General features: G+C 47.7%; 1 protein-coding gene across 16 annotated transcripts; it reads left to right on the top strand.

The window, feature by feature from the left end:
• Positions 1-36,644: 36,644 nt before the first annotated feature.
• On the top strand, positions 36,645-132,665 carry SYT6 (synaptotagmin 6). 16 transcript variants are annotated; one of them, XR_010842133.1, is made up of 8 exons: positions 36,805-37,091; positions 47,899-48,164; positions 49,621-50,176; positions 84,082-84,202; positions 88,708-88,879; positions 90,153-90,282; positions 93,631-93,698; positions 95,575-97,158. XR_010842133.1 is itself a non-coding variant. In XM_059061405.2 (7 exons), exons 1-7 carry the CDS (start codon positions 36,929-36,931, stop codon positions 95,644-95,646), a joined length of 1,584 nt encoding a protein of 527 aa, XP_058917388.1. In that variant the 5' UTR covers positions 36,645-36,928; the 3' UTR covers positions 95,647-97,158. The 16 variants fall into 16 exon arrangements, 8 of the variants coding, with proteins under 8 accessions (XP_058917388.1, XP_066898374.1, XP_058917415.1 ...); XR_010842129.1 differs by having other exon boundaries at positions 36,812-37,091; positions 90,153-90,303; XR_010842123.1 differs by having other exon boundaries at positions 36,839-37,091; positions 47,816-48,164; positions 90,153-90,303; positions 95,575-95,894.
• The last annotated feature ends 11,514 nt before the right edge of the window (positions 132,666-144,179 follow it).

The raw sequence follows: 144,179 nt of genomic DNA, 5'->3' as shown, positions 1-144,179 counted from the left end.
GAGGAGGGCAGAAACCCAGGGCTGCCCAAGTCTCACCCAGGACTCTGGGTTGCCCCGACCTAAATGTCACAGTTTCGTCCCAAATTGGCTTGAGAGTAAACAAATGTTCTATTAAAGTATAGATTGAGGTAGGCACTGCATTATATTTTTCACTGGATCTTGCAGTATAAGACAGGATGCTTTAGAGCAAAGGTTCTTATCCCCGGCTGTTCATTAGGATTTCCCAGGGAGAAGCTTTAGAAATGGTCTAATAGTGACTGTGTGTCCTACGAGGACAGGGCCCATGCCCTGCAGATGCTCTTGGCGGCCACTGCCTTGTTGTTGGGGAGACAGTATACCTCAGTGGTGAGTGTGGGCCATGGAGTCAGACAGCCCTGGGTTCCGATCTCAGCTCTTCCTTTTACTGTGTGACTGCTAGTAAGTTGCCTCCTCTGTAAAATGTGGATAATGATCATATCTACCTCGTGGGATCTTCATAAAGATTAAATAAAATTATGTTTATAAATTTCCTAGAATGTAATACCCCCCAAATGGAAAATACTATTATTTATTATTGTGTTAGAGATGATTTCATCTTTACATACATTTAAATGGCATTCATTCATTCATTCTAGCAACATTTACTGAGAATCTCCTAAGTCCCAGGCACTGGGAATATAGTAATGAACAAAACAGACAAAAATCCCTGCCCTCACGGATCTTACCTTCTAGACAGGGATGTGGACAATAGACAAACACAAACATACATACAATATCAGAAAGTGTTAAGTGGTCTGAGGAAAATAAAATAGAATAAGGGGGAGAAGAGGAGGTATAGGGGGATGTTTTAAATGGGGGTGGTCAGGAAAAGCCCCCAGCTCTGATAAGAGACCCAAATGATGGGAGGAGGACCATGTGGGAAGCATTTGAGGCAGGAGGAACAGCTAATGCAAAGGGCAGGAATGGGTTGTGTGTATTCAAGCAAGAGCAAGACAGCTCCTGTGGCTAGAGCAGCATCAGTCAGGTGGGTGGTGGGGTAAGTGTGGGCAGGTAGGCAGAGGTCAGAACCTGAAATGCGGATGTTGTGCTAAGATGTGATGGAGGGTTTGCAGAGATTAGTAACAGCTCTTGCCTACACTTTATAAGGACCACTCCGGCTGCTACAGGGAAAAGTGACTGGGAGGTGCAGTCCGGGTGAGTATTAAAGGATGTGCATGCCTTTGTTCCACTCTTGGGATGGTAGGCAACCTCTAAGATGCCTTCAGTGATCCCTGCATCCTGGTATTCACATCCCTCTGTAATCCCCTCCTCTTGAGGGTGAGCTGGACATAATGACTCTCTTCCATAATATGGCAAAAGTGATGAGATGTCACTTCTAAGATTAAGGTATAAAAAGACTGTGACTTCCATCGTGCTCACACTCTTGCTGGCTTGCTTTGTTGTGAGCTCCAAGTGGCAAGGATCTGATACCTCCAGATAGGTTCCTTAGAACCCTAATTTCCCCATCCCATGGCATCTGTTTCAGGATAGGCTGCTGCCAGCCTATAAAGTATGTAAATTCTAAAAGGATACCCGTTCTGTGTGGACACACTCCACCAGCATATGGCTTAGTGGAAAGCTGCAGCTTTTGTGAAAAAATAAAATAAAATAAATAAGGCATCCCTTCCTGCAGGACTGGAATTCAGCCCTATTTGCCTCCTTGGCTCGCACCTTGGCACAGTGTATAAACTCACATCCATACCCAGTAGCTCAGTCTTCAAGTTCTTTCCTGCCCTCATCTGTAAACGTGAAATGCTTAAAGAGTAAAACCCTAAACCATCTGAAGTCAAAGGGGGATATTGAATGAGATTGTTCAAGAAGTGACCTAGAATCTATATTTCTTTCCAACAGGGGAAGCTCAGATTCAGTCCGGAAGCAATTCTTGATACCAAGAATTCCAGTTCCCAACCCAGTGCACCACAGAGGCGAACAGATGCTGATGATGGAGCAGAAGGGCACATTGCAAGTAGAGAAAGGAGCCACTTGTGGGTTATAGATAAGTGACCGTAGGCATTTTGCAGAGCACACTGGAAGAGGCACCCTTCCTAGATGTCAACGTATACGGCCTTTGTTATTTAAAATCTGAACTTTGAGAGATTCCAGATATGGAGATTGAGAATTCTCTGCAATTCATAACAAGAGCCTTGATACAAGAAACAATCCCCTGAACCTGGACCAGTATGAGTCAAGAATTAGGTGGAATGGAAGAAGCAGAGCAGCTAAACCTGGATACCATAACATCAGCAGACTTCTCAGTTCCTTAGGAAGGAGTGAAAGTCAACATCAGAACCCAGCTGCGATTTTCCCAGGTTAACAGTACAGTAAATTTTAGATGCTTCTCATTACAGAATGTGAGACTCAGTCATTCTCAATTAACCTTGGTTTTGTCTTTATTGAAGCCTAAATTAAAGAACACTTCCAAGTATTTTCATAGATAGAATCTGCCTGGGAGAAGAGCCCCACCTAACCACTGCTGACAGGATCCTGGTGTTCAGAGCGGACAGGGCAGGGAACACAGTCTCTCTCAGGGGATGCCACTTTAGCCAGCCCTCGCCCAGTCCAGAAGGGCTGCACGTTGAAATCTCATGATGTATGGCTGCTGGCCAGGCTGGCTTTCATGTAGCCTTCTGTGTGACAAAGTTTCCACCAAGCTGCCTTTGTGTACACTACCTCATGACATCAGTAACCCAGCACGTTCCTGTGCGGGCCTTGCAGCTGGTCCGGGACGATCCCTTGGAGCTCCATCCTTGCCATGAGCCAGCTCCCCGAGGTGGGTCAGTCTTTGCCTGTCTCAACCCTTTGGTAGCTGTGGGGGTTAGGATGGGAAGAAGGCAGAGACTCATACAATTTAAGTAAGAACTATTTTGTGGGCTTCCCTGGTGGCTCAGTGGTTAAGAATCCACCTGCCACTGCAGGGGACACGGGTTCAAGCCCCGGTCCGGGAAGATCCCACATGCCGCAGAGCAACTAAGCCCGTGCGCCACAACTGCTGAGCCTGCGCTCTAGAGTCCACGAGCCACAACTGCTGAGCCCGCGTGCCACAACTACTGAAGCCCATGCACCCTAGAGCCCGTGCTCTGCAACAAAAGAAGCCACCGCGATAAGAAGCCCGCACACCGTAACAAAGAGTAGCCCTCGCTCGCTGCAACTAGAGAAAAGCCCGCGCAACAACGAAGACCCAATGCAGCCAAAAATAAATACATAAATAAATTAATTAATTTTAAAAAACCTATTTTGTTTCAAGAATGAAATAATCCCATTTGCAGCAACATGGATGGACCTAGAGATTATCATATTAAGTGAAGGAAGCCAGAAAGAGAAAGACAAATACCATAGGATATCACTTATATGTGGAATCTAAAATATGACACAGCTAAACTTACTTACAAAACAGAAACAGACTCACAGACATAGAAAACAAACTTGTGGTTACCAAAGGGGAAAGAGGGTCGGGGAGGGATAAATTAGGAGTTTGGTATTAGCAGATACAAACTACTATGTATAAAATAGATAAACAACAAGGTCCTACTGTATAGCACAGGGAACTATATCCAATACCTTGTAATAAACCATGATGGAAAAGAATATGAAAAACAATATGTACATAACTGACTCACTTTGCTGTACATCAGAAACTAACACAGCATTGTAAGTCAACTATACTTCAAATGAGAAAAAAAAAAGAACAAATAGAAATAGTTTGTTTGTAGGAAGGGAGAAGGCAGAACCAATGTATTGATACATGCCAAAATTTTACTGGTAACATTTGTCTCTCTTCTCACCCTCCTTTCAAGGCCTTGCCCCTACCTCCTCTAGTTGGCAACAAATACTCCCTTTCACCTGCACAGATTACCTTTTGACAACTCAGAACTCCTGGCCTTGGCCTGTTTACCATCATAGGATTCTATGCCTTCAAACTATTCTTTATCTCCATTCCATTTTCTTACTCTAGGTGTGGGGAAAGCAATCTGATTAAACTCCAGAACGTTCACCACTGATTGGTGAGATTTTAATTAGTCATAAGCAATCTTTCCCTGCCAGCAGCATGAAGGGCTTTTGTGACAGCTGTGGTGACACTTTTACACTTTGTACAATGCCGGATATGACATTGCTGCATTACTCTGGGGTTTTCTTGGTGTATTGTTGAAAATAATCCTTTTTTAGATTACAACTGCAGCTTGCTTCTCACCTCTCCTTCCCTTCCTCTCTCCTCTTCTTCCTACTTCTGAATGTTCCTTTTTTGAACTAAATTACTCCATGTAGATTTTTCTTTTGACCTTTATTCTGCCAGAGAAGGGCTCACTGTCACTTTTGACTTCCAAAGGCTACTGGGATTTGATTCTGGGACCAATTACTGCCTCCCCACCCCTGCTTTTTTTGTTTGTTTCAAATGACTGAACAGCTCAGCCCTAGTTTTCTGTCTCTTTCTTTTTAAAAAAACTTTTAAAAATTGTATAGAAAATGCATAACATAAAATTTATCTTCTTAACCATTCAAAAATATACAGTTCAGTAGTGTCAACTATATTCACATTGTTGTGCAACAGCTCTCTAGAACCTTTTCATCATGTAGAACTGAAACTCTGTATTTACTTAACTCCCCATCCTCCCCCTCCAGCCCCAGCAACTCTCATTCTACTTTCTGTTTCTATAAGTTTGACCATTTTATTTATTTATTTATTTATTTTTTAACATCTTTATTGGAGTATAATTGTTTTACAATAGTGTGTTAGTTTTTCCTTTACAACAAACTGAATCAGTTATACATATACATATGTTCCCATATCTCTTCCCTCTTGCATTACCCTCTCTCCCACCCTCCCTATCCCACCCCTCTAGGTGGTCACAAAGCACAGAGGTGATCTCCCTGTGCTATGCAGCAGCTTCCCACTAGCTATCTAATTTACATTTGATAGTGTATATATGTCCCTGCCACTCTCTCACTTCGAAATTTGACCACTTTAGATACCTCGTGTAAGTGGAATCATATAGTAATTGTCTTTCTGTGACAAAATACTAACACTTTCACTTAGTATAATGTCCTCAAGGACATTACACTTGAGAACATTACAGTGTAATGTAACATTACATGGACATTCCATCCATGTTGTAACATGTGTCAGAATTTCCTTCCTTTTTAAGGCTGAATAATATTCTGTTGTATATACACACAACATTTTCTTTATCCATTCATCTGTCATTGGACGTTCGAGGTGTTTCTACCCCTTAGCTCTTGTGAATAATGCTGCAGTGAACAAGGGTGTGTGATCTGGTTCTCTCTTATACCATAAGTACATTAAAAATATCCAGAAAGGAAAACAGAGCTGAAAGGATAAAGCTCCACTTTGCCACAATGGCAAAAAGAAAAAAAAAAATCTGCTGCATACTTTGTCACTCACTCTGGAGGCTGCTTGCTAGTGTGAAATTTATTTTGCACAAGATTATCTATTAACTCAAAGCTTTCACCTCTAGTTAAAGCTCCACTTTAAAGTTTAACTTTTTTTTTTTTTAGCCCTTCAGAAGTTTTTATTATCTAAAAGTACTCAGAAATGTCTCCATTCTTCTGGGATCTCTAGAATACCTTATTCTAGTACAAGGGTATCCTATAATTCACTCTGATATGCCAGCAAATGTTGAGCAGTCTCCCCACCTAGCTTTAGCTTTTAAAACCAATATACCTTTACTTGGTAGAGTTGAAAGTAGGTATTGAGAAGATATTTGTGGGCAGAAATCCTCCTTTAAATCGATATTTCCAACCTTTTCTCCAGTAGGGCACACAAGCAAGAAAATCTCCCCTAACCAATGTCAGGGTGATGACGAGGTCATGCCTGCTTGCTTTAACATCACCTCTCTCCCACTCAAGAAAGCATAAAATACAAGTGAATGCAATGGGTGTCATGCCTGCTTGCTTTAACATCACCTCTCTCCCACTCAAGAAAGCATAAAATACAAGTGAATGCAATGGGTGTTGTTACAGGGATAGCCTTGGATTTCCTCTGGTTTATTTTTTTAAGGGTAAACCATTTGCAAACTCCAGTATTTTAACTATTAATAAAACAGATCATTTGCAAGGCACCTTATGAGTGAGTCACCACACCAGTGTGAACACGTTGTGGTTGAGAACTTTTGCCTTAAATGATGATGCTTGGCTCATTCTGCATAGTGTATATTCAGCCTTGGAAGGGATAATGAGGGGTGTGCTTGTGGTTCCCTCGTTCTTTCTCTCCAACTGAGAAAAGGCTGAGGAATATGAATGGAGCAGAGCAAAAAGTTCCTTGAGGATCCAGGGGTCTTGAACTTACTGTCAGGCTCCCTGCAACATCAGTTATTTTGGGAGCCCTGAATGACAAGCCCCAAGTATTTGGAGCTGAGATAATTTAGTTCCTGGGGATGCTGGAGCAGTTTAGATAGTAGAGATTAGTGGTTAAAACATCCATATTGGAGGCAGAAAAATGTGGCTTCAAGGCCAAGCTCTGCAACTTTCTAGTTTGGTGAACTTAGGTGAGGTATTTAACCAATCTGATCCTCAATTTTCTCATCTGCAAAATGGGTTTAAAAATGGTCTATTTGATATGTATTTATGTAATTAAATTAGGTATAATCATATGTCGAGCCAAAAAATAAATTACACTGCAATATCTATAGGATGCTATTATTTATTTATGTGCAGCAAATTATATATTTCTAAGTTACATATATATATTTAAAAAGCAAAGAAAACTGTAGGCAATACTAAGAAAAAGATAATATTGATTTTATCTAGGATACTTTATTGAGATTTTTGCCCTAGATGTGTCTCTGAAGTTTAAATTGTTACTATAATTATGTATTCATGTATAAGCTATGTGATTAAAATAAATGTTTCTTTAAAATTACAAAGTAAAAAAAAAAAGTTTATTTGAGGACATCTGAAGTCTTCATCCGTCTAGAATCCCTTCTTTACCCACTTCTTTCCTGTAGGTAATCCATGCGCTGGGGTTCAAGTGGGGTTGAGCCTCACCCACTTCATCCTCCGTCACAGGGAAGGCATGTGACCCAGGCCTGTCCACTCTGAGAATTTCATCCCTCGGCCACAGAGTTTGATTCACAGAGTAGCATGTGACTTAAGCTGGTCAACCAGATTTTTTTGGTGGGGCTAGTGAGAAAGATAGATTTTTTTTTTCTGTTGGAGCTGCTAACTGCAAAGGTGGAGTATGCGGTATGGTCGGCAAACTATCCTACTATGTGGGAATATGCTGTCCAAAGAATGTAGCCAAGTAGAAATAGCAGAGGTTAAAAAAGGGAGACCCCTAATGAAAGAGTTTAATTTCTGGTTCCAACTATTTCTGAAAACACCCCTAAGTTTCCTAGTTATCTGAGTCAGTAAATTCCCTTTTGTGTTTAAACTAGTCTGAGTTGGGTTTCTGACATCCATCACCAGAAGTATTGACCAGTATACTGCTTGAAGGGTGTTGTGGGAATAATGTCTGTAAAGGGATTTAAGCCTGGGTCATGGCATCCCATCTTCCTCGCCCAGAACAAGGCAAGGCAGCCTGGGCCTCAGTCTTCAGCCCTCAGGCCTGTAGAAGCCAAAGAGCGCTCCTCCTTCTGTGTGTACATGGCAGGGCAGAGCCCACAGACTGTTTTCCCCTCTCGCTTTGCTTTGTGCATATGACCCCAGAAACAGTTGTTCTGGAGGGAAAAGTAACACTAAGTATAACTCTTTGAATGATCTTCTGACCATTTGTTTCTGTAGCTAAGTAACAGCTATGGCCTTCGCATACCTGTACTGGGTTGATTTGGTTGTAAGTTTTACTTGATTTTTACATTAAACTCCATTTATGGAGCTATAGAATGTTAGAGCTGGAAGGTACCCTGCAGGAGGAAATGTCTGGACTGAATACCCCCTGTAAACAGAACAAGAAGCATCGGGTTGATGCAGCCCCTTCCTCAAGCCAACTGGCCAAGGCAGGCCTACATCCATCTAGTCTCCTGGTCGCCAGTTCTCTGAAAGGATCCTGCCCTCAAAACTGAGCTGGGCCTCTTCTCAGCCACACATCCAGCCCTGTCTTCCCTCTCACAGAGCGCCCATCTGGTGTTGCAACCCCCCGGGGTCTGCTTCACTCAAAGGTAAGGTGGGGTGCGGCCCAGGCCCAGGTGTTCTGAGCAGGGCCGAGTCCCCACCTGCTCCTGCAGCGGACCCTCCTCCACCTCTCTGCTCCTCCAATCTCTCCCCCTCTGTCCTTTCTCCCCGTAGTTTACCAGCTCAAGCCCTTGCTACCCTCCCTTGACTCCCTTGCTCTCTCCCTCTCCCCTTTTTCTTCTCCCTCTCCCACTTTTCCCTCCTTCTCTCTACCAGCCTCCTCCTTCTTATCTGGTCTGGTTGGCCCATTATTCCTGGAAGGTTAAGTCCCAGATACGGAGGCTACTGTTCTAAAGTCAGAATTTCCCAAAAAGCGATCCAATGACCAACAATTCCAACAACTGTTAATATAGACTTCATGTGTTCAAAACATTTCTGTGGACAAATAAAGAGTTACCGGTAAGAATTTAAATTCAAACTTGGCTGTGTAAGAACTGTCGTATTATGTCATTTTCTTAAAATCAGTTTGACACAACCTGAGCCTCCAACCCACCAGGCTAATGGAAAACTCACCTCCTGATCCCGCCTGCCCCCTCCAGGGTTATGACAGTGTCCTGGGGTTTGACACAGGGCAGGACCCTTGGGGCTCAGCGTGGTGTGGCATCATCAAAGGGCTCTTGGTGCAGGGCCCATGGCCATGTGATGGGGGTGGCGCCACTGCACCTGTGCCAGGCTTGGGCACAGGGAGCTTAGCTGAGGCTGGAGCCTCAGTGCCCCCGGAGCCCGGCTTCCCCACAGGCCCCCATCAGGTCCTGACAGCTCCCATCAGGCCTGGTGCCAGCTTCTCCGAGAAGCCCCCAACCTCTGCTTGCCTTTCATCTTAAAGAATTTCTAGCACCTCTCTCTGCTTTTGCCTCCCCACCCCATTCTCCATGAGGCAAAAGCACTTGCCTTTGAACTATTACATATAGAATGGATAAACAAAAAACTCCTACTGTGTAGCACAGGGAACTATATTCAATACCCTGTGATAAACCATAATGGGAAAGAATATGAAAAAGAATATATATATATATATATATAAAACTGGGTCACTTTGCTGTACAGCAGAAATTAACACAACATTGCAAATGAACTATACTTCAATAAAATAAAATTTTTAAAAAAGCACTTGCCTTGCCTTTATCTTCCCCTCTGGGAGAATCTAGGAAATTTCTCCCAAAGGCAGGAAAGGGTGTATCAGCAAGTGGCTACTGAGATCCTACAGAACCAATCTCCCCTCCATTGACAGGGAACAAAAGGCTGGTTACTTTCTCAGGGAGATGGGGTTGGGGGAGGAAAAATAGAGTGAGAACAAAATGCAAAATATTATCTCAATTAATTGCCCTGTCATGAAGAGAAACTGGTCATTTCCCAGAGAACCTCTCAGGAAGCAGACGGACAACCTCTCCTATGTGCATTTGACCTGGGACCCTCTTCTCTGCCCAGCATCTCAAGGACTAGTCCATAGAACATGCCTCAGGAAATCTGCAGTAGGAGTTAGCTGTTCGCTGTTTCTAACTCTGGCCTTTGGCTGCCCATAGTTTATGACATTGTCAGGTGGACACATGAAAGGACAGAGAGACACTGCAGTGCAGTGGCAATGCACTGGCTGAGGGTTCAAGTCCTGCCTCTGCCACTTTCACGCTATCTCTGAAGCTCAGTTTTCCCATCTGTAAAATGGGATTAGTAATAATACCGCCCTAGGGAGATGGGGTGAAGATCGCATGACGTCATGTACATGAAGAATCCAGAATAGCTTCTGGAATGTAGCCGAAGGTCAAATTGTCCTTGTAAGCACTGTTGTTGGTCGGCCTGAATCTGAGAGGTCTGTGAGCAGCAGAGTGACCCATCCCAGCGGGCGTGGGAGAGGTCTACCTGGCAGAGCTGAGGAGGACGAAAGGGGAGCCAGAGTTGGAAGGCAGGAGAGCAGCTGGAGGAAGAATGAGGGAGAAGGGGGAGCAGCATCCCTTCCCAGCACAGCTCCTCAGTGTGGTGCCTCTTCCACAATTTGAAGAAGTATCTTAACAAGGCTGCTCTTAAGACTATGACAAAAACAACAACAAAAACAGCAGAGACCTTGGAGTGCATGCAAGACTGAAACACTGGCCCACCAACTTACAGCACAGACCCCGGTCCCCATGTCTCTATCCTGCTGTTTAGAACACGGCTTCACCACTGTGAGAAGGCCATTGTGACCTCTAGGTGAGCATGTAAAAGGACCTGAATTCGGGCAGCGTCAGGAGAAATGGGGGAGCAGGGAGAGCTGCCCCTGATCACACAGAATGAGCCTTCCCATCAACCTGCTCTGCCTGCTGGCCTGCACCACGGTGGGCGGGCTGTGCCATGGGCCTGGCTTCCTCCAGATGGGCTTCAAGGGCAGCTCCTGGTGGCAGGAACTGGACTGAGGTGTGGTTCAAGGCTGGTGTTCAGGGGGGTGGGTGCCTGATTCATTTCGGTATCCCTTTCACTTAGCACAGGGCATGGCCCTTCTGTAGCTCCTTGGTGAGAGGGTACTAAAAGGACAGAAGCACCCCCTTCTTCCTCATGGCTGCAGGGCTAGCAGGCAGGGCTTGGACAGGACAGGACAGGACGTGGGCACCTGCAAGACGCAGCTCCCATTGTCCCCTCCACCCACTGCACAGCTGGCTAAGAAGCCCAGGCAGGGGTGAGAACACTGAGCAAGGTGCAGGGGCTGCTCCTGCCCTCCTCCCGCCCTCCCCTCTCTCCCCGCATTCTGTCCCTTCGATTTCTTTGCTGCCCAGATGAACAGTTGTCAGTATGAAGGGACTCTCGCTCCCAACACAAGGCCATTTTCACAGGCACAGCTGATGCTGTGCTTGGCCCCCTCCTAACGTTGCTTCAGGGGCAAAGTGATTTCAGCTGCATATTAGGGACAGGCTGTCGAGCGGTAACGGCACATTAATTTTGAGCGTGTGCAGAGGTACAAGTGGCACCTCTGAACGTAGATGTTTTATTCATATAGAATTAAGGCAGTGACAGCTTCCACCCACCATTAGTCTACATTCACTTTGGTTCGTGGAGCAATGTAGGGCTGTCTTCAACAGCTTGGCTCCCGTGACAGGATCTATGAGATACAGGGTTCCGCGTGGTGGGAAGGATGCCTCAGAATCGTCAGATCATAGACTTGAGAAGGGGCCTTTGATATGGTCTAATCCCAGAGCCTTGTTTTAGGGTGTGGCTGACCCTGAAGGCCAAAGAGGTAAAGGGACTCAGGAAAGGACACAGGGTTTGTGCCAGAGCAAGGAGAACCTAGGGCTTCTGAATCCCACCTGCACAGAATCCCTTCCGAGGACCTGAATGGTCTAGAACTCTTTGCCCTGAACCACGTCTGCTGAGGGGACGGGAGCCCAGTAAGTCAGCTCCACCTCGGGCTGGTCTTGAGTTTCCAGGAATCTGGGTCCAGGTAACTCAACTGCTCTGCAGCATCTTGGTACAGTCCTGTCCATGGGGCCCCACTCACTAGACGGCAGGACTACGTCTGTCCACTAGCCCTCCTCTTTCTTCACCTGCTCCTCCAGCTCCCTTCCATCTTCTCTACCTTTAAGAAAGCACACAGCACCATGGAGAACGGTGTGGAGGTTCCTCAAAAAACTAAAAATAGAACTACCATACGATCCAGCAATCCCGCTCCTGGACATATATCCAAAAAAGACAAAAACTCTAATTCGAAAAGATACATGCACCCCAATGTTCACAGCAACACTGTTTACAATAGCGAAAATATGGAAGCAACCTAAATGGCCATCGATAGATGAATGGATAAAGAAGATGTGGTATATAAATATATGCAATGGATTATTACTCAGCCATAAAAAAGAATGAAATAATGCCATTTGCAGCAACATGGATGGCCCCAGAGATTACCATACTAAGTGAAGTAAAGACAAATATCATATGTTATCACTTATATGTGAAATCTAAAAAAATGATACAAATGAACTTATTTACAAAACAGAAATAGACTCACGGAGTTAGAAAACAAACTTATGGTTACCAAAGGGGAAAGAGAAGGGGGAGGGATAAATTAGGAGTTTGGGATTAACAGATACACACCATTATATATAAAATAGATAAACAACAAGGACCTACTGTATAGCGCAGGGAACTATACTCAATATCTTATAATAACCTATAATGGAAAAGAATCTGAAAAAGTTTATATATATATATATATATAAAACTGAATTATTTTGCTGTACACCTGAAACATTGTAAATCAACTATATTTCAATTAAAAAATAATAAAATAAAATAAAAAGAAAGCACACTGTTCTACCCCCAGTGGGCAGGACTGGGGTCCTGCCTCAGAGGCTTTCCCTCTTAGAACTGGAGGGGCTCTCAGAGCTCACCCAGTTCAGTGTCCCAGGAAGAAATTGGGGCCAGAGAGACCAGACTAAGGCCATACCTCTGAGGAGCAGCTGGCTGAGGTCAGAACCTAGGACTCTTGACCCCAGTCTTAGTGCCCTTCCCTCCCAACCCACGACTTGGGAGTGAAGACCCAGCATACTCTAAGTGGGATTCCTCCAAGTGGAGCCTAAGGACCAATTGGCTTCAGAATCATCCCGTAAGCTTGCTTAAAATGCAGCTTTCTGAAGCTACCCCAGACCGACTAGATCAGAATCAGTGGGGTGGGGACAAGGAATCTCCTTCTGATGCACCTCTTTCTTTGAGAGCCACTGAAGGCGGATGTTACAATCAGTTTTGAAGGGTGTTGCAAATAACTGGTTACTAATAATACTTAAAGCACTCAAATTGGCGGCATTATTTCCTTTTTGAACAGAACAGATACAATAGCATGGCTCTCACACACTTGCATAATGATTAGCTTCCTTGACCAGCAGAGAAAGTTATGGAGCTCCAGATACCCCACAGGGGAGGCACGTGCCTTAGAGGCTGTGTTTTTCCACACCACGTGAGCAGACCCTTTATCTGTGTTTGGGCCTCCCCTAAATGGATATCTGGGGGGACAGACAAGTGCACCAGCTTTGGAGAGAGGCAGAGCTAGGTTTGAATCCAAGCTCTACCGTTCACCGGTTGTCCATCAGACCCCCTGACTTCTGTCAGTTTCCTCCTATGCAAATTGGGAATAGTAGTTCCTACCCCCAAGCATTGCTGTGAAGATTAAACTAAAACATCCTAATGTATGTGTATTGGAGCAAAATGCAGGCATGGGATGCACAGCTCCCCACAGCCTGTAGCAGGGTCTCTGGGCATTGTCCTGCTACACCTGGTTTGTCCCCCTTACCCTTTCAGAGGAGAAAGACCCTTGTGCTGGGATTCTCGAAGATCTGTACTCTGCAGGGGCTGTGCTTGTGTTGAGTAAGGCTCAACAAACGAGAGACAGTATAACCCCAGCCATGGCTATCTTTCCCCCTCTCGCCTTCTCTCCGTGGCTTCCTGTGACCATGGTTGAAGCTGGGGTCCTCGCCCTTCTCCTTTTCCATCACGGAAGTTTTTGCCCAGCCCTGAGTCTACTTTGGTGAGAACAGGGGTGGGCAGGGCATCTGGTGGGAGGCTGGCTTTGGAAGAATTAAAAGACACACCCCTGGCTCTTGAGACGCTTCCAGCAAAGGATAGAAGGGTTGCTAAGCCCAATCTTTTCTTGCATCTTTGCTTTAATGCAATTCCACTTCACTCTCTGGTTCATTGCCCACTCCTGTCTGACAAGGAGACAGCAAGAAGCGGCATGCTTGAGGATTCTGGTGAGCCGGCAAATCTGACTCCCACACAAAGTCTCCCCCATCCCTGCCTCTGCCCACACCTTACTCCAGAGTGTGCTCACCTCCTGATCTAAGCCGCTTAATGGGCTGCTCTGTTGCAGTTTAAACGTATCGATAGGCGAGTGTTCACCAATAACGACATGCGGCATGAAACGAATTTTCTTATTCCTTGCACATTGGCTTCATTAAGGCCGCTAGTACATCTGACACCTCGAGAGGAAACAACCTTTTTCTCAGCGTGTCACCTTCTCGTAAATAATGGGTGGAGGCCCCCTGGGGGCCACCGTTCCTACTAACGTACTCCCCAGTTTCACTCACTGCCCAGTGAAGAAACTAATTCTAAGCAAGCCGAGAAATGGAAATAGCGAGAGATCTCCATACTGCATCGATACTCCTCAGAGCAATTGAGAAGAGAGAGGTGACCGTGGCTCTGCGTGGACCAAGAGCTTCGGGAGTGGCCTGGTCAGATGAAAGCCCCAGCTTTCGTTTCTGATGGCAGACCCCGAGGAGTTTATAAACAGCGGCTGCTCCCCCAACCTCGCAGACAGCACGTCCGAGGTCCTCTCTCAACCTGTCGGCAAAGAAGCTCATTAGGGCTTGCCAGGCTCACATCAAATGTGGCTCTCATTCAGATTTGTAGGAATCAGGTTGCTTTAATTAGCCATGCCTTGGGGGCAGGGTCCTTAGGGCATGGATAATTTTTTAAACTGCAGTTTATATGGACAGGACCCGATGGCTGTGGAAGGCCTGTGAGTTGATTAAAACAATTTGGGTGGTGGGAGCAATGTTGGGATAGTGTTAAAGAAGAGCTGGGTTTCTAAACTGTCTTAGTTTGTTAATTATTTAATCCCTTGGATGCACACAGACTCAGAGGTAGAGGCAACCCAGAGATACACTTGGTAACCTCAGGGAGCTGGACTTGGATTAAAATCTTACAAGCGGGCTTCCCTGGTGGCGCAGTGGTTGAGAGTCCGCCTGCCGATGCAGGGGACACGGGTTCGTGCCGCGGTCCGGGAAGATCCCACATGCCGCGGAGCGGCTGGGCCCGTGAGCCATGGGCGCTGAGCCTGCGTGTCTGGAGCCTGTGCTCCACAACGGGAGAGGCCACAGCGGTGAGGGGCTCGCGTACCGCAAAAAATAAATAAATAAATAAAAAATCTTATAAGTGACCTGTGCACTAACGGGAGAGAGGCCCATCCTTCTTCCAGGCTGCACAAAGGCTTCACAGGGACTTAGACTGGACTGTGCCTTTTCTGTCGACATTTCCCTTTCCCCAAACCCACTGTGCCTGAGTTGGCCCAGCCTCACCCCGCATATTCCAGAGATGCCGAAGCACTCCCCTCATCACCCCCACCTCCTCTATGGCATCTCACAGATGCCCCTTGGAAAACCCTGGTTTTTTGTCCTCAGCAGCGTCCATCAAGTCCCAGCTGCCCGACTCTAGGAAGTGGCCTTGACTGTGCCTCAAGCTTCTAAGTCAGTGTTAGGTATCTGCCCTCTGTGTTTCCTTGACACTCTGGGCTCACTTTTAGTGGCTATATTTTACAAACACTTACATAGCACTTGCTAGGCACTTTTAGGAATATTTTACTCATTGAATCTTCATAACAACCAAGAAGGTATTTACTAATATGATGCCTCTTTTATAGATCAGAAAACAAAAGACACAGAAAGACAGCAATTTGCTCAAGGTCACCCAGCACATAAGTGGCAGGGCCAGAATTCAAATGCAATCTGGTCGCAGAATTTGGGCTCTTAACCACTCTGTTAAACTACGTGCCACCAAATGCCTTGTAGAACAGTCCATTTACAAGTCCTTTCTCCCTCACCAACCTGTGAATTCTGTGAGAGCTGGAATTCACTTCCAGGAACACAGTAGATATTCCAAAAGCTTTGGGGAATAATATGCCCTGTGTACATACAGTCCTGCCTTGGGTCAAGCAGGAGCATATATCAGCCAGTAGTTTCTCCTGGTGCCAAGAAGGGGGCTCCAAAAACAGAGCTAATGCTCCCTGCCCATAAAGGACTTGTGCTGGTTTTAACTGCTCATTCCTATCAGCACATTGATTTCCTTTGGAGAAATTACCTGTTTCTTGCTGGGTATATGATTGACAGGATTGTAAATGGAGGTGACCTGTCCTCCCCCAGCCAGGGAAGGCAAGGACCCCAAGTTAGGCCAGCTGGACTCTATTCTCCTGGACTTTGAATTTGGAATAGAGTGGCACATGAACGGAAACCCCAGTGGCTGGCAAGGCTGCCTGTTCCCTCTTGCCCTGTCTGAGCCCCATCTGGATGTTTGCACTCCACATCTGCCTTCCTCCCCCTGCCCGGTCGTCACCCCTGCCACTTGACCTTAGCTTACTTTGCACTGAGTCTATTTGGCCTGGCTAGGCCTGACATATTGGACTCCAATGAACTTGCACTGCTTTTTTCTATACAACTATCCTATCTGTACACTTGCTGTGGGTCACACTGCCACCTGGCCTGTTCTTGCTCTGTACCTTCTGTACCCAGCAACCTGTTCAGGTCCTCCCTGTGCTCTCCTCCGGCTAAAGTTTCCTGCTGTGTTCTCTGCGCTTCAGGGTACCACCCTGGGGGTGGGGTGGGGAGCAGAGGCCCAGTGAGAGGCTGAGTGGGAAATCTATTGGTGCCACTTTTATCTGTCTTATATATTCAAGTTCTACTTAAGACTGCAGTTTAAAAAAAAAAAAAGCTTCTCTACTTCAAAAAAAAAAAAAGTTTGAAAACCATTATCTTAGATCTTTCTGAAGCCATCATTTTATTTCTGTATATCGCTCTAGCATTCAAGCTTTTAGTTTGCTCAGAACTCAGCCATACTTTGATATTTACTTAGTTCATACTCTGTGCCAGGCACTGTGCTAGGTGCTTGGGAAACCAGGTGAGGAAACACAGCCTCTGTCCTCAAAACACTCATGAGCTAAAGTAATGCCCCTCAAATGTGATGTTCACACAAGTCACCTGGGATCTTTCAAAATGCAGATTTTGATTCTGTAGATCTGAATTAGGGTCTGAAATTCTGCCTTTCTAACAAGTTCTCTGATGATGGAATCAGGTGCCCCGTGCTCCCGCATGCCCTCTGGGATGCCTTTAAAAATCCTAATGTGTAGGCCATGATGAAATCAGCATCTGTAATTTTAAAATATTCTTAGTGATTCTAATATGTAACTGAGTGGTTCGTAAACCACTGATCTGTAGGGAAAGACAGACAGTATTAATTTCCTGTATCTGCTGTAACAAACTGCCACAAACTTAGTTATTTAAAGCAACACAAATTTATTATCTTACAGTTCTGGAGGTCAGGAATTTAAAATGGGTCTCACTAAATCAATCTCCCTAAAATCAAGGTGTTGGTAGGTATTCCTTCCTGGAGACTCTAAGGGAGAACTTGTTTTCTTGCCTTTTCCAGCTTCTTCAGGCTGCCACGTTCCTTGGCACGTGGCTCCTCCCATCAGCTCCGATGTAGTCTTTCTCACCTTGTATCACTCAGACTCTCCTGCCTTACTCTTTGATTTATAAGGACCCTTGTGATTATATTCAATCCACGCAGATAATCCAGGATAAAATCATCCCATCTCAAGGCCAACTGTCAGTAATACAGCATAATTTATGAACAAATTCTGGGGACTAGGAAATGGACTCTTTGGGGAGACATTATTCTGCCTACCGCACAGACACTGAATAAGGTGAAGTAGCGCAGTGTGGTTCCACCTTGAGGGAGATGTGCACAGGTGGGGTGGTTCTTACTCAACCTTGGAAAAGGGAGAGGAGAAGGAGGCAGGAAGGACTTTCTGAAGGAAAGTACTACAGTTGACTCAGACTGGCTCTTGAGAGCTGACTGTCAAATTTCCAGGATGTTACTCAAAACAACCATTGGTAGCTTGAAATCAGCCATGGGAGGAAAATTTACACCATAGAAACTGGAAAATGCTACACATCAGGTGTCTTTTTTTCCCTCTTTTCCAGAGAGCCAGTTGTTAAATATTTACCAGCACACTACTGAGGAGGTACCCAAGAGTCTTAAAAGAATAGACATCAGCCAGCCAGGTACATAATGCACTTGTCTTTGAAGTATATCTGCTCTCATCAAATATAGTATAAGCTCCCACTGGACAAGTCCCAAATTTCAATGCCTCTAGAGCAGGGCTTCTCCAACCTTAATATGCCCACACATTACCTGGGGATCTTGTTAGATCTAATTTAGGAGGTCTGGGGTGGGGCCTGAGATTCTGCTCTTCTAACAAACTCCCAGGTGATGTCCATAATTCTGGTCCCAAAACACACTTTGAGTAGCAGGACTCCAGAGCAGTGCTCCCCAAAAGTGATCACAAAGCAATACATTCAGGTCTAAAGAAGATGATTCTGGGATTTCTATTTCTCATATTTTATATACTGAAGATGTCAGTAATTACCATTATTTTGTGTACATTGGGGAAAAATTTTTTTAATTTATTTTTAAAAATCGAAGTATAGTTGATGTACAATGTTGTGTTAGTGAAAAATTAAATTATGACATGCTATCAGTTGTATGATGCATCCTAATTTTGGAGATATTAAAATGTGTCTGAATCAATAAAATGCAGTGTTTGTATTTTATATTAAAAAAATAAGATATCACACTTAGCATTATTTAATACTTTAATGACACTGGAGCCCTTACTTGGCCTACATGTTGAATGGTTCTGAACTGTGAATGGTCCAGAGACTCAGAAGCAAAAGTGGGGGCCAGAGGGGTTAATGTGGTGTTGCTTGTCAATGCACTTTGTTTTTGTTTTTCCATAACATTTAGTTTTTATGGAGTTAGAGATTATGTCATCTAATTTTAGCTAAAAGAGCCCTCATAAAATAGACAAATGGTTTAAAAGAATTCCTGTGGTTAGAAGTTAACACCAATAATAGAAGCCTGAATGAGCAATAAGAAAGAAGCAGAACTGACATTTCTGCTCCCGAAATACGAAATGCGTTCTGCATCTGCCACATTCCACAGTAAAACAATGATGATCTAATCAGATCTGACAAGACATTGGCAAAAAAAAAAAAAAAAAAAAAAAAAAAGGAAAGAAAGAAAGAAATGATCAGAAACACTTTTTGAAATGTGGATTCACATTCATTTTTATTAGGGATGAATGTCACCCTTGGGACCTTGAGGTGTGTGTTAGTTATGGTGGTGCATGTGTATAATTCACACATACTAGGAAGAGCAGGTCTGCTCATTGCAGGAACCCAGGGACCCTTGCTGATGAAATTGCCACCAGCTCAAACTCTCCAGAGGCTCTCACACCGGCAACTAAGTGCTCTGGTGTGAAAATGTCACATGTTTCTTTGGTTTCCAACTCACTGGCCCAAACCAACCATGTGAGCCCAAACACAAGGAGAGCCGGAAGCACCATCCTGGCAAACAGGACTAGTGACTGCCCTGACTCCTGATTTGTTTTTTTTCACCTGTTGTGCTGTCCCCTGCCCATCTGGGATCATGATCTTTTCAAAAAACAGATAAATCTGGATGCTCTATGCCGGAGAAAGCTGCCCAGATAAGCCTGTTTCGCTCTGAAAAAAATCCTGCCTGGGCTTTGAAAGGCATTTGAGTATGAAGATGTCTAATGTTTGGAGAAATTGCAAAGCTTCTGAACAGATTATACAGTCAAGCCATAAAGAAAAACCTACAAGACCTGGAAAACTTGCCTCTCTCCCAAGTCGGCCCTGTTCTGTGCTGGAAAATGACTGCATTCCCTCTTAGTTTTCTGCCAGGAACTGAGCTAAGGAGACCTTTTCTCACCCTTCCCTTCCTGTCTTCAATGGCATGAAGAGTAAATGAAGTTGGTCAATACGGCATTGAAGAATGGATTTAATCAGTGGAGAGGATCATGCCAAGGAGAATCTGGAAGCAAGAAAAAAAAATCCCAGTGTAGATCATCTGTCCAAAGAGAATCCAGTTACAAGGGAATGTTTTCCACCTACAAAGATTATATATACATTCTGATCTTTAAGAGCACCAGGTGGTAAAATAAGCATCACTGGAGAAATAACTTCTTGGTGACTCCATAGGAATGTGTCAAAGCTGAATCTTACATGAAGCAAACTTCATTCACATTTAGTACTAAATAGATGAGTGGGAAACAAAAGGCAGTGTTTAATTAGGATGTAATTATTCATCCATAGTGGGATCCCAGCACCACTGTGTTCATTAGAGGAACATCATGTCTTCGTTAGCAATTGGAGTTGTGTCCCAATTTTACCTGCCTGGGGGCCAGCGATGTTTGGAAGAAGCAGCAGCTGCTCCTTAGGGAGGAGATAGTACGATGGATAAGGAAAAGTGGCTCTTGTAGCATTTACTGTGAGCCTGGGGACTGCAGCCTTACAAGCAGATGGACAAGGGAGTCTTTGCTGTGAGGAGTTGTGTTGTGCCAAGAGTATGGCCAGTTTGACCTATCGAATTAGTACCAAACCTGGGATTCAAAGACATCTATCTAAATATGAAACTTCTGGAGGACTTAGCAGTCTCTTCTGAAAACTCCTCTTGATACCCATGACATTTTCACAGAACTAGAACAAATAATCCTAAAATTTATTTGGACCCAGAATTGCCAAAAGAACCAGAATAGCCAAAGCAATCCTGTGGAAAAAGAACAAAGTGGGAGGCATAACCCTCCCAGACTTCAGACTATACTACAAAGCTACAGGAATCAAAACACTGTGGTACTGGCACAAAAACAGACCTACAGATCAATGGAAGAGAATAGAGAGCCCAGAAATAAAGCCACATACCTATGGACAATTAATCTTTGACAAAGGAGGCAAGAATATACAATGGGAGAAAATCCTCAATTGAAAACCCTTTTGAAATGCTGTGGAGGGCTGGGCTGTGTACGCTTTGTTTAGAGCAGGAATCCTTAACCCGGAGTCTTTGTACCCCATGGGAGGGGGTGTGGTTCATGCATGGGATTCAGGGTGGGGTGGGTAAATTTGACAAAATTGAATACAATACTTATGTGCATGTTCATTTTTCTGGAAAAGGTGCCCAGAGCTTTTTATCAGCTTTTCAAAGTGATACATGACCACAAAAAAAGCATGAGAAATTCATGTGCTTATGTAATCTTTGGCCTTGACTCTCATGGAGGAGGAGGGATGGGAGCAAGTTCTGGCTTTGTAGGGCAGCACCAGCCATCTACTGGAGATACTGAGTGGTAGACAGTCACTTGCAGGCCCTGAGCCTCTGCAGATCATGTGTCACTCTGCCCAGTGTTTCCTTAACACAGTGAGATAAACACATGTCTGAATTTGAGTTGCAATCTTAAGAGTTTTACCATTTGGGATTTTAGAAGGCCATGGACAGCAGAAGAGACCTTAGAAAATGGCAATCCCAAAGAGAAGTGATCAAAGATGTTGGACCCAAGGGAGATGGAAAGGTTGCCTTTTGATACATGAAGAATTGCTGTGTGGGGGAGGCTCTGGAAGATAGAACTGGGATCAACAGTTGAATGTGGCAGAAAGTCCATTTCTGCCCTTACGGAGGAAGAAACTTCTCCCAATTAATATTGCTTAAAAATGGAATGGTCTGTCTTCACAGGTAGTGAGTTCCTTATCACTAGAGAAATTCAAGCAAAGGCTGAATGAACAAATATCAGGGATATAATTGGAGGGGGTATTGTTTCTTTTCATTCTCTGCTTCTCAAGTAATTCCGTTCATTTTGAAAGACATTTCACTTTTCTTAAGTTAATTCCTGTAAGAGATTCTCTTTCACCAGCCTCACCTGCAGTTTCTAAGCTTTTGTCTTCAAGTTGAAGTCAAGAGCTTGTGCTGGCAAGCTAACTCTAAATAGACTGATGAGATTCTGAGCAAATTCTCTCTGGAAAATGTACTGAAATATATTCTTCTAAACAATGAAACAGATAAGCAAAGTAGCTTTTATTCTGATGTGCTGTTTTCTTGAACACCCTAGAAGCAACCACTCTTGAAGATGGAGCTGTTGGAGCCAAAGGCTCTGAAATTAGTAGAATGCAATTTCCTGCCATTTCTGATAAATTTCTGGCCTTTCTATGCATATGAAAGTCATAGGGATAAGCAGAAGCAAAACTAGTAGCCAGGAGGTTATTGTGACAAGCTTCTTCCAGCCATCCCTCTATTGTCTTTTCACGATCACAGCTTTTTGTTTTGCGCTGAATAACAGTAAAATAAAAAATGAGAACAGGGAGAGAGAAGACCAACAAAGTAATGTTCAGCCAACAATGCAAACAGAATACAAATGTTCTTTGATTTTAGACAAAGATAGAAGAATTTGGTTAAGGGCAAAAAAAAAAAAAAGTGAAACTTAATAAAAAGAGGGTATTGGGAATATTATAACTTTTCTGAGCCACACAGAGATTCATCAGGAATGCTCTTTTCAGTTCTAATACATCCCGAGGCATTGCAGACAAGCAACTCCAGTTCAGGTCTTATTTCTTGGGGGCTCTGTTTGGCTAAGGTCCTCTTTCAGACTTGGAGCCCAGCCCTCTAAGTCTGGAGGATCCTGACCTTTTCTGATCTTGCTTCAAGCATCATGTTTTTGAACTTGTCTTTACACTTGCTTTTCACTATTCCTGGGAATCTGATCCCCACAGCCAACTCACTGAGACCACCCTAACTGGAAAGCAGCTCTACCCCACTCCCAATGGCCAGACACCATCAGTAACATCACCGTTTTCATTTTCATCATAACACTTCTCATTTTCTGACATTATCTTGTATATTTATTTATGTACTTGTATATTATCTGTCTTCCTCATTTGAAACATAATCTTCATAAAATCCATGCCTGTCTGGTTTGCAGCATATTCCCAGCACCAGGAGTCCAATATCACATACACCTCCCTGGACCCAGACCTAGGGTTGGTGCCCTCACTCCTCTTTGCCACTTTCAGATGATTTTCTCTCTTTCCTTCCTAGAATTCTTCAGCTGCTGAGGAGCACAGGTTGTCATGTCATACCACCCAGTATCCTCCCTTTTTGCAATTATCTACTGTACCTCCTAAAGACTCCCTCGTTCACTGATTACTTTATCACCTGCTTTTCTTGCTCTCTCTACCTGTCACAATTCCTGGTGACTTCCACAGCCATATCAAAGTCCCTGGCCTTTCAATTCCTTGGCTGGCTCACTGCCCCAGCCCTGTTCTCCTCCTTAGCCACTTGCTCCCATTCATCTTTATCTACAAAGTCACTCTGACTCAATCACCGCTCACTCTCCATTCCCCAGCTCATGCCTGCCTTCCTCCTTATGCAGTTTAGATTCCCACATCCATCCGTAGAATCACCACCTGGCATCATTGTAATAAACTCTTTTGCCCCTGTCTCATTCTTGGTATTTGCCTGGAAAAATCCCAACCCTGATTAAATCCAACTCTGCCTACTCCTCACCTGCAATCATGGCTGAAAAAAAAGACCTCACACAGCCATACTGATTTGTCTCATTTTAAGTTCATGACCGCAAACCTCAAGTGGGCCCTCAGTGTTGCTGGGCAATGCTCCTACATTCATCTAGTTGATTCATGCTCACATGCTCCAAGAGGACTTTTTCATACTTTCTCCATCTCCTCAAACCCCCTATACCCATGATCCCATCCTCACTCTCAGCTAATGACCTAGCATCACTGAAAGAATAGAAATTCCCACAGCTGTATCCATCTACCCGCCTGCACGGTGAATGCATGAAGTCCACCTCCCTCCTGTTACTAGGAATGAAGTGTACATGCTGCCATCAAAGGCTAAGCCCTCTCTCTCAGCACTGGACCTCTAGCGTGTGCCCTAGAGTCCACACGCTGCAACTATAATTGAAGCCCATGTGCTCTAGGCCTCACGTGCCACAACTACTAAGCTTGCATGCTGCAACTACAGAAGCTCACGCGCCTAGAGCCCGTGCTCCGCAACAAGAGAAGCCACCTCAGTGAGAAGCCCACGCACCTCAACAAAGAGTAGTCCCCGCTCACCGCAACTAGAGAAAGCCCAAACGCAGCCAAAAAAGAACGCGAAAAACCAACTGCTTTGGATCCTAATTGAAACAAGGCAACTATAAAAAGACATTTTTTCAGATCACAGGGTAATTTGAATATGGACTGGGTAATATTATAGAATTATTATTTTGTTAGTTTTATTAGGTATGTATAATATATATGGTTTTTATTAGTTAGAAGCATATGCAGAAGAATTGGTTGATGAGTGAAATGATACAAAATCTGTAATTTGCTTTAAAATACTTTAGGAAAGTAAAGGGATGGGGGAAGAGATCAAACAAGATAGGAAGGATGTTGATAACTTTTCAAGCTAGGGGATAGGTATGTAGAATTTCATTTTACTCTCTTACATATATCTGAACTTTTCTATTTAAAAAAAAAAGGTCAACATCTTGTTTCTTTCCTCTCAAGGCTGCAAACTAACAGAATCCCCCTCAGGTTCCAGAGGGTCATGGAGTGCCCCGTGCATTTTTTGTCTGAATGCATTTGTTTCTATGTATCAGTTCAAGAACACATAGATCTATTAGTATCTCAGCTTCATTAATAAACCTCAGGTTCAACTTCTAAAAAAAGAGCTGGCAATGATATCAAGCTTAAAAGAATGATAAGTTAATTCTGCAAAGGTCAAGGGATTAGAAAAGCCCAAAGGGGGACAGCCCCTGACCTAGGGTGTGACATTCATCACAGTGAGAGAATTTTCCTCCCACCAAAATAGCCACACGAACCAGAGTGGATGAAAGCAGAAGCTCTAGGCCATGGGCTTGCTGACTGTGCACAGAATTTGCACCCTGGGGGCCTAACACCAGAGCCCGGACCACCCAGCAGCGGGAGTAATTAAGCTAGGAAAGGTCACCCATTCATAATTTATGTCAAGTGGCTTGATTGAACCAGCAGCCCCCTCCTCCACTAGTGCCCACCTCAGTGTTGAGGCAGAGGGGCCATCTGAAGATTTCCAGGCCCGCAAAGACCCTGCTGCCTTATCTGGGGGCAGAGCACTCCTGCTGGACTTGAGGACAAACTGGGGCCTGGGCAGGGGCAGGGCATGACTGTCCCCATGTGGTTAAGGCATTCAGTTGGGGGCCTGGGATAGGGGACTTTACCAAGGCCATCCCCTTGTACTTGAGGTCACTCAGTGATCACTTACCAAGTCCGAATCATCATTATAACTAATAAGTGCTTACTGTATGCTAAGTCTTTTTCAGGTATTACCACATTCAATCCTCCAGACAACTCAACAGGTGGTCATATTAGCCCCTTTTACAGATGACAAAAAGGAGGTTAAGTCGGGGGGTGGGGTTTTATATTCATTAAATTAATAGGATCCCCAGTATTTATAATAATCTCTGCCTAACTCCAAGGCCCATGCTCTTAACCTCTGCTGGGTCTTGCCCAATGACAATTGTCTTGGGCTGAAAATGAAGGTCATCCAGCTCTCTTGGTGACAGTTTACTGTGGTCCTATTTCATGTTTTGAGCAGAGAGGCCTGTGTAGCGTGACCAGCTCATCTGAAGATTGGCAGTGGCTGGAAGGAAAGGAAGCTTTCTGCTCAGCCCCAAACTCTCTCATCTTGCTCAATCCACACAGCCACACTCACACCACCACCACTCCATAAAGGCAAGTTGTGAACATTCACAAGTGTTTCTGGCACTTGCCCTGGGGCCCAGCCTGCTTCGTGTTGACCCCATCCCTGCTGGCCTCTGACATTCTGGGTCTGCAGCAGGGATCTCAGCTCCTGCCCCTGGTTCTGGTAGCCTTTTGCTTTGGCCTCTATGGTATTGCACAAGCAACAAATGAGCTGCTGTTGCAGAGCTTACAGTGAATGTCAGGACTCCCTCGTTCCAGCCATTTAGTTGGTGACCCTTGAGAACCCAGCCCTACTGGCTCAACCTCACCGGACCAGGACCCCAGTGAGGCACTGGTGACATGCACCTGCTCTTTCTGGCTTGAGTGTGGTGACTCTGATCAGAGGCTCCACTTTGGGAATCTAACTACCCAAAACTTTTTATATGATCTAAAATTCCTTCCTTAGTTGTTCTTGAGGTTCTTTTTCAAACTGCCAACCTGTCATTGCACTCTGAGAAGACCCAAGGAAGAGAATTCTGTCTTCACTTGGGTGGGACCACTAAGGGATGGAGCAGCTCCTCCCGGAAGCAGAACATGGAGGTGGCGGCAGAAATCTGCAACAGCTCCCAGGTGAAACTGAGCAGAAGTAATGAGGCTCCTGGTCCAAGAAGAGGATGTCCGGGGTGTGGAGCCAGTCAGGCAGCACCTGCCCTGAGCTACGTCTCTGGAGACACCTAGCCTTGGATCCTGGGAGATCAGAGAAGGAAAGGAAAGGCCTCCTCTGATGGTTGCCCCTGGCTCTGGTCCAGGTGACTGAGCTTCTGAGAAGTTCTCAAAGCTTTACTTGGCAGATCTGCAAAGAGTTATTCTCACTGTGCAGCTGATTTTAGGAATTTCAGGTTGAGGATACGCCCCTCTCCAATCCTGTGGTCCACAAACCTATCCTTTGCCTTTAAACACTTCATGGCTATTCCCTTCTTGGCAAGAAGGAATTAATCAAATTTAAAACAACTCCCCCCATCACTACCACCAATTTTGAAACTCTTATCTCAGTTAATCCATCTGATTAAAATTGATTGAGTACCTACTAGGCAACATACCCTAAGCAAGGACTGAGAAAACCAAAGTGAACAAAACAGATGCGGAACTTGCCCTCACCCGGCCGATGGTCTGGTCCCTATCTGGTCTAGGAGACATATAATTAGGTAAGTCATTCCCATGAAGTCTGAGGGCAGTTAAGGGAGCAGATATATAGGGTCTATAAAGGGCTGTCGGGGGTCTAACCCAGATAGGAAGATGGGACTCTCCCCTCCTCCCAAAGCAGATCCTCAAAATGAGGAAAGGCTCAATGTTTGTGTCTCTGGGCCGTGTGGGGGAAATGAGAGGGCAGTCAGAGTTGAGGGAGGTGCATGGGAATCGCTTTCTTGGCCAGGGAACTGTCTGAGCAGGGTCTGAGGGTACACAGAGGGGACTGAGGAAATCAGAGCCCAAGTTCCACTCACAAACCCCAAGGCAGCCTCCAGGCCAATCAAGACGGCTTTTAGGGAGAGCAACTGACTTCCTTTTGTTGCACTGTTTGGCTCTAACAATTCAATGCAATGAATAGTGGAAAGCCCCCCCCCCACCTCCCTGCCACCTTCCACCCCAGGTGAGCACAGCTGTGAGGAAAGCGATTGGTTTTCGGCAGTTTTCACGCGCAAGAATCATGAACAATCGGATATGAGACAAGCCAGGCTGTCGACGCCTCCTGTAGGGGCTGGAGGCACTTAACCTCACTCTCTGTGGCTTCCCCGAGATGTGGCGCTGTGGTCCGGCTGCCACCCCAACGCCTGCTGTACCTGGAAGTCTCCTCTGCATCCAGACCCCACTTCAGCCACCTCCTGTCCCTGATTCCCCCTCCTTAAGCCCTAGGCTTAACCGTTTCCTCCTCCTGCCTTGTTTCTTCCTCTCTGCCCACCTCCCCACCTCCCTGCTGCCCCTATGGCGCTGGGCTTGGGCTTCATCAGCCACTGTTGGTTTCCGCTGGCTGGGGCAGTAGGGGGGCTCTCCAGCCCTCCCCCCACCCCCTGTGAAGAAGCCCATTCAGGAACCGAGGCCTCAGTGGGCTCTGGGCCTCCCCTCCATGATTTTCTCAGCACTTTCAAAACTTGTCCCACTCCATCCTACAAAGACTGCTGAGATTTCCTAAAAGCTCAATAGCCTCCCAGAGGGGAGAGCAAGTCAGAGAAGAAGTCAGGTGTTTTCAGGAGCAGGGCTGAAAAATCCCCCTGGCAGCGTGTGTCTGACTGTGGCCCGTGTGTGTGTGTCCCTGTGGCAGGGTAGGTGCGTGTGCGCAGGGGAAAGATTTGCTCAGAATGAAACAAAGCATGTTGCCATCATCATGTTCCCATGTTAGCTGCTGTCCCTACCAGCAGCCTAAATGAACAAAAATGCATCATCTGGCTTTAGCACTGGGCCATCTCCACGCTGCTGGGGCAAATCCTCCAATTTCCAGGGCGCTGGACAGGGTCCTGGGGGGCAAATCGTTGTCAGGTTGCCCCCCCCGCCAGGCTACAGGGCGCCTCCCTTTTTAACTTTACAGATGTTCTCATCCAAGGCCAGCCTCCACCTCCGCTTCATCCAATGCCCTTCGTTCTCTGCCCCCCTCCCAGCTCCAAGGGCACTTTGCTAATTTGGAAGGCCTGAGAGTCCCACCCTGGGCCCTCTCTTCTCCCACAGCCAGCTCAGCAGTTGGAGGGAGGGATGGGAGGAGAACGTGCGTGCAGGGGTGAGAAAGAGCAGAGACGGTAGAAAGGGAGGGAGGCGAGTGGGAGGTGGGGTGTGGGGTACACTCCGAATTCCCTTTAGCAGTGCTCATTGCACAGTAATGACTTGGTATTATCATCAGAAACGTTTGCTGGAAAACAGTCAGCTGTGCCAGCAGACACACACTTGCTTCCCAGAAATGGCTTGATATCTGGAAAAATGAGCAATTTCTTCTCATGAAGAAACTTTTCAGGACCCAGACTCTGGTGTGTTCACAGAGGACTTTGGAGCTGGTTCCCCCCCACCACCACCCCCAGCTTCTTGTAGCTTCATCATAATCTCTCTGAGGGCAGGGTTTGGGTCTTCCTCAGCTGGCCTCCTGACTGGCTGGAACAAACTGGGCTTTTCGTAAAAATCCAGCCAAGTGAGATTGAGCTTCCTAGAGGTGAATGTGGGAATGCATGAAGGCTGATGGTTCTCTCTCCCACCTGTCCCTCACCTATGCTCCAGCCAAGAAAAGCTGCTCACTTCCCCTTCACATGGAGGGCTTATTTTTACTTGAAAGCCTTACCCCAGGCTGTTCCTGCAGCCTTGAATGACGATGTTCCCCCATGCCTTCCAGTCTTGCCTGCCTAAAAAACACAAAACTCTACTCCCCCAGGAAGCCTTCTCTGATTTGGCCCATTTAATTCTATTCTGGGATTCTTCCGGCACTCACACCCTTGCTTTGCACTGTATTACATTCACGGATGTACCTGTCTTCAGAGCAGTAGTCACTCACTGAATGTGGATTAGGTGTGAGGCACTGAGGAGATGAAGATGAATGAGATCCAGACCTCAGCTCGAGGAGCTCATAGCCTAGTGACAAGTTAATGGTGTGCTGTTGCAAAACTCTGTGAAAAAAAGTGAGCATTGGGCTGACGAGAAAGGGGACATCTTGAGACAGCTTTGGAAGTCAGGGAAGGGGCTGTTCTGAGTGCTTCATGTATGTCAACTCATTTAAACCTCTTGGTAAACTGACGAGAGAGATACTGCTATTATCGTCTCCATTTTATGACCAGGAAAACTGAAGCACAGATAGGTTTAGCAACTTGCCCAAGGTCACACAGCTACTACACGGCAGATCTAAGATTTGAACCCAGACAGCCTGGCTCCAAAGCCCACAGTCTTTACCTCTGTGCCCCTCTATGTCCTATAGGAACCATCTGGGTGACGAGGAAAAGAGGAAAGGTGTTCAAGGCAGAGGGACAAGTAATTACAAAGTTCCAGAATCTAGAGGGGGCATGGGTAAAGGAGAGAGGATGTGCAGGAACAATCAGCAAAAGCAGGAGGTTGGGTGGGGTGGGAGGATGAGACACAGGGATTATCACTCTGTGACCGCAGTGCAGGCAGCCTCCAGGGACACCCGGAGTGTCTGGAGAGGAGGCTACATAGGTGGATGGAGGCCATGTCTGGAAGGGACTTGAATGTGATGCTAGAGAGTGTCAACCTCATCCTGAAGGCCCCGGGAAGTCTGTGAAGGGTTTTAAGTGAGAGGATGACATAATTAGAGTATCCCGTAAGGTGACTTCCATGATCCGGAAGAGGAAGTTTGAGTGTCTAAGCTGGGGCAGTGACAGTGGTGCGGAGGACAGGGGTTAGATCATTTTAAAGATAAAAACAAGAGGAGTTGGTGACAGGCCGAATGTGGGTGGATAAGGAAGAGGCAAGAATCAAGGAGGGTTCTGAGGTTTTGGGTTTAGTTTGGTTTAGTTATGTCCTTCTTTAAGGAGGTACAGCAGGTTTGTGAAGGAAAATATGAATTCTACCTTGAACATATTAGATTCAGGAGGTCTGGGGTAAAAGTGTTCAGAAGAGGAATTTAGACATGCATGTGTAGAACCAAGGAGAGACTGATGAGTCAGATGCAGAATTGGGAGTCCTTAGGATCTAGGTTCTGGAGTGAGACGGCCTGGGTTCAAGTGCTGGTTTCATCACTTGATACCTATAAACTGCAGGTAATAATAGGGTTGTTGTAGGAATTAAATGATGTAATCCATGTTAAGCAAGCAATGTAGACCCTGAAACACAATAAGTCTTAGTAAGTGTTTAGTACTATTACTATTCATATTATTTAGTATGTAAAGCCCTAGGAGTAGATGAGATCACTGGAGAGAATGTGCAGAGACAGAAGAAGGGATGAGAGTTGAACCCTGGAGAAAATGGAAGGGCTGGGAGGAGTCAGAGGAGAGAGTGAGAGAATCAGGAAAAAGAAGCAATCCAGAGAGAGTCATGTCACAGGAGAGAATTTCACAGTTGATGTGGGCATGGGCAACTCTGCAGCAAAGAGGTCAGAGAACTCATTTTAAACCAATTTCATGTGTGGCCTCTTTCTGAAACCGATTACGTGCACTCCCCCAGGACAAAGGCCGTAAACTTAGGGCTCTGCACACTGTGTGTGATGGAGGGCCAGTGCTTATGGGAAACAATACAGGACTGGTCTTACGTGCCTGGTCCAGAACTGGGACTTAGTAGGACCTCAATAAATGCTGAATGAATGAATGATGTAAAAAAACAGGCTCAAGTTCTGGCTCTGTCACTTGCTAGCTGTGACCCAATGCACACTCTGTTGATTTTTAGCCTCTCTTGAGACCTCACCAGTAAAAGGAAGATAATAATATTCACTTCCTAGGGCTGTTGCAAGTATGAAATGAGACAACATATGTGAGACCGTTGTATAAACTGTTCCACTTTACAAATGTGCAGGAGTAGTAATGAAGGTGGGGACTGAGTCAATAAAACCACTCACTGTACCTCTAGCAAACAGCAGACACATAGATGATGCTTGGGGGCTGGGATGGAAAAGGATTTTTATCCTACTGAATGGATGGAGGCTAAAATTTAGGGAACAGATTTATTCTCTCCAGGAGCTCCAGCCCTTCATTGCACAGGGGGCTGTAGGCCCCTGACCCAGTGCACATTCATTCTGTTGATTCTTCCTGCTTGGGTTCTGTTGAAATCCAGGATTAAGACTTCCTAGTTTTGACAGGGCCTTTTTTTGATTTGTCACTTTAATTAGTTTTGGCATTTTATCCGGTTTCTTTTCATTAGTGGAACAGCCAGAGTCCTGAGATTACAAACTCTCTCCAGGCTCCTTGGGGATAATTCCAGCCCTTGGGGTCCTGGTCGTACAAGAATCTTGGCTTGGACCTTTCCTGGAAGCTGTGCTATGACCACAGGACACAACCCAGCTGTAGCAGAGACTCCTTAAGCTGTCCTCTGAGGAGTCCTATCTCTGTCGAGTGAAGCAGCCAAGCATGTCCTGAGCCATGAAGCTGTCTGGTCCCAGCCCTGTGTTTCATCAATGACACTGTCTTTTCTCTAGACCAGCAACTGGGTCCAAGGGGTAATTGGATGGCTAAGGTCAGAGGGCCAAGACCTTTGCAAAGAGACACAGGAGTGAATCTTTCAGTACTCTGTAATTTCTTTCCAAATACTTTTAATTTATTATGAAGTCAATTTGCAAATATTATAACCTTTTTTTGTAAAAGAAAAAAGTTATTCATACCCTCACCATCCTCCCCAGTAGAAGGAAGAGACACTCACCAGGGATCAGAAGGCCTAGATTCCAGTTATCTGCTACCTCCTAGCTTGTGTGACCAGGGACCAGTCACTTAATTTCCTCATTTACCAAATGGACTGGTAGCACCCACCAATTCTGCCTCTTTGGGTTGTTATAAAATGAAATGATTGCAAATGTGCAATCTTCAGGGTATGGTTAACCTTTAGACAATGTTCCTGCTGGCTTTCCCTCTATGATCTGAGAGAAGGAAGAAAGGGATAGGAACTGTCATTTGAACACCTGCCATGAATCAGCCATAATATAGTAAGCATTTAACTCCAGGTATTTAATCCTTGTACATTATAAAGCAGGCCTTATATGTCCCAATTTACAGATGAAAAGTTGAGGTTCAGAGAGCTAAGGTACAGTGCCTCAAGTGATACAGCTACTAAGTGACAGAGCCAGGATTTGAACACAGGTCTGTCTGACTCCAAAACCGATGCTCTTTCTTCTATCCAAGGTCAGTGTGAAGAAGAGCACAATTGGCTTCCTTCCCAGCCCTTCCCTTCCAATATCATTCTCACTTCTCAAGCAATGCAGAGAAAGCCCTGGACCCAACATTGTTAGGTCCATGTCTAAAACTGTTTTAGGGAGGATGTTGCCTTCTGACCTTGAACCTGTATCTGCTTTTCTGGTCCCCAGCCTGCTTTAGCCCACAAAGCCAGGCTGGAAGCAGCAAACTCTGTCCAGTCTTCCCAAGTCTGATCTGGAACTCTGTATGCTTGAGCAGAAAGCACAACAGAAATGGGGCCTCTGAAATGGGGAAGAAATGAGACAGGGGCAAATATACCCTCGGCTCAGGAGGTTTGAATTGTCAAGGACCTTTCCTAGAATAAAAGCAAGACTGGACTCTCAAAAACACCTGGGCATTGGCTCAGGGCTCTGCAATGTCTTCTGCATCTTTCAGGCAAGGAGGAATTCCTGAAAACTCTTATAATGGCTTGGAGGGGCATGGTTTGCAGAAGTCACCCGGCTTTGGCTAGAGTTGCTATGCTGGTGTGAGGTTGGGGGGACAGGGTGGCATCTGCTGGAAACACCGATAAAGCTGTTTTGGCAGAAACCCCATGGCGATTCCATAGAAGGGTGTGTTCCAAATCATGGTATAAAGTTACTCCCACTCCCCAATTCAGGACGTCAACTGAATTCTCCACCAGCAGTAGAACAGGTTCAGCTCATGTCTGTTTTCTTTAAGTTAAAAACCTTCACAGAATGTGGCCAGATGCCTCAGTAAGCAGGAAATGGGAGAGGTGCAGAGAGGCGATCAGTGGTCCTCACGGTTGGGTCACAGCCCCCTTGGCTCGAATCTGCTTGGCAAAGCAGTGTGTCTGCTTGTGTCTATTTCTCTGTATCTCTCCCTGAGCGTCAGACAATCCACCTATGAATATCAGACTGATTCCTTCACATCTCTGCTGGGGGTTTGGAGGGGAGGAGGGAATGGGGAAAGGGTTCCCTATTTAGAAATTGCATTGCAATTGAAAGACAATATGACACATCGGCTCATGTCAAAGGAGCTCATTCTTCCCGCCTACAGCATTAGCAATTTCCTACTGAGGTTTAATTTTTTTTTGAAATTATTATTTTGTTTTAATTTATTTTATTTGTAGCATAACTCAACAGGACATTGCTGCTCAGAACAAGTTGGGAAGCTTCCAAGGGCAGTCAGGCTACTGCCTAAGAGACTTGGGGTGGGGGGCGAAGGGGAAGTGTACTTTGGCTATTTCTGATCAGAGGAGGGCAAAGGAGTGGGAGACCGCTGGATATTGCCTCAGACCTCTTCTCATTCTTCCTCTCGCCTCACCCCCAGCCCCCTCTCCTGCTTCTGAGCAGCCTGGCCTCGGGGGCCCCAGGCTCAGGATGCTCCAGCCATGACTGTACAGGAGATGAGAGTAATGAGGGAGGAGAAGCCCAAAGTGAGTCTGAACATCTGTGACACACTCTTTTCTTCAGAGCCAGAAAAACCTGCTCCTCACTCCCTCCTTCCTTTCCCTGCTCAGCTTCCTCCTTTCCCCTCCTGTAAAATTCTAGAGTGTGGCTGCTGGAAGGAGACTCAAAGAGCTCCTCATCCCACTTCATTGTCTTGCCAATAAGGAAACCGAGGCCCTGGCAGGGGAGGTGACTGCCCCAGGGCTGGTTTGGTGCACAGTCATGGAACCCAGCCTCCTGTGCCTTTGTTTGCCTATGCCATGCTGGCTGTCTCCGCCCTTCCTTCTCTTCCCCACCCCTAAATAAAACTCAGAATGGTCTTCCTGTGAGAGGTAGCATTGAGGGACAACAATTTCACTTCTTCCCTCTCCTTCCCTCCCCAGGTCTGAGTAGGACGGACCCTGGGAGTCTGAATTTGGTCTCTTCATATGGGAAGAAGCATAGATGTGTTTTGGTAGTGGGCTTGTAAGGGAAAGGGGTTCTAGAGAGGAAAAGGTCCTATCTTTACATGAGGATTTTTTTTTCTGCTTTGTGGCTGGTTATATGACCACAAGTATTAGCAATTAACTGTGGGGGAGAGGGCAGGAAAATGACCACTAAGGCAGAGCTTTGTTCTTAATGTAAGAAAAACTACCTTTCTCTTTTATCTCTCTTTCTGAATGAGTGTCCCTTTATACATCCCTTTATATGCATGCCAGTTCTGTCTCTCTCTCTGCTCTCTGAATCTATCTCCTATATTTGTCTCTTTGTATGTTTCCCTCATTCTCTGCCTCTCCAGTATCTCTGTCTCTTATCTCTATCTCGGTCTCTGTCTCTCTTGCTCTTCTCTCTCATACACACACACACACACACACACACACACACACACACACACACACACACAGAGAGAGTCACTTGCACAATCCAAATTCAATGGTTATTGACTGGGGAGCCCCAGCCCCTTTCCGCAGCCCTGTCAGAGCAGAACCTTTTTCTCCCCGTTCAGATGAGAAATGCCAGGTCCAGAGCTGCTGCCAGGGCACCAGAGACGCCGAAGAACCGCCTGCCGAGTGTGGAGGCAGAATCCAGGAACAATGAGAAATTATCTGTTAATTCTCGGTTCCTACCACCTGCTCTGCTCCGAACAGCCTCCTTTGCCTTCAGTTTAGATGCAAATTCCCCCTCTCGTTGTAAAGCAAAGTATTGATTTCCTTGAATCACGGGCCTGGGCCCTTGGAACGGACCAGTGTTTTTTCATTTTCTGCAAAGGCAACACAAGGCGCTTTGTTCTGCAAATTTCCCCGGGAATTTGAGAGGGGGAGGGAGAAATCGCCGCGGAGTGACAGAGTTGCCATAAACATGGGCAGAGAGCCGTTCTTCTCCATTTGTTGTTTTACATAAACACAAACCAACCCCCTCGGAAACTGCTAATGAGAGTGTGACAAGGGGCCTCTGAGCTCCAGTCTCTCCCAGCTACTGAGCTCTGCATCTGGTGGTGGAGGGAAAAGTGATGGGGCCTCTGGGCTCCTTTTAGAACCCTCAGGTGGGTTCTAAAAGCACTGGGAGGAGAATGGGGACTCACAGCCTCACCTGTTCTTGGAACAGCAGCTGAACACCTCCCACAGGAAGGCGGCCTGGATTGCATTGTGTGGCTGGGATCATGCCTGCTCAGTCCCTCCTGCCTGAGTTCCTAGCCCTCCCCTGTCACAAGCTCCTGAAGTCAGGGTGGAAGCTTTGAACCCACCACAATTTCCCGCCCCCCCAACTGGGTGCCCACGCGACGGTCGCACCAACTGGGCCTTCAGCACCATGGACAGAGCTAAGAAGCGCAGGGGGAGAGGAAAAACCGCCCAGTTAGGCCAGGGTCCTCTTAGGCCTTGGCTTGACCCTCTGTACCCAGGGTATGCCCAGGACTGTCAAGTGTCGGCTAGCGCGGCTGGTGCAGATGGAGCACGATGGTCACCGCCAGGAGCTGGGGCTCCAAATCTCCTGCCTCCGGAACGTGAGTCACCTTCCGAGCCACTTCCAATCAGCGTGTTAATTAGGAGGAAAGACCCTCCTCCTCCACCCGCCACCCGGGTGCACACCAGCCCCGTGGCTTCCAGAGGCTCCAGCTAAAGTTTCCTTCCCAGCTCCTGGAGGGCAAAGGGACCTGAGCCTGGGGTTTCGGGTGAACCCCACAGAGGAAGAGGCCCACCCGCCGACCAGCTGATGACGCAAGAGTTTTGTGACAGGACCCCCTCAGGGCCGCGACCCGGTGGCTCTCCACAGACCTCCAGGCTGAGTGAGGCGCCCAGGAGCCCCTCAGTCTGTCTGCTCCTGGACCTCACGCCACGATTCCTGGAGGGAATTGTTCTGCCCTGTCTAGCCTCCATCCTCCCGATTAGTTTTCGGTCTTCCTGGACCTTGTTACGCTTAACAGCAAGCGTAACATCAGTGGTGTTGCACTGATGCAGAGAGATGGGTCTGGCGGGAACTGAGAGCCCTCTTGAAACACCCCCCATTCCGATTCACCAGAAACTTTCCCTTCCCGTTGCCATGGAGAGAGACGGCCGCTGCCTCCCGTCGCCATAGCAACGTGCGGGTACCGCGGACCTCAGGATTGCGGGGCTCAGAAAGTCTTTTTGCAGTTCGCATCGCCCCGCAGTCTTAGGGTTTTCTGTCTTCGAAGCTGCGACGTGGGGCAAGTCTGACTAATTTCTCCCATCAGGAACCTTGGCCAAGGTCCTCCCACCCCCAGCGGGGTCATCCTTCTTTCTGTAATAGGTTTGTCTATTTCGTTGCCACTTGTGTGGCATGTGGCAAATTACCAAGTGTTTTCACAAACACTATCTTTATATCACCAGGCAACCCGTGAAACACTCGTAATCATTATACCCCTTTTACAGAGAGGAAAAATTGAGGCTCAGAGAGGCCCAAGGTCACACCAGGCCGTGAGTGCGGAGCCAGATCCCAGGCTCTTTCCCGAGTCTTGCACCCTCCAGGATGCGGAACAACCTGGCTCCCCCGCCTTGAACCGCCCGGACTCAGACTGGTCGCTGAGTGTAGAGGGGGCGGCCGTGAGGCGCCAGACTTGCCACCTGCTGCGGGATGCCACGTGAGGGGCGGAGACCCTGCGGAGAAGTGATTAAAAGCCGAACGGAGCCCGAGGGGACCGCTGCGGGGAGGGTCTTCTTGGGGCCGCCTTGCCCCGCCCCAGTCCGGCCGCGGCGCTGTTTCGGGCGGCTGCTTGGAGGGCTGGGGTGTCCAGGGCATGAGCGGGGTGTGGGAGACCGGGGAGCCTCGGTGCCAGGCGGCGCTCGCGGTCCTGGCCTCGCTGTGCCGGGCCCGGCCGCCCCCTCTCGGGCTGGACGTGGAGACTTGTCGGAGCTTCGAGCTAGAGCCCCCAGAACGGAGTCCGAGCGCTGCCGACGCAGGTAACAGAAAAGCCGAGGCCCCCTCCCTTCCCGGATTCTCGCCCTGGCTGTGCCCGCTCCCCAAAGCCCCAACCCCGGGAACCCCGGAACCTAGATGGAGAACTCCGGCTCAGGATTCTGGATTCGGATCCAGCCTCGGCCAGTGCCCTGGCCCACCGCCTGCAGGGCAAGCAGAGAGACGGGAAGGGGACCCGGGAGGGAGAGAATCCCATGCTCCATCCTGTGTGACTCTGCGGGGCCCCCGCGGAAAGCCGGGCTCCCGGGACGCGGCGCCCCAAGGGGCGTCAGTTTCCCTCCTGTCTCTCTGCTCGCCCTGCGGGCGACCTGCCAGTGGAGGGGTCTATGGAGCGAGAGATGACCAGGGACATCACGGCTGAGGAAGTAACTCGTCTCTTCGGGGGTGTCGACGTCCCTGGGTGCGTCTGTCGGTCTGTCCGTCAGTTTATCTGTTCTCTCGGGGAACGCGGCCCGAACCCCCTGGGTCTCTCAGGGAGAAACTTGGATCTGCGGCTGGCACGAGGTCTTTGTGTCCGGGTGTCTCCAGCTGCGAGTGGCTTTCTGCGTCTCCGCTGGGGGGCGGGGGGCGGGGGGCGGGGTGGGGGAGGGTGTCTCGGCACCCTCCCCCCTACCCCCCGCCCCTATAACTTGCTCCCTCGGTCTCTCTGTGACTCACTCGGACTCGGGGCCGGTGCGCGACTGAGCCGGTGCCTCTTGCCGACTTTGCCAAGCGGGCGCCTCCTGCCCTAACAGTGCGGACCCTGCGCCGGACGCAGTCCCAGGCGGCCGCCGAGCCCAGGCGGGAGCCCGCGCCGGTCGAGCTCGCCGGAGCCGGTGAGTCCGGAGCCCGAGCCCCGCGGGGCCCGGGCCCGGCGCACAGCTGCGGCGTCTCCCGGGAGTCGCGACAGCGGGAATGGCGTGTCGCGCCCTGGCGGCCGGAGCCGCGGGTGGGTGGGCAGCTTGGCGGCTGGCCGGCGGCGGGTATTTACCTGCCTCGCCGGCGCCGCGCGGCCGCGCTCGCCCGCTGCAGCCGGGCTTCTTTGTCCGGATCCCGACGTCTGGAGGGTCCTGGGCGGAAGGGAGTACCGGGTCGCGTTCCCTCTGCACGGGGAGAAGCTGAGAGCAGTGCGAAGCCTCGAGAGAATGCGGAGTGGGGGTGGGGAGATCCTGCAGGTACCAAGGCGCCGGGGTTCTTTTGGCTCCGCAGACTTCACCCCTCCTTGTACCCCGACCCTGACCCCAGTGCCACTGGGCCTAGAGGTACGCTGGGGTCGCCCCGCGGCTGCGCACCACCCGCGCGGGAAAGCGAGGAGGGGGCCTCGAGAGGCGGGAATTCCGTCTCCACGCGCTTCTCCTGGGACCAGAAGCCGCGGTTCTTGGAGGAGGTTCAGGTGGGGTAAGCTGCCCAGAGGCCGCGGGTTCCAGGGCCCTGTTTTCACTTGAGGTTAGAGGTCGGAGATACAGATAGGTCCTAGGTTAGGAATAGTGCCGCTGGAGGATGGGGGAGAGAGAAGAGGGTATTGGACCAGGGGAGGCTTGTGTGCCTGAGGTGGAGCTGTGTTCAGCCTCGGGGCGCGGGGAGCCCACCTCGGCCCTGTGTGGGTTGTAGGGGAGCGCTGCTCCCTCTCTCTCTCTCTCTCTCTCTCTCTCTCTCTCTCTCTCTCTCTGGCCCTGGCAATGTTTAATCAATGGGTTGATTACTGCAGCAGAAGGGACTGAGGTTAGACATGCAGAAGAACTTTTAGAGGGTGGTAGAGTGATGGAGGTTGAAGAGGTTGATTCTTCTTGAAGAATCTCTGAGCAAATTAGGCCCAGCAAGTATTATCAGACTTTGGTTCTCCGTGCCCTCACCATCTACACCACCCAGCTCCCTATATCCAACAGACACACAATTTTCCCCAAGTCAGGGTGTCTCTTCCTTCCTGCCTCCCCAGCTCCTTCCATCCTTTCCTCCAGTGATCCATCTCCAGTGGGGCCCTTAATGCTGGTTCTGACCCCTCCAATCCTAAAGGGGCTAATTCAAGGTGTGAACACACCTGTCGAGTTCCGCCAGGGATGGAGGCTTTTCTCCTGTCTGTTTAGGGCAGAAATGCTAGGAGTGGGGGAGGGGGGTGGCTGGCCTATGTGTGTAGCACATCCTGATACAGGGAGGCACTGGTGTTCTGACTCCAGAAGGACACCCCATAGTCTGGAATGACAGGTACCTGGATGGCCAGGCTGCGGGTGAGAGAAGGCTGAGGGGTGAGAACCAGCAGGCCCAGATGAATAAGTATGCCTTTCCTGCAGGCTGCTTCAGAAAGCGAGGTTGAGTTGTCAGCCTTGGGGAACTTTAACTTTGGCTGCTGAATCACAAGCCTCAGTAAGCCCTGGGGCCAAGCTGGGGCCGGGGAGGGCTGAAAGGGATGGGGAAGGCCGAAGGAGACCCTTGATCATAGCAGAAGAAAGAAAATGGTTGAGTGTGGCTTTGGGATCTTGGGGGTTTAGGGGAGCACGGGGTCTGGGGAGATGCTGTGGTATTCGGGACCAGGGCCCGCAGGTATCACACCTCCCAGCCTACTCCCTGCATCCCAGAGCCACTGTCTGGGTCCAGATTCTCCAGTCAGAGAAATGCTGCATCTTTTCATTTGCAGTTTCATGAAAAATGCAAGTGACAAGTGCACGCCCAGTTCCCTTTACCATTGCATGTTTTCCCCTGCCTTCCTCCTTCTCTAAGTCTCTAGCTCATGGGATTTCTAGTAACACCCTGAGATTCAATAACTGAGATTCCGACTCTGCTATCATTTACTGGGACACTCCTATATACCAAGGTCTGTGCTAGGAATTGCACAGGAAATCTCAATCAGACCCTGACCTGGAAACATCTCTACACAAACTGTCCAAGCTGAAAGCAAGTCCTATCCTTTTTTTTTATTAAAAATACCCCTAAATGTAAAGGGTCTGCTCTCCTTCTTAATATCCACCCCCACCCCCCCACCCCAGGGGAAACTGGTAGGCAGTTCGTCACCTTTCTTTATGTCATTTGCCTTATGGAGGTGAATAAACTTTTTCCATGAGCTAAGTTGCAGAGAGTTAAGTGTGGGTAGCATGGATTCTGGTTGTATGGTTCTCAAGGTAGTGAGCAGAAGTACAGAATTGTTCCAGAAAATGCAGGAATCTGTTGAGAGAGCCTGAGCTGCCCTGCCCCTTCCAGACTGGTAGGCAGGAATGGTTATTCTTTGGCTTACCTATGGCCATGAGATGTATGTGATGTTTGTTCACTTTTCTAATAACTATGGAGATGTTCTGCGATTCAGCCACCTGGCTTTAAAGTTGGCCTTTTGCAGCACAGGTATTTTTCCTGCTTGTGATGCCAAATTAAATGCACAGCATTTCATCAAAATACAAAAGTCTTGTTTCTATAACTGAGTGAGTCACTCCCTCACTCCTTGATGGAAGGAAGGAATTCTGCAGATTTTGCCTTCTTTGGGGAAAGGTGCAATGCACAATCCTTTAGAACCCATGGTGATGCTATTCAGACACTATGGTGTATCTTGGGCTTTACAATTCTAGAACCAGGGTCCAGTATCCAGGGGTTGTAGAGCCCTTGGATTTACAGTTCTAGAAGTTCTCTTCTCTCTGTGTGGAAACTTCAAGAGTGGGGATGGTAGATCCAGAATGCTCCATCCCTCCAAGCTCTGTACAAAAGATGTGTTCTCTTCTAACTGTCTTAATGTTACTCTGTCCTCCCTGTCCACAGAGTTGGGATATGATGTATGTCTGAAAATAAGGAGGACTAAGACTGAGGCATGTGGGTCAGGCCAGGTTTCCTTGGTCTCTGTAGGGCTGTCTGGAGCGGGGCGCAGCAGGCTAAGAGAAAGTCCTGACCCAGCTAAGTGGCACCCCTGCTGGTCCAGCTTAGGCAAAGAAGCCTCTAAAAATGGAAGGACTCAGCCACACTTGAACTGAAAGCAGAGGGGCTGAAAGTAGAAGTGAGTAGGGCATCCAGCCCTAGATGCTCCAGGTGTATGACACTACCTCATCCCTCCTTTCTCTCTGTGTGGGGCGCTGAACTGTTTTTCTCGCTCCACGAGGACCCAGGCAGACCTCTCCTCTCACTAGTTGCAGGAATAAACAGGGAGAGGGGAGTAGAGGGAAAAGAATGAAGCTTTCTATCTGCCTCTCCCCCCGTCACCCCAGGCCTGATTGCCCCATTCAGAGGGGCCACATGCCCTGACCAATCAGGCAGAAAGGCACAGTTACCATCTGCCAAAATAATACTAATAATTGCTAAATTAACGCCAATGCTCTGTTAGCTCTAACACTCCAAGTTAGTCTCCGATTTATCCCTGAATCCCCTAATGATGGTGGAAACAGGCTCCCAGTCATAAAACTTGGTGCGGCCGTGATTAACCCAGCATTGTCTCTCCTCATCACAGCTTTTCCAAGAGCATTAATTCCTTCTCTGTCTGGACTCTGCTAATTATTCCCATTGGTAGTTCAGCCTGGATCTCTGAAAGAAGGAAAGGAAGCAAAGGCTTTCTGCTCCCCCTCTCCCCAACCCTAAATTTTAATTACACTAGGTTCTCCTAATAAATTTACAAGCCACAGCAGAGCTTATTATTAATGGAGGACTTCTGTGAGCCTCAGAACAGAATAGCCCCTGTTGCCCCAACACATACACACACACTCAGGTATTTCTCAGGTACATCTCTGAATGGGACTTTTCCAGGGGCCATTGGTTATTTACCTGGTGGCTGTAGTGTCTGCATCTTCCAGGGAAGGAGAAAGAAATGGAGGATGAGGAGGCTGGTCATAATCTTAGTCCTCGGGGCTCTGCCCAGGTTTAGAGGGTCAGGCCAAAAAGTAGATTATGCTCCCCACCCTCTCCTGATTATAGTGAAGAAATACCTCTCTAGCTTCTCTGTCCAGGCTTCTCCTCTGTAGTTCTTCAGCTCAGGCTTCAGACCCCTCAAGGGCCTGGCTCAAGAACCTGGGCTTTGGCATCAGAAAGTCCAGGTTCAAATACCAGCTCTTCCACTTAACTGAGGTACACTTGAACAAGTTATTTTGTTAATGTCTCTAAACTTAGTTAATTTATCTTTGAGAGGTGAATTTCTTAGGGAGGATGTGAAGGTTAAATGAGATCACTGAGGGCCACAGTGCTTACCATGTAGAAATAAATAACAAATAATATTACTAGTATTAGTATTAATGTTTCTGCCCAGAGTCTTTTCCCTTCCCAGACTACCCGCTGCTCCTTCCAGGCTTTGGGGCCTCTGAGTTTCTTGCTGGTTGGTCTCTGGGTTGTGCTGGTCTATCTCTCCATCTGTGTCTGAATGGCAGCTCCTTGGCCAAGGCAGCTCCTGCTCTGCAGAGCCTGGCATTGCCCGTTTCTGAGGGTCCAACAGCAGCCCCAGACCCTGAAGCCAGCCTTCTCCAGCTTTGAGAGGAGCAGGGAAAATGGTCCTTTCTTTTCACTTCCTCTCCCCAGTTTATCTTTTCAATTACAATCTGTTAGCGAGAATGTCTGTTACTATTACAAAACGGATCTTCCTGACATGGAGGCCCATTAGAAAAATGGGAACAATAGCAAGAGATGGGGACTGCTGATAAATCCTAACACTATGGGTGGAGAGAAGAGGAGGGGCCACGGGGCACCAGGGCTCTGTCTCTGGAGAAAGAAGTGTCACTGGGGTGATAAGAAAGCCCTGGGTTGCTAATTAATAGCTTACCATTTTCCAGAAAGAGAGGGAGGCCATGAGCCATCACCCCTGTCAGACAGTCTCACTTAAGGTGACAAGCAGATCCTGCCTTGATGGCATTCAGGGGACCTTAACTTCCAAGGAAAGAAGGAGCCTGAGGTCTCTCAGATGCTTTGCCCTCTGGTCCTGTGTCCCCTTCCCTGCCTCAGATGGCCAAGCTTTGGGTGCATCCTGTACCCAGTAAACTATTATCCTCCACCAGACAAACAAACAAACAAACAAACAAACAGACAAACACAAACAAAACAAAACAGGAAGAAGTAATAGCAGCTTACTTTTGGGAGCATTCACCTTGTATTGGGCACCGTGCTCAAAGCCTTAGTTTATTTAATACTCACAATGATTCTGTGAAGTAGGGATCATTAGAATCCCCATTACATAAAAGAGGAGACCAATGTTTGGAGAAGTTAAGTAACTTGCTCAAGGTCACACAATTAGAAATGTGGGCGGGTGTGCTCTGCAGTCTTTCTGGCACTGGTGCTCAGCTGAGATGTCTGCCTGGAGTCTGAGCACCCTGTGATGCCCACTTCCCCAGCCCAGGCTAGAAGCCACGTGCCCTGCACAGCGCCAGATCACTGAGTGTGTTTCTGAAGCCAAATTCCATAGCTATTTTCTCTCCCAGAAGCTGCTGGGTGACTGGCCAATAGGGTTTCCCAATAGGGTTACCCATGGAATACTGGTCTCCTCTGATACCTCAGTGAAGATGTTCCACACCTAATACTGAGTAATGGACTTCTTTCCCCCAATTTCCAAGAAAACTTTGCAAAAGCATAGCATGTTCTCGGTTGAACATTTTTCTTCCATGAATTTCTTCTCATTCGTTTGGAGCTTGCTCCTGTTCACCAGCTGGCTGCTGACAGTAATGACAAAACAACTGAACAAGTAGCAAGCAAATGAGTGTTGACAGAAAAACTTGGAGATGTGAGATCTTTGATATAGTATGTATTATGTCCTGAGATACAGAGACACCTAGCTATATATGAAATAGTTATATTATTTCTACTAATAAGGTGGTTCCTAGTTTGTAATGATAAAGTTAAATCCATCTCTGTTTATTAGTGTTCATGGTTTGCACGTGTTCTGCCCACTAAACAAATTTCAGAGCTAGGAGAAGTCCAAAATCATATTGGGCAGAGCTAGATAATTCTAATAAAAATAGCAAATATTTATTATATGGCTCACTACATTCTAGGCACTGTCCTTAGCCCTTTTGATGCACTTGATCTCGTTTAAATCTCACAATGACCCTATGAGATAGATACTATTACTGTACCCATTTTACAGATGAGGAAACAGAGGCTGGGAGAGATTAAAACCAGTAGAGATGGACATTGAATGAGCCCAGTCTGACTTTAGAGCCATGCTTCTTTCTCTCCAGGCTGAAGAGGAAATAAAGAAGGAAAAAGACAGGGAGGAAGAATACAAATAGAAACACTTAGGAAGTCCTTTCTCTTTTTCAGAGCTGTGCTAAGGACATTCTCCCTTCCTGGAGGCTTACCTCTATCTTGCCACGAAGCCAGTGCATGGTATAAATATGAAGAGCACTGGGTCAGGACTCAAAAGGTGGCTGAGTTGCCCATCAAAATTCTATCTGCCTCGTAAGGTTGAGGTTCAAACAAGACATGAGTGCGAAGAAGGCTTTGAAGGCTGCTATTGCACCTGTGATTTACTAGAGGGTAACACATCCTGGTGGGTTGGCCCCAGCAGGCCTAGGGTAGGAAGGCACATATCTTAGGTCATGTGGGCCTTTGGACAGCCCTTGGGCCATTATGTACCTTCAACCAGGCTACACGGGCTGGCTGAGTTCAAGGCCACATGTAGTGATTTTAAAGGGGCTAAATCCTATATAATCATACCCATCCTGGCCTAATTCTGGTCTTACCAGCCTTGCTCACCACCTTGTTCCCCTGTGTGGGTGAACCCACTCAGCTTCAGGACCTAATTCTCCTTGCATTGCCTGCCTGTGAGATATCCTGGAAGAAGATTCTCCAGGCAGAGGAAGAGCCTCCTGGTCTTACATAACCAGTATTGAGCGCTGGGTGCCAATTCCCAATAATCCATACCTCTGCCTTCCCTAATCACAGCTCCGAGGGAATAATAGCCAGGGCCGGGGTCACATGGAGACTCATTCAAAATAGCAACCACACCGAGGAAAAATTGATTCCTCCACCTCTCTTTTCATTTATGAATTCAGTTTTTTTGTCAGGCTGAACATTTAAATGCACTCTCCGCTCTCTGGATTTCTCCCATTCTCCCCCTTTCTCATTAAAATTCTAATTATTACCAGAGCAAGCAAGATGTATGATCAAAGGAAAGCAAAACCCTAGAAATACCTTTTGTTTTAAGGTGACCCATATTGCAGAGACTGAACCCGGAACAGCTGTAACAGAGAACAGATGTGGAGGGCCCAGAGATGGCCAGATACGTAGAATAAGGACACCCATATCTGTGGTAGCGTTCCTGGTGAACCCCAGGGGGATCCAGGCCTAAAAAACAGTCTTCAAACCATTTAGATCATGAACTCATAACAGCAAAAATTATTTTGATTTAATACCTCCAATATGTGTTTTTTGTTCCCACCTTCTATACACATGTACAGAGGGGGTATTGTAGAGCTGAACTGTCTGGGTTGTGTCTCAGTCCAAACACTTACCAGCTGTGTGACCCTGGGCAATCTATTTAACCCTCTGTGCCTCAGTTTCCTCATCTGAAAAGTGAGGATAATAATCTTTACCTATTTCACTGGAGAGTATTAAATGAGTGAATACATTAAAAGCACTCTGTACCTTGGACATAGTAATGTTCAATAACTTGGCTAAATCCAATAATAAAATGGTATCTTTCCTATTACTGTCGACCTGTATATTACAATTTCGATTTCTTATTTTTAAGATAATAAATAAATATTAAGCAATCTGATATTTTTTCTCTTGTGCTCCCAGGATGCATGCACACCATAACTGCAGGTATTCTGTCTAGAAGTTAAATAGGAATCAGTTTTTCCGGTCCCTGGCAGTCTCTGTTGGATTAACCTCAGTTCCTATATTGGGGAAAGACTCCACTGTCTCCATGCAGGGATCTGGGGGCTGGAGTAGGTTGCTAAGGACTTGAGGATCCTGTGCTCTCATTCCTTATTCCTGAAGGTGGTAGCTGGTCAAGACCAGTACCCTACAACCAGGGAGCTGGGAGACAGTGCTAACTGCCCAGAGAGGGTGGCTGATGTTCTGGCCTCCTTCTCGAGTGCCTTTGGATGGGGACAGCTTTCGCGGGGGCCCATGTGCCGTGAGAGTACTCTCGATCTCCCAAGGAGGGACCAGGCATCTCTATAGTCCCAGTCTAGTTTAGCACCTGGAACATGGCAAGTGCTCAGTAAATGTTGGTTGAGAGATAATAACAGCTGTGTTATGTGCCACTGATTGACTCATTCATTCATTCATTCTCATGTGTCAGTTTCTATGCTGATCCCTGAGTCAGACAAATATAAAAATCTCAGGGCTATAGTAGCCTATAGTTTAATCAAGGACAAACAGTCTGGGACAGTGGAATGAGCCTCAGGCTGGGCAGTGGACATCTGGACCCTGGTCCAGGCTCTGTGTCTGACCTGTGACCCCAGGCAAGTCCCTTCTCTGGACCACTGCTCCCATCTGCAAAAGCACAGCCTCACTTGTAGGGTCATTTCTCATCTTAAATCCCAAGATTCTTAAGGCATGGGGACAGGATAATCCAGAGGCTACAAACTCACAGGCCTGCAGGGGCCAGGCAGGTAACAGGGAGAGCAGCTGGTGAGCACGCAGCCTTCCGAAGGGCATCACCAGTTCCCACCATGCGGGAGCATAGGTCCAGTTAGCAAGTCCTCAGGCCTTTTCCAGAGAAGCCAGAAATCTGGTATGATGATGATGATAGTGATGATGGAATTGCTCAACTTTTCAATCATCATGTAAGCCAAATGAGCCTCCTCTGCTGGCTTGTCTACAAGTGACCTTTGTGCAAACCCATCATTGGTTCAAGGCCTCTGACATCTCAGAGTAAGAAGAGGCCTTGGGCTCAAAGGTTCATTCCTAAAGGTGGGGTGGGAAGCCTGCTTAATAATTTCTCCAGAGGGAGGCATCCTTCACAGCTCTCCTGGGGTATTGGGCATCCTACTGGGGGCAGAGGTGGGCTGGGTGTGGGACAGTGAATGCCTGCCTCTGAACGAATCACGACATTCAAAAATACCAGTTTTACAGCAAAGCTGTCACCTAGCCACAGGAATGGGGGGAAAGGACAGCTATCGGAATCATCTGTATTTAGCTTTGAAGTCAACTGTGTGCATCACATTCCAACTTAATACAAGTATTTATTGAGCCTACTATGTGCAGAGTTCCGGGAGTACAGCAGAAGCATTAGACCTAATCCCCCTCCTCGAGGAGATTATGCCCGATCTCATTCACTTCAAGTCAACCTACTAACTATATATAGCTCCTGCTGTGAGCTTGGCAGGCGTGGGGTAAGGGAAGGGAATGAGGTAGCCCAGCCTGGGGTCCCCAAGGCCTCACAGCCTGTGGAGGAAGAAAGCTGTCTGCAAAACCGACTCTGCTGTAAGTCTGGCCATAGTAACAGCTCTAATAGAAATTCAAACAGCATCCAAATGTGAATGCTTCACGAATTTGCACATTTGCTTAGGCTGCTATTTAAATTACATTCCCTTCCCCATACACGTGCCCATGGGGAGGGGAGACAACCCAGGTGCTCCCCAAGCTGGCGGTGGGGGGAGGAGTCAAGCTGGAGAAATCAGACCGAGGTGAACCCGAGGCTGCAGATATTTTACAAGGTGGATATGGAGCGTCAACCCTACAACCATCCCTCCTCTACCTGGGCAGCCTTCTCATGACCACTCTTTTCTCTTCTTCCGTCTCTGTCCCTTCTGTGTGGCCCCTCTTTGAACACCCTTCCCTGCCTCTCCCCGCCTGTGTCTGTCTCTGTCCCTCCCTGCCTGGCTGAGGGCAGGCACCTCTGTCAGCCTCCTCACAGTGGTAGTTATTGTGTGTGGCGTGGCCCTGGTGGCAGTTTTTCTCTTTCTCTTTTGGAAGCTGTGCTGGATGCCCTGGAGGAACAAGGAGGCCTCCAGCCCCTCCTCTGCTAACCCCTCCCCGGAGGCCCTCCAGAGCCCCAGCTCCAGAGGCAACATGGCGGGCAAGCTGAAAGACCCCAACACCCTGGGCTTCCTAGAGGCGGCCGTGAAGATCAGCCACACGTCCCCAGATATCCCCGCCGAGGTGCAGAGGTCGGTCAAAGAGCACATCATGCGTCACACACGGCTGCAGCGACAGACCACAGAGCCAGCATCATCCACCAGGTGAGGGGTGGACCCCTCCATTCCCTACCTCCACATTCCTGGATCCAATACATTAATGAGATTCCAGCCTGTGATGATCAGAGACCAGAAATAATCATGTGCATATTCTGGTTGGAGAATATGTCAGATGATCTGCTCCTTGGTGGGTGATCAGCTTAGAGGTGGGCGCCAGGAGAGACTTCAGGAGAGGGGAACCTTTGAGGTGGGGTGCTGTGCAGGTGGTAAGCCCTGGGATGTGTGTGGGTGCGATGTGTTGGCTTGTCCGGAGGGAAGGAAAGACTTCAGGCTGAGGGAAGAGAATACGCAAAGGTGCAGAGGCATGAAAGTTCATGATGTGTCTACGTCAATACAGCCTCCTAGATGGAGGCTGCAGTGCGTGGGAGATAAAGCAAGAGATTCCTAACATTTTGAGAATGAGGATAGCTTTTGACAGCGTTCCCCGTATGACAGCAATTGTATACATGGCATGTTTTAATTGAAAAAACAAAATGACAACAAAAAACAACCACCACATAATGACAAAAACCTACTCCAAATTCAGAAACACTTTTAAATGATGTGGTATGTGCAGGTATAAGACAATGTATTTATTAAAAACTTGGGGCTCTTGTGGATTCCTGGGTCCAGGACCCCAGGGGACCAGCCAAAGGGAAGCAGGCCTGGTCTTCAGATTGAAAGCAAGAAATGATGAAAGTGCTGGGTCACGTTTACAGAGTTTGTTGTTTGACCTCAGGCAAGTTGCTCACCCTTCCTGAGTCTCACTTGTCCCAACTGTAAAATAGGGCTAATGACTCTCATAAGGGTATCCGTGAGGAGCCAGTGAAAGAATCCATGTGATAATAAGAACTTAGTATATACCTGGCCCTGTTCTAAGCACTTTACTGTATTTATTCATTTCACCTGCACAGCAATCCTATGCAATTGCTACTTTTATTATTCTCATTTTATAACACAGAGAGGTTAAATAACTTTGCCCCAGGTCATACAGCTAGAAAGTAGAAGAGCCCAAATTAACCTATGCATTCTGACTCCAAAACACAATAAATGTTAACTATGGTGGTGGAGATGGTAATGGTGGTGATGAAGGAATGCCACGTGGAGGGTGGGAAAGGATGGTCGTTCTCAGTCAAGGAGCTTATGGTTTAATGGGGGAACCAGAGTCATGCCTACTAGGAAAGAAACCTAGAAAGCAGGTAGCAGAAAAGCAGGAAAAATGATAATGATCACAATGGCTAACACTTACTGAAGCTTGTTACATACCAGGCTCCATTCCAACTACTTTTCATATATTAAGTCATGCACACCAAGTGTGTGCTGAGGGAAAGGGGGTCAACTGGCAGAAGGAAAAGGGGGCCTCACAAGGGGTAGGATGAGCCAGGACCCCGAGCCATGCCTGCCTGCATTCCCCTACTCCTTCCCCCACTTCACTCTCTCACCCCCTCCTGCCCTCCGCCAGGCACACGTCCTTCAAGCGCCACCTGCCTCGGCAGATGCATGTCTCCAGCGTGGACTACGGCAATGAGCTGCCCCCTGCGGCGGAGCAGCCCACCAGCATTGGCCGCATCAAGCCCGAGCTCTACAAGCAGAAGTCAGTGGAGGGGGACGATGCCAAAACCGAGGCCAAGACCTGCGGGAAGATCAACTTCAGCCTGCGCTATGACTATGAGAACGAGACCTTGATCGTGCGCATCCTGAAGGCCTTCGACCTCCCCGCCAAGGACTTTTGTGGCAGCTCTGACCCTTACGTCAAGATCTACCTCTTGCCTGATCGCAAATGCAAGCTGCAGACACGGGTGCACCGCAAGACCCTGAACCCCACCTTCGATGAGAACTTTCACTTCCCCGTGCCCTATGAGGAGCTGGCCGACCGCAAGCTGCATCTCAGTGTCTTCGACTTTGACCGATTCTCCCGCCATGACATGATCGGGGAGGTCATCCTGGACAACCTCTTTGAGGCCTCTGACCTGTCGCAGGAAACCTCCATCTGGAAGGACATCCAGTACGCAACCAGTGTGAGTACCGCCCTGCTCCCTGGGCTTCTTGAGGATTTGCAGTTCTGGATTTGACTGGGATGTGTCCTGCATCCTCCTCACCCCTAGAGACAAATGGGCCTCTGCCCTTCAAGATACGAAGGGGACTCTGACTAATAGCCCAACCCACTCTGGGGAAGTCCTTGCCCTGGGGCCCACGTTGTGGGGGTGGGGGGAGCAGGGAGCAGAGCCCCCATGTGGGTGGGAAGGGAAGGGAACATATATATGGCTTCTGATCGCATGTTCTGAAGTGGTTCTCTCTACCTGCCAGGCCTCAGGTCTACCACCTATAAAATAATATATGTCTTTAATCATGGGTAAGGATCGGGCCAGGCCCATAGACTGACTCAGACAGCGGTGTGAGCCAAAGGCATTGGTGTGTACTGGAAGCCCGGCACAAGCAATCAAGAACAGGCTGTATTAATTGGGATAAACCAGGTTATGCCATAGCCACAAATGATCCTAGGATTTGGTAGCTTAAAGCAGCCAAAGTTTAGTTCTCGTTCATGTTACATCTGCTTTGCAGCTTGGCCATTCTTCCTTGTTACTTAGGGATCCAAGCCAACAGAGGCTCCGTTTTGACCTGTGCCCCCATTGTTACCACCTGAGGAGGAAGAAGATGTGGCAAATCACATGCTTGTTCTTAAAGCTTCCATGCAGAAGTGGCACATGTCACTTTCACTCATATTTCATTAGCCAAAGCAAGACACTTGCAACTCCTACTATCAAGGGGGCCGGGCAAAGCAATCCTACCACGTGTCCAGAAGGGGGACTGTAGGTACTTAACAACCAGCACTAGTGACTACCATGCAGCAGAGCCCCTGCTCTTAGGCCCTGCCTGCCTGGGCCAGTCGGGGAGTTGGAGTGGGGGGTGGTGCTTGAAGGGAGATCTGGCTAATCCACATATGGGGGAAGGGGATGCTTGACTGTTCATGATCAACTGGAATTAACCATGAAGGTGTCAAGGAGCTGGGGCTCAAGTTGGCTTTTAAGAGGGAGGACAGGTTTGGCACAGAGAGTTAAGAGGGCATCTCCAGAGCCCTTTGGTTCAGTGTAGACAGTGTTCTCCAGTCCCCTGGGTGGCTGTTGAGGAAGCTGTGTAATTGCATCCCACAGATGTAGGCGGCACGCCTCTCTCTAAGCCCAGCCAGGCAGCTGAGAACCCTGCAGGGGTGTTGCCAACAAACACCAATGGCCTTGTGTCTGGTGTCTTGAACGCTAACTAGTTGAGTGTCTCCTGGGATATTTCTTGCACTATTTCCCTGGGCGCAGACCCTCCCTTTGGACAATCAATACTCAATATCTATGGGCTGAACTTGTAAGGAGAGAGGCTGGGAGAATCAGCCCCACTCTGGTGGGAAAAGGATAAGAATCGATTTGTTCAAAGAGAGAAAGCTTGGTGGGCTCCATTTCTGCTCCAGAGAAGGTCTCTGGGACAGCCCATTCTCCTAGCTGCTGCTGACTTTGACCAGCCCAGTCCGATGTCTCAGTGCCTCCCCTACTTTTGCTTTCCCGAAATGTCATCCCCAAGAACAGCACAAGCAGCGGGGCCAGCAGACAGGGCAGGCAGACGGGGCGGGCTGGAACAGCAGCTGTGTGCCAGACTGAAGCCCAAGAGCTCCGCTTTATAAATCACTCTGAAGTTTACATCTGGTGCAGCTCTTCCCTTGTGGTTTCGTAAGGCAGCAGACTTCATTATCGTGACTATACAGGTAGAGAAAAGCGGCTCTGTCCCCCCCATACTGAGGCTGAGGCCCAAGTGCTCAGAGAGAGGTAGGTGTGAGGGCCAGGGGCTGTGGGAAGCAGGGCTCAACTCAGCCCTCTGAGGAGTGTCCCTGCTCCTCTCCAGAGACCTCCCTTTCCTGTAACTTGAGCTCTGGGCACGATGAAGCCCTAGTCCTGGAGCATGCGGTCCGTGCCCAAGGATGCCCCTCACCTGAATGCTAACTTCCTACATCCTAGAATTCCGTGGCTGTCCCTGCACTTGTCCCACACCCATTCCTCAGCCCAGATTCAGAAAAAGGCAGATCGTCCAAAAGGAACTGGGCAAATCATTGCCATCCTCGTCATCCTCAGTCAGTACCACTATAGCCCTCCTCCATCTCCTCCTAAGCAGGACTGTGCCAGGCACTGGGGAGCAAGGGGGGCTGGGATAGAAGACAGCCTCTTTGACCCACAGAACTTTAATACAGTAGCTAGTGAAGCAAAGTAGCACATACTGTGAGGTTGTAAGATCTGAGAGTTAGGACAGCCAGGGAAGGTTTCCTGGGTGGGGAAGGAGAATTCAGGTGGGTAGGGAGGGACTGGTATATATAACTTGATAGGCAAAGAGGAAGGGGGAGCATCCTAGTCAAAAGCAGGTAGAGCCTGGGCCCAGGAGTTTCTGAAGCAGAAGATTGGGTGACTTGCTCACACTACCTGTCTCGCTTGCAGTCTGTCTGCACTGAATGTTTTGCCTGGTGAGGCCCTTGGGGCCCTCCCATCCACAGCCTCTCCAGCAGGCCGGCTCTCAGGGATGGGTTCTTTTTTTTTTTTTTTTTTTTTTTTAACATCTTTATTGGAGTATAATTGCTTTACAATGGTGTGTTAGTTTCTGCTTTACAACAAAGTGAATCAGTTATACATATATATATGTTCCCATATCTCTTCCCTCTTGTGTCTCCCTCCCTCCCACCCCCCCATCCCACCCCTCTAGGTGGTCACAAACCACCTAGCTGATCTCCCTGTGCCATGCAGCTGCTTCCCACTAGCTATCCACCCTACTTTTGGTAGTGTATATATGTCCATGCCACCCTCTCACTTTGTCACAACTTACCCTTCCCCCTCCCCATATCCTCAAGTCCATGCTCTAGTAGGTCTGTGTTTTATTCCTGTCCTACCACTAGTCTCCTCATGACATTTTTTTTTCTTAGATACCATATATATGTGTTAGCATACGGTATTTGTTTTTCTCCTTCTGACTTACTTCACTCTGTATAACAGACTCCAGGTCCATCCACCTCACTACAAATAACTCAGTTTCATTTCTTTTTGTGGCTGAGTAATATTCCGTTGTATATATGTGCCACATCTTCTTTATCCATTCATCTGTTGTTGGACACTTAGGTTGCTTCCATGTCCTGACTATTGTAAATAGAGCTGCAATGAACATTGTGGTACATGACTCTTTTTGAATTATGTTTTTCTCAGGGTATATGCCCAGTAGTGGGATTGCTGGGTCGACTTCAGACTATACTACAAAGCTACAGTAATCAAGACAGTATGGTACTGGCACAAAAACAGAAATATAGATCAATGGAACAGGATAGAAAGCCCAGAGATAAACCCACACACATATGGTCACCTTATCTTTGATAAAGGAGGCAAGAATATACAGTGGAGAAAAGACAGCCTCTTCAATAAGTGGTGCTGGGAAAACTGGACAGCTACATGTAAAAGTATGAAATTAGAACACTCCCTAACACCACACACAAAAATAAACTCAAAATGGGTTAAAGACCTAAATGTAAGGCCGGACACTATCAAACTCTTAGAGGAAAACATAGGCAGAACACTCTATGACATAAATCACAGCAAGATCCTTTTGACCCACCTCGCAGAGAAATGGAAATAAACACAAAAATAAACAAATGGGACCTAATGAAACTTCAAAGCTTTTGCACAGCAAAGGAAACCATAAACAAGACCAAAAGACAACCCTCAGAATGGGAGAAAATAGTTGCAAATGAAGCAACTGACAAAGGATTAATCTCCAAAATTTATAAGCAACTCATGCAGCTCAGTAACAAAAAAACAAACAACTCAATCCAAAAAAGGGGCGGGCTCTTTATCCTGGGGGGTGAGGAATTAGACAAAGGAAAGGAAAAGGAAATAAAAGGCTGGTGCTCTTACCTGTGCTTACTCTAAAATTGTAATTATTTTGAGGCCAGAGAGGCCCAATCCCTAGTAATGGGGAATGACTGAGCACTCAGTGTACATGAAATCCTGCAGCCAGCATCGTGGGGTGCATTGCACATGAGCACAGCCGGCTCCCATCTTTCCTGCGTGCCAGATTCCTGCCAGATTTCATTCCTAGAGCTGTATTTTGGCCCCCAGCTCCTCCGGCCTGCAGGCTGGTCGCTGAACACATCCAGCATTTCTACCTCTTGCCTTTGCTCCCAAGGTTTCCTGTGGCAGACAGGCTTTTCCCCCACCTCTCTGCGTGGCCCAAACCAATCCACCTTTCAAAGCTTCCCTGAAGTCCTTCCGTTCTCACAGCAATCACTCCGCTGGATTTATTCTCTGGGTCCCTCATTTATACACTGAGTCATATTCTGTCTTGCAGAGTCCCCAGTGGCTCAGGAATGGCTTGTGTCCCACATTTGACTGTCTCTTGTATTTTCCCTCAGGGCTGAGCATGTCATTTTATTCAAACATAAGAATTCAGCACATTCTTGTTGAATGACCGATGGCTTAATTAATTCAAACAAAACTATATATTGGTGCACAAGGAAAGGATTATTAAAGAAGCAGTGGAATTTGGGTGCAGTTAACTTGGGAAGGCTTCCTGGAGGAGAAACTTAAGTAGCATTTTGAAAGTGAGTAGAGCCAGGCATGGTGGGGAGAGACCTGGGCTGTGCATTCCTGCAGAGGGATGGTTCGGGTAGATGGTTTATGTCTGGAGTAGCAAAGAGATTAACCAGCCTGGACTGAAGTGGAGGGTCAGAGACCAATAGTCTGGGTAGAAAGAGAGGCCCTGTGAGAAGTGGGCTCGGGAGGCTGCTCTGATGTCACAGGAGTCCATGAATGCTGTCCCCCTGATGCTCCTTGCACTTGTATGGGAGAATCAGGTGCAGCCCTGCTAGGTGGAACCAGGCAGGTTCCTTGTTTTGGCCCCTGCCCCAGTGCCCAAGGTGGTCTGAAGTAGCAAAGCCTGGAGCATTTGTGCTGTTTTCTTACAACCACTGAACATGGAGCTTCAAGGCTAGTGAAGAGGAGGCGTTCATCTGGGGAGGCTAGCCCTTTGTTAATTGCAAATCTTAAGCCCCAGTGGCCACTCCCCTCAGCATCCCCAGGTTGTTCTGGAAACTGAACAACATTACAGCCTAGGCTGTAATGGAGCTAACATACACCCCACCGGAGGGTGAGAAACAGGCAAACAAGATGTGCTAGGACAGTCAGCGGTCTCTGCTGTTCCCTGGAATCAAGACGCTCAGGCATGGGCAGGTCTGCCACTGAGGCTCCCACCTCTTGCCTGGCTTGACTAAGGTCCTCTGGTGGTCTCCTGGGCATTCCCCGTGGTTTGCCATTTTCTCTCCACACAAAACTTCGATTAGCTGAAATCATTCTGTTCTTCCCTTCCCCCCTCTCCAGCCCCCAGTCTCATTATTTCTATATGAAGCTGTAGATTTATCATTAAAATAGGGCCACCATCACCAGGGTTTGCTAACATCTCTGTAATCTTGTAGTTATTGCTACAGAGGCCTCAGACCCCAGTGCACACAAGTATTCCTGTTGCCATTCCAGCTCCTTCATGGAGGCTGTAATTGGGGCCATAAATATGTGTTGTGCTTGGTGGCATTAATGGACTCATCCAACTTCCGGCCTTACCAGGTCCCTGCCAGGTCAGAATGAGTGTGTGTGTGTGTGTGTGTGTGTGTGTGTGTGTGTGTGCATGTGCGTGTGTGTGTGTGTGTGTGTGTGTGTGTGTGCAGGTATGTGTGTGTTTTGGGGGTGATGGAGTGCTCTGTATAATTCCAGGGAGCCTGGACTCGGAGTCTGCAGGGAGGTGGGGGGGCCTTATGCGGTAGAACAGTCTCTTTTCTAGCCTGGGAACAAGCAGAGCTGTGCACAAAGAGCTCAGGCTTTGATACCAGACAGACCTGTGTTGCATTCTAGCTTCTGCACTTTCTAGCTTTGAGACCTTGGGGACATTGTCTAAACCATGCTTCAGTTTCTACATCAGTAAAATGGGGATAATGATGGTACATACCTCATAGCGGTATTCTATGTAGTAAATTAAATAAAATGCACAAGATGCCTCGGGCAGCACTGTCACAGAGCAGCCTCCTGAGCCCCATTCTTACAGTACCTTTCCTTCTAACTTGGCCTGTGGGTCACTATTTGTACCACTCCCAGGCCTGATCCCCCACTTTTTTCCAGATCGCCTATTCCGACAGGTTGTTGGTTGTTATTATTCCTGTTTTATTTATTTCTCTCTTTTACTTCTTGTCCTATCATGTGTTCTCTGTGGGACCTTGGAAAAGTGATTTTGCCCTCTCTGAGCTGTGGTTTCCTCAGAAACCAGTTTCTAAGTTGTGAGATTCTGAGATTCTCAGCTTCCCCTATAGAGAAGTGGTTGGCTCTCTTGCTTTCAGAGCAGAGATACCCAGTCCCTGGAAGTGTGATCTCCCTAGTAGAGACCTAAACCCCAGGCTGATAGGCCACAGGGCAGAACTTCCAGACACACCCTCCTCCTTTCAATGTCAGTAAGAATCAGTCCTCTCTTTAAGCCCCTCAGAAATGTCCTCCAGGGAGTTCCTGCCACAAGCAAGTCCCCACCAGCAAGCTTCCTCCCTCCTTTTCCCACGAGGCACAGTCCTGCAAACAGGTTCAGCGCTCTCCCCACCTTTCAGGTCCCCCATTTACTGGTTATTAATATGCAGGTTATTATTTGAGCTCCTACCGGGAGCCAAGAGCACAACCAACTTTATCCCATTTCATCCTCACCATAAGCCTTATTATTGTGCCCTGTATGTAAGTAAAGAAACGAAGGTTCCAGGTTAAGTGACATCCAGTGTCACCCAGACAGAAGGTGGTAGAGAGCCAAGACTCAAGTCCAGGTCTTCAACAGAGCCCACATGCTTGCATGGCTAGAGGGGAGTGAGTGTGATTACGTTGCTCCTTGGACAGAAGATAGACCCTGAAACTGTGCAGCTCGTCAGGGGATCCAGAAGAGTGACTGTTTTGATTTTCTCTTTGTGGCCTGGATCATTCCTCTCGTTTCAGGGGGCAGCTTTTGTGCTCACACTTGGATTCCATTACCATCTCCCCAGTGTTCTTCCTGTGGCATTGAGTTTGACATTCATTCCTCTTTCATTCAACAAACATGTATTGAGTGTCAGCTATGTGCTGTCAGTTTGATCACTGAGCATGTGTTGGATACAGAAGCTGGGCTGGGCTGTGGAAAGGATGGCAAAGAAAAACCCCCACCTCTGACCAAGCTACTGGGAAGTGTGGAGCATGCCCAGTGACCCCCAAACCCCTCAACCCCCTTGCACACAGGGCACACACTTGGGGACAGAGCAATTCAGGATGCTCACAACCAAATCATGCAAGCTGCTGCACTGCAAGCCATGTGCAGAAGTGTTGAGGAGAGATGGAGAAAAGAAATCAGAGTCAGATGAGATTGGTCTGGGAAAGCTTCTAGAAAAGGAAAGTTTTAGGCCAGGCTTTGATGGCGGTGAAGGAAGAGAGTGTTGAAAGAGGGAGGGTCAGAGGGTGGGGAGTGTGTGTCTCTATTTTCTTTGGATTGGGGGAAGGATCTAGAAAGAACTTCTCTCGAATACAATGGGTTTCTTTTCTTTGTGCAGTAACTACTTGTGGTGTAATTACCATGTACCAGGCACCAGGCTAGCACAGGGGATACAATAACTTCAACTCAGTCCAGTCCTCAAAGCCTCACAGTCTAATGGGGAGTCAGGAAAGCACCTCTACCATCCTAGGGGACACACAGGTCCCAGCATGCTGATGGAAGGCTGGCCTCCTGGAATGAAATTGCCTTCCTTGCCAGAAAAGAGTTTGTTGCATCCTTTTCTCACACACACATACTCAAGTCCAGTGTGATCCAAGGGTAGCTTACAAAAGGCCTTTTCAAGTAGAGCCAAAGAATCTGCACAATTGATTCCCTGTGACTCAGTCAATCACCTGGGATGAAGCCTCCCAGACGCTCATCGACCAGCAGCTTGATGCAATGCCTTCAAAGTACCCACCTTGGATCTTAGGCTCCCAGTTCTGTCCTGGCTAGGAGAGGGGCAGGAGCAAGAAGGAAGCATCATGAGCCTTCATCCACTCAACATGTCTTCAGTGATCTCTTAAAGAACTTATTTGGGTCTAGGAACACTGGGTATAGAAGGACAAATAGAGTCCTTGCTTTTAAGGAGCTTACAGTTGAGTGGAGCTTTCGGAGCAAGTAAAAATGTAATCCAAAGAACACAATTATTAAAGTTGCATGAAATGGGAGAAGGGGAAAATAGAGGTGATTACTGAAGCTGGGAGAGTAAGGAAGTAGAATGGGAGATGCAGATGGAAGAAGGAGAACTTGAGAGCAAGAACTGAGTTTGGGGAACACCCACAGTCAAGAAGAAGAAGGACAGGGGCCAGAAAAGGGTACCAAGCAGGGGGAGATCCAAGAGAAAAGAAGAGAACTGAGGAAGGCAAAGAAGGGATAGTTCAGGAACTAGGCAACCAGCAGTGATGTGTTCCAGCATCTGTGGGGTACCAAGCACTGTCTTAGACACTGGGGATGCAGTGGTAAATGCAGCTTACACTCGTGTGGGAGAGACAATGAATATGTGAGATAAATAGTGTGGCTGAGAGTGGTAAGTGGCCTGGAGAAAATAAAGCTGGGAAGTGGTGGGGTAGTTGGGGGGTGGTATTGGGGTTGGGAGGGTGGCTGGAGGAGAGGATTGCAGGGTAAAACAGAGTAGGTGGGGAGACATCCCTAAGAGGAGGTCATCTGAGTAGGCCTGAAAGACGAGAGGGAGAGAGCCATGCATGTATCTGGAAGAAGAGAGGTCCAGATGAGAGAATGGTAAATGGAAAGACACTGAGGTGGGAGGATGCCTGGCTTGTTCAAAGAACTGTAAGGGTCCGGTGTGGCTGAAGCAGAAATGGGACTGGGGAGGAGAGAGAATAAAAGATGAAGTGAGAGAAGTAAAGGGGCAGGAAAGGTTCATGGAGTTCCACAGTCAAAAGTTTAAAAGCATCACTATAGTTGATGGGTTGGGAATAGACTCTACAACAAGGGCAAAGACAGGGAAATCCGTTGGGAGGCTATTGCCATGAAAAAGAGACAATGGTGGCTTGGACAAGGATGGGGGGTAGAAATGTAAGATGTGCTTGATTCTGGATGCATTTTGAAAGTAGAACTAGCAGTATTTGCTGACAGACTGGGTGCAGGGTCTAAGGTGTAGAGAAAGAAAAGTCAAGGTTGTCAGCCTGAGTAACTCAGGAGGGAGTCACCATTGACTGAGCTGGGGAATGCTGGAGGTAGAACCCAATGGGGAGGAAGATCAAGAGCTCGGGTTTGACCATGTTGTAGTTGAGTTACAGTTGGGACATCCAACTGGAGATGTTGGATAGAAACTTGGATACAGAGTGTGGAATCCAGGGATTTCCCTGGTGGTCCAGTGGTTAAGAATTTGCACTTCCACTGCAGAGGGCATGGGTTTGAGCATCCCTGGTCGGGGAACTAAGATCCTGTATGCTGCGTGGCTGAAAAAAAGAGTGTAGAGTCCAAAAGAGAAGTCTTGGCTAACCAACTGAATTTAGGGGATGTCAGCATATATAGATGGTGTTAAAAGCCATGAGACTAGTTGAGATCCCAAATTTAGAGAAAAGACCTAAGACTGAGCTTTGGGACACTCTAATGTTTAGGTGGGGGGACCATGAGGAAGTAAAAGAGACTGATAACCCCCAGCCAGTGAAATAGGAGGAAAAACAGGAAAGTGCAGTGTCCTAGGAAACAAGGACAGTGTGTCCAGGATGAGAGAGGAAGGATCAAGTGTATCCTGCAACGGATCAAGTAAGATGCAGACTGAGGCGTGACCATTTTGTTCAGCACCAGCCTTGCCAAGAGCTGTTTGGTGGGGCCCCATTGGAGATGAGGTCATTTGCGGAAGATTGGGACATGGGTTGTATCATTTTAGGGGAACTCTTTTTTATCATTTATGTATCATTTAGGGAAACAAGATTTCAAGGCCTAGGAAAGCTGGTTTTGCAGTGTGCCAGCAGGCTAGCTCCATGTATGGGCCCTTCTTGGGGAAAAGGTGGGGTGGGGATGGGGGGAAGTGGGTGAGCAGCCCCGGTTCACGCAGAGCAGATCAGGCCAAGACAGCACGTTGCATCAGGAATTTGCAGCAAGGCTAGGTATCCCTAGAATTCTGCCTTGAATTCCCGAGTGTCCGGACTCTTGCAAGAGAACCAAGCCAGGATAGAAGCAGAGAGAGAGAACCTTCTAAAAGAGATCAGATCAGGGCCACATGGAAGCTCCAGGAGGTGTGAAGGAAGCAAGGCTGGGCCTGGGCTGCCCGCCAAACCCATGAAGACTGCTCCCCAAGCCCTCCAGCCACAGCTGCCCTGAATCATGCATGAAGCCGGCCAGCCCTGCCCGCTGTTTGAGCAGCCTGACCCCCGTGAGCCCTGGCTGTGCCCTCCCGGCAGCCTGACCCCACTGCTTGAGTCAGAAGCCCTAGGTCACTCCAGGGCTGCAGGTCTCTCTTGTTTCCTTGCTGCTCAGCTGGAGCTGCTTGTCTCTGCTAATGTTCATTTCCCCACACACTCCCTGGGGCCTGGCCTCCTTATACTGATTATTCTCTGGAATGCTGAGCTCTCCTCCTGCACCCACACCCTCAGGCTGGGGGAGGGGCAACGATGTCCAGTCCCTGCCCCCACCCAGCTTATTCCTTCAGCCCCTGCCAGTGCAGAGGGCAGCTGGCTGGGCTCTTTCCTCTGCTCTCATCCCTGAAGAGAGGAGGAGGGGAAGGGCCTGGTTGGTTGCCTCCCGCAAGGATGCCATGTGATGTTAGGGATGTCGAAGCCAGGAGCAGCTTTTCCTGCTCCAGAAGAAGCCCTGCAGCCCCGCCCTCCAAGCTCGTGTCCTATAATGACCAGGAGGAAGTTGGAAGGGGGTGCGCCAGGGGTCCCTCCATGCTCAAAGCTCAGGTCCTGAGAACGTGACTCAACTCGCCAGGCCCCAGGTTCTGCAGCCAATGTGACCTTGACTTTTCTGGGAACTACTCAGAGGGCCAAGGCTCCTCTAGCAAAGGGTTGCTGAAAATCCATCAAGAACCCAGAAAGGGGGAGAGGCGGGGTGTGGGGTCCGAGCTCCATCCCACAGGCAGCATGTCTGTTCAGGAGAGAGAGGGGATAGAATCCCAGAATGACAACACGGTCCCTGCACCACAGGTGAGAGCTCCAGGCCTGCAGGTTGTCCCTTCAGCAGAGGTGATGGATGTGCACCTTCCACACTCTCTCACTTGGGCCAAGTGGGACCAGTAGCCGTTCTTGGGTACATGGGGTTAAAGGTTTCCCATGTGGGGCTGGAAAACAAAGTTAATCTGGTCCGCACAGGGCTCTGACCCAGCTGTAAATAATGGCTCCACTGGCCTTGGGTGTTTTCTTTTAAGTTGTTTCTAAACTCAGCCTTTCACAATAGGTCCTTCCCTGCTGCTTCGGAAGAAGTGGCCTTAAGACACTGCCAGAGGCTGAGAACAGTGGAGACAGTTCCCTTCTCACCCTTGATAAATTCCTAGCTTCCGGACAGCCCCACTGCCCACTCTGGCCAGCTGCCTGCAGAGCCCAGCTCCACTGGCAACCAGACCGCAGCCCTGTTCTGCCTCCCTCCTCTGCCAGCAGCTTGCCATAGCTCCGAGCTGGCTAGGCCAGCCAGCACTGCCCTGCCCCGGCCCCACGTGCCCTTCATTAGTATGCTGTGCATCTCAATGGTATAAATATCCAATCCTTCCCTTACAAGAGAATGAACGGGAAATCATTAGGCAACAAGCTCATGCATCAACAAAAATCTATTCCTCCAACACTGGTGCATTGTATGTGCTTCCCCCACCTTGCCGTGTGGAGCGTGCACTTGTCTTACGGCTTCTACCACCTGATAACTCACAGTGACATTTTTCTCCTGGAGAGAGATTATTTGGTCACAAGGGAAGCAACAGCCAGACATCCCTTCTGGACACTATCAAGGACATTCAAACTGCAGGATTCATTGGGGAGGAAGGGATTGCAATGGGTTCCCTACATCAGCAGCAATCCAGAGAGACTGGGGCCACTGGGTATAACTATGAAGAATTGGAAGATTTGGGGCAGTCCCTGAGGGGTTTCTAATTTCTGCGGATCCCGGTGTTATGACTCTGCTTTCTCGTGGACTCGGGGAAGGTCAGAGCTGGAAAGGGCCTCGGAGATGATCTGGCGCAACGTCCTCCTGCCACAGATGAGCAAGTTAAGACCAGAGAAATCGCACAACTTGTCTGGGGTGGCTCAGTGAGTCTGTGTGAATCTGGACCCCAACCCCCGTCTCTTGAGACCCAGACCTGTGCTCTTCCTACTGTCTTCCTTGCCTCTAGGCTTTTATAGGGAATTCTCTTGCCCTGGTTATTTTACTCCCTCCTTTCCTCCCTTCCCTTCCCAGGCCTCCGCCCACTCCCTGTCTTCATTCTGTGCCTGTGAACCTCTCTATCCTGTAGGGAAGAGGGCCAAGACTTGGAGTCCAAGGCATGAGGTGTCAAAGGGGACAGAGCAAAGACGACATTCTCTCTGTCACAATTGGTCTCTTCCACGCAAGAGACATCCAGTCTCTACTGGGAGTGGAAATAGGCAAATCAACAAGCAACGCCAGCAAGGAAACGAAGGACGGAAGAGAAACTAAGTATCAAAGTGCCTTGGACCATAAGCCAACTAACCCCCACCTCCAAGCCTCCCACTGCGCACACATATGTATTCCTTGGAGGGAGAAGGAGACAAAGCTAGCTGTAGAGTCTGGGTCAGCCTTGTCCAAGTGCTAGCATATTTTTATAATGTTTCCACGTCAGCAACAATGAAGGAAGATGTGGCCCCTCCAGCAGGCAGCTCCCATCCCCACACCAATCCCTTGCCAACCCCGTGCCCAACTGGCCCTCGTTCATCCTCATCAGTTGTCCCCTGTAGCCACGTCTTCCTCGCAGGTCTGAAATGACACCTACTCATTCTCCATGAATGTTTAATGCCTTCCTCTCTGGACAAAGTCTCTGAGACCTTGAGGGTTTCTGTAGGGCTGCAGCGAAACTTGGGATGAAGGGTTTTCCGTGGAATCCACTTGGCCTTGGGAATTAGAGTGGGGGAGACAGCCCCTGGGATGGGAGGGGCTGGGGCAAGATGCTTAAACCCTCACCCCTCTCTGGCCAGCACAGGCTGGCGTTGCCCTCGGTCTTGATGGCCTGAGAAGCGCCAATGATTGCTTCAGAAGACTCCCTGTCTTCCTGCTGAGGTTCTGGACTTGGCACGGCTTGGAGTTCAGGGAGGGTGCCAACATCCTTGACAATGGGACCGGTTCCTCCAGGAGCGTTTTCTGTTGTGATAAGAAATCGTGTGTCTGAGTGTGTACGTGGTGGGAAGGAGTCAAGGTGAGATGGGAACTGATCAGAGAACAAGATTCAGATCGCCGTCTGTGCACACAATTCCGACCGCAGGCTTAAGCAGGTCATCAGCTGGGGCCTCTCTGCCTCCATGTGCCAGGCTCTGTGCGCTTACCTTTAACCCTCACTACCACCCTGCAGATCGGGTACTGTTATGATCCACTGCTCACAAAGCCAGTGGGAAGCAGAGCCCGGAGTCACACCAGGTGCGTGGGCTCCACAGTATGCGCCCCTAACTCTCTCTGCTGCCTCAAGAGAGGCTCGGGGGGGGGGGCTCTCCCCAAGAGCCGCCTCTTCCTAGGATGGGGACAGCAGATGTTCTCCTGGTCCCCCTCTGGTGCTAATTGTCTGTCTCTTCTGAAGGGTCCCCTTCTCAGCCTTTTCTTTCACTGACCCAGTCACGGGATGCAAGCCCAGCTCCACCCCCACCCCAAGCAACACAAAGCGAGTAGCAGAGCTCGATTGGAGGTTTGTTCTCGTGGGAATCGGGTATCTATGCCCCTCTGCCCAGTGAACAGACTCAAGCGGCAGGGGAGGCTGCGGCTGCGGGAGGCACTTGCTCCCAGAGGTTCTTCCTGCCCTGCCTCCCATAGAATGCCTGCTCCCCTCAGCCTGCTGGCTCCTCTCCACCTTCCCCCAGGCTCTCTGCCTCAATCACAAACAAACTATAACCCTCTTTAAATTGCCCTGGGAAATTTTGTTCTTGCCAGCCCTTAAGCCCGGGCTCAGCTCCAGCCCCATCTGCAAACATTCAGAACCCAAGAAGGTATTCAACTGAATGAAGGGCCCTCTTCCCCAGGAGCAGTGAGACGCTGAGACTCTTATATTGCCTTTGCTGGCTCCACCCTCCATAGAAGGCAATCGTGGTTTTAAATAGCATTTGTTTTCTCTTATTACCTAAGAACTGCTATGGCCATTGGCATTCCTTGAGCCCACAAAGGGGCATGTAGGGCCGTCCCTGTATATACAGGAGAGGCCCCTCTTTAGGGGGACAGGTGAAATTGCTACCTGAGATAGGAAGGGGGACCCACTCTCCATCTCAGCTCTCCCAGTTCTGCCAGTGGGCTGAGAACGAAACAGCCCTGCCCACCAAAATGAGGCTTAAGTGGGAGGTCCCAGGTGGTAGGATTGGATGAGGTTTCAGCCAGGAAGGATACAGGCTGTCAGGAGACCACAGATGAATGTCAGGAAAAGAGAGGGTGCCACTTCCCAGAAATGGGCAGAGAGCTTCCAGGGAGGGGCCTGTGAAGTTGTCCCAGCCCTTTGGGCCTGCAGCCCAGTGGTGAAAGACTTCCAAGGCACCCTATCTGTGTGCCATTGTGTTTTCTGTGGTTATTTCTTTTGTTCACCCTCAGCATTTGGAGTTCTTTTTCACACTGCAGGACTATTTCAGGGATGTGGTGGGAACCAGGTAGGGGTCTACACTTGGGGTGGAGCTTTAAACAGAGTGCAGAAGATGGTGGGGCAGATAGAACTGAAGAGAAAACCCAAAAGGGTAGATGGGGCAGCTCAGGGTCGGGGGAGAAGGGAGGTACTGCTTCAGCCCTTCCCTCCCCAGGCTAGCCTTCTCCAGAGCCCTTGTGGGGAGGGATGGGGGCAGGGTTCTCCCAGCCCAGCCCTAGAACAGCACTGGCATGGGACTCTTTCCCTGCGGGGCCGAGTGATTCCACTTTCTGAGAGCCTTCAGTTGACTCACAACCCTGTAGTGACACATTGGACCACGTGCTCGGACCAGGCCAGCTTCCAGAGAGAGAAAAAGAGCTCTGGTGGTGTGTCATGAAACACAATAAGCATGTCCCTTCTTAAGAAGTTGGAGACAGGCTGGCTTTGTGACTGGAGGCACCCGCTTGAAAATGCTTTAAGGGGAAAAACATGGGACCAAACTTTCTCCTTGCTTTTGGGCCGTTTTGGTAGGCCAGGGGAGAAAAAGGGGCCAGGGAAAAAAGGCAGGCAGCGAGGGCCTTTGTTATTCCAATTCCTGCTGACAGGGCTTTTTTTTGTTTTGTTTTGGTTTGGTTGGTTTGGTTTGGTTTGGTTTTAGTAAATCCTATCCAAGGCTGGGCAGACACCCAGCTCACTTTCGGGAGTGAGTGCTCCCTAAGGAAAAATATTCCCCATTGCCCAAATTGGGCAATGTTTACCAGAGAAACTCTGGTTGAGCAACTATTCCTCTTGCATGAGAGAGGAAGGGAGGACTCAGCAGGGTCCCCTGACCACCTTGGGTCTGGCCAGCTGGAGCCAGCCTGAGCCTCCCTGGGCCAGACCTCAGGCAGCCCTGTACGCATGCGCGTGTAAACACACACACCTGCACACACGCTTCGTCCATCAGACACTGGGGACCCAGCAAGGGGCTTCTTCCCATTCAATCTTGCTTGATTGGCTCTCTGGGACTCCAGTCCCCCAGAGAGAGACACCTTTTGGTTGCCCTGAGAAACTGCATTTGGAAAAGAAGAATTTCAGGAAGACCTGTGTCCTGAAGATTATGCAGCTTGTGACATACCCATATGGGTGACGATAATAAGCCCACAACTGCTTCCACAGGCTGTCCCCCACATGTTGAGAAGGGAGGATAAGGATTATCTCTTCACTCTTGGGGAAGCCGAGGCACTGATAAGGGAGCAGGACTGTTCAAGGCCACACGGCCAGCTCTGGTCTGTCCATCAGGATCCAAGAGCCCTCTGCTAGGCATTTGGCAAACATGGTGCCATCCCCCAAGAACCTGCAGGTCAGCAGGACTGGGAGTCAGGAGACCAGAGTGAGAATCCTGCCTCTGCTGTGTGGCCTTAGACAAATCACATCACCTCTCTGTTTCCTCAATAGTAAAATGTGGGAAATAACCTGTATTTCGCAAGGTTGAGGTGAAATGTCAATGAGAAAGGGCCTCCAGAGGTTCTTGCTGCAGTTGATTGTTCCCGGGACTAACAACAATAACACCTAATGTGTTCATAAAGCATGTTCCAAGTACATTATCTCATTTAACACTCTCGACACAGTAAGAAATCAGTATTTCAATTTTGTAGATGAGGCAAACTGAGGAGATTCCCTGGAGTCAAGTTTTAAAGCGATAGAACAGAGAACCAAAAGTGAGATCATTTTCTTTAAAAGCTGTAAGACTGTAATATATTTTACCCTTCCTTGCATCAAGGCAAAGCATTATATTTTTGTTTTAGATATTCTGGAAAATACAGAAAGCCACAAAAAAAGAAATGCAATGCACCGTAAGCCCATTATCCTGAGATAACCTCCATTAACATTTTGATGAAATCCAAAATCTTCCCCTTACTTAGAAAAATCACCTGAAGGCAGTGAGGGACAGGAATGCTCTGGAGACCAAGAGAAGGTTGAAGAATTGTCTAGGTTAGGCCTGGAAGTTTCTGGGATTAAGCGATTCTGGAAGAGTGCTAGCATGAAGGGAAGGATGTGGTGTGGAGAACAGGAGGGGGAGACTGTTAGGCGAGCAGGGCCGAAGCTCAGAGGTGGGGTTGTGAAGACCAGGCTCAGGGACCTGGGCCCCCCAGGCCTGCCTTCTCACCATGGACCATGGCCATTGCTCATCTTTATCAGTGAACTCCTGAGTTCCTAGGGATGTGAGGAGTGGTCTCCTCTTCCCAGCTGATGAGGTTGGGACATCCTGGAAGACCCTCTGGGGAGCCCTACAGCCTCACAGTGAACGGTTGACCTTCTGGGGCCCGGGGGTGGCCCTGGGGTTATTACCTCTCCCTCTTCAGCCAGCTGGCTTCCTAGTGGGCAGAGCCCCAGGGACAGCCTCCAGGTATGGGCAGTGTGGTCTGGCACAGCTCTAACCCCACCACGGCAACACTGGGCCACTCTGAGAAACCCATCAGCAGCTCTGGGTATCTGCCCAACATGCAGGACTGGGTTGAAGCTGACCAGGCCCTCCTCACCAATCCCTGGGTCCAGACTGCTCATGGGGCACGTGCCCCAAGGGCCGGGACCCCATCTTGCTATTAATAACAATATTACAAGTCCACCTGGCCCTTACATAGCACTATTGAATTTACAGGACCCTTTTCCACACATTGTCTCATTCAGTCCTCAGCAAGTCTTTGCAGGGACATTATTCTAATTCTGCAGATAGAGAAAATTAAGCTGAGGCAAGACAGAGTGAATTGTCTGAAGGTTGCACAGCAAGTACTAAAAACTTTCATTTATTTGTGTTTGTCACTTTGTGTTGCTCTCAAAAGGATTTAGCTAGCGCACAAGACCTATAATATGATTACAAATACACTTAAGACAACGTACAGATGTAGCAAAAGAATAAATGAAAGAAAGTCAAATGGAGTCCAGAGAGGTCACCACCCAGTACGTGTGCTCCAACATCCGAACGCTGTCCGGAGCAGACTCACACTTGCCTGGAACATTCTAGCAGCTATGTGAGAAGGGAAGCCTAGTCACAGGGTTCTGTGTCCATGAAATAAGTATAAACCAGATGCTTGGGGAAAACAAAGCTACCCCCTGCTCCTGGGACCAGAGGGAATAATGAACAACATCAAGGGGCCAGTTCAGAGCCTGTTCTTTGAACTCCAAAACCTTATGAACACCTCTAAGCTCAGTTTCTTCAGAGGGGGTGGAGGTAATCACAAGACCTAGTTCATGAATTTGCTGTGACATGTAAATGAGGTTCTTTTTAAAAGATTTATAAAAACGAGTAACTGAGATAACAGACGTAAAGCACTGTCACACACTGTTTCACCAGGGCTCCAGAAGCATTAGAGGAAATCAAAACACTGGCAGTGAGGGTAGTGGATATGACCCCCGAGGACAACCTTTCAGAAAGCCAAGCTTGTTTGTCACGGTGGTTGAGCAGGTGGCCCTGTGGTCCGGCTGCGTGGGTTTGAGCCACATCTCCCTCCTCTTTAGCAAAGTGGGCTGGCTAATATCTTTGTGAATATCTCTGTGCTTGCGTCCTCATCTGTAGAATATGGGCAAGAGTAACCCCTAATCTATAAACACAGAGCTCTCAGCCAAGTGCCCAGCACACCGCGCGTGCTCGATGGCTGTGAGCTACGAGTGGCATCTTGAAGGCCCTTCCGTGTAATCATCCTCATTGTGGTAGAGGTTAGCAGTCTCTGGAATCCAGGGCTCTCGACTTTCCACTGCTGCCCCTAGGGGTCTTGTTTATTTGCATGTCCCCTGTAGCCCTTAACCCTGGCCTTCGTCTGTAGGTGCTGAATTCATACATGTGGAATGAAACTTGAAAGGGAAAGAAGGGGATTCCAAAGTGGTCTAGGGCTTAAAAAACTCCATCTAGCATCAACTGGGCCGCCCAGGCTTTCAAAGCCTCTGTTTTCTGATCTGTAAAACGAGAAAGGATCTTTGTAATATCCAAGAACCCTTGAGCTCTTATACTCATTATTACAGAGAGGTCTTTACTCTCGAACTGCTAATTGCAGTAGTGGCAGAAGGTGCTTGGCTAGGAATTCTATAAAGAGACCCACTACCCACCCTAGTCTCCAAGGAGGGCGTGGGCCAAAACAGAGTGGCGGGTGATCTGCAGAGCCGTGGGGTACGTGGTTGGCGGTGAACGCAGGGCCCGGAATCTGTGATTTCCCCTTGCCTGGCCTGGCAGGAAGGGGCCCGGATCAGCCTGAGAAAGACCTACCTGCTTGAGGACAGGCGGCCTCACTGCTGCAGACAGGAGATGGGGCTGTCTGGCGTGAGAGTAGAGGCAGGTGGGGATGGGGTGGGAGGAGGAGCTGAGAGAGGACAGCAAGGAAAGCCGGGCTGCAACATTGCATAAGGAGCCTGAGATGTGGGCCTGGGAGATGGGGGTGTCCAGGGGGCAGCAGGCCCCCCGGTCAGCAGCAGTCGCCAAGCAGGAGTAGCGGGAACCCTAGGGATGCCGAGCATGACGGGCTGAGGCTGGGGGCTGGGCCAGGGGTATGGCTGTGGGGTATGGCCTTGCCTTAATGCCAGGCTGGCCTCTTCCTGAACCTGGGGGCTGTCCAGGCTCATTCAGTGCCAAGAGGCAGTCCCTCCAGGAGAGGGAAGGAAGGATTTGAAAGAACGTCTGCTCTGGAGCTCAGGCAGCACTAGCCGCAGCTCTGGTACAGGGGCAGGCAGGAACACTGATTCCACGATACCTCTCTTCCCCACCCCCTCAGGCTGCCTCCCAGCCCGAGCCTCACTCTTTGTTTTTGCCACTCTGCACTTGGTGCCTGAAAGAGAGGAAATAACCATTAGTGTCACCTGCTCCCCAGTGGGAGACATTAGCTGGCTCTGGCAGAGCATGCGGCCTATAATTTTTGGAGAAGTTACAATAATGGAGCTAATTTGGTGTTTCATCATCACGCTTCTGGGTGAGCAGAGGGGGAAGGGAGGCCTTGGGCCTGGTGCAGAACAACCTCCCAGCACAGAGCTCTGTGCTTCCTCGGGCAGCTTTAGGGGTCCTGGAGCCACACTCCCTCCTCCCTTGCCCTCCTCTTCCACCAGTAGCTTCTCCTTCCAGAGGTGCATTGTCAGAATGCAGCTTGGAGACTCCTGAGGCCAACCCCAGCCCGATGCAGCACCACCGCAGGACAAAGCAGGAAGGGGCCTGAGCATTTGAGGAAGCGTATGAAGAGCCTGCTCTGCACTAGACCCCCCATGCAAGGGGTTTAAGTGCACACATTCGTTCATCTTCATGGTTAAGCCCATTTTACAGATGAGAAGGTGAGGTCATCTGGTACAACGCTTTCATTTTACAGCTGAGGAAACCGCAGCTCAGGGAGGCCCAATGACGCACCCTAGATCCCACGGCCAACTATCAGCAGAGCTGGGATTTGAACCTAGGCCTCCTGGCTCTAAGTTCAATGTTACCCCTAAGTTTATCCTGTTGCTGGGGACACCTGAGCTGGTGCCTGGAGCCCAAGAAGACCCACAGGTGTCCTTCCCTAACCCCACTCATTGAAGATGCTTCTGGGTGGGGAAGCCCAGGGCTGGGAGGAAAGAATGAAGCAGGCTGCTAGCCAGCACAGCTTCCCATGGGCCTTGAAGTCAGGAGCTGTGGCCTCTGAAACCCAGGCTAGAAGATGTCCTCGTTCCCACCCTCTACCCAGGGACGTGCCCAGGGCAGATGCCCCTCCTCCTCTTCCTGACTCAGATGTCCACAGAGCACACCTGGTCCCTCAGCCCACCAGGTGGGCTTTGGATAGCACATCCATTGGGTGCAGGGCCTCCGCCTGCCCCAATATGGCAGGAGAATGATTGTATGCTCACTGCACGTAAATCTTGATTTTTCTACTAGAAGCTGGCAAAGTCTTCCCTGTGGTTTCCTCATATGCCTCCAAATCAGGGGATTAGAGCAGCTGCCCAATAGGGAACCACCTTGAGGACGGCTGATGCTTGTTGTCAGAGGGGGTTAGACAAGTTCAGTGGCATTCACGGTTATGCAGCTGGGATGTAGTAGAGTAGGGATTTGAACCCCGGGTTCTGCCCCAAACGCCGTGCATCCCCCACTGGGGCTGTTTTGTAGCAGAATTGTGATTCCCTCCCCTCTGGTTGGATGAAGAGCCAAGACCTCAGCTTCCCACCAACCCCTCAATTGAGAGTTCTTTGTTGATGACTGTTGTGTGTTTGGATGAGGGCCACTGAAATGCCTGGAAACTTTAGAAGGCCAAGGACACTGGACTTCCCAGCTTTGGAGAAGGGAAGGCAGTCAAAAGTGATACTGTCTTCAAGACTGTGAAGGCATAATGTCTGCATTATGTTGAAACAGCAGGTGGGAACTAGGAGAGAAGGATGTAAATAACCTGGGAGGCACTGGGTTGGACGTCAAGGAGAATTTCTTGAGTTCCAGGATGATGGAACACTGTGAAAGGTGTGAGTGAGATGTCTTTAAGAAAGGCCTCAGGGCTTCCTTGGTGGCGCAGTGGTTGGGAGTCCGCCTGCCGATGCAGGGGACGTGGGTTTGTGCCCTGGTACGGGAGGATCCCACGTGCCGCGGAGCGGCTGGGCCAGTGAGCCATGGCCGCTGGGCCTGTGCGTCCGGAGCCTGTGTTCCGCGGCGGGAGAGGCCGCAGCAGTGAGAGGCCCGCGTATCGGAAAAAAAAAAAAAAAGAAAGGCCTCATTTGTTGAGTTTAATGTGGTCCTGCTTGGAAGCTAGGATTGGATGAGTTGACCAGTCACTCATGGTCTCTTGCTGCCTAGTGGCATGTGGAGTTGTCTTGCTCCGATCCACAAAGATCCCACACCAAGGGAGTGAATGCCAAGATATGATGCTTGCAACTCTCCCAGGAGGCCCACAGGGACTGCAGACCATCCCCTCGCCCCACCTTAAGACCTGAGGAAGCCGGAAAACAAAAGTGAGGAAAATAACTCCAACTCTGCAGGACGCAGAGGGAAACACTTTACCTGCCCCAAATTTCTTCATGAAGGGTTTCCTCCTCCCACACTTGGTGTCTGTACCCCAGAGAAGTTCAGGTGGGAAGATCCGTGCAGAGAGAGCACAGGGTCCTTCCACTGCTGGCCCGGCTTCCTCCTCTCCCAATCTTCTTGCATCAGGCAGTGTCCACTGGAGCAACTTAGCACTGGGTGAGATGATGACATATAGGTGCATTTCATGAGGAACGGCTGACTGAAGATGCCGGCACTGGCTGGTTGAAGTGAGCAGGAGATGGATCCTCTCACATCACACACTTGTCCCCTTTCAAGAGGAAGCAGACTGGGTCAGGCAGAGAGAAGAAATGACTCTGAGTCTCAGAGCCTTCCTCTTTAGGGCTTCTTGCTTCCAGAACTCTGAAAAATTTTGCTTTCAAAACTCACATGGGAGGGACATCCCTGGTGGTATAGTGGTTAAGAATCCCCCTGCCAATACAGGGGACACGGGTTCAAGCCCTGGTCTGGGAAGATCCCACATGCCACGGAGCAGCTGGGCCCATGCACCACAACTACTGAGCCTGAGCTCTAGAGCCTGTGAGCCACAACTACGGAGCCCATGTGCCACAACTACTGAAGCCTGTGCGCCTAGAGCCCATGCTCCGCAACAAGAGAAGCCACCGAGATGAGAAGTCCACACACCACAACAGAGTAGCCCCCACTCCCCGCAACTAGAGAAAGCCTGCACACAGCAACAAAGACCCAATGCAGCCAAAAATAAACAAATAAATTTATTTAAAAGAAAAAAAACCCACACGTGTCCTTAGCCCACCTGATCCTCAATAACCAGGGGCAGAAGGTAGGTGGAGTTGCACACAATTCCAGAGGAGGCTGGGTGGCACACGGGAGGAGAACAAGGCCTCAGAGTCGGCAGACGGGAGTCCAAATCCAGACCTGGTCGATCACTCTGAGACCCTAGGCGATTACTTAACCTCTGTGATCCTCAATATGGCAATAATTGTGGGTTCCTCCCAGGAGTGTTGTATGAACAAAATGATTAAGTACAGTATGATAAGTACCCAGCACGGTCTCTACAAACAAGCAGATGCTCCATATCTGTCAGTCCCCTTCTCTCTTGACTTTGGCTTTGATCACGAAAATAAGGAGACAAAGTGGAAGCAACGTCAAAATCCCAGCTAGAGTGTGCACGCTCAATTGGTTCTTCTAATTCCACAAGGCAATGGTTCTCAACCCCTAAGACTTCCCTACAGGGCTTGTTAAAACATGGAGTGCCAGGTCCCACCCGCTGTGAGGGTGGGCCCAATAATTTGCATTGCTGGCAAGTTCCAAGTTCTGCTGCTGTGTCAGACCTTTTTAGAGCGCTATCCAGTTTTCTTAAACCACCTAAATTTGGGTGAGGCCCCTTCTTGCTAAAACTCAGCTCTGCGGCATGCCTGAGGAGCGTAGGGAAAGAGTGAAGGGTGATGGTGAGGAAGCGCTCCAGGTGGATCAGTGTGGCTTTGATCCATCGGAACTTTGTTTGCACCTAACAAAGGAGAAGAGGCCCTTCTACGATCCTAACTTTTGCTTGGCAACGCTGATATTGAATGACTTTCGTCATACTCCATGTCACAGAGGCTCTAATAGGGTCTCGTCCAGGGCAGCCTCGGAATCTCCTCATTAGCCTTACGTTACAAACCGAGCATGCAGAAGAATCACCTGGGAAGCCTGTCAATCATTCTCACATGTAGGTCCCACCCTCAGAGATCCTGACTCTGTAGACCTGGGGCGCAGCTCAGGAGTCAAGTCCCCACCTCCCCAAGTGAGTCCAACTCAGGAGACCTGCAGACCACACACCCTGAGCAACAACTTATGAGGCTCCACCCCGAGCTGTTACCCACATGGACACTGCCGGACAGACCCGAGGCTGAGGTTATGCAAGGGCCCACACCCGTCCTTTTCACTGCCTTCTAACCAGGTGCACCCCACGAAGCTGAGTTGCTCATTCATTCAACAAATATTGGTGAGCCTGTGTTATTCATTGACCAGGCACTGTGCTCAGTCCTGGGAATATAGTGGTGAGTAAAATACAGGACAGGGATCAGGGTAAGGTAAGCAAGGCACCAAGAAGGCAGAATGTATGGAAGCGTTCGCTCTTGGAGGCATGCGTGAGTGAAGCTAAGAATGAGTGCCTCCACCGCCTTTTCTTTTGCACCCTGGGCACTTTGGTTTACTCTGCCCTAGTTCTGGCCCTGGTAAAACAGGCCCAGTCCCTGTCCTTTGAGAACACACAGCCTAGAGCAGGGGCTTTGGAGGAAGTGGCCTGAAGGATGAGAGGACACCTGCCATGTGAAGAGTTGGGCAAAGAATGATCAAGCAGAGGGAGATGAATGTGCAAAGTCCGGGGGGCACAGCTGAGGAGCTGAAAGAGCCTGAGGGGCTAATGCGTAGTGAGGAGGGCTGAGGCAGGGGGAGGGGGAAGTGTTGGGTCCTGATCATGTAGGGCCCTGTAGGTCTTGGGAAGGGTTTTTGGCTTTTATTCTTCCCACAGGGGGAAGCCACTGGAGGGTTTCAAACAGAGGAGTGACATGGTCCATCTTACAGTTTTGGAAGGGCTTTCTGGCTGCTGTGTGGAAAGTGAGGCAGGTGAACACAGGGAAGCAGGGGGCCTGTTAGGAGGCTGTGGCATGTGAGCAAGTGAGAGGGGATTTTGCCCTCTGTGTGGCACTGGAGGTGGAGAGAGGTGGGTAGACTCAAGATTGAATTGAGATAGAATTGTCAGGGCTTGGTGTGGAACTAAATGCAAAGGAGCAAGGAGGGTAGGCGTCAATGACGAGGTCTTGTTTCTGCCTGGAGAAACTGGATGGATGGAGGGGCCATTTCCTGAGTTGGAGAAAACAGGAGGAAAATGTAAACAGAAGAAGCTCAGAGTTTACCCTGGGCATCTGAGAAGTTTGAATTTCTGTGAGATGTCCAGGATGGGATGTCATGTTGGACATACGAGGCTGGGGTCTAGAGGAGAGGTCGGTGAAGGCGCCATAAATTCGGGGGTCACGAGCATGGAGACGGGTATTAATGTTGTGGGTGAGCGAGGAGAGAATGAGTGTTTAGAACCCACTGCTTAGCGGTAGGGACGGGAGGAGGATCCAACAGAAACTGGAAGGAGTAGCTGCGGAGGTGGGAGGAGAACTGAACGAAGAGAATACTTTAAGAGCCTCATGGGCAACTCCATGAAAGGCTGCAAAGAGGGTCTTCAGAAAGCAGCCTCATCGCAGCAAGACCCAGAGGCCTGGAGCAGGACACAGGTGAAAATCTAAACCTTCAGGTCAGCAAAGATATGAAGAAGCTAAAGCCCCCATCACTGGTGGTTCAAGCACGTGCCCTTGTCTGGCACCAAAGACCTGACTGTTGGCATCCCCGGGGCACCTGTTGGCAGAAATGTTCCTCCGCTGTCCCAGGAGACTTGCCCCACTGGGACCAGGGCAGCTTCCCTCCTGCTGAGAGCCCTGCGGCCACAGCCCTGCCTCGGCAGAGAGCAGATCACTCACCACTGAGCTGCCCGCCCTTTCCGGGGGAAACTGACAGCTGTTTGACCGCCACACAGCAGGACAACTTGAGGCAAGAAATGAAGACAGATTCTCATCATTAAGTTCATTAATGTTCCAGTAACTCCTCTCTGTCATTAGTGAAGATGCCGTGGATGGACCAGAGCAGAGGTAAAGTCCTCGACCCTGGCCTCTCACGGACAAGCACCCATGGTGCAGACTTTTCGACTTGACCAGGCATTGCCTCCATCTCTTCTAGAACTTCCCCAAACTCTGCTCTCCTCAGACTCCTTCCAGCCCCTCATAGCTCCTCTCCCTCTCTACCCACTTTTTTAAAAAGTCATTAGGAAGAGATCTGTACCTCCCAGTGTGATTCTGACTCATGGATATTTGCCCAAAAGTAATGGTGCGTGTGAAACGTTAAACCTCTTTTCAAGGGCAGGTTCACGAAGGAGAGACTGTGAAAAAGTTTCCTAAATAAAACCGTCTGTTTCCCTGAAGATGTTCAGATAGAGAAACATTTGTCTCCCACTGATGTGCCGTAGTGTTTCAAGGGGTCCCCCGGGACCAAACCCACCGTGAGGGTCTCCCTCACTTCCCCGCTCCCTGTGAGCTGGAGGACCTCCTTCTCCATGGGCCGGGCCGGGTCCCAGGCTTTCAGTGTCCACAACACAGGCTGCAGCCAGAGCGTATGGAGTTCGTTTAAGGCATCTCCATTCTGCTAGATCATTTATTCATAATGCTGCAATGCCCTTGGGGCAGAAAACACTTGAGAGAAAAAGCAGGCATGGAAGTCAGAACAAATAGAAGCTGCCCCAGCTCCCAGCAGGGAGCCCAAGCAGCACAACAGACACAGCCTGCCCTTCTACCCCGGCCACCCCCAGCATTGGGCATCCTCCCCAGCCCTGCAAGCCCAGGCCTGAGGAGAAGCAGGGATCAGCCCGGGGCTCACAGCCGGAGCCCCGTCCTGGCACCCCGGGAGAAGCACCCACCCCCTTTGCTCCCTTCCCCCAGCAGAGAGTTGATTCAGCCATGCGGCACGGGGCAGCCGGGTGTCAGTCTCCGCCCTCCTCCACTGCATCCCCTTCGGCCAGTGGATCACCAGATCCTGCTGATTTAGTCCCAGATGTGCCTTGCCGGGCTTCAAGGCATTTGTAACTCCTATCCCCTAGGCTATTAGACCCCGGGGCCATGGGAGACACCCCAAGTCTGACCAGAGGAGTGAGAGGAGGTGACCCAAGAGGAGGGAACAGGACAGCTGGGCTGGAAAGAGGAGTGTTGTCCAGGACAGTCAGAGAGGGAGGGAGAGGTGATTTCAGGCAGTGGAAAGAACAGGGCGAAGGCACGAAGGTACAAAGGTACAAAAGAACCTGGAGGGTTTGGGAGGGGCAGTTATAGAGAGGCAAGATGCTGTAGTGCCTGAAACTGTGGGCTCTCGAGCCTGGCTGCCTGGGGTCACAGCCCAGCTCTGCCATGTAGTAGCTGTGGGCTGGGCCAGAGGCACAGCCTCACTGCACCTCAGGGTCCCCATGGAGAAAATGCAGACAACCATAAGGCTTTTGTGAAATTTATATGGCTTGGTACATATGAGCACTTAGGACAGGACAGCCCATAATAGGGCACCTGGCCCAGAATGGTTGGCAAGAAAGGCAAGGGCCAAATCATGAAGAAACCTGAATGCCACACGATGCTGTGGGTAAGTGATTTTCAAGCTGACTCCTAGAAGCTCCAAGGAGGGGTTGAAGGACCTCTGGGTGCTTTGTCTGTAAGCCACTTTTCATCCGTTGTGTATATTTGGACTTCTAATAATGTTCCATTTGAAGAAGAGTTTTCCAGTTACAAAACAAGTATGGAATGGGGAGACACTGAAGGATTCTGAGCAGGAGAGCGACCCCCTGTTTATAGCAAGGAGGATGGATCAGAGGGGTTGGGGGTCGGGGGTCAGAAAGCTGAGAGGTCCAGGCAAGGGCTGGTGTGGGTCAGAACTAAGGCAGTGCAGGTAGGAGGGGAAGAGAGGGCCTCGGAGTCTGTGGACTCTTAGGTGGCAGAACAGCATGGCGGGGTAACCGACTGGGTGTGGAGGCTACAGGAGGGCGAGGAAGCTAGGATCCTTTCAGGCTTCCACTCTGCCCTAGGCCATCCATTTTCTGCAAGCCTGCTGAGGTCCTGCTTTTCACAGGGGAGAAAATGCAAACATCTTTCAGGGCCTCTGAGACCTGGCCCTGTCTCCCTAACCCGGGGCTCCCCAGCACAGCACCCCTCAGCCACGCCCGTGGAGGTCCTCACTGTCCCCTCCTGAAAGGCCACCTCCCCGCCTCAGGTCAGACCGGTTTCCCGACCCCTCTGTCTAAACTGCCTCCCACCCCCTGCCATTTGCTACCCTCTGTCCCCGCCCTGGTTCACCCAGCGCCTTCGGATACTCTCTTGCTTACTTTATTTTTGTCTCCCTCCCCCAGAATATAAGCTCCTGGAGGGCTGGGACTCCGTCTGTCTCACCACTACTGTCTTCCCGTATTTGGGAACCTTTAGTAGGCGGGTGAAGAATGAATGACACACGTGAAGCTGGTCTCTGGTGTGGCGGTCTGGGTGGAGGGTGGTGCGGTGGGCTGAGAGGGAAATGGGTCAGAAGACACCTGCAGGGTCAGGGGCAAGCTGCTAGGCGTGGGCCCTGAGGCAGACACGGTCGGCCCTGCCCTGTTCACAGCCTTGTCTGGGCTGCTCTTGCCCACCCTGCGTCCACGTTGCCCTCTAGCCACGTGGGACCTCCGCGCCTGCCCCCTGTGTCATTATGTGCCCGCAGATCCCCTGCCTGGAATGTGCTTGCTTGTTTCTTCTGCTGTCAGCTCCTTTCACTCACCTCGTGGGATCCTACCAAGTATCACCCCCTCTGGGAAGCCTACCCTGGAATCCCTCGCAGAGTTTCTTCCTCCCTCCTCTACCTCCTACATCTGTCCATACCTCTCTTAACAGTGCTCACTGATCAAGCCAGATACCACTGCTTACCCACGTGCCTTTCTCTCCCCTGCCCCTGCACCAAGACTGTGAACTCTTGATAACAGTAGTCATTATAGTTATCAAATTATAATAGCAGCTAATGCTTCCTGAGCGCTTACTCTGTGCCAGGCACTATGCTAAGCACTTTACACAAATTACCTCATTTAATCTTAACGGTCCTAAGAGGTAGATACTGTTATTAGCCCCATTTCACAGATTAGAAAACCAAGATCGTGCGAGGATTAAAGTAAGCCACACTCCTCATAAACGTCAGAGCTGGAACCTGGACCCAGATCATCCTGACCCCAAATCCATAGGCTCAAACATTCCTTCATCAAGCCAGTATTTCCTGAGCTCTTACTGTGAATCAGGCCCTGGGCTATAGACGTGGGGGTTTGATGATGAGTAACACCAAACCCTATCCCTGCTCCCAAAGAGCGCACCATCTAATGAGGACACAGCATTCGTCATATAATCCCCACAATCAAGGTAAATGTTACGGTCGGTCGTGGTGTGGGATTTGAAGAGGTCTGAGGGGCTGTGGGAGCAGTCCCAGCCTCCAGCCTCCACATCTGATTCACCTCTAACCCCACTTCCAAGCCCCAGGCCTACACAGAGGGATTGCTCACTGGCCGTTTCTTTATCCATTGGAGGCAAACTCGCTTCCACCCCATCTCTCTTCCAGCCCCCCAGCCCCAGGGTAACTTAACGGCACTTCCTGCCCAGTGCTTCAGAGATCCTTTTACTCTCCTGTGGCTTTTCTGAAAGTGTAGCGGATGCTTCTCTGCTGATGATGGGAAATTCAGACAAGCCACTTAATGATTAAGAGACTAGAAGTGTTCTCTAAGAGATGGGGAAGCATTATTCTTGTTTCGCTCAGCCTGGATTCCCAAGGCGGAGGCTGAGGCATTGACGCCGCTCATTGCCTATTTAGGAGAAAGAAGGCTAGCCCTGGAGAAGAACAAAAAACACTTGCGGGGGCATTAGGAACCAAAGGAATGAGTGTCTTTGAATTTCAAAACAAAGTTGCTAGATACCTTGAGGTGCGTAATAAACAGACACCAGTTAGGCATCCTTGGGCCATCTCAATTGATGATGCCTGACGATGGATTTTCCAGTTTGAATGCTTGGTTTTTAGGGCTGGCAGGGACCTTAAGACTACAACATCTAGTGCAGCACCCTCATTTTTACAGACCGAAGCCCAGATATTTGAAATGATGAGCCCCACGTCTCTGGGCTAGTTAGTGGTGGAGGGACTAATGCCCAAGTCTCCTGACTTGTGGTTCACTGCTCTTTCCGGGGCAGCCCACGGATAGGAAATTTTTTTCTATGCCTAGGGCTGTGTGAGTGCATCAAGGAGAGAGAAGTGCTTTAATGAGCTGTTGCAGATGGGCAGCTGGGGAACCAGCAAGGGCAGTGTGGTGCAATAGATGGGCCTTTACAGATCTTCCTGCCCAGACGCCTGGATACCGCAGCCAGGGGAGAGTGCTACTATAATGGGTGGCAATGTAGCTGGACAGGCTGCATGCATGTAAGGACAGACTGCTCCAGGAGCCGACATCCTGGCTGCAGGCCTACCCCCTACAAGCATTAGCCAAGACGCTTACCAGCTGCTACTGGGCTCAGACCCACCCTGTCAGCCCCTGGGTTAGCAGTCGAGAGCGGCAACTTGGATTCTGCTGCTTTCTGGACAGCAGTGACCTCCCCAGCACCAGGGAGCTTATTACCAGTCAGGGGCCCTATGGCGGCCTCCCCTGACAGAGGGTGAAGATGAAAGCAATAACACGCTGGCTGTTCTACAGCCCCTGGTCACCCCTGGTTTTATTAAAGCCAGAGTTGCAAACATCCCTAATGAGGATAAAAGGCTGGCAAGGTGCAAAGGATCTGGGGCTGAAACCCCCTGAGAAAGGGGGTGGTGCCGAGAGAACCCAGGAAGGCCGCCCATGGGGTCAAGCTGGGCCCGGCTTTGCAGAGAGGAAGGTGGCGACCAGGAGATGCTGACTCTGTTTGCTTAGCTCCATCTATTTACTCAGAAGTAACCCATTTATTTTCCTTTATCAAATAACCCGTCCTCTCCTGCCTACGTGTGCAGGTGAATTAATACCCCCCTGGATCCATGGAGCCAAGAGCAGCTATCTTGCCATCAGGTCCAGAGAGGCCCAATCACCCCCAGCAGAAGGTCCTGGACTGGGCTTCGGGCCCCCCGGCCCCAGTTTCCTCTCTGCATCCAAGTCGTAGGGGGATATTGGCTCACTCCCTTTTCCTGTCCGGGCCCAACGAAGGAGGGTGGAGCTCACTGTTCGGTGCAGGGACCAAGGTGGGGGTGGGGGGTTCCAAACCTCGCTGCAGACTCAGCACCACGAGTGCCCCCAGCTGCCACAGTTCTACCACAAAAGGAGGGGGCCCTCTGGGTCGGTGATCTCCCTGGAGGGAGCCATCCTTGAGGGCAGCCCATAGCGCCCCAGGTGATTCCTTTCACCCTGAGGGATCTCCCACATCCCCAGGCAAGTCTCCCAAGCTCACAAACCAATCAGCTCAGACTCCTGCGACAAGACAGCCTTCGAAGGCTCCAGAGTAGCCATGTGGGGAAACGGTGACAGCAGCCTTTGGTTTACCCCCCTCACAGGGGGGCCCTAGGAGCTTCCAGATTCCTTACCAGGGCCCTAACATGATCCAGGCATGTGTGTAGGTCCTCTTGTGCTATCGGGCGCCCCTGAAGCACAGCAGGTGTAAAGCAAAGCCCCTGCCCCTAAGGGGTCTCCAGTCCCTGGATGGCATGGGAGGGCCCAGCTGCAGCAAGGCAGGGACTCGGTAACACCTGTGAGCAGCTTAGGGACAGACAGTGCTGCAGGGGTGAAGGGGAGATATGCTCTGTGTGGGCTGGACCCTGGGCAAGGATCCCTGTGAGGGGCATGGCCCTGGGCCCTACGAGATGCATGGGATTGTCCAAGCAAAGATAAGAGGAGGAGGCATTTTGGCCAAAGGGACCAAAGATATACCAGCCATCTGGAGCAGAGGGTTGGCATAGAGGAATAGAGAGTAATAATCAGGTGAGGAGGGAAGACAGGACCCAGTTGTTGAGGGTTTGGAATGCAAGCTGGGAAGATGGGCCTTGATTCCAGAAGCCGAACAAGGGGAGCCACTGAGAGCATGCGAGCAGCAGCGCTGGCCTATGAAAGGCTTAACTTCACCAAATAGTCATTTCCCTGTGTGCAGCAGGGATACTAAGATCACCTACCTCACAGGGCTGTGGTGAGACTCACGGAGATAATTTAGCAAAGGATTTGGTGCCTGGTATGCAAGCAATAACCTTGGTTCTTATTTCTGTTATTGAGGCTGAAAGGGTTTCTCTAAGTCTGGGCAGGATTGGAGAGTTACAAGGAAATAAAGGGAGCTGGGGGCCTCCTTGTACCTCGGTGCACCTGCCAGAGATGGAACATTCAGCCAGGTGCACTGCTGACCCGACCGCTGCTGCATGAGGGGACAGTCATACACCCACAGCACCTGTCATGGGGCACTTCCTGTGTCTCCCCTGAGGGAGAGGGAGATCCTGGTGTCATCTTTTAACCAGTTACACCCCACTAAACATGGTGCCTCTAGCAGATTCTCAGAAAATACAAACAGAAGAACAGGTGAAGCTGTGGTCTAAGGTCTAGAGGAGCCAGGGTTACCTTGAGGTGCTCCCTAGGTGGGCTGGGAGGGCGTTGCTCTCCTAAGGGTTGGAGTCCAGCTGTGTCTCCCACCAGCCATGCAAGCCTGGTCGGGACTTTACACCCAGGTTTAAACACTGAGTTCTTCTCTGTGAGATGGAGGGAATAATGACAATGCACCCTGCCTTGCACAGTGGCTGTGAGCCTCAGAGGTGGAGCTGCCCGTCACAGAAGAGCTTCGAGGGGCACAGGAGCTTGTGGGTGTTGGTCTTGGCTCTTGTGCTGGGGTGGGGGTGTGGGGGTAGCTCTCTCTACGGTGTATCCAGCTCTGCCCCAGCCAGACACCACATTTCCACCCCTCACACCCACCTCCAATACCCCCGCCCTCTCCACCTCTTCACCCAGAGAGCTGGGAGGATTCACCTGCTACTCCTGGGATTTGATTCACCAGTGGGTTAAAAAAGGACACATCCTGGGCTAGGGAAAGGGTGGGTATCAGTGCTACCTAGGGGAGAGCATTGAGACCACAGGCTCTGGAAGGGGTGGCGGGTTATTCTCCAGGTGAGGCCAAGCATCAGGGGTCTCTTGGAGTCCCCAGTAGAGGGTGGTTCTTTGTGAGGAGAAGGGACAAGAACCTTGGAGCCACCCTTGACTGCTCTCTTTCTCAAAAGTCACCTCCTCCAGGAGGCCTCCCCGGCTAGCCTGTCTAAAATTTCAACAACTATGGCCTCACCCATGAGTATTTCATATCCTGTTTCCCTGCCTTATTTTTTTCTCCTTGATCCTTTTAACCAACTTACTTACCATCTTTCTTGTCCTTTGCCCTATTAAAATGTAAGCTCCATTAGAATAGCAATTTTTGTCTATTTTGTTCTTTTCCATATCTCCAGTACCCAGAGCAACACCTGACACATAGCAGGTGCTCAATTACTACTTGTTGACTGACTGAATGAGTGAACAAATGGATATCTGCATCTGAAATCAGAGCCACCCCAAACCCTGACCTCCTCTTCTTCTACCCTGGGTCTGGGAGATTTAAGAGAGGAAACATCTCCATGTCTTGGAGCCCCACGTCAGCCTCAGAGCCTGAGGGAGAGGTTTTGCAGTGACAGCACCCTCCTCCACCAGGCATGGAGCAGGAAGAGGAGACAGTCCCGCAGGGTGCTGTTTAATTCAACAGCTGGACACACTTACCATCTTTGACATTTTCCTATTCCCTGTTGCTCAGAAACTTCCTACGATTGGGATCCCTGGTCATGATGATTCTAGGGGCAGGAGAGGCAGCAGAGTGTGTGCTCCATGCTGGGTTCGTTTTTGAAGCATGACCACATTTAAGGACAAAGCGGATCCAAGACCTGGCACAAACTTAGAATAACGAGTGTATGTCTTCTTGGTCAGCACCATATCCTGGGCAGGTCCTGATTCCCTGTGCTTCCACACTGAAGCCTGGAAATTGGAGTGCTAGATGTGTTTCAGGAGAGGCAAGAAAGCTGCCAAAGCAGAGGGACTCACAAAGAATGACTGAGCTGAGAGCTAGAACCAGATATGTGGGGAGAGGGGACCCCTGATGGCCAGAGTGGGTCTTGTACAGAATACTGTCATGACCCCAGGCCAGGCAGGGTGGGGAGTCAAGGGGTCCAGTGACTGAGAAGGGTAAGTTAGAGAATAGGGCTGGGCCCCAAAAGGCCTGGTGGTCTGGAGGCTGCAGCCAAAGGGCATAGGTAGGGCAGGTGAGGCCAAAGCAGGAGGGGGAGGACCAGGACCAGAGTCTGATCAGAGCTCAGAAGGAATACTGAAGGGGACAAATTCTGCTGAAGAGCCAACGTTGTAATCATTGCCTTTTATAACCAGTTACTCTCCGCATAGAGGCCAGAACGTCAGGCCTTAAAGACATAGCACTCTCCCTCAGAGAGCCTTCTCCTGGGCTCCGGAGAGGCCCTGCAGCTGCACTGGAGCTGTGTGCCCCTCATCTGCCCTCTTGTCTGCTTCTTTGCAGGAAAGCGTGGATTTGGGAGAGATCATGTTCTCCCTCTGCTACCTGCCCACAGCAGGCAGGCTCACCCTCACTGTGATCAAATGTCGGAACCTCAAGGCGATGGACATCACAGGCTACTCAGGTACCTCTCCTACCCAAGTGCTTGCCAAGTGGCCTCCCAGCAGCCTAGATATTAGGATGTGGAAAGATATTCAGAGAGAAGAGGGAAGAATTGTCAGTATTCTTTGAACAGGAGAACAGCCCTGCAGGCAAATGGCCTGGCTTTGAATTCCAGTTCTGCCACTTCCTTGCGGTGTAATGCTTTGATTTCCTGATCTGAAAAAAAAATAATAATAATAAAGTACACAGGTTGCTTTAAGGATAAACGAGTTAATTCACGTAAATGCTTAGAAATATGCCAGACACATAATAAGCAGTCAGTAGATATTAGCTATTACTATCATTCTTCCTCTTTGAGGATGGAGAGAATAAGAAGCAAATAAATAGGAGAAGAAAATTAAGGAACATCTTTCTAGTTTGTGTGAGGCCTCAGGACTTCCAAGGGTTATGTCAAGTTTGAGTGTCTTAAGTGTTTGTAGGTCCACGCAGCGATGGCAGCCCTGCAGACTGAGTCAAAGGAACAGAGGCGCTGAAAAGCAAAGTGCACTTGTATTTGAGGTTTTCCTGCAGGGCTCTGGGCCTCTGTCTCAGCACCAGGAGAGCTGCTAGGTACAGCAGGAGAAAGAAGTCCTGTTCTAGCAACCGAGGAGATGCTTGTTTGGATGCAGCCTCAGAGTCTTCGGGCTGGACCCGGTGTCAGAGGTTTGATCATTTTCCATGATTCTGCAAGTCATTGTCAGAGAAGGTTTTTGAGTTTTGATGTAACAGAGGAGTCCCAGGAGCCTCCTTCCCAGTGTCAGCTCAAATTAGCCCAAGGGATGGGGTAGAGCATCCCAAAGAGCAGGCACGTAGAACAGCCTGGGCTGCACTCCGTAGCAAATGCAGGGAAAGGCTTGGTTTGTTTCCCTAGACCCCTACCCAAGAGGCTCTTCTGGAGATTCCAGTTAGCAACTTAAATCCACTCCAGAGGTGCCTCTGAACTTGGCTGGGAGTATATGGAAGATTTTTCCTTTTACTCATTAATTATTTCCTTAGTGTAATCACAGTTGCCCTAAATAGGTGACCGTCTAGCTGAAAACATCTGGGCCCATGCCCAACCTGGTACATTTGGAAGAAGATGAGATATTAGGTCTTGAAATACGAGGTTTCAGGGAAGGGTGGTCAGGAAACGCTGAAGTGAGGTGTATCTGTTGTGGCTTTGAATCCCTCAGAGCCTCTGCTCCCAGCTCGCACTGTCTCTCTGCAACACTCGTACCTTCTAGGCCAAAAGCTGCTCCAGATAGCTGACCCAGTGCCTCTAGCGCCTGCCCTGATGCCTCTCCTTCCACTGAAGCTACCACCCCTCATCAGGATGTGGTGAGGAGCTTAAAGAACTTCTTCCAACTCGTGCAAAGCTCTTAGGCAGCAGCAAGCTGGCTTCCTCCAAAAATACAACCAATGTAGATTTCATTTTACTATCAAAATAAGTGTGTGCAGGGACGGAAATTCGCTGAGGACTCTCAAGACTGCTGAAGGAAATAGGATTTTGCTACCCAAGTCCCCACACTATCTTCTCTGGTGTAATTAAATTGATGCGCTAGAGAGAGAGCTTACAGCGAAGCCGCCAAGGTAATCGTAAAGGCTGTTCCACATCAGAGGGTTGGGGGTGAGAGACTTTTCTCACGCTAAGTTCTAACCTCCCTCTCATGATTGCTTCTCTTTTCTACCTGGGTTTGGAATCTGATATTAAATCTCAGCTTGATTCTGAAAATTCAGGGGTCCTCTTTTTGCTAGGGATTTCTATTTTGTTCATTGAGGTAAGCAAGTGTCTGGGACAGTTCATGGAACACAATAAGCATTGAATAAGTATGTATTGAATGATGAATGAATGAATGAATTTATAGGATAAAGAACTTTGTCAGAGGGTGATGCAGTGGGGACACACCTGTCAGGGGCCTTTCAAACTAGATCTCCTGTTTTGGAGGATAAGTTTGAGGTTGCCTTCAGCCCAGACTGCTTTGATGTTGGACTAAACTAGGGAGTGGATGGAACTCATTAATTGCTTGTTCTTGATTTATATGACTTTGACCTCTAAAACCAAGGATCTTCCTATTCTCCTCAATCTAAACTAGTCGTGAATCAATTCTTTAAGCCTATCCACTAGAACCATGACAATAAAAAATAATACAAAATAATAATAAGGATCAATATACCCCAAAGGGATAATGAGTGAGTAAACACACCCATCTCTGCCACATCTGGTCCGTACTGCTTTGAGTCTAGTGGTTACAAATGTAAACTTTGGAGTCAGACCTAAGTTGAAATCTTAGGCAAGTTTCTTAATCTCTCAAACCTCAATTTCCCTATCTATAAGAGGGGGATGATGAGTATTTTATAGGATTGACCTGAAGTTTAAATGACATGATATGTGTAAATCTCTTAGTGTGGTGCCTGGCACATACTGCATGCTGAATTATGATGGCCCTCATGACAAGGAGGCTGAAACACACTACTGGTCTTTGTGTCCCCTCCCTCAGCTGTATAAACATCATAGACTGCTGGAGAGGAAAGGGCCTCAAAGGTCATCTGGAGCCAGCATTCCATTAAAAACACAGGCTTCTGCCCTAGAGCAAAAACCTTAAGGAACAGTCCTCTCTCTGCTTAGCCTCTTGGATGATGGTGAGAGTATGGGTTCCTTCAAGGGAAACACCCACTGAATTTTATAAATTAGATATGCCTCATGGGAGTGAATAGAGGTGGGGAAGGAAGATGAGAATCTCCCAGCTAATCATCAGGCATTTGCCTAGTGGCCAGTGGGACAGGTGGCTCTGTCACATCTTTCCAAGCTTGGTGACATGGAGGTTTGCTCTGCTCTGGGCGTGTATGGAAATAGGCATGGCAGGGGATGAGGCAGCACTTGGGCAGCCTCAAGCCTGAAGACGATTTCCAAGGCAATGTTCACACATTTGTTGAACAAGTTAACAACAGGTCTCGGAGATAGCTATCCCACCCATCTGCTTGGACCTAAACACTGTCCGGGGCGTATCCATAGAGAATGGAGCCTGCGGACACGAGAAAGCTATCTCACAGCAGTTCTAGGAACTCCTCCTTCATTTTTACTGAACTTCCTCCTGAGAGAGAACCCTTGCAAATGGGTCGTCAGAGACAGCAGGGTGATTAAACACCTCATGGTCTCCCCAGGTCCCCCATAAACCCAAGTGCCCCCATGGCTAAGGCACAGCTGCTGCTGTCACGTTGGTGAGTCCGTAGCACTTGTGGGCATCTACAGAACTGCTTTTAAGGCTTGAGTTTCTGATCCCATGTCACAGCTCTCTGTAGCTTCCCCAAAGCTGTGCACCTCTTCTGCCACCTGAACAATTCCTCAGGGAGCATGAGTGCCTCGTTGGGTACTTGGGTGCCCAGGAGATAGAGCCATACGCCTGTGAATGAGGAGCTGGAAGTGGCTGCTTGGTCCGCACCTCCTGACAGAATCACAGGAGCCCTGGCTTCTTGGCAAGCAGGAGTCTCAGCACATCAGTGTCTCAAAAGCTGTTATTACCTGTGAGTTGCCCTCCTGTTTCTTGAGTTGTGCAGCATAAATAACAATTATGACAGTGATTGAGACACCTGAGCGATGAGATACAATCGGTGTCACTTCTTGGATGAGTAGAAAATTTCAGGGTAGGAAGCTGACCATGAAATACCCATTCAGAAGACTAAAGAAGAGACAAGAATGGGAGGTGCATGGGAGGTCAGTAAAAAGACATCTCCTCAAGGGCTGGAGAGATTCCAAGATCCCCCTGAGAGATGAAATGGCAGCCAGCCACCCTGAGTCCCAGGAGGCTGCCTCACTCACTCCCCCGGCCACGGCCCCCTCCTCCTCCACTGCCCAGAGTGGGCAGGAAACAGCTTCCGGGGAGGCAGAGAGCAGGGCTCCTACCCCCTCCCTGATGCCAGATGGAAATGAGCTTGATGGGACAATGAGACCCATAATTCTGTCCTCAGGTAGGGAGGACCAGACAAGCACCGTGACTGTCGCTGTTCATTTACTCTGTCTCATTGCTACTCCTTGGGTGTCATCAATTCTATTTTTACCCACTTTATGCTTTGATTAATAATGCTGACAAGACCCCCCCAGAAAGAGAAAAGGCTCCAAGTTGGTGAAAGGAACAGAGTGCCTTTGTTCAGCTTCCCCTCCCTTTGGAGCCAGCCAGCCACCATGGAGCTGAGATTTAGGGCCGTGAACTGCATACCCATGGGCAAGTATCCTGTCTGATTTGGAGCCAGCTTCCCCATTAGTGAAAGTCCGTTGAGCACTCTGCTAAGAAGCCTGAGGTCGCCAAAGACTCTGTGTTTATTAAGCACAGAGCACCCGCAGAGACAGGTGTGCTACATAAATACAAGGTGATTTAATTATCGTAACAACCCACTGATACCATCTGAGAATAACAGTAGGTCTGGGGCTTCCATCGTCTTCTGCTGCACATGATGTTTAAGGACATCTGTTTAACACGCTCCCTTCCCTTCTCGCTGCCCCCATTGGCACAGATCCATACGTCAAAGTGTCCCTGCTTTGTGACGGGCGGAGACTGAAGAAGAAGAAAACCACCATAAAGAAGAACACCCTCAACCCTGTCTACAATGAGGCCATCATCTTTGACATTCCCCCGGAGAATATGGATCAAGTCAGCCTGCTCATCTCGGTTATGGATTATGATCGGTAGGTACAGGTCCCTGAGGGCCACGATTCCCTGCCCCTCGTCCCCACCCCAGTGCAGCACAGGGCTCTTTGAACTTGGAACTTGTGGTTCATGGCTTACACACTCATTGGTCTCAAATCTGGCTCCACTCAAGGAGGGTACAGGAGTTTGAGGAAAAGCATGGATTCCTTCCCAAAGTAGAAGCTCAAGCTTCACTTCCCAATGGGCTCATTTCCATCAGGGGCTGCCCCGATGGGTGCATCAATTGATGCATCAATTGATCCATCAATTGATGGGTGCATCAATTTCCCTGAATTCACCCCCAACTATTCCCATTCCTCCATCTGGCATCTGTCCTTTAGAATCCTGCCCACCCCCACCCCCCCGCTATCCTCTCCATTTCCACTGCTGTTAGCACTCCCACTTGGGGATGTCTGTGCAGCCTCCTAGCTGACCCCTGCCTTCATCACTTCCTGCCTCAACCCAGCCAACATACCAAGGCACACCTTCCTAAAAGACCACTTTGTTCCTGGGCCTGCCCCTCTCGAGAACCATCAGTAGTTCCTGCTGTCTGGACAAGCTCTTCCCCTGGACTCTCAAGACCTTCCAGATCTGGACCCAGCATATCCACCCAACTTGATTTCCCCCACCTCGTATGTGTTTCTTGTCTACCACTTTCCAAATCCTGCATCCCCGTCAAGGCTGGCTCAAACACATTCTCCAACTACTTCAGCCACTGTGACTCCTTCTCTCCGGGTGTCACTTTCACTGAAGGAGAAAAAAAAAAAAAAAAAAAAAAACATGCAGTAAATCCTCAATCCAGGATCTTTAGCACAAGTTCCCGGACATAGTAGATGCTGGGTGAACAAATATGAGTGATGATTGATGTTCTTGCTGAGTGAATAAATCACATCACAGCTGCTAGGTATGGAGAAATGGTATTCAGAGCAGGTTGATTTATTTCCCAGTAGCGCTAATGTCTCAAGTGCTCGCTGAGTCAAATAAAGGAAGAGACTTAAACTCTCCCACTCCCCAAAGTCAGGCCATCTACCCACCATTCCTGAGATTCCAAACAAGTTTAGAACCTTTTGTTCATCTGTTTGTGTCCAATGTCCACCCAAGGAGGCTGGGCAGTATTTTCACTGCCGCTGGCACCCTGAGGCTCTGCCAAGCATCTGTTTACAGAGCTCAGTATTCTGAGTTAGACCTGGGGGGCTGAGACCCAGACCGTGGGACTTCCCTTTCTGAGAGCATGTCTGGTCGCCAATGCGGGGCCCTTTGTTTCTCCCTTAGAGTGGGCCACAACGAGATCATAGGAGTCTGTCGTGTGGGGATCAGTGCCGAAGGCCTGGGCAGGGACCACTGGAACGAGATGCTGGCATACCCGCGGAAGCCCATCGCACACTGGCACTCCTTGGTGGAGGTAAAGAAATCCTTCAGAGAGGTGGGTGAGGTCGCGCTTGGCCCTTGGCATGTTTGCTGCATGGCAGCGTGGGCTGGAGAATGGCAGTTGGCTGCTGCGAGACCTCGCCTTTGTGGGTCCTTGGGGTCGCTGGGTGGGGGGGTACACGCTTCTCACCCGGGGTGTAACAGGCAGAAAGGAAATGGGGGAAGATGGTGGGAAACTACTTGACAAAAAGCCTTTGATGTTGAGTATATTGAAAGTGACACTGAGTTCAAAACAGAAAAGAAAAACTTGGAGGAAGCCTTCCCAGCAGCTCACTGTGCCAGGCCCGAAATGCTTCCACGAAGCCCCTGAGCCAAGTCAGTCCTTTCAGAGAGAGCCCCAAGAGGGTGAGATCAGAGCTTGGCAAGAAATTCTACTCCTGTCAAAGCAGTAAGTTCCCTGAGGCTCTAGCCAGACAGTCCTGGGGGCAGTTCTCACCACGTGGATGGAGCTGGCCAGAGAGAGGATCCTACCCTCATGAATGTTGCTTCTCCCCATTGTTGGAGAAGAAAGTGTGGCTTCAAGGTGGCCCAGTTTCCAGCCGGATCCTAACAGAGATGTAATGGACACAGCACTGCCTGGGAGTCCCAAGACTTGGGCTCCAGCCCTGGACCTTTCCAACTCGCAGCATAATCTTGAGCTAGTTATTGCTCTCTCAGCTGCAAAGAAAATGTTCCTTCCACTGACACAGTCTGCCCCACCTCCACCAAACGGCACCAACTTAAGATCCTGCCGTTTATCACCTTGGTGGTCCGCCGGCCGGCTTTTTCTTAAGTGGTTTGGGACACGGGGGTAGCCAAGCAAGTTTTAAACCTCATCTTATTACTTCCACCCATATCCTAGAAAGCCAGGTGATCATTCACTCAGTTTAATAGGTTTCCAGCCAGGAAGTCTAGAGAGTTGTATAAAAATTGGAAAATCTACTAATAAAAAAAAATAAGCCACATGGCCCCTCAGCTTAAAAAGAGCGTAACCCCTTCCCCATGTTCTATGACACAGAAAAGGTGTGGGCAGCAAACCCAGAGAATCTGCTGTCTCCTCTTTCCTCTCAGAGTGGTCTAGCCTGCTGGCACCTGTTGCCAGCAGTGTGAGGCTTCACATTTCCGTCTGGTGTTTGCCTTGATTTTACCACAGCTGTGGAGCTTTATGAGTGAGGCCAGTCCCTCAGCTCCTGGGCTCCCCTTCCTTCCAGAAGGCTCTCTCTGCACGGTGTGGGTGAGGTCCGCACAACCAGCCTGCACCTACACAAGAGGCAGCCAGTGGGCATCCAGCACCTCACCGACTGCAGGGCTGATTCAGCCTAGGGAGGGGGTGTGGCACCCCTCCTTTTCAAATCCTTTGCAGATATTTAAGGATAGAATAAGTATACTAAAACGTTCAGGATGGCGTGGGGCAGGGGCAAGGAATGGGAGCTGAGAGGCCTCTGATGGGCTGCAGGGCCTCAGGCACCTCACTGCCCCACCTGGTCTTCAGTTTCCTGGTTGGTAAAATGAGGGGCTGGGCTCCTCCCATCTCAGCTTTTCTAGGAAACTCTGGCCCAAAATGACAGGATGACAGGTGGCAGGTGAGCCCACATCTTGCATCACCTTTCTGACCTTGAAGCTGCAATGATCCATTGCTGTTAACGGGTTAGTCTGGCCACACAGACTGGAGTAACCAGCCAACAGTGGCTGGAGATGGGGCTGAGGTGCAGGGTAGCACAGAGGGGCTGGGGCTTGGCCCCAGCATCGCTCTCCATGATGAATACCACCTAATTAAGCCAAATAATTGATTTCAAGTCTTGTTTCTTTGAGAACTCGGACTCACTGGTCCAGACTACAAAAGAAAGATAAAGTAGAACCAAGCCCTTGAAAATGAATATTTGATGAGACAGAAAAGGGAAAGTAACAGTATATGGAAAACGAAAAGAGAATAAATTGATTCATATCCTTTGGGTTTACTTTTTTCTTGACCTTGAACGCCAAGTTCCCGAGACTTTCCCTTCCCCTATTCCCTGGCCTTCCATTTTCTGCTCAGCTGATCATTTCTCTGTGTGAAGAAGCTGAAAATGACATTCATCTTGGCAACTTAGGATTTCTTCAGTACAAATTTGTAAAAATGTGTACCTACACTTTTTAGCATCCATAGTTTAAGTACCTTTATAGAGATGCATCTAAAAGCCCACTAGGATAATATTAAGTGAACCCTCTTTGTGTTCATGTGATGCATTGTACTTGAACATTTATCATCTCAATCATCCTTAGAGCTCCTGCCTTCTTTTTGGTCCTGTTCTGGACACTGAGCAAGAACCTTGCTCCTGGCACTTGTTTCTCCCGTTTGTATAATACATACAAAAATCTTATTCTCCTGGGAAGATAAATGGCATCATATCTAGAAAGCACTATATTTATATTCCACCTTTCTTAGAGGAGTTTCAAGTGCTGTGATCATTTCTTTTTTATTAATGAGAACAGAGGGCACCATACTGGCTTGTTTGTTTGGGGTTTTACAATTAGGTTGAAGGAACAAATTAAGTGAAAAGGTATTTTTCCCTGCTGGGATTTTTTCATGAATAAAAATTGATTAAGCTACAGTGAGCATCCTTCCCCAGCAGAGGCTATGGCCTCTTTCCTCTCAGCACTCCTGCCCAATGCTACGTGCTGTCGCTGGCACCACACACAGAGCCCACGTTGACCAGCAATCTTCTCCAAGGAGGTTTACTACGAAGGGTCAAATTCAGATCATCTGCCAGAGATTTTATATCTCTGTTCAAATGTCACACATTTCAGAATAATAAAAGATCTCACTGGACCACAGCCGCCCTTGAATAATCATCCTCATTGGTGTCCCGGGGACCAATTCACTGCAATTTCAGAGCCACCATGATAAACCTGCAGGAACCATTCATCTTCCCATTGTCCAGAAACCCCATCTCCTCTCTCTGTTTATCGTCACAGGAAAAATCAGGGGCTGGCAGGGGAGCCAGTGTGCCTTCTTCATTTGTCCTGAATAAACAATTATGCTCCATGTGACTTCTCTTTGATCTATTATATAAAGGAAAAAAGATGTACTCTGTGTAGCCATTTCTTTTTTTCTCCTCTGAGCCTGCCTATCAATCAGGTTGTTTAAGAGGCATGCTTACCCAGGGGAGAAGCCAGTAATTTCAATGTACCTCTCACCGACATTAAAGGTTGTAACAGAAAAAGCAGAAGTTCTAAAATGAAGATCTGTTAAATGAAAGCATTAGTAATCATCTTATGTCACCTTCTGGTTAAGAAACACTTGAGTCAGAAGTCACAGTGGGCTCAAAAACCAGGCATTTATTTATGTAAAATATTTCACCAGGGAAACCCTCGGTTGTGATTTCACTCACGTGGATGCTGCAAGCAGAGAGACTGCCACCGGAGTTAGGAGTAAGTACCTGGTATGGCACCCAAGAGGTTAGGTTTCTTATTCCATTGTGTGTCTCCTTCTTCTCCTGATGTGGCCAGGTGCAAAGGTGGCCACTGGATGGAGCGGAGGGAATGCTGAGTGTGGATGGAGTTAGGAGACCTGGCCTCAGATCCTGGCTCTGCTCCTAACTAGCTGTGCATTGACTCCTCTGCGTCTTGGTTTTCTTACCTGCAAGAACAAAAGAGCTAGCCTGGATGATCCCCCAGGCCTGCCTTCGGGTTTCGCATGCTAAGATTGCTCAGGTCCAGGTCACGTTACGGTGGTCATCAATACCTGCCTGTCCAGCCTTTGATTACTTGTAAAGATCTGCAGGTTGGCCTGTCCAGTGGGTACTAAGGGACCATGAAGGACCGAGCCCAGGGACAGGTACCAGAGGCTTTCCTAAGAGCCAGGAACATGAAGGCAATCAGCAGGTCTGGGTCTCTCCTCTGTGTTGTGGGTTCCCACAGGAGATGCTGGAAGGGATGGTCTAATCCTTCAGTGGCTCGGCTCTGTCTAGAAAGGGCCGTGTTGTAGGGTGGAGGAGGGACCGCATCCTTCCCCATCCTACCCCTACACATAACACAAAGGTGTAGTCCACTTCTCCTCATCCCCATCACTCCACATGGAGACCCCCAAAGCCCAGGAGAAGCAAAAGGGGCTGCACTTCAGGTTCAGAAAGGCCATCTCACCCATGTACCTAACTTCTTTCCCTGGAGCCTTGTCCCGCAGGCACCTAGGAGAGTACTGCGTCTCCTCTGGTCACAGAAAGGATGAAGTGAGCAGTGGACACTGACTTGCTTTGAAGTTATACCATCACCAGACGGGTCTAGAATATTCACAGGGTCAGATCGTTGTCCAGAAAACATTGCTCCAGCTCTGCCTGGCTTTTCAATGTAAAGAAGGGTTCGATGGGGCTTCCCTGGTGGCGCAGCGGTTGAGACTCCGCCTGCCGATGCAGGAGACACGGGTTCGTGCCCTGGTCCGGGAAGATCCCACATGCCGCAGAGCAACTAAGCCCGTGAGCCATGGCCGCTAGGCCTGTGCGTCCGGAGCCTGTGCTCCGCAACGGGAGAGGCCACAACAGTGAGAGGCCCGCATACCGCAAAAAAAAAAAAAAAAGAAGGGTTCGATGGCCCAAGCATGGGTCATCCATCCTCAGCCCTCTCCTCACTCCATTACACCTCATTACATCACCCTCTTCCCAGAGGGGTTAGAGTCAGGCTGAGGGGGTGGCAGCCTGTGAGACAGGAGAGGGAGGACAAGAAAGGTGGAGGCACCCGAAAGGGCAGGGGCCTGCCATCTCCTCCCACCTCTTCACAAGTGGAGTGTGAAGGCCCCCGGGAAGCACTTAGACTGAAGAGGAGAGCCCAGCGCTGAAGCAAGATCAGGGCTTTAGCTGTACGAACAGCTCCCAGACAAATTGCTAAGAGTTCATGATTGCAGGATCTTGGCAGTAAGGGCATACTCTGCAGACGGCCTCTTTCGCTGCTAACAAAATCCGATTTTCAGCGTGAAAAATGGCTGAAGCATTCAGAAATGGTCCAGTCATAGCACCTCATTAACTAACACACATGCACGCACGTGCACACACACACACACCTGCACGCATGCATTCCACACGCTAAAGAAAGCTTTCATTATCTCTGCAGCAGGTCTTTTCTAAAAATCAGGCCTTCCAAACTAGAAGCTCGAAAGCTGGTCTCCTTACGTTTTTTGCATGGCTAACAGCAAAATTCACGAAAGCTTATGAAAAGCTGGGAAAAGGTGAATTCAGTGCATGGGCCGGATGAGTTTCAAAACTTGAAATGTACATTCTCTTGGCAACGGGTAAGCGGCTTTTTGTCCTCTCCGCAGTGGCAGGGCCGAGCTGCCAGCTTCGACAGCGAGAGCTCGTGCCCGTCTCCGAGACCACCTCCAACACCCTGAGCTGCACAGCGGCGGCCAGGCCACACCAATGAGACTCAGCCGGGTTCTTTTTGCACTTGTTCAACCGTCTAAATACAGTGTTGTGCAGCAGCGGTGGTAGGGGCAGTGCCTCTCACTCCGGAGTCTTAGCTGCCCCATGTAGGTCAAGGCCGAGACAATTGTCATGTGGTCAGATCTGTCCTAGTCTTTTCTGTCTCCCAAGGTGATGTTTTTCTGGTTCTTTCACTTTTTATGGATCTGCTGTCAGGAAGAAAAGAAGAGGAAAAAAAAAAAAAAAAAGAGGGGAGAGCCCTCACATTGGTTCTATTAAATACAGTGTAAAATAGTCGTCTTTGAGGGGGAGGTGGTTTGAGTTTCTGAAATTTTGTGTCTCCACTGACCTCCGTAAGCCCGGAGGAGAGGGAAGTGGTATGGGCAATGACTACTTTGTTAAGTGGGCTTCAGGAAGGTGCAAATCTGGCGAAGAGCCTTTACAAAGGCTACTACTTACGGCTCTTAGAAGCTCTTTGCTGATGTGACATAAACCGAGATGTGGACTCCTGGCCCCATGTTGAAATTGAGAGCACTCCAAGCTATCTGTGAACCTTCAGCTGGTCGTGCAGGGCTCCTCGCTCCCAGTCCTCATGAACGTTCCTCCTGAATTGAACATGTCTTGATTCCTCATGAGAACTGAGTCACTTTCTTTAGGAATGATTCTGTTCAAACCAACACGCCCTATGTTTTCTGGCGCACCACAGTTAATGACCATATTTGTTTGAAAACAAGATCTTTGTTCTCAAAAATAACCTTCATTGTAAAAAATAAAAGGAAGCACGTATGTTCTGGAATGATTTCTGCGTTATACATAGCTTTATAGTTCCATGAAGTATCAAGCAACTGTTTAAAATGCCTAAAGAGATCAAAGAAAAAACTACATAAAATGTTCTTTTCTGAATGGGAAGTTTTGAAATCCAAGGAATAGGTGTAGTCTATCTTTTTATGAACAGTACCTTCTTGATTAAAACCAAGTCAGCTTAAGTCTATTTCAGCCCCCTTGATGCTAGGACAACGTTCATCTTAAACTTTAGTTCTATAGATTATTAAGGACTTCAGTGTTTGATTGTTTCAGTGGTAATGAAGGATTTTTTTTTTTCTTAAATCTCTACCGTAGATCACATTCAGTTTAGGAAAAAAGAATGTTTGAACTATTCTGTATTGTAATCGTACATTTCTGTTGAGTTAATAGTGGCCTTCCCACCAACCCCCTAGAACTACATTGATTTGCTCCATCTCAGTCTGTATAGCCCTGGTAGATGTGTGGGTGGGTTTTCACTTCAGTTTGTGGCTGTGAAATGCCAATTTCCAGAGCTGTGTGTGTGACTGGCAAGACGCAAGTCTGCTGAAGGAGCGCTTCCTTCAACGATGGCAGGTCAAGAACGTAAAAACTGTTCACACACCTTGTGTCTCACTCTTTACATATGTCACATGCTTTAGGAGCAGCAATTCAATAAAGTAACCCTTGTTTTAAGCCAAGTTATCAGTTTTCTGTGCTGATATAACTTTGGGTAGTGTCTTCTACATCCTAAAAATGACCAGATTGGGCAGGAGGTAACAGGATATTGTGGCAAAAGAAGTTTTCATCTTAAAAAAATGTAGATAAACTGAGAATTCACCCTGTACTGAGCTTTAGGCTAGAGGCTAATGTGTCATTGGTGTAAAAATAAGTTTTCTCCCCAAATGTCTTGTGACTGACAGGCCTTCCCAGTCACGTGGTCTTGCGGCTGGTTGTTCTCTTGAGAGAAGAAAAAACTCAAGGTCATGATAAGACTTCCAACAGGCCATGAACTTCATTCTGTTTCTTGACTCTCGAATGACCCCATCAAGATGGCCATCTCAATCGTTGGGCAGGTGCTGGGGGTTCCTGTAACTATGAAGGGGGCATTGACTTTCCAGCGTCATAAGGAGCCCAGAAATTAGTGTGAGGGGTTCCTTCCAGAAGTGAGCTTGAAATGCATGTCCATCTGTCATCTTCAAACCTGTAGGCAGATGGGGAGGAGTGCTCTAACCTTTTGGAGAAGGGAACAGGATCAGTGCGAATCATGGAAGAGTCACTGCTCTTAGGCATTCCTTTTATGTCCAAGCAGCCATCTCACATGAGTGAGCCTCCCAGTGGCTGTGAAAAATCATTTCCTGAGCAGATTATGGTTAGCTTCCACACCACCCTGACCAACTGCTACCACTCCCGCTACGGCAGTTTTAGTAAATGTCTACAGGCTGGGGAGCCCACCCCAGGGAGGCTCTCAGCTCCTGGACCCCCGCCTCCATCATCCTCAGGGGAGACTAGTCCTCAACCCAAAGCATGAATGGAACCTGAATTTCTGCCCATTTCATTGTCTACCCTGATCTCTCTCCCTCAAAGATGAGCATAAAATGATTACACGTTGCAGAATAAAATGAAATACAAGGTTGATTCATTTGTCAGCTTCCTCTGCCACGAGTAACCTCTTTCTTGGGTTGGTGATGTGAGCTTTGCTGAAGTCATGATAACCAGGGCCTTTTGTACATCGATGTTTTTTTGAAAGTGCAAAGTTCCCTTTATGGAGCAGTGTTTCTAGGCTGAACAATGCTTCTCCCCTCCCCTCCCCTTACACTCAGGATGCAATTAATTGCATCGTCATTTTAAAAAGTATGTTGTTAATTACTGCTTTGTGTCTTCCCACCCTTGTCACAGCCTGGAGTTTTTATTCAATTAAATCTCCTCTTGCACATTTCTCTTATCATCGTACATTCCTGAGGTTTAGCAGTCAGCACACACACAGGACACTGGAAAGCTTTTATTTTTAATCTGTGTTTCACATAGATAACCACTTCCCTTCAATCAAGATATAGCAGAAGGACTTGTTCATATTTCATTCTGCCCAAGGAATACCTGTGTACCCCGGAAGGCTGGAAGTCACCTGTGTTTTGTCAGGTTTGTAGTTCACAGAGCATTTGGTACACGGGGCTCTGCTGTTTTCTCAGCTGTTGAGCTCAACAAGCAGCCACTCCAGATGCTGAAGCTTCTCTAGGGAAAGGGTCACACACTCATACGGAAAGTGCAATGCTTTCGCCTACTGGGAGAGGAATCCTGCTAATTCTCATAAAACACAACTTGAGAAAATCCTGTTGCAGACTCGAAAATTAAAAAAACAAAAACAAAACCAAAAACATTACTTAATAGAATATCCTCTCTGCTCACCCCCAGATTTTAATTAATTTAGAAAGCAACCCATAGAGTAGAGAGTGGAAGGTACTATCTCTTCCTGCACATCTGCCTCTAAATTACTGACACTCCGCGGTGAGATAACACCAAGGGAGCCAAACTGCTGAGAGAAGCACTCTGTTGCCCAAAGATGCAGCTTCCTCTTGCTTCTGACTTCCCATCAGGTCACCCACCAGCCACCAGGATCTGATGATGTGCTAGTCACATCTAGAGCAGATCAGCCATCAAGGTAAATGCATCTGGCTGGCTGGACTGGGTTATACAGCGGTAACAACATTCAGATTTCAGCGACTGAAAACAACAAAGGCTTATTTCTTATTCATGCTAGATGTTCATCACAGGTCAGCAAGGGGGGGGCTCTGCTCAGTGGATTGATTCAGGGGAACTCAGGATGACAGAGCAGCCAACATCTCAGACATTGCCAGTTGCCACGCCCGAGGGTAAAGAGCACTCGGAAGGGTCTCATCCTGGCTTCAGTGTTCTGGCCCAGAAGGAACATATGTCACTTTCCTTCACCGTTCACTGCCCAGAACTACTCATGTGGCCTCCAAAACATAAGGGGTTCAAGCTCCCAGAGGAAGAAGAAGTAGAAATATTTGGTCATCGGGATTTGGTAGGACCACAGTGAACTTCACAGACTCGTGAAGGGTGACAGTTACTGAAGGGCTGATTCCGAGAAACTAATAAAGGGAAACTCTGGTCTATTCATTTTTGAATGAAATCAAGGACTGTACATTGAGTCACACAGCTATATATTGGGCCACACACCTGTGCTGGTGGCCTCAGACTTGAATCTTGCCCACAAAAAGCTTTTTAGTCTAGTAACTTGGTAACATAAGTAACTCTAGTCCAAGGTAGAAAGTGGTAAATGCAGGAAGGGAGGTGAAATAAAAGGCTACAGAAGTCCAAGAAAGAATACCACAGCTCTGCAGATTGAGTGACAGCTCAAGGAAGAAGGGTCCCCTGATCTAGACCTTTTAAGGATGGGTAGGACTTGGGGATGTGGAAGTTGTGAGGAGGGGGCACATTCCAGGCTGAGGGGTCCATACACGTGAAGACCCGGAGCTGAGGAATTCCCAGGGCTGCCAAGCCGCCTGCATCCAGGGGAAACAAGGAGCCCCCTGAACACCACTGCCCCTTTGCTTGCACTGGTCTTCCCAGACAGAATGCTGGACTTCTGCCCGAGAAGTGTTCCTTTCCCCTACCCTGGCCCCCGCCTACTTCTTGCCAGCTGCCTCCACTGGGAAACAGACTTGCTGCCCACCCCCCATTGGAGGCTTGGCTTCTGCTCCCAAAAGGGCTGATCACCTGGAACTTCAAGACTTGCCTGAATCTGAGACTTAGTCCAGCTGCCACACCTCATCCACTTACCCAGTTCTCACCTCCTCAGGCTATTTCTCAGCGACAAGCCCCTCAGGACTTTATGATTTGTCCTGTCCTGCTCTGCTCCTCTTTGAAGTAAGCCCTATCCTCATGTCTGATCTTCTAGCTCAGGGAACAGGACTGGCCTCTCCCTGGCTTTCCTCTGGCTGGTTCACAGCTGCACCTCCCGCACAGCTGTGGCAAGCCCATTGGGAGAGACTGGAGATGAAGAGACCAGCAGGCAAGCTGCAGCGGTCCAGCCGAGAGTGGACCAAGGGCTGGGCTAGCATAGGCCGTGCACAGGGAAACAAGGGCACATGCACAGGTTGTGGTGATCACAGGTGGAAAACACTGCAGAGCTGACAGCTGAGCAAATCTGGAAGAAGGGAGAGGGAAACAGGATTCAAAGTTGTTGGCTTTACACTTGAGGCACCAGAAGAATGATGGTGCCTTCCATGGAAACCAGAAACTCAGCAGAACAAGAAAAAAAACTGATGAGTCCAGTTTGGGCCCAGCTGAGTCTGAGATGCTAGAGGGATGTCTAGCAGGCAGCTGCAGTCCAACATGCAGCTGGGTTGAGAGGTCAGGCATGAGATGTTAATTTATAGAAAGCTTACACACCAAAATGAGATGTGAAGACAGGAGGCTGACGCTGCCACGCCAATACAAGGAGAGTCTCAAAGAGATGTTCTTCAGGACCTATCAACATTTAGAGGTCAAGGAGAACAGAAGTGATGTGAATAATAACTGAGGTGTCCCCAAGTGAAGCTGATCAATGAAAATGCTAATGAACAGAAACATCAATCAAGGCCTTCATAAAATGCTTCTTCATAACAAGTTAATCCAAAGTGCTTAAATGTAACTTGACTCACTAGTCTATTTTCACCCACATTTGCAGGGACCCACCTCTTTTTTTTCCACTTCAGCTATGTTCTTGCCTTTTTTAAAAATTGTAGTAAAATATACATGTCATAAAATTTACCATTTTAACCATCTTTAAGTGTACAGCTCAGTGACTTTAAATATATTCACATTTTTGTGCAACTATCGCTGCCATCCATCCACAGAACTTTTTTCATCTTGTAAAACTGAAATTCTACACCCATTATTTAGCAGCCCCACCACTCCCTCTCACCAGCCACAATTCTGTTTTCTGTCTGTAAATTTGACTACTCTAGGTACCTCGTAAGAGTGGAATCATATGATGTTTATTCTTTTTTATGTTATTTATTTTTTAGCTGCACTGCACAGCTTGTGCAATCTTAGTTCCCTGACGAGGGATTGAACCTGTGCCCCCTGCAGTGGAAGTGTGGGACCGTAACCACTGGACTGCCAGGGAATTCCCATGACGTTTATTCTTTGTCCTGGATTATTTCGTTTAGCATAATGTCCTGAAGATTCATCCATGTTATAATACGTGTCAGAATTTCCTTCCTTTTTAAGGCTGAGTAATAGTCCATTGTATGTATGTACTATATTTTGCTTTCTATTCATCCACAGTGGACATTTCACCTTTTGGCTATTGGAATAATGCTGCTATGAACGTAGGTGCACAAGTATCTCTTCGTGTCCTTGATTTGATTTCAATTTTGAGGGGGCATATACCCAGAAGTGGAATTGCTGTATCATAGTAACTCTATTTTTAATACTTTGAGGAACCATCATACGGTTTTCCATAGCAGCTGCACCATTTTACATTCCCACAAGCAGTGTACAAAGATTCTAATTTCTCTATATCCTCACAAATAATTGTTATTTTTTGATGGTAGGCATCCTAATAGGTATGAAGTGGTATCTTGTTGTGGTTTTGGTTTTCATTTTCCTAATGATTAGTAACACTGAGTATCTTTTCATGTGCTTATTGGCCCTCTGTATATCTTCATTGGAAAAATGTCTATTCAAGTCCTTGCTTATTTTTGAATTTTTGCTGTTGTCCTTATTAAGTTTTAAGAGTTCTTTATGTATTCTAGATATTAATCCCTTATCAGATTTATTTGCAAATATTGTCTCCCATTTTGTGGGCTGCCATTTTACTCTGTTGATCATGTCCTTTGTTGAAAAAAAGTTTTTAATTTTGATATCATCTAATTTTTCTTTTGTTACCTGTGCTTTTGGTGTCATACTCAAGAAATCATTGCTAAATCCAATACCATGATGATTTCCCCCAGTGTTTTCATCTAAGAGTTTTATAGTTGTACCTCTCATACTTAGGTCTTTGATCCATTTTCAGTTAAATTTTGTATAGGCTGTGAGGTAAGGGTTCAACTTCATTCTTTTATCATGTGGATATCCAGTTTTTCCTACATCATTTGTTGCCAAGACTGTCTTTTCCCCATCGAATGATCTCGGCACCCTTGTTGAAAATCATTTGACAATAGATGTGAGGGTTTATTTCTGGGCTCTCTATTCTGTTTCATTGGTCTATAGGTCTGTCTCTATGTGAGTACCACACTGTTTTGATTACTATAGCTTTGTAGTAAGTTTTGAAATCAGGCAGTGTAAATTCTCCAACTGTGTCCTTTTTCAAAATTATTTTTGGCTCTTTGGGGTCCCTTGAGATTCCATATGAATTTTAGGATGAATCTATTTCCAAAAAAAAAAATCTTGGGACTTTGATGGGGATTACATTGAATCTGTATATTGCTTTGGGTAGTATTGATAGCAATCCAACTCTTAAGGACAATGTAATCACCCACAAATGCCATTTGCTGACAATCTGTCCACAAATTCATCCTTACCTCTGGGGTTCCTACTTCTAAGCACATGTTGTGATCCTTGGTGCAGGACCAAGTCATGGAGTTCAAACCAGCTAACTAGACCTTTTACACTAAACTCAACTCTTGCCAAGTTTCTGTAGAAATCATCTCCCACTACTGCAAATGTCCTGGCACAACTCCCAACCTGCTGACCAAACTCAATCCTATAGCCCAATTTCTCCTTCCTGCCCACTCAGTTCCAGAACACTCAAGAACTTCAGTTGGACTCATTCCCATGAATGAAGGCTCATCTCCTTCTGCATGCACATAGGTACTCACTCAACAAACATGTGTTGAGCAGCTAGTATATATCAGGTAACATGCTAGGGCTGAGGGCACACAAATTAATAATAACTAACAAACACAAAACATTTCCTATATGCCAGACACTGTTTTAAGTTCTTTACATTCATTATATCACTTAATGCTTCCTCTAGCCCTAAGAGGTTAGAAACTTGCCCAAGGTCACGCAGCTCAACCCAGATATCTAAATCCCAGAGCTCACATGCTTAAGCATGATGCCAAGCTGCCTTCTAACAAAATATAGCTCTTCAAGGAGCTCACAATTCAGAGGAGGAGATAGACACAAAAATAGAAAATTATCCTACAATATGGTAAGGGCAATGATAGAGATATACCAGAGATTTAAGGCATCCTAGAGAAGGATTGCCTACCCCAGCCATCTATGCATATCCCCTTCATGGTGCACCCCAAATGTACACTCTGAGAGCCCAGGCTCATCCCTTCCTGGAGACAGCCCTACAACGACCTCTTTGTGAACCCTCAGTCACGCATACTAACTTGATTCCCTACATCAGTTACTCCTCTAGGAACAGCTAAAGACTTGGGGAGTCTGCCCATCACACCCAGCCCCAGCCAGTCTGCCCATAAATGTGTTCTATGTTGGACAATACAAGGAAGAGTGAAGGCTGTAATTCAGCAGCTCTACTGGAAAGCAGTGTTGAGTACAGTCAAGGGTTCATCACTCTACCATGTGCAGCTCCGAACAAAGCCTGTGCCATTAGACGGGATGAAAAGGGGAACTGATGATGAGCTGCCATGGGAGAGGACAGACAGAAGAATTCAGAGGGTTCAGAGGAAGCCTGGAAACTCAGGAATTCACACAGGCTAGCTCTGCCTTCTTGTATCTCTTTCCTTTCAGAACCAGAGCGGTGAGTCTCCTCCTACAGGGATCTCAGCTGAGGACGAGTAACTCGTGGTAAATTAGTCCTGGAGGTAGGAGTGGGGAGGTATGTGACTCTTTTCCCCAGGTGACTCTTTTTTCTGCACAGATTGGGGAAGTTTGGTGACACATCAGGAATTATCCAGAGAGACACAGAGCGCCAACGTGGGCAGGAGCCTCAGGCATACTGAGACATGTAGCAGTTCTTTTCTCTGTGGCTTCACCTTGCAATCTGTGCATGAGTCAGGTTTGTGAGGCCCCTTCAGGCTGGAGCAATAAGGAATGAAAACTCGTGGCTAGAAACTCTAAGTGTTTTTGGAAATGTGAGTCCCTGAGATGACAGAGGACTTGCTAATCATGGTGGAAAGGGCTATGGCCCTTTATACCATGGTCTTTCATCTCCCTGGAGAAATTACTGACAATGACACACTGCAGTTAAAATGGATTGTGAAATCAAAGGGCCAGACGAGCTTCAGACACTGTCATCCTTCAATTACCAAGAACTTTCTTTCCCAGATGATCCAAGTATACGTGACTTGCTATGCAGAGAAGTTCTTCCTGTAACCCCTGGTCTCGAACCTGGAGCTGCCCTGATGCTCCCAGGGGCTCTCTGCCTGGCAATGAAACAGGGGGTAGAGCTATATTCTCCAGTCTTTCAATCCCAGCAGCTATCTGTTTCCTGCCAGATTTGCCTTGTGAGGGTGGATTCAACTCTCTGACCCCAGTATATCTGGAAAACTCAAGAGCCTAGAACCAGAAGATCTGGGTTAAGTCCTGCCTTCTCAAGCTTCTCCAGGCTACCCTGGGTGGATCACATAACCTCTCTGAGCCTCATTTCCTTCATCTGTAAAAGAGGGGTGTAGTTGCTTTGATGGCAGTGGTCAGGCTCCACCTTGGATCTGCATCCTGAGAGCTTATTGCAGCACAGCGGCCTGGACCCTCTCCTTTTTCCTTGAAGACCTGTCACTTTCACAACTGAGTAACCTGAGAACAAAGAGGATAAGCCAATGTGCTGCTCTTAAGCTTGGAGAGGGTGGGAGGGAGCAGGGAGAGGGAATGTAAGGAATAAATCAAGTGGCTATGTAATTAATTTAGAATAACTTAAGCACTGAACATTGAAAAGAAACAAAAGTGGTGACATTTAGTGAATGTGTCAGTCGATATCTCACTCATTCCAGCTGTCTTTTAAAATGTCAAATCTCTCACAATCCTTTTTCTTTGCAGCTGGAAGGCTCGTGCTAACAACCACCACCAATTCTGGTTGATACCCAGTAGGTCAGCACGGGCACATAATTTCAGAAGTGGGAGGTCCTAGAGGCTGCAGGAACAGTAAACAATGCCCGTCACCCCCAGAGAGCTGGGCACCACAGCTGCTTCCCCAGGGTCCACCACTGATCCATTCTCCTGCCCTTTACTCATCTGTGGCCATCAACCCAAAAAAACCACACAGGGTGTCCACACCAAGAGAAGACAGTCTGTGTGTTGTCATGTCCGTCCTCCATTCGTGCCTCCTCAAACTTCTCAGAACTTGAAAGTTTTCAAGAGAAAACCTTAGTTGAACTCCAGGGAGAGAGAAAGCCAAGAGCTGGTTGCTCCAGAGAACTCCAGGCTCAGGAATTTCCATTCCGAGCTGATTGGCCCTTGGTTCGGTCCTCTATAAATACCGGATACAGTTTCAGAAGCAAACCAAGGGGAATGAGCCAGCTGGATTTTCACTTTGGGGAGAAAAACGTGAAGCCAAGTGGCACGGCTCAGTTTTCATCCCCAACTCCATGCCTGCCCCCCGGAGTGAGCTTCCCCACATTCAGCCACAGCTGAGCGGCCAGTCTCTTTGACCTCACCGGCTGCCACCGAGGTGCAAGGAGGAGGGGCAACTCAAACCCAAACAGAAAACCAGCTGGTGTTCAACCAACTTGGAAGTTTAAGTGGCCTAGGCGGACGAGGAACTTCCAGCAACTCCAGCTCATTTAGCAGAGTGCAGTTTCTGGCTCGAGGAGCAGAGAAGGGCCATGGTGTTCTAGGCTGCCTGGGGAGCAGGGCATGGGAAGCCAGCGCAGGGCAAGCGGTAACAGCTCAGCTTTGGCCAAGCCCAGTTGCACAGGGAGGACACTGTAGAAGGGAGAAGTAGAAGGGAGGGCTCCCCTTCTACTGCCCTGTTTGTAGCCCGGTTGTGCGAGAGTCCATGCCAGCCCCTCAGGGAAGCCAAACGCACAGGTGCTCCACCGCCCAAGCGCACCCCACTTAGAGCAGAGCCAAAGCTCGTGAACACTCGCCTCCACTGTCTCCTCGCCAGTACGCAGAGCCAATGGCTTGTTAAAGCAAGTGTTCCCACTCCATCTCTGTGGCTCCTGGATGGAGTGCCTCCTGCACCATCAGCCCTCCCTCCTTGAGGTTCTCCCCTTACCTGACTCTGGTCTCCTTCATAGGATCCTGTTTTGCATCCATCCCAACTCTTATACCGACATCCCTAGAAGTGAGAAGGCCCCCAGGCCCAGTGCTTGGCGTCTCCCCACCTCTCCACCCTCTCCCTGGACAATTTCACCCACCGCCAACTCCACATCACCTACCATCTCCGTGCTGATGCTGGTCCACATTCCAGAGCCCATGACCCTTGGAGCACCAGACCCAAACTGCCACCTGCCACAGACAAGGCCCTTGGACCTCCTGCTGCAGCATAAACCCAGGATTTCCCAAAGCAAACTTCTCGCTCGGCTGTCTGTGAACTTCAGCATTATCCTGCTGGTTTGATCCTCAACTCCCAGCTCTCCCCACATCAGTGAACACGATCGGACCCTTTTTCTTGTCCAGCTCCCCCTGCTGCCCTGCATGTCCAGGTGCCCCATCATGGTGGGCCTGCGAGAGAGGAAGCACCTACTGCCAGAAGCTAGAGGACACACGAGCCTAGACCAGAGTCAAGTACCCAGATTCAGAACACAAGCGTGTGGTTCAGGAAAACGCTTGGTTTCTACAAAAACAAGCGTAATGGTAATACGGATGGTCTCCGGCAGTGGCTCTCAAACTTTACTGTGCATTCGAGCCACCTGGAAACCTTGCTAAAAAGGTAAATCACTATCACAGAGATTCTGATGCACCAGACCTGGGGTGGAGCCTAGGAATCTGTATTCCAACAAGCTGGCAGATGATTCTGATGCTGGTAAAGTCCAAGCCCATGCATGGAGGACCATTTGGTCCAAGAATTAGAGACTGGCTTTACCTGGCATGGGACAGCTGTTCCTAATCAAGAAGACCCTGACCCAGACCCAGCTCATAGGGTGATTGTGCTCTGAATTCCTGAATTCCACGCAGTGAGCAGTCACATAGGGCTGCATTCATGGAAAGTCTTGGGGTGGGATTATGCCCCCCACCAGGTATCTGTCTGGCAGCACACTGGCAACCTGAACAGGAAGGGGTGTTAGCAGCAAAAGTACCCACTCTGGAAACTCGGCCCAGCTCCCCCACCACCAATATTGTGATTCAGTCCCGAGTACAGCAGGGCAAGCCATCTGCTTCCCATTCCACACCTTGCTCTGTCACCACAGAGCAAAAGCAGAGGCAGACAGGTTGATCATGACTGAGAGCGTCTGCTCTAAATCAGGCTGACCGCAGGCTGGGCACGGACACGGGAGGTGGTGGCAGAGTGCCATCCAGAGCCCCTCCACCCACCCTGCTTCCTAACCCAATCTTTGCCTTCTGATAGTCAACAAGCATTGCCGAGGCTCCAAGGGACAGATACAGGAGAATTTTAGGAAGTAGACTCTATGTGATCAGGGATTGATTGGAGCATAAGTTAAAAGATAAGGTGGAATCTTTCAAAAAGAGTCATGTACCACAATGTTCATTGCAGTTCTATTTACAACAGCCAGGACATGGAAGCAACCTAAGTGTCCATCCACAGATGAATAGATAAAGAAGATGTGGCACATATATACAATGGAATATTACTCAGCCACAAAAAGAAATGAAATTGAGTTATTTGTAGTGAGGTGGATGGACCTAGAGTCTGTCATACAGTGGAGTAAGTCAGAAAGAGAAAAACAAATACCGTATGCTAATGCATATATATGGAATCTAAAGAAAAAAAATGGTTCTGAAGAACCTAGGGACAGGACAGTAATAAAGATGCAGATGTAGAGAATAGACTTGAGGACACGGGGAGGAGGAAGGGTGAGCTGGACATATATACACTACCAAATGTAAAATAGATAGCTAGTGGGAAGCAGCTGCATAGCACAGGGAGATCAGCTTGGTGCTTTGTGACCACCTAGAGGGGTGGGATAGGGAGGGTGGGAGGGAGATGCAAGAGGGAGGGGATATGAGGTTATATGTATATGTATAGCTGATTCACTTTGTTATACAGCAGAAATTAACACAACAATGTAAATCAATTATACTCCAGTAAAGATGTTAAAAAAAAAAAAGATAAGGTGGAGGCCTAGGATCACTAGTCCCACCCACTGATCCTATGCATTGAGCCTGAAGATAGAAGGTCAACAGAACCCCAGTTTTTCTGTCCATGAGAAAATGTCTTGAGATGCCTCCCAAGCTCCTAACCTCCTGCTGGAGAACTCCACGTGGATGACTGTAGGTACCTCAAACTCTGTATCCCACTCTCTGCTGACTCTTCCCCCTCCCAGCCACCAGTGCTCCTGCACCCCCCTCCCTTGGTTAATGCACCATTGATAGTCTCATCCCCAGGCCCAGGGCCTCTGAATCACCTTCTTTCTTTTCCTCCCTCTCCTTTGCCCCACTCACTCACAAGTCCTGTCCATTGCACCCACAGACTGTCTCCCACCTATCCCTGCCTTTTGGAAAGCACAGCCCTGCCTGAGCTCAGTCCCTCGACTTTGGCCCAGGAGATTGCGGGTGTTTACTACGGGGTCTGCAGATCTCTGCTCTTTGACCTCTCTCGATGCCCTTGGTTCCCAACCTGGCACTTTCAGATTATCTATGGATCTTCACTATTTAAAGGAACTACTAGAAACTGTACATTTACCTCAATACAGCCTCACAGATGTCAATAAATAGAATTTGTTAAATGGCCCAAATCAAACTGTGAGATCTATGGAGGTAAATTAATGAAAGGGGTTTCCTTGTGGTGAAATGTTGGGAGCAAACCTACCTTCACACAGTCCCAGTTAGCTATCTCCCTGAAACAAAGCTCTGATGTCACGTCTCTTTGGCCACCCGCTCCCATTCCTTCAGACTCCCTAGCGGAGCATTCAAGTCCTGTGTCATGTTCCCCTCTCTCCACACAGGCTGCATTTCCCAAACAGCTATAGATCTCCACTTCTCCATGACTTTGCTAATGCTGTTCCCTCATCCTGGAGTGTTCTTTCATTCCTCCTTTGCCTTGAAACCTTTTTTGTCCTTCATGTTGTTGCTCAAATGTCCTTCCTCTGTCATCCCTGAGCTCTGCACCTCCCAGGTCAAAATTAACAGCTTCTTTTTCTCTGTGCCTCTAAGTCCAACTTTTGTATCTCCTTCCTAGAATACATTTCATTCTGATGTATGTCATAGTTAGGGTCTTCCCATCAGAGTAGAGCCTGCTTGAGAGCTGATGTCCCCACTGCACCTTGCATAGTAGATGCTTGATAAATGTCTGTTGGCTAAGTTGGCATGTGAATGAATGAGTAGATAACTTCTCCTACAGACTAAAATCAGCATCATCACCATGACCCAGAATTATCCTACACCATCCACAAAACACAAGATAATTTCTGGGAGAAATAGGCTAAAGAGGATACATCTTTGGAAGGTTCTCTAAGTATTCCCACTACTCCTGTGGTCCAGAATGGCCACTTAGGACCACATGGCCACTACGTTCCAACAGTACTAATGCTAGCAGCTATTATCTGTTAAATAGTTATGATGTGCCCGTCACCAGGCCAGTTTCTTTACCTGCATTACCTGAATTCTGACATCCATACAAGGAGGTAGGTACAATTAGTATTATCTCATTATACAGATGAGGAAACAAGTAAGAGATGTAAAGTCACTTGTCTAAGGCCAAGGGGAAGAGCTGAGAATAAAACCGGGAAAAGTCTAACCCTAACTACTTTGTCCTGCTTCTCGCGGGTGGGGGCACCATCACAGCCCGCACCCCTGAGTCATCAGCATGGACAACAGGTTTGTCTCTTGCCGGGGAGGCTGTGAGCTCCACAAGGTAAATTGGGCCCAAGCCATGAAGGACAGGCTACTGGCTGCTTGCCCAAAGTGCTGGCTCCTCCACAGGCCCCCAAACACTGCCCAGGAAGCATCTTCTTTTCTGCCCTAGAAACCTGGACCCGTGCCACCAAGTGTCACCAGACTGAAAGTCTGCTCCTGCCCCACGCCAGCCTTCTTTCCTCTGCAAAGTGGTACCTGGAATCTATGTCTCTGATGATAGATGCTTTCAGTACTTTGGCCATTCCCACTAAGAGGCTTTGAATATAAACTGGGCCAGCAGGAAAAGGTAATTAGGTGGCACTTTCCTGATGAGATGGGAAGATCAGCAGGTGTAAGATCAGGGATCTGAGTCCTGGTGTGCATTTAATTAAGCATCGCTGTTCTGTTTACGCATTGGATGGAAAAGCTTGAAAAAATCCCAGCCAACCTCTTTCCTCATAATTTCAGGCGGAGGTAGAGGAAGGAGGACAAGGGTACCAAAAAACAAATCAACGAAACAAAAACAAAACACAAAACAGAACAGCTAGAGTCTCAAACCTTCTTCCTCTTCAAGCTCAGTCCTTGATTATGAAAAAGAATAACCAAAAGGCAACAGAGAAAACCCGGGGGAGACAGGGCTCTAGACAACCCCAGGGCACACAAAAGGGTTGTAGGAAGGGGAGGGAATGCTTAAAATCAGTAAGGCCAAAGCTGGGAGTCATTCCATTTAAATTCTAACAAGGCGAGTATTCAGAGATAACAAAGGCCATGGTGTTTAATTAAGGGTATAAATGGTAGAAATATGAGACAGGAGCTTTTATGAACTGTTAATGAGGTGAATGGGAAACCTCTAAAAATCAACCAGGGCTAGTTGAAAGGGTAATTAGGGGTGCAAAAATAAACAGAGGGTGTCAATTTGAGAGAAGTTCCCTGCAAGGCTCCTCCAACCCATCTTCAGTAGGTAGGGCAGGCCAAAGAGAGGGCCCCCAAGGAGTCAGCAGCAAAGGCCCAAGTGTCCTCTTATCTTGCCTTGTCTCCTTCCTAGACGTGTTTTTTTTTTTTTTTTTTTTTTTTTTTACTTATTAGGATTTTATTAAAACATATAATAAATATGCATTGAAAGGTTTTATAATGAGCACTTTCAAAAACAGAATTCATGAGATCATAATCATGGTGAAAACATAATTTTAGTAGAAAGTAGCTATTGGAAAAAATGATATATTAAGCCAACTTTGATAAGAATCATAATGAGCTCTCCCACCCTGCCCTGCACTGTTCCAACCAACTGGAGACACACACACACACACACACACACACACACACCACACACACCACACACACACACACACACACACATGTGAGGCAGGCTGTGCCTTATTTAACAGGGAGTCCTCAAAGCTCAAAGGGACCTGAGCAAATATTAGGAGATGAAAGACCTTAAGGGCTAAGTGATAAAAATCAATCTGGTTCCTGCCTTTGAGCTGATAGCTAGGAATTCTGTCTGCTTGCGTGGGTGCATAGACACAAATACACACTTGCTAAACACACACCACACACACACACACACACACACACACATCAGTCAGGAGAGTTCCAGTCCAGGCCGGTAGCTTGCAAATAGAGAGGGGTGGTTGCTTACCCAGGAGGTGGGTTTGAGCCTCCGGCCTCCCACCTCCGCAGTCTCTCTCCCTCCCCCATCAGAACACAACCACATTAGGAAGCGTTCTGGGATCAAGTAGGTTTAGGAAATTCTTTCCATAATATGCTCCTTGGGGAGATGCACACTAACACATCTAACGCTCTGAGAAGTGTGGTAAAGAAATCTCTATGTTTATTTAACTCAGCATTTCCCAAACTAACCCTCTGTCCAAAAAAATACCATTTACCATCTCCCCCCACTACCCACCCCCAACTAGTAAAATTTGGGGGCATTAAACGCATCTCTGAGGGACTGGGAATTGACCTTGGGAGGGATACGTTTGTCATTTTTGTGTGTGTGTGGGGGTGATTTTATTTCCCGACCAGGGAGCCAACCCATACCCCCTGCAGTGGAAGCATGCAGTCTTAACCACTGGCCCGCCAGGGACGTCCCAGGGAGGGATAACTCTAGAGCACAGGTCCCTCCCTGCTGCGATGATGGGGCATCACTGGTCTTCCTTAAATGCTCTGGATACCAGCAGGCTCGTCATGGGGATCAGGGAGGAGGAAACGTCCCTCATTTCATTTACTCTCTTGACAAGTTCTCTGCAAATAGCAGGCAATGCTGGTTCTTAGAGTTACAAATTGGTGCCCACCTCAAGGGGAGAATGATCCCCCCAGATTCCTACCCAGAGCAAATAGCTTGGCTCCGTGGATCCCTATCTGTTCCTATCAGGGGATTAAAAATGGATCAGTCAGAAGACAGGGCCCATCGCTGCTATTGCTATAGGCTGTGTGACCTGGGCAAAGTGATTCAATCCTCATTATCACCTTTCCTTATTTGTAAAAATAAGTTAATAATAGTAGCTCCTTCACAAGTTATTTAGACGGGAAAGTAAAATCATATACACAAGCACTTAATGTCTTTTAAAGCATGTAAAGTATTTTAAATGATCAAAAAAGCAACATTTTCTGTTTCCCTCTATATCCTTAGGTGATTTTATCTACTGGCAGGGTCTTGATTCCATGGAAATGTGTATGGGCCCCAAAACCATATATCCACCCAGATCTCTCTCCTGAACTCTAGATTTCTGCTACAGTTTGGGATTTAAAGTAAGCAGAAATCCAATGAACTCCAATGACAGAAAATAAAACATTGCCAGATATGAGAGGATCTGGAATTGAAATCAGGAGAAACCCATTAGGAACAGAAGCAGCAATTCTGTCTCCCCACCCTCCAGGGTCTGCTCTGCTATCATTTCATACCCCATCACCTTCTTCTGCCTACTCATTAACCCCCAAGTGCATAGGACCTAACTCCAGAGCCCACTCCAAATGGCAATAGATTCCATGAATCCTGGTGCAAGTGTTGGAAGAAAGAGTCTGCTTGGATGATTCTATCCACACAATCCAGATAACAGAAGTCATAGGATTGGCTGCCCGGGGTTAGGTGTCCATCACGGGTCCAAGAGCTGTGACACTATAGAGGGAGGGAATCATGTGATAGATAGAGTTGTCCCTTCTAGCATCACTGGACAGGACAAGTAATAAAGGCCTGTCAATTTCATTCTTCTGCTTCCCTGCCTGGCACACAGAACTTTTCCCTATTCAAACATTTCCAAAGACACTCTCACCTAACTTGATCACATTTACAGCTACAAATCATACACCTCCCCAACAGAAACACCATGAAGTCACATTCCTCTCCTCATCCAGAGTTGGTGAGTATCCTAAGGCCATCTCAAAGATTGCTTGCTTGCCCCAGAATCCACAACATTCAGTCTCTGTCTATTCCTCTTCTATTTCTGTGAGATCCTGTCCAAATATGACTGCTCACTTTCTTACAATCTGTGAACTAAATGGTAAATGTAACCTCTGCCATATTCCCCTGGTATCCAACAATGGAGAACAAAACAGGATGACAGCAGGGGGAAGTCATTCACTTTGACAAATAGAGGAAAGAAAGAAATCTCTAGGACAAGAAACATACAGTGGCTCCTGGTCCAAGCATCTATCAGATCCCAAAGCAACAGGGAACCCCTAGATGGCACAGAAAGGCCAATGTCCTTGGGAGGCCGCCTATCCTTCACAGCCCGAATGAATCCTGAGGACCAGGCCCACAAATCTGTTGTTTAGAACCCAGGATTAGCTTCTTCAATCTGACTGTTCTTCTCTTAATGGCTGATGCCGCATGGTACAGAAGGGATGTAGCTGAAAAACACTTGGTTCGTCTTTCCTAACCTGTCTTTCCTTATTCAAATTCCAATTCTGGCTGTGAGACTTGCCTCTCGGTGGGAGGGTTCTTCTTGGGGAAGGCAGAGTGAGAAATACCTAGGAGGAGCTTGTGGGGTGTGTCGTCTTCTCCAGCAACTCTTTCTCCTCCCAAATAATTGTTTCCCCATGGCCTGAACATCTATCTGTCTATCAGAGTTTTTAACTTTGGCACTAGAAACTCAATGAGACAGAAAATTAGGACCTGACCAAACTTTGGCAGGGCCCACTGGTTTTTGGACTTGGTTCTAAGTAATCAGACAGCTCCAGCTACAGGCAAAATGGGCTTCCTGCACCAGAATTACATAATCACCCTGTTTTTCTTATTTGCTCATAGACAGGCATTCTGGACAGAAACTTGTCTCTTTGCTGTTGGCCCTTATCTAAGGTTTCAGGCAATAAGTAATCTGCTTCATTATCCTTAAATTCAGGCATCAAGCCTCCCAAAGTTTCACCTTTGGTGTGCCTATGGTCTGGGTCTCAAGGGATAGCAGGTGACAACTTAATTAGTATTTGTTTTTCCATCAAAAATCACAGACTGCAAACTTCCTATCCTATAATGAAAGGTTTTTATTGTGTCTCACTCCAGTGATACCATAGCTGGTCTCAAGTCTCAGGTCTTAAGGCTCTAGCACTTGAAACCCCACTCTTAGTACCAATTTCCATCCTAATTACAACTTTTCTGGTTGCACACTTTTAAAAGAACTAAAGTAAAAATTTTTGAGTATGTTTATGTAACACTTAAACATCTATATGTATATATATGTGTGTATGTATGTGTGGTTACATGTATGTGTGGATATACATGAGTGTGTGTATGTATGTGTGTGTGTGTGTGTATATATATATATATATATATATATATATATATATATATATATAGAGAGAGAGAGAGAGAGAGAGAGAGAGAGAGAGAAAGATTAAGGGAGAGAAAGAACAAGGACAGCCAGGCTCAAGGAAACTGGAAGTAAAAATTAGAAAATAAACCAGACATCTTCTCTTTCTCTGTCTCTGTCTTTCTCTCTCAGGGGTGGTGACATGGTCACCCAGTTTTTCATCAGTCTGTATCTATTCCATCCTCCTCTCTTTTCAGGCCTTTCAGGAAGACAATGGGGAACCAATTTGCTGCCCTCTCAGCAACATACTTATGGCCCCAGTGACTGCTACCACAGCCCCTGATGCTGTAAGACCTTCCAAAACCAATGTCCATTAATGATTGGCAGTATTCAGTGGCTTGGTTGAAACTCTGCAGAGATGAAATCTGATTGGCATCACTCATTTGTTGGAGCCAGACCACACACAAACAGTTGCTGGTCAGCCAGTGTCTGCCATCAGTTCTATGTCGAGCCAGCATTGGCAGTCACGTAAGAACAATGTCCTCTGTAATTCTCTCCCTTCCTGGAGTTATGAGCAGCCAAGCATCATGAAATAAATATCAGAATAGCCAAATACTATGTCTGTCTCTACATGGACTCCATAAGCCCTGAAAATGAGTCACAGCCCAAACTGAAATTATCATCTTTCTATATGGCCTTCCTTCTCCTTCCATGATCTTCACCTGAGTAAATGGTACCACCATCCATACAGTTCTTCAAGCCAGAAATAAGGGTGTTACCCTTCACTATCTCTTCTACTCCAAGCCTTATATCTAATTAAACATCAAATTTTGTTGATTTTTACCTCCCAAATATCTCTTGAATCCATCTACTTCTTTCAACCCTTCAGCATTAGCTTAGAGAATGCTACTGTCATCTCTTAACTAGTTTATCCCTGTAGCCTTTTAACTGATTCCCCATTCAGTCTTCCCTCGTTCCAAAATATTCCTCATGTGGCTTTTAGACATATCTGAGTGTCACTATTAAAACCTTTCAGTAGTGCCCCAATGTTCCAAACCCCCCACCCCATAATCTAGTTCTGCCTGCCTCTCCAGCCTTACCTCTGGACTTCACTCTTAGAGCCATACTGAACAACTTACAGTCCCCAGAAGCCTCTATCTTCCAGTCTCTTTTGGCTCAGCTTTGCTCATGCCCCACACCTCTTCCAGGAGGTCTTCTCGGAGGTCTCTTAGTCTAGGGTAGATGTGTTTTCTGCGCACTCCCATACGGGACTTAGCATTACCATAGTTCTTATCTCTCTGAATTGTAAGCATCTGTTTTCTTGTCTGTCCATAACACAAGACTTTAAGTTCCTAATGCAGGGACTGTGTCTTATTGATCACGGTGCTTGGCACATGCTCAATACAGGTTTGTTGAATAAAAAATACACGCTTAGCTACTGCTGTATATATACCTCCCACCTCCTAGAGATGCTTCTTGGTTATTACAATGACTGCTAAATTCCATGCAGCATCTTATAGTTTGTAAAGGATATTCACAAGTTGTGTCTCATTGGATAATCCCAGCACACACACACACCCCCGCCCCCAGCCCTGGCACAATGCCAAGAAAGAAGGACAGGAGGAATGTTACTCTTATTTACCTAAGGAGCACATATGAGTCGAATACACTAAGTGACTTGCCTGATGGCAAGTGCTTAGGGATGGTTCCTACTGGGGAAATCCATAAGTGACAGCTGGGGAGCAGGTGCCAAACTCTGGTAGCAGAGAAAGCACATGAATGAGCATGTTCCAAAGAAAACTATGCTGGGGCTTCCCCGGTGGCGCAGTGGTTAAGAATCCACCTACCAATGCAGGGGACACAGGTTCGAGCCCTGGTCAAGGAAGATCCCACATGCCACAGAGCAACTAAGCCCATGTGCCACAACTACTGAGTCCGTGTGCCACAGCTACTGAAGCCCACGTCCCTAGAGCCTGTGCTTCGCAACAAGAGAAGCCACCGCAATGAGAAGCCCGCGCACCGCATCAAAGAGAAAGCCCATGTGCAGCAACGAAGACCCAACTCAGCCAAAAATTAAAATTAATTAATTAATTTTTAAAAATAAAGAAAACTATGCTCTGAGGAGTGAGATTTGAGACCCCCAACTCAGAAGACACTGTATTTGTTAAGAAGACAATGACAGACCTATTCCAAGAGCTTACAACTGCCGCTTGGACACAAGGGAGAGGGCGACCTTGTGTTCTAACCATTAGAGTGGATATGATGGTCCTTAAGTGATGATTTGTAGTGTTCTCTAATGGCAGCACACATGGCTGGGCTGAGCAAGGATTAGATACAGCACAACAAGCCCAATAAGTGGCTAAAAATCATTCACCAGGGGAAAGTTAGGTACAGGGTGACCTGATTTTCTAGAGAACAACATGACAGGGTAGACCGAGAAGACAGGATCAGGGAGGATGACAGAACACAAATCAGGCTAAGCAGCAGCCGCCCATGAGGGATAAGGTCTGCTCATCTCACACACTACTGTCCCAACTGCACTCCAAGCACCGTTCAGAGCCTCCATTCTTGATGAGCAATAAAAGCACTGTGTGTGTGTGTGTGTGTGTGTGTGTGTGTGTGTGTGTGTGTGTGTGTGTGTGTTTTGTGTTTTAGTGCCAGGACATCAGAGCACTTTAGCGACAACAACAACAGAAAAATGCTTTACACATAGGGAAAAAAACCTCAGGCAGAAAAAGACCTGGCTCCATTAAACAAGATTATATCCAGAAAATCCAAGCCATTGATAGATCCACAGTGACAGACGCACATCTCCATTTGTCTTACCAGTTGTACAGAAAGGAAAAAGAAAATGGTGACACCAAAAACAGAGAGCTACCAACAAATAGCTTTGCCTCTGAGCAGATCACAGGCAGTCAGGAGTCCCTTTAAGGACACCAGTACTTGTGGCTGTATTAAAGCTCCCTAAATGCTGACCCAGTGGTTCTAGCGGCTAAACAGGTGTTTGCACAGTTGATCTCACCACGAGTAAATCTGAGGTCTGTGTTTCTGGGTTCCACTGCTGAAATGCATTATGGAATGGCCTAGTATGGAAAAAACCATTTCATCCAGGAGAAGATAAACCAAGGATTTTCCCGGAAGTTTAGAACCACAACTCCTAATGGGAAGTGATTCTTCCAATTACCTTGTAGAATTATAGAATTTGCAGCTATTCCAAACTTTTCAGTCAGTCTTCCAGTTCTCCCTGCCTCTCTGCTAGCTCCCTACTAGCCAAGTATTGCTAACTTGGGCTCAGCCCAACCCCAAAGCCAAGGACATAAAACTGACCTGTGACATGAATAATCGAAAGAGCCTTAGTTCCTCATTTCTCCATCCCCAATCTAGTAGGGATTAGTTTGAGAATGAAAGCCCTGGGGTGGAAAAATGAGCTCCCTCATTGTCCCCAGTGTCACTTTCTTATTAGTCTTACCCAGGCTGCTACCGATCTTTCACATCCAACCTGCAAGCTCTGTTGGGTTTACCTCTGAAATCTCTATCTTTATTCCCATCTCTACCCCCAACCCTACCACGCTACTCTAAGCCACCATCGTCTCTCCTCTTTTTGGATGACTGCAAAGGCCTCCTGACTGGTCTCTTTGCTTCCACTCTTGCCCCCTGCAATCCATTCTCCACACAACAGCCAAATTCTTTTCTTTGTAACTTTTAATATGCATTTCCCCACAAGTTTTTTGAAGTATAGTTGGTTTACAATGTTTCAGGTATACAGCAAAGTGATTCAGAGATATATGTATATTCTGTTTCAGATTCTCCTCCATCATAGGTTATTACAAGATATTGAATATAGTGCCCTGTGCTATACAGTAGGACCTTTTTTACATATTTTATATATAGTAGTCTGTATCTGTTAATCCCTAATTTGTCCCTGCCCCCTTCCCCTTTGGTAGCCATAAATTTGTTTTCTATGTCTGTGAGTCTGTTTTGTAAATAAGTTCCTTTGTATCAGTTTTTAGATTCCACATGTAAGTTATATCATATGCATTTTTTTTTTTCGCGGTATGCGGGCCTCTCACTGTTGTGGCCTCTCCCTCGCGGAGCACAGGCTCTGGACGCGCAGGCTCAGGGGCCATGGTTCACGGGCCTAGTCGCTCCGCGGCATGTGGGATCTTCCCGAACCGGGCCACGAACCCATGACCCCTGCATCGGCAGGCGGACTCTCAACCACTGTGCCACCAGGGAAGCCCTCATATGCATTTTTAAAAAGATACCTAAGTAGAGGGGCTTCCCTGGTGGCTCAGTTGTTGGGAGTCTGCCTGCCAGTGCAGGGAATGCAGGTTTGAGCCCTGGTCTGGGAGGATCCCACATGCTGCGGAGCAACTAAGCCTGTGGGCCACAACTACTGAGCCCGCACACCACAACTACTGAAGCCTGTGCGCCTAGAGCCCGTGCTCTGCAACAAGAGAAGCCACCGCAATGAGAAGCCTGCACACCACAACGAAGAGTAGCCCTCACTCGCCGCAACTAGAGAAAGCCTGTGCAGCAATGAAGACCAATGCAGTCAAAAATAAATAAATTTAAAAAAAATTCTAAAAAAAAAAACCTAAGTAGAGAACATCGTATAATGAAGCCCCAGTTTTCTGTTGTTTTGTTGTGAGTTTGTGTGTGTATGTGTGTGTAATATGTCAAAGCAAATCTTAGATATCATGGCATATCACCCATAAACACCTGTGTATTATGCGTCTCAAACTAATACAGAATTTCTTTTAAGAATCATGCTATTATCCCACTTAACAAAACTAACAATAATTAATTAATATCATCTGACACCAAGTCTGTATTCACATTTCCCAGGTTGTCTCAAAGATCTCTTTTCACAATCTGTTTAGATAAGCATTCAAAGCAGGTCTATACATTGTGTTTTGTTATGTCTTTAAGGTTCTTTTCTTCTATAATAGTTCCCTCTCCTTTCTTTCTGTGTCATTGATTGATCTGGTTAAAATATAAATCAGATCAAGTCATTTCCTGCTCAAAACCCTCCAACAACTTCCCCACGCAGTTAGAACAAATCCAAAACCCTCACCAAGCCCACTGTCCTGCATGATCCAGTCCCTGCCTGCCTCTCCAATGTCCTCTCATCACTTGTTCCATTCAATCCAGCCTGTGGCCTTCCTTGATCACACCATACCTGTTCCCCCCGGGATTCTGTGACTGCTGTTTCCCACCGTCTGAAATACTTTATCCTCCCTCACCCCCGACACACCGGCAGGACTGGCTGATCTTGGCAGAACTGGCTCCTTGTCTTTCAGGTCACAGCTCAGGTTGCCACGTCCTCCGAGATAGATGCCTTCCCAGATCACACTTTCTAAATTAGCTCTTCTTCCCCCCAGGCCACCCACTGTCACATCACCCCATTTCCATTTCTTCATGCAGCTTATTAAAATCTGAAATTATCTTCTCTTTGTTTACCTGTGTAATAGGACATTAAAATGGAAGTTTCCACCAAAACACCAAGGAACAGTAGATGTGAAATTTCAAAACTAGATAACCATACACAAAATCTACAAAGAAAATGGTCAAGAATGTTTCCATGATTGTTGGTCCCCTCAGCCAGTTCACATATATAAACAGAGAGGTAAGAAAATGAAGAAGGAGGGATTTATAGAGGATTTTTTTGGAAGGAATTGTCTCTGTCCTAGGAGAGCCAACTCCTTCACCCAAGCCTGGAGAGAGGGCATTAGAGGACCACTTGGAGCGCTTACTGTGTGTTCTCTCAGGTTGGCAAGAGAGGAGGAGGTTAGATATTGGACTTGTGCCCAACTCCCCTCGAGAAAACCAAAGTGGTCAGCCTGGGAAAACAGGATGGAGGGTGCTGTACTGGGTTCAGTCTGTGCTTCCAGAGCCTGTTGGAATATGAGATGCTTGAGTATTTCCTTTGGACCAATGTGAACATGTGAGAAAAATCAGAGAAGGGTTGTCTTGGGTTCTTCCGCCCAGTGAGGCCCCCAGAGGATGCAGTAATCCCAGCAGCAAGAAGCTGGAAGAGAAGACCAGGTTTCTAGGGACCAAGGAAGAAAAGCAAATAACCCCTCACAATGAAGATGCATCTACCTAGGCCAAAGAAACTTAAGTGACTGTAATCTCCAAAGAAAGAGTCAGCTTTAAGCATCTGCCTGACCCAAAGAACACAGAATCTCCCAGTCTAGTAAGAACTGCCCCATCCCCTTAACACACACTTCCTCTCCCCCTGACATACACAGTCCCCACCCAGAAAGGAGCAAAATACTAGCCAGGAAGAGGTGAGAAGGTGAGGTGGGGAAGATGATGTAATAAGAGAAAGCAGAAGCTGGCCACATCCCTCCTTTTTCCTAGAGTCAAGAAGCCAGCTTTGGATGAAATTGGAGCATTTAATCATTATCTTGCACCAGACATTCTGGTTTTCAAATTGAGGCTGTTTTTACAACTTAAAGTGACCAAAGGATTGTCTACAACCCAGGAGTGAGCAGACCAATCCTCAGATCTGCCCACATTTCCATTGCAGAAAAGATCACCACCACTGAATTTACTTTGCTCCTATAAGTCATGCACTTAATGTGCCCACTTGTTACCTGTCTCCCTCCGCTGGCGTTTAAACCTCACAAGACTGTATACTTTGTCACCCTAACATTGTATATCCAGATGGAGATACAGCTGCCACCACTGTCACAGTAGCCACCTGAAAGACTGACAAAAGCCTGTCCTGCTTGCATAAATAAGTCCACTTCCCAGCAGAATGGTGCCCAGGTGATGACCCCAGCCAGATATCTGGGCTGAACCAATCCCAGACTCACCTCTCTGGTGCCTGTTACTTACTCCAGCTTCCCCTTAGGGTCTTTACAATTTAGAAACCCTGCTATTTCATTAGGGGTCTCAGACTGAATGTCTGCCTGCTATATCAGTAAGGGTGTCCACTCCTTATTCTGTGGGGCTAGAAAGGCCACATTCTTCCCGCACAGCTGGGTCAGCTACCAGGTGCTAGTTTCACCTAGTAAAGGCCCTGCACTCTGACCCATCCTGCTGTGAGTAAACCCAAGCCTCCGAGAGCCCTGAAATACCTCCTTCACTTTACAGAAGAAGAACTTGGACCTGGCACTTGACTTGCCCAAGGTCATAGCTGGTCAGAGGCACAGCTGGAATCAGATCCCGGACCCCCATCCACTCTTTTTGTTTCCTCGATTAATTTATTACTTGATCTTCTAACTTAGAGCTCACACTGCAGTTGGTGAATAAGAACATTTTTTTAAAATATATTTTATTGAAGTATACTTGATTTACAAAGTGTTAATTTCTGCTGTGCAGTAAAATGATTCAGTTATACATATAGATGCATTCTTTTTCATATTCTTTTCCCTTATGACTTATCACAGGATATTGAATATAGTTCCCTATGCTATACAGTAGGACCTTGTTGTTTACCCCCACCTACTTCTTCCATCACACCGCACACCTTCAAATCTTCATCTCTACTCAATCCCCAAATCACCTACTCTTCTACCCAAACTGAGCTTTCCTTATCCCCATGTCATGGAAGCCTTTCCACATCTTTTACCTCAGCTGCACCTCCTTCACTTGACTCCCAAGTCACACCTTCCCCAGGACACCTGCTCCTTCCTGCTAGTCTGATACCTGACCCATCCTTTCTCCTCAGGTCCCATTTGGAAGTTTTGTTCTATGCGGAATGTTGAAATCAAAAGGGGCCTTAATGACTGAGTTTACTGCCCCATCTTCCTGCCCTCCTACCTCACAGATGAGGAAATTAAAGCCTGAAGGGCTGAAATGACCCACCTGAGATCATCCTGCTGGTTGTGGCCATTTGAAGAAGGAGGCACTGCATACACACATCTTCAGACCCTCTTGGCCTTACCGCTCTCACTTTATGCAGTAGTCAGGCCTCTGTGGGCTAGGACCACCTCCATGCTGTTAAGCCTTACAGTCACTGCTGCTTGCTCCCCAGCCAGGACTTCTCAGCTACAAGGAGGGGAAACTAAAAGAGCTGGGGAGTCAACACTTGGCCAATTGGTAGAGGGACAAACCTCTGACCAGAGAGGGATGGGAACCCATGGAGAAGTGCTTTCTCTTTCTTTCCTTCGGACAGGTGTTCTCAGACAGTCCCACAAAATCAGGCAACCAGGAAGTAGCCCACTTGATAACACATCTTTGAATTAGCTCTCTCCGTCCCTGCTTCATGCCCTCTGATTCTCACTCATGCTCTCTTGTTCCCACTCGCCAATAAAATCTCACATTTAAGCCTTTGTCTCAGGCTCTTCTTTCCGGAGATCCCAGGCTTAGACAGAGACAGGAAAGGTGACCCCAAGGAAAGGTGACTCAGAGACAGGAAAGGTGACCCGCCTGGCTGCACAGGCGGGTTCCAAGAGAAGGCACTGATCTTGGTTAATTTACCAACCTCCATGTCTTGTCCTCAGCCTTCTCAGCTCAGAAATTTGATTTTTCCATAATCAAATAGAGGATCTCTCCCAGGGGAAGCTTATGTTACCCAACCTCACCAGGATAGAATACCCATCTATTTAATTACCGTACAAAACACAACTGTCAAACAGGCCAGAGACTGAAGTGTACCTAACCAGTGCCTCTTTTCTCCGTGGATGAGAAACATGAGAGTCCACATGACCAGAAAGTCCTTAGTGAGCAGTGAATCCCTAGCAGTTCTAGGAGATCTCATCACCTTGGGGCATATCACTCAGCTAAGTAGCTTGAGGACCTCTCAAGACATCAGAAGTAGCCTTGTCAAGAAGATCTTAGCAGTTAGTCTACTTGGGCAAGAGCTCCTTTCCCTAAACAGTGCTTAGATTGGCACCATCCATAATTGCTTCTGTTACATTCCTATTTCTGTGCATCTATATTGTTATTATTGTTATGATGATGATGATGAAGTCAGTGTTTTGAAAAATTATTGAGGTGCTTTTCTCTTTTGCCTTTCAGAGGTTATGACTTTCCCTTTACTTAGCCCCAAGCATCATCTGCCTGGAGAGATTAAATTGTTGCAGAAGAATGCAAAAAGAAATAATTAATATTCTGCTATGGACATTTAAAATGAGGTTTCTCAGCAAGACACTAATCTTTCGATCCAGGCTGTTATCTTGAGTTAGAATTGTCAATTAGCTAAAATGACAGACTCGGAGGCATACTGTCTGAATTCAAGTCCAGATTCTACCATTTGCCAGTTGTGTGACGTTAAGAAAGTTACTGAATTTCTCTATGACTCGGTCTCCTTATCTGTAAAATGGGAGTAATTATGGTACCTTCTTCAGAAGTTTGTTATAAGAATTTAACAAGCTAATACACATGAAGCACACATTCAACAAACTGGATTCCTTTTAGATAACAAACTCTGAAATACATGGAAGTAGTTAGAAAGTGTCTGGAATACAATGAGTATTCAATAAACATAGGGTATCACTTTCAAAATTCCTTTATCTTCCTCTTTAGTGTATCAGGAACCAGCTCTTAGAGTGCCAGTGAAGCTGTGAAGCTCTCTCTGTGGTAGATGAGGGACATGACATAGAGAAAGTGATGAAAACCTTTCCCTTCAGTCCTGAGGGATTATGGGGAGAGGAGGTGAGAAAGTGAGAGAGAAAGGAGATAAATTCCCCCATCTCATCACACACACACCGCCACACATACACACACACACACACACACACACACACACACACACACACACCACTGTTGGGACTGACTTTCTCAGACACCCAGAAAGTGAAAAGCACTAAGGACATAAAGACCTCATGAGGCAAAGCACAGACAATGAGGACCGAGTAGCCATGTCAGGCAAAATGAGGGTCTGGAAAAGACTATGAACAGACCACCAGTGTAGGGGAGCCAGGTGAGGGACACGATGGAAACTCAGAGGAACCTCCTCCCAGCCAGGAACCCTAAGGGAGGCTGAGATAGCCAGGGAGTAATGTAGGGCTCTGCCTAGGCTGAGAGGGACCAAATCACAAATCCCTCTAGCTGCCGGCTTTAGCAGAGCGAACAGTGACCAGGACCAGGGACAGAGATAGAGCCCTGGAGACTCAGGAAGCAGGGAACACCACCACATGATTCCAAGGGGGCAGTGGGGTGGGGGTGGGTGGACAAAAGACTGCAGAAACTGGGAGACTGAGGATTTTCACAGAGAGATTATTCCCCAGAGGTATTGTTTACATTGTTGCGTGGATTGAACTGAATCTACACTCTTCTTCCAGCTACACAAAGGCTGGAGACAAAATAAAGATTCCAATTTCCTCTGGATTTCCAAGATATGGTATGAGTCTCATGACCCTAATCCAGTATTCATTGTCAGTATTGTTATTTAGTGGATGCTATCATCCGTGGAGCCCCACTTCTGTGGGAACTGCCCTCCACATCCACAGGGCAGACAAATGAAACATCTTCCCATAAAGAGGTCCTGTTCCCCCTCCTCCTGCCCCCCCAATTCCAACCTCATGGATAACTGGTCCAGGATGGACAACGGGCTCAAACTGGCTCAATCTGGGTCAATTGCAATCTCTGCCTTGGGATTTGGAGAGTTTGATCCGAGGAAGATGAGTGAGCTGTTAGTTGCTGGAAATCATGGTAGATTTCCAGAGCAGTGACTCCCAAAGTATGTGGTGAGCCTCAAACCTTCCCCAAATGCAATGCCTTGCTTCTATTCTTCTGTGCAAATGACATTTCTATATAATGCCATAAATTTTATATATAATGAGTGACTATTTTCTAATACTCTACTGAATGGGTCATTGTGGATCACTAAAATGTAGGGTCCACAAACTAAAGTGACTGTTATAAAAGAGAACTCTAAATTGATGTTCTGCTGAGGAAGCTGTCTGCCGGGCCAAGTTGGCAATGAGGAGATGCTCTCAGCACAGTCTCACAGAGAGCTGGAATTCCTGCAATGTGGGGTAATGACATTTCATTGTCAGTGCCTCATCAGTGTTATTTTGAATTGACTGTGGGTTTTGATAGCTTAATTATATAGATCATTAATTATAAATTACATTCATTATAAATTACTGTAGATTTGGCTTCTTGATTGTTTAGCTTTATAAATATCAGTTTAGTTTGTTGTGGTTGTTGTGTAGTGATCTTTTAGACCTATCATTTTTCAATAATTAGGCCTTAAAACTATGCATTATAATTCAATTAACATTGTCCTGCCCCTATATATGCATATGCATGCATTTTTCCCCCCTGCAATTTTATTAGTGCAGTAATAATTCATGTAATACTTTTATCCTCTTGAAATTGGGAATAATTGAAAGGTTTCATGGTTTTTCTCCTCTTCAGTGAGTCACAGTGGAGGAAGAACCACAAATATCTGACCTTAAGCCCCTACCTCTTCAGGAACCTCATGAGTCAACTCCTCTTTTGATTCCATGAATGCATGTAATAAGTTCTCTTTTTGACTTAAGCTGGCTTGAGTTGGTTTTGGTTACTTTTATCCAAAAAACCTTAATTAATAAAGTCATCATATTTTAGATAAGGACATAAATATTAGTGAATTCACAATCATTCCTCCTCCCTCTACATTCTAAGGAAAATTCCTCTACCTTTTTTTAGGGTATGGGTGGAATGGAGAAGGTTAAAAACTAATCAGATTTATGTTACAAGAGGCATGGCACCAGAAAAAAAAAAAAAAGAGAGAGAGAGAGAGACTCAGAAGGCAAGAGGAAGGGGGTTGGAAAAGAGAAGAATTGAGGAGAAGCCAGATGGGTTGGAAGATTCTGGAAGGATAGTGAGAAGAGCTTTGCAAAGAACAGCTGCCATAATGAGTGGGGAGATATGAGGATTTTTAGGAAGTTTTGCTGTGCACAGAGACCACCCAAAAGTGGCCAGCAGTATTCAGGTTTGAGCCTGACCAATCCCCTTCAGTGTACACAGACTTTTCTTAAAATGGGTGCAATGATTAGAACCTCATCACTGGATTACTATCCACTAAATTACAGTCACATTTTAATCCTACTTCCCTAGGATTCCTCCCATAACACCCTGAGTAGAGTTTGGGGTGTTCCCAAATTCTTCATTCCCACATTATAGACAACCTCTTGGTTTATTCCCACAGACATACAATCACATCCACTGACAAGGGATTCTTTTTTCTCTTTCCACTCCTCTTCCCTCCAGAACAACTCAATCCAAAGCCATTAGATGGGCCAGAAAAATTTGGCATCTACACTAGAGGAGGCGAAGTAGTGGTGTCTCAGAGTGGGATGTCAGAGCCTAATTAAGGTGAAGTTGTCTACACTGGGTAGGAAGTAGGCGTCCAGTGTAGAGTATAAGGGCCTGAGTGGGGTAAGGAGAACATTAGCACGGGAGGGTGAGTAACACAGGATAATGGAGCCTGAGCAGGGTAAGGAAGGAGGTGTCCATGCAGGAGAGGGTGTCAGAGTCCAAGAGGGTGAGGATGGCAAGCATGTGGGGTACAACCCAGTACAGAGTGTCAAAACCTGAGCAGGATAAAGGGGGCTTTTGCATAAGACAGTGACCTGGGGCAGAGTGTTTGAGCTGAGAAGAGTGAGAAGGATATTCACATAGGGGTGGGGTCATCCCAGCAAGAGTATTTGAGCTTGAGAGGAATGAGGAGGGCTTGGATATAGGGGGTGGCCCAGTGTGCAGTTTTAGAGCCCAGGAAGGCTGAAGAGGACATCTGCACAGGGGGCAGTTGCAGTGACTCAGCACTAGTATCAGAGCCCAGAAAGGGTGAGGAAGGGATACTTGCTGTGCAGGGGGAAGCAACAGGAGACTGGCTACATATAAGGAAATTGACCAAATAAGCAAATTAATATTAAGCATAATGGAGCTAGGTTTCTTACTATTGGAGGTGGAAAGGGAGAAAACTAGAATAAACACTGTGGTTTGAGAATTGAAATGGAGGTATTGGTGTGAATTCATGGTTTTCAATATAAATAGAGAAATAAATACATATGTAAATTTGTGTACACACACACACACACACACACACACACACACACACACACACATGCATGTGAGCTCATATGTGTATTTTCCAGCCCTGTGTCCTGAGAGAACAGTGACACCTCCAGTGTAATAAGCACCTGTAGCACCCAGATGGTAACTTCTAAATACCATTCTCAAGTGAGAGAACTAGAGCTTCTTAGAGAAACAGCTAATTCCATGATCTCTTAGTCTGCCTGGGCTGCCATAACAAAATATCACAGACTGGGTGGCTTAAACAACAGAAGTGTATTTTCTTACAGTTCTGGAGGCTAGAAGTCCAAGATCAAGGTGCAGCTGTTTCGGTTTCTGGTGAAGTCTCTTTTCTTGATTTGCAGAAGGCTGTCTTCTCACTGTGTCCTCACATGGCCCACAGAGAGAAAGGAAGCTCTCTGGTGTCTCTTCTTGTAAGAACACTGATCATATCAGATCAAGACCCCCACTTTGGGGCTTCCCTGGTGGCACAGTGGTTGAGAGTCCGCCTGCCTATGCAGGGGACACGGGTTCGTGCCCCGGTCCGGAAAGATCCCACATGCCGCGGAGTGGCTGGGCCCGTGAGCCGTGGCAGCTGAGCCTGCGCGTCCGGAGCCTGTGCTCCGCAACGGGAGAGGCCACAACAGTGAGAGGCCCGCGTACTGCAAAAATAAAAAAAATAAATAAAAGACCCCACTTTGATGATGTCATTTAACCTTAATTACTTCCTCATAGATCCTATCTCCAAATATAGTCACTTTCAGGCTTTGGGCTTCCACATATGAATTTTGGGACACAATTCAATCCGTAGCACAGAATTGGAAGTGAAACTATAAGTTGAGCCTCGAACATCTTGTTTTTCCAAAAAGTAAGGAAGTGCTCAAGGAATGATGGAAATGTGTCTAAAAAAGTCAGAGAAGTCAGTTTAAAGGGGATCACAATGACAAAATCAGGGGGGGAAATATCATCATAGTAACACATTATAACCCTTTGAATAATATAGAAAACAATGAGTCACTACTGATATAAAAATAAGAATAAATTGGCAGTTTGGTAAGGAAGGAGATATTTACATAGTCTCTGGGTACCTCTTCACAAAATATTAGTTACAAAAGTAATAAAGAATAACTTTAGGGCTTCCCTGGTGGCGCAGTGATTGAGAGTCCGCCTGCCGATGCAGGGGACGCGGGTTCGTGCCCCGGTCCGGGAGGATCCCACGTATCGCAGAGCAGCTGGGCCCGTGAGCCATGGCCGTTGGGCCTGCGCGTCCGGAGCCTGTGCTCCGCAACGGGAGAGGCCACAGCAGTGAGAGGCCCGCATACCGCAAAAAAAAAAAAAAAAAAAAAAGAATAACTTTATAGTGGAGAGGGCTGGTAAACATCACCTTAAATTAAGTGATCAAAGTTAATGCCATCAGCAGCGGAACAAATAGAACTCCTGTGCCACCTGGTAAGATGCAATGAAAATAAAGAATATCACTCCTGTGTTATATGTACCAAAGGTTCATAACCTAAATACAATCATGAAGAAACAGCAGACAAACCCAGTTGAAGAACGGTCTATAAAATAACTGGCCTGTGATCTTCAAAAGTGCTAAGATCATGAAAATCAAGGAAAGATTGAAGAAAGTCTTCCAGATTAAAAATAGACTAAAGAGGCCTTTCTCACCTTCTGAGATGGCCCACACTCTGTCTGTGGAGTGTGTTTCTCTCTAAATAAATCCACTTCTTACCCATCAAAAAAAAAAAAAAATAGACTAAAGAGGCATGAAAAATAACACAACATGGGACCCTCATTTGAATCCTTTTGCTCTAATAAACACTAATGGAACAATCAGTGAAACTGGAATAGGGTCTAAGAATTAGATGGTAGTAATGTATCTGCCTGTATTTCTCTGTTTTGAAGGGTTACGTTTTGGTTATGCGGGAGAATATTCTTTTTCATAGAAAATACGCAGTAAAGGATTGGAGGGTAATAAGGTACCATGTTGGCAACTTCCTCTCAAATGAATCAGAAAAAAAGTTCGTCAAACTGTGCTTGCAAATCTCCTGTAAGTGTGAAATTGTTTCAAAAGAAAAAAGAAAATTTTAAAAAGGGACCCGGGAACCGTAACATGACAGATGTGTACTCCACGCCCTGCGTCACCACTTTTCTCTCTCCATTCAGCAACCACCTTACTTCCTCCTCAAGGGAGAGTCGGTACTGACTTCCTCCACCCCCGCACAACAGCCAGGCAGCTTACCTTCCTTTGCATCCATCCTTGCTGCCTTCTCTCTGGGTCAGTGAAAGTGACCTTCCTCCGCCGTCCAGGCCAGCCCTGCCACTTCCACCTCAGGTCCCACTTCTCTTTCCTCCTCCCCCTCAAAAACATCTTTCCATCAGCCAGTCCTTCTCAGCCCTTTATCTTCAGCCTCCTCTCCATATTGGTTCTGTCCCTTCAACAGCAAACCGTGCTTATGTATCTTCCACTGCTATATTTTTTCAAAGCCCTCTCCCTTCCTCCGTGATTACTACTTCAGACCTTCGGCATTTTCCTCAAGCCTACTGTTTCATCAAGTATTCTTAATTTTAGGTAGCAGAACCCACCCTAGTAGTTAACTAGAAAAAAATATGATCAGATATGATTAGGTAACTCATACTATCTTGGGAGCACCGGAAAGTCAGATCCAAAGGTGTGTGACTTCGAAACAACTCCTGCGAGCCTCTTACCAGCCCCCTCCTTTACTTCACGAACAAACTTTTGGCGAAATAGGTCTACCTTGACTGCCTCTACTGCTTTCCTCCCCTTGACCCTCTGCCTTCACATTCCACTGAAATTATCTTTGCCCAAATCTCCTGCAACATCCTAGTTGCTAAGTACGTGGACTCTTTTCCATTCTTAGCCTCCCTGAAATCTTTCCAGCATCTGAGGCTGTTGTCTTGCCAGATACTTTCTCCTCACCTGATCTCCCTAATCCTCCACCCTCCTCACCTGCCACTGGTTTTCCTCCTATGGCTGGCGCTTCTTATTCTCTATGGCTGGCGCTTCTTATTCTCTTCTTATTCTCCTCCACAGGTTCTTCTTACTCACCCAGCTCATAAGTGCTGGTGTTCCTCAGACTCACTCTGTCACTTTTTCCTCCTGTCACTGTGTCATTCTTCCTGGGTGCACCCCCTTCCTAGGTGCACATCCACTTCACTGGCTTCAACTCCTACCCACATGCCGTTGGCGCCTAAGTCTCTGTCTCTAGCTCAGACCGTCCTGAGTTTCTGACCCATGTATGTTATCCAGTGGACACCCAACACTTCCACCAAGATGGCCCCTGAAAAAGTTGATGTCAATGCTACAAGTGAAAGAAAATCCAAAATGCTTTAAATGGAAAGGAAATTAATTGGAACAGCCATAATACATGTGTGTTATTTTAAGCTGCTAAGTTTGTGGTCATTTCTTACTCAGCATTAGAAAACCAATACAGCCACTCTGAGGCAGGCAGATTATTCTGCCAGAAAGCTAAGCCATGCAAGTGGAATAACTCACAACTCAGATCCCTGAGAGAGGCCAGGACTGTTCATCTAATGAAGGTGCCACCACATGGAAACATGAAACCAATGAGAAGGAAAACTTTCCCCTCCCTGCCCCCACCCCGACCCCTGTCTCAATAGGAAAAAGAGTGGAAAGAGAGAGAACTCTTAGGAGGCTACAACCATAGTCCAGGCAAGAGTCCAGGATGGGGAGAATTATATGGATCCGAGACATATTTGGAAAATACGTAAATTGCCAGAGTTGCTAATTGACTGGTTACAGAAGACGAGGGAGAAGGGGAATCAGGAGGACTTTCAGGTTTCTGGCTTGAACAGCTGGGGCCACTAACCAAGTAGGAAATGCTGGAAGAGGGACAGTTTGAGGGAAAAAGTGGAAATCTAAGAGTTTCATTCTGGACATGTTAAGTTTGAGTGCCTGTGAGACATCCAAGTAGAGATGTCAGTTAGAGGGCTGGGTATGCCAATCTGGAACTCAGAAGAGAAGTCGGGGCTGGAGATAAAAATGTATGAGTCATCAGCATAAAGATGTTATTTAAAGCCATGGAAAGGGATAGAACCACCAGGGGAGGGAATGTAGAATCCTGCCCTTCCAGTCTCTCCTCCATCCTGCCCTCATATTCGTCTCTCTAAAATGCAAATCCAATCTTGTTGTTCTGCTTAAAATTATGCAATGGCAGTCAAAGGTTTTTTTTTTCTTCTTTTGTTTCAGTTTTACTAAAAGGTTGTTTAAACAGTAAAAGGAAAGTTATATTAACACGTTGTACGTTGACCTACTTTCACAGAAGAAATTATATAGCACTGATTAAAAGCCAGTACAATATTTGGAAAGTGGAGGAGAAACAGAGAACCCGGAGAAAATATAATGAAGGCAAGCAAATAATTAAATTACAGCAAGTGTGTCACTTTTAATGTTATTTTCTCAGAGTAACTATGATCATTTATATACCCAGCCAAAAATTTTAATTGCTTAAAAAGCTACTCGCTAGCTGTGTGACCTTGTAAACTGCTTTAACCTTTCTATGTCTCCTTTTGCTTTTTCTATCAGGTGGGAATAATGGTGCTTGCACAACTTTGCTGGAAAGGTTGCTGAGAGGGCCAAGTGAGATCATGGAAATAAAAACACTGAAAAGTTTACAGAAGGAAGAGGAGTTCATAAGCTCCTCAAGTTCAAGGACTGTGACATATTATATTTGTATTCTCCCTGCCCAGCAGAGTGCCTAGAGTTCATCACAGGATTGCTATCAGAAGAGAAAAAAACGCATCGAGGGCTCCCTATTGCCTCCAGAATAAATCTCAGCTGGGTTCTCTGAGAACAGAGTTGAAGACTGAGGCTTGGGTTCAGATAGTTTATAAAATTGTCCAGAAAGAAGGAGTGAGGGAGCAGGAAGAAAGAGACAAAGGGAACAAACCAATGTGTGGTATGATAGGGACACCACGGCTGAAGCCTACGGGGCTCAGTTCTGCAGAGACCCCACCTAAAAGACAGGAGGCTAGAACACTTATCCACCTGGGCTCTAGCCCCACCACTGCATGAGGTTGTCCCGAAGTGTATTCACCACCCATCCCTCCCCAGGTGGAGCAGCTCCTGTGGCCTCAGAATTACTCAGAGGCAGCAGGTAGAGCAGGCCTGGGTGGAACCCATCAGGGAGCCATGAGCCTGAGCTTGCACAGAACTGATAGGAATAGAGTAGGATAATGAAATAGTCAGTTTAGAAATCCCACTAGGGGATTGAGGACAGAAAGGGAATTTTAAGGGAGTTTGGGAGACTGTTGTAAGCTAATGACGACTCAAGAAAAGAATCCAGTAACCTAGCAACAATCTACACTGCCTTGAAGGAAGGCCAGGTGCATCCAAGTGCCGGATACACTCAAGCCACAAACCCTGAGAGTTAAAACACAAGACAATAGATATGGGGTCTGAATCTTGTTACATGAAGCCAGGGAGTTCATAGTCCCTGAAGAGCAACATTTCTGCACATAGCCAAGACAGAAATGGGAAAGAAACTAGGTGAAAGGGGACATTATAGGGAAACCTGAGATGAATTACCATATTTTAGTATATGTTACCACCCTTTTGCTAATATACATATGATTTAAATAGCCCCATGACCGTCTGAGTTAAACCACATAGGGCCAAAGGAGGAACTGATGATGTAAGCCTTGATGTCTGCTCAAGAATGAGGAAGAAGGTGGTCTTCTCCCCTCCCCACTTCTTCTTTGATTGTAAAAATGTAGAACTCTTTGTTCTCGGGGCCGCTGCACTCCCTTGCCAGCACACTTCTTTCTCTCATAAGCGTCCTATGCTAATAAACTCTCTGCCTGCCACTTTGCCTCTCGTTGAATTCTTTCTGTGCCAAGGCAAAAGGACCTGAGCTTCAGTAAGTCCTGACGCCAGTAAGTCCTGAGCAGTTTCAATTAAAAGACAGTGAGTTCAAGTCCCCTCCTAAGTCAGGGATTGTGAGTTCAAGTCCCAATCTGAGGTACAGGTGGGTTTAAGTCCCACCCAAGAAGGAGCTTGGTTTCAGAACCACCCACCCCTGCAGCAACTGAAATCAGAAGTGGCCCAAGGGGACGTGAGGCAAGGCACCAAATGCTGTCTGCTACGAGATCCAAAACCTTTCCCCTGACATCGGTCCTCCCGAGTTTTCCTGCCATCGGACTCTGGGGGCTCTTTTGTACTTCACAGCTCTGCCTGCCTCCCTGTGCCCCAGCTGATTGGACCAAGAACAGACACCCATCCTGTCTTAGTCAACTCAGGCTCTTATAACAAAGTATCATAGAATGGGTGGCTTGAAAAATAGAAATTTATTTCTCATACTTCTTGAAGCTAGGAAGTCCAAGATCAAGGTGACAGCTGACTCAGTTCCTAATGAGATCTCTCTGCCTGGCTTACAGATGGCCACCTTTTCACTATATCCTCACATAGAAGAGAGAGAGGTTATTTTCCCTGGGATTCCCCGAAACCACCACACCGTCAGTTCCACGGCTCTCAGACCCCTCCTACCCTTAGATGGTCCCACAGGGGAGTCAGTCCTCATCCTGCGGATTGGTCTGCCCTTCGTGATTTGTTGGATGGCAGACTAAGCTAATTAGCTTTAGCTCAAGAATACCTGTTTTGATACCTCTTCTACATGTGATGGAATTTTTGGTCTCTTCCAGAACCTTCTTTCAAATCTCCTCACTCACTCTGGGCACCTTGAGCTGTTCTGCTGGTAAACTCTGCAGCTGCCCATGTTGGCACTTGTGGACTGTGTCCTGATCCCTGGACACCAGGAAAAGAAAGCAGAACCACACCCACAGATATTTTCTCCCCTGGTTTCGGGGTGTCCTACACAGACCTGAGGGTCACAACACCATCATCTCTTGCTTGGAAAACTTCAGTAGCCCCCTAACTGGTCTCCCTCCAAACTACCCCTCCACACCATCACTAGAGTGACCTTGCTAAGTACAGATCTGATCTCCCTGCTCCTTTTCTGGAGATGCTTCAAAGTCTCTTCATGGCCCCAGGATCAAGTCCACACTCTGACAAAGTCTACAAGACCATTCATGATATTGCTTTGACTCAGCTCTCCTGACATCAGTTTTCAACCAGAGATTACTAGGTTGTCCAAGTTCTGTCTCACCTGTGGACCTTGACACGTGCTGTTTACTCCATCTGGGAAGTTTGCCTCCCCCGCCTCTGCCCCCACCTCACCCCACCCTGCACCCCAGGCCTGCCTCACTCCTGCCCACCTTCAGGTGTCAGCTTGAATACCACCTCTTCGGGAGCATATTCTTCAAGCTCCCATTTTTTCACACTCAGTTGAATTTTGCTTGTTTGTCCATCTGTACTGTTAAAACCTTGAAGGCAGAAACCAGGTCCTGAATCTTTACCACCGACCACAGTTCCTGGCTCATAGTACTTGCTCAATGAACATTTTTGACTGAGTGAATGAATGAACAGAGGCCCCTCACTGCTCTCCTCCAGGCCTCTGTGGCTCTGGTCTCTGGAAGGCCTGCCTCTTCGGCCCTGGCCTGTTTCTGCCACACGCAGCTGCCTGTAGAGCGCTGACTTAGTACATAGACAGATGGGTGCTAAGGTGAGCTCAGCTCTCCTGTGACCTCTGCTGCCCTGGGCCACTATCACAGCTGTCCCATTAGCTGCCATGTGATGTGGCAGACTGGCATCACCATCACCAGCTTAGGTCTGGCCCTGTAATCCATGCAACAGGTCCCTCCAAATCTCCAAGTGGCAGAGGAACTACCTGCCATCTGGTCATCCTCTCTGCCTGGGTAATCAGACCTGTTGCCTGGGGTGTCAGATGACCACTGAGTATGGATTCTCCTTTTCCTGACCAGTCTTTGCCAGGCTGTAGAGTCACATTTCTGATGGCAGTTGAAGCAGTTCTTTACCAAAGGCATCCGAGGCTGGGAAGACCCCAAGCACGGGGGTTGCAACCATTTTGCTTCCATCTCCTCGTACAAGTTCAGTGCGGGGTTTGAGAGCTAAGGTCCAGACTCCCACAGCCCAAGATGGATCCTACTCCTACCACTTGCTGGTGGAATGACCCTGGGCAAGTCATCCCTGAATTTTGTCCTTTACGCCTGTGCCATTCACAAGACAGTCTTGAGGTAATGCTCAATCTTCACTTCTAACTCCAGATCCTTCCACAGCTGAGCAACATACCCCTCGCCACCTGCCCGCTGAGATCCTTGCTTTCCATTTACTGTATTCTAATGCTACAATCTCTACATTTCCTAAACATCCAACAACGACAAATATGATTCCTTCCAGGGGAAGAGAAGGCCCACCCCTAGCCTCCAAGAGTTAATTCCACCTAAATCTCAAGCCCCACACTCCCGGAGGCTGCCAATAACCAGGTGCCCATAATGGGCGCTCCCTCCACCCCAATTTTCTAAGTCTGCTCGGCAACCAGAGCCATTAAATCCAGAAACTAATTTGTAAGGAAAACAATGAGAAGAGTAATCGTCTCTCTGTAGGATTCCAATGGAAGTTCCCCCTGGACTGGTGCTCTGTAAAGAACAGAGAAGGGCACGTGAAGAGAAATGCCTATTAATGTTCAAAAGCCCCCTAGTGGAATGGAAGCTGACCTGCTGCAAAATGGAAATCTGCCCCGGCCCACCGGAGCCCGCCCTCGGAATAACATTATTTATCCTGCAAACGGAGTCGCTTAAGAGGAAGAAGCAATCTCAGGGCCGTTCCTGCAGCTCAGGGGCAGCCGCCGGCAGAGCCGTCCCCAGGACAAGTGTCTGGGTGCTTTGGAGCAGTGCTATTTGGAAAAGAAGAAAAGGAAAAATAAAGTGGGGAACTGGGAGGGGGAGAAAGAGCCGGAAAAGCTGAAAAGAGTCAGCGGCGGGAAGAGGTGGCAGTCTGGGAGTCTTTGCGGGGTCCCTACAAGGACAGCCAACCTTGCCGGGAGGGAAACATGGCTGTGGTCTTCGGTTGCTCATGGCTGGGGACCGGGAACTCAGAGATGTGCAGAGAGAGATTCATCTTGAGTCATCCCATGAGTCAGAGGCAGGAGGCAGAAATAGATCTTATGACCTGCTGTTCCTTGTCACAGACATCTTGGAGCATCTTTAACCAGGACTCCTGAGTGGGGATGAATTTGGCTGCTCCTTGCAGCCAGGTTGGTTCATTTGATGAGATGCCTGTCCTCTCCCATGCCAAAGGCAAGTGATTTAAAGTCAAGAAGGACCAGGAGCTTCAAACTGACGTCTGTGGCCAAAGCTACATTTCCCCTCACGTCAAGTACACCTGTTTACCATCATGGCCAGGGGTGACTCATCTGCTTTCTGTTTCTCCTTTGCCTCTACGGCCTGCTCACTTCCACACACCACACACGCCAAGTCCTCTAGGACTCCCAGCTCTCACTGGAAGCTTGTGCACTCAGAAAGCCTTCCTTGATTAGTTCCACCCAATTTTTATCTTTTCTCTTGCTTGTATTCTCATAGGGCTTGTGACAGAAAGTGTGGATGACCTACCCAACAGCCAAGGCCCTCCCAATTGCCCTTCATCGGAACTCAGATTTGGTTCTGATACTCACCCTCCCCAGGTACTCAAGGAAGGTGTTCCTTCCCCAGCCCCTTCATGTTTTGAACTCATCATGTGAGGACATTATTGTTTTTAAAATGTGAGTTTTATTATTTTTCAGGTATGGTGAAGCCAATACATCAGGAGTCGATTGCCACCGATAATTACGGCTTCCAAGAGGAGGCAGCATGCCACACCACACTGGGGCAGGGGGCAGGAGATGGGGGGGCACATAGTGAAGCACTGGGGCAAATCTGGAGGGAGAAGGAGCTGGGGGAAATGTGAGCAAGAGAGTTTACTGCAGTTTCTACAGGCAGAACAAGTGAGGTAGGGTAAACAGGCTTAGGATTAGCTAGGTGAATAATTTCTGGCTCTGGGGCATTGGGGATGTTCCTACTTGCCTGGTACCTGGCCCTGGGATGATTAGGGCAGGTGGCCCAGAGTGAGAGCCCTGTGAGAGCCTGATAAAGGAGGTGGTTGAGGTATGAGGTATGGGATCTGGATTGGTTGGTTTGCATATGAAAGGAGGCCAGCAGTTTACTATCTCTAGGAAATTAGCCAGCCCTGGGAGGAGCAGTTTCTCTATGGTCAGCAAGAGTCCAAGAGGTCAATGCATCAAAAATACAAAACAGAAAGAGCGTGATTATACAGTTAGACTTGAAGCTGTGGCAGCCATCTTGTGAGCAGAGGAAAAAGCCAGCCGGAACCCAGAGAAGCCACTTCAAGCCCCCTGACCTTGTTGAACTACTGAGTTAAGCAACCCTGAATTGCCTTGCTCTGATGTTCTCATTATGGGAGATAAATCCCTTACTGCTTCAGTCACTTTGATTCAGCTATCATGTTACTTGCAGCCGAAAGCATCTTAACTCATATGGCATTTAAGCTATCACTTTACTCTAAAGGTAAAAATTCTAACTCCAACTGTTTTGTTACACTAGAATTGCTTTTTAAAGAATGAGTTGCTTGAAATAACATTCCCGAGTTGCAGGAAGTCTAGATGAAGTCATAACAACCTATTACATTTGTTTAGAGTTTTCTATGCTACAGCCTCTCAGTTGTGGCTTACCCTCCCCAGAGTCAAACAAGGAGTGAAAAATAAGTGTTCTGAATCCAGCTGGAAAAGGAAGGAGGTATCTTTTCCCTCTTCTGATTCCCGGATCTTCTTGTGTGATGTTTCTTCTCAGAGAGAGGTTTGGACTTTAGGTAGGTGGTTGGTTGGAGGGGGAAACTTGATTAGGAAGGGGCGAAGGCAGTGCAATTGGATTGCCATTTGACTGCAGGATCAAATAAGTATAATGGGAGAAATGTTATCTTAGAAGGAAGAAAACAAGCTTCCTAGAGTCAGCCTGGCTGCTGTCCAGATATGTGCCCCCTGCCAATCACATCACATTTCTAGGCATGGGTTTCCCCAATGACAAAATGAAGGAGTCGGACTAAGTTATTGGTCATTTCAAACTCCAAAAATGCCATGATTCTAAGTACAGATAGATCATCTCAACTCTCTGTTAAAATGCCAGTCACATACCGCCAAGTTCTCTATTAGAGACCAAGACTATTCCATGAATTGAAAGAATTGGTTGTAAGTGTTTCTGTTTGGCAGGACCCTCTACACAGAGAAGGAAATAATTTATCTGTGGTATTATTAAGACTACTGTTATGGGCTGAATTGTGTCCCTCTCCCCAAACCAGAGCACCTCAGAATGTAACCTTACTTGAAAGTAAGGTCCTTGCAGATGTGATTAGTTAAGATGAGATTGTACTGAAGAAGGGTAAGCCCTTAGTCCAATGACTGGTGTCTGCATAAGAAGTGGAGAGAGAGACCCACAGAGGGAACACTGTATGGAGACACAGAGACACACAGGAAGAAGACAGCCAGTGACAACAGAGGCAGAGTCTGGAGTGATACATCTACCGGCCAAGGATCACCGGCAAACACTAGAAGCTAGAAAGGGGCAAGGAAGGATTCTCCCCTACAGGTTTCAGAGGGAGCATAGCCCTGATGATACCTTGATTTCAGACTTCTAGCCTCCAGAACTGTGAGATAATAAATTTCTGTTGCTTGAAGCCACCCAGTTGGTAGTACCTTGTTTTGACAGCCCTAGGAAACTAATGCAATTACCAATAGCAACTATTTATTGAATGCTTACCACATACCAAGAGCTGTGCTAAGTACTCTATGTGCAGAATCTCTTTTTTTATTCTTATTTTTATTTATTTTTTTGTGGTATGCCGGCCTCTCACTGTTGTGACCTCTCCCATTGCGGACGGAGCACAGGCTCCGGACACACAGGCCCAGCGGCCATGGCTCACGGGCCCAGCCGCTCTGCGGCACGTGGGATCCTCCCAGAACAGGGCACGAACCCGTGTCCCCTGCATCGGCAGGCGGACTCTCAACCACTGCGCCACCAGGGAAGCCCTGTGCAGAATCTTTTTCAATCTTCTCCACAACCTTGTGAAGTTGATGCTATATTTAATCCATGTTTTACAGGTGGGGAATATAAGGTTTTAGGAGTTAAGTACACAGATGCAATCATTAGGTAAATGGTGAGTTTGGAGCTTTGAGGATCCTTTGTTGTAGGATCTTAAGTGTTAGGGATTTTATATACCCGAGGCCTCTTGTGAATACCAAGCTTCTATACTATTTGAATTGTTTTGCCTGTGTATGTTTGTCCAACCAAGTTGTAGAGTAAAGCACCTCAAATTTAACATGTCCAAAATGATACTCATTGTCTTCCCCTCCAAACTTCTCCTTCAATGTCCCATTAAAACATCTTCCCATGCTTCCCCAGTCTTAGTGGGAGCTCTGTGCTCAAGCCAAAATCCTGAGTCATCCTCAATTCTTCCACTCATCCTCAATAAAGGAACTTCAGCAGGTCCTGTCCCCTCTCATCTCACTGTCCCCACCGCCCACCACCCTGGTCCTAACCACCAACATCTCCCCTCTGAGCTCACTGCTCTGGCCTAACTAGTCTCCCTACTAGTAGCTTCCACTCCTGCTCTCCTGGAGTCCACTCTCCACAAAAAGGCCTTTCACAGTTTAAAACAAATCAGATCATATTACTCTCCTGATTAAAACCCTCCAAAGCCTTCTCATTCCACCTAGAATAAAAATCCAACTCTTTCTGTGGTCTGCAAGGCTCAGATGATCCGGCCTTTGGCCCCTCTGTAGCCCCAACAATTATCACCTTACTAGCTGCGCTACTCGTTTTTGTGGTCCTCAAATATTCCTTGGCTTTGTTGTTTTCTTCACCTAAAATGCTCTCCCCGGGCTTCAGTTGACTGCTTGCTTCCTTCTCGTTATTCAGGCCCCAGAGGCTTCCCTGACCACCGTATTGGAAATTGTCTCTTTGCCCAATGCCACTTCATCCCATTACCCTGTTTCATTTCCTTTAGTCTCTGAAAATTAACATCTGTATTTATTTTTCATTAACTTTCTTGTTTTCGTCTTTTTTCATTAGAATTTAAACTACATGGGACAAGGGACCTCATCTACTCAGGTTCACTATCTTATTCCAATGCCTAGAATGTGTCTAGGTGCTTCATAAATGCTGCATGAATGCATGAATGAAATGCTGAGGTTCTCAAAGTAGGATATGTGCTTCTGGTGACTCTCTTATGTCTTTTGCTGCTCCCAGTTCAGTTTTGTGGCCCAAGTGTTACTGAACCAAACTTGGGTCCGCTCACCCATGCACAGTAAAGCCAATCTACTGAGGCTGCAGTTGTGGTGAAGGAAAGTGCAGCATTTATTATAAAGGCACCAATACAAGGAGGATGGGTTGCTCATGCTCTAAAATCCCAAACTCTCCAATGGGTTTCAGCAAAGCATTTTTAAAGCCCAGGTGAGGGAAGGGCATCCCAGCGTATGTGATCAGCCTGTGCACAGTTCTCTGATTGGTTGAAGGTGAGGTAACGGGGCTGGGTCACAGGGACATTATCAACCTTTAGGCTTCAGTAGGCCTGGGGGCTATGCACTCATGGACATCAAGCAGTTAAATTCTTCCATTTGGTGGAGATTTTAGCATCTGTAAAACAACTCAGGAAATGTGCATCAGATACTATTATCTAGGTACTTAGAGGAGCTAAAGCAGAGGATATGGGAGAGGGATCTGTCCTGAGAAGGCCCCATAAGGTCCTGCTGGTTTACACAAGCAGGTGTCCACCAAATGCTTGCTGGTTGGATGAGCAGAGAAACTTTTCTTCTAGAATTTCTGATCTCAAATAATAGAGCATTCTCTGGGTGGTACCAGGATTTCACATTCAGAAATCCATCACACAGTGTGCCTAGATGAGACTCAGAAAGTTGTCCTCAATTTTTTTTCCCTAGAGGAAGTCTCTGTTCAGTGAGACAGATTCATCCTCCACACACAGATAGGCTTGACCGGCCCCAAATTTGGGACATTGCTGTTCTAACTAGGCTCACATATGTAAATATTTTCTGGATTTTTAATTACTTCCAACACAGAGGACACATCATTTGGAGGCCCCTGCCAGTCATTCTGCATTTCTTACCACTCCAAACTGCTTGGGGAAATGAGTTTTTCTGCCACAGGGAACATAGAAGAAAACTAAGGACTTTTTTTTTTTTTTTAATTAAGTCCGTATTTGGTGCTCTTCTCAGGTACATTGCATCTGTTTGTAACAAATGGAAGTGGACTTGTACTCTTGGAAATTGATTTCTCCATTCTCCTTAGTACTCTGTATTTGCTGGCCCGCTGACTTTAAAGCCCCTCGGAAAGCTGTTCTGAACTCCAAATCCACTGTGGGGAGGTGGGGTAGTGGTGGAGGGGCGTCCAGGTCCAGCAGCTAGAACTGTGGCAGTAAGTTCCTTGAGACCCTTGAAAAGTCTGCAGGAAGCAGAGTCTGATGAGGGAAACTCTGAGCTTTAGATGATGAGTCCTGGGCAGCTGCTGCTCTTCAAGAACACGAGATCACACAGGACAGAAAGTCTCCAGTACAGCTGTTTGTATCCTGTCTCTGCCCCTGTCACTATATTCATCCATTCCCATTCCAGCCTAATGACTCCAGGCCAGGAAGGAGGAGGAAGAAAATGATTTAAAGCAAGTTAAGTAGGCTTGGCATTAGCCTCAAAGAAGGAAGCAGCTGTGTCTATTTTGGGCAATATCATTTCTCAACAAAATTATCCAAATTCCTCTACCTTTTGTAAAAGGTCTTGGGAAACCAACTGACTAAGCGATGTGTTTTGGTTAAGGCTCTTTTGGTTGCAAATAACAAATACCCATTTGAGCTAGCTTAAATAAAATAGGAAAATGGATCATATGGGTAGAAGAGTATCTCACAGAACGGAGGATCAGGGAGTGGCTATGGGTCTTAGGAAAAATCTAATGTAGGAGCTTGAAAGTCCACGGGAAACTAATCAGCCATTTTCTGTTTTTCTTTTACTTTAAGATCACATAGACACTCATCTCTGCTTCTCTCTGTACCTCTATTCGATTCTTCTCTCTCTCTGTTGACTGTTTTTTTCTGCTTCTCTCTACCTGAGAGCCATCATTCAACTCTCAAGTTTATAAGTTCTCAGTTCAAGCCACACACAGGAACTCACTGTCCATGAATCACAGCTCCAGGTTCTCAGGAAGAAGAGTTTGATTGGCTCAGCCAAGTTGAGTACTCAATCCTGATCCAATCCAATTTCAGCCAAGGGGACATAAACTAACACGTACTGAGAAACCATCCCACAAGTGGATGGGGCCCCTGAGGGCTAGGCAGCAATCCCCCAAATACCTATACTGTATTATTACCCTGCATGGACAGAGAGCCACTTTTTCATTGTTGCCATTCTGTTCCTTTAATTCCAGCAACCTTGAAGTATTAAAAATGACTATAATCTGACTCTTCATTTATTGCTTTTTTATCTGAGAGAGGATCGTTGGTTATTAGAATTTTCTAATGAATCCTAAGACCATTTTTTTTCCCAAGTAGTTTTTTCCTTCTTTTTGAATGTTTGAACAAAGGTTTTCAAACCCCTAGCTCCCAATTAGTCATTCAAACACTGGGAACTAAGGTAGTGGTACTGGGACATGTTAGTTAAGGCTAAGGAATAATAGTAACAATAATCATTATGGGAAGAGGGAAGTAAAGGAGAAGAAATAGATGTGGAAGTGGAGGAGCGAACATGTATGGAACACTTATGACTGCCAGGCATTGTAATAGGCATCTTAGCGACCCAGTGGCCAATCCTTTCCTCAAGCAAGTTAGAGACACTGGGAGCTCTAACTGTATTACCCACCCACAGTCAGCACTGTTGCTCTCTCCCAGGGAGTGCTTGGTTTAATTGCACAAAATATTACTGACTATTTTCATTTACACAAATAGGTTTGATTTATACCTAATCACCATGCAGCACAAAGATGATTATGTGTTAATTAACTTTGCTTTGAGATTAATCTCAACATTAAACTCTGCCCATTATTTTCAGACTTCCTAGTGTATTGTTTATACAGAATTGTCTACTCAAACTTAAAAATAATTAGAGGAAACATCATGATATGAGGCTGTAATATAGATGGCACACGTACGGGTCCTTCCCAAGCAGTGGAGGATAGTTGGATATTTTGAAGAATTAATCTTA

The sequence above is a fragment of the Kogia breviceps genome, chromosome 1 (assembly GCF_026419965.1).
Source record: "Kogia breviceps isolate mKogBre1 chromosome 1, mKogBre1 haplotype 1, whole genome shotgun sequence".
In the NCBI taxonomy this organism is placed as follows: Eukaryota; Metazoa; Chordata; class Mammalia; order Artiodactyla; family Physeteridae; genus Kogia; species Kogia breviceps.
Note: the sequence above shows the minus strand (reverse complement) of the source record. Positions and strands in the feature narration are given on the sequence as shown.

Bases quoted from the DNA above. Each gene is read 5' to 3' on its own strand.
- SYT6 (XM_059061405.2), top strand. From the start codon at position 36,929: ATGAGCGGGGTGTGGGAGACCGGGGAGCCTCGGTGCCAGGCGGCGCTC. The intron at 50,177-84,081 runs GTGAGTACCGCC...GCTTCTTTGCAG, and splicing joins ACATCCAGTACGCAACCAGT to GAAAGCGTGGATTTGGGAGA. The intron at 90,304-95,574 runs GTGGGTGAGGTC...TCCTCTCCGCAG, and splicing joins TAAAGAAATCCTTCAGAGAG to TGGCAGGGCCGAGCTGCCAG.